This window comes from Oncorhynchus masou, chromosome 13 (genome assembly GCF_036934945.1).
Source record: "Oncorhynchus masou masou isolate Uvic2021 chromosome 13, UVic_Omas_1.1, whole genome shotgun sequence".
Lineage (NCBI taxonomy): Eukaryota > Metazoa > Chordata > Actinopteri > Salmoniformes > Salmonidae > Oncorhynchus > Oncorhynchus masou.
This window is the reverse complement of record NC_088224.1, coordinates 32991285-33113180: the sequence shown is the minus strand read 5'-3', so window position 1 is coordinate 33113180 and position 121896 is coordinate 32991285. Positions and strand designations below refer to the sequence as shown.

General features: G+C 39.7%; 64 non-coding genes across 64 annotated transcripts; all 64 read right to left on the bottom strand.

Moving 5' to 3' along the window:
* Positions 1 to 239: 239 nt before the first annotated feature.
* Positions 240 to 322, bottom strand: trnal-uaa (transfer RNA leucine (anticodon UAA)). The gene has a single exon. It is a non-coding gene; the product is annotated as a tRNA-Leu (tRNA).
* A 2043-nt stretch (positions 323 to 2365) lies between these two features.
* Positions 2366 to 2448, bottom strand: trnal-uaa (transfer RNA leucine (anticodon UAA)). The gene has a single exon. It is a non-coding gene; the product is annotated as a tRNA-Leu (tRNA).
* Positions 2449 to 4491: 2043 nt separating this feature from the next.
* On the bottom strand, positions 4492 to 4574 carry trnal-uaa (transfer RNA leucine (anticodon UAA)). Its single transcript has one exon. It is a non-coding gene; the product is annotated as a tRNA-Leu (tRNA).
* A 1983-nt stretch (positions 4575 to 6557) lies between these two features.
* trnal-uaa (transfer RNA leucine (anticodon UAA)) lies at positions 6558 to 6640 on the bottom strand. The gene has a single exon. It is a non-coding gene; the product is annotated as a tRNA-Leu (tRNA).
* A 2913-nt stretch (positions 6641 to 9553) lies between these two features.
* Positions 9554 to 9636, bottom strand: trnal-caa (transfer RNA leucine (anticodon CAA)). Its single transcript has one exon. It is a non-coding gene; the product is annotated as a tRNA-Leu (tRNA).
* A 738-nt stretch (positions 9637 to 10374) lies between these two features.
* trnal-caa (transfer RNA leucine (anticodon CAA)) lies at positions 10375 to 10457 on the bottom strand. Its single transcript has one exon. It is a non-coding gene; the product is annotated as a tRNA-Leu (tRNA).
* Positions 10458 to 14810: 4353 nt separating this feature from the next.
* On the bottom strand, positions 14811 to 14893 carry trnal-caa (transfer RNA leucine (anticodon CAA)). Its single transcript has one exon. It is a non-coding gene; the product is annotated as a tRNA-Leu (tRNA).
* A 740-nt stretch (positions 14894 to 15633) lies between these two features.
* trnal-caa (transfer RNA leucine (anticodon CAA)) lies at positions 15634 to 15716 on the bottom strand. The gene has a single exon. It is a non-coding gene; the product is annotated as a tRNA-Leu (tRNA).
* Positions 15717 to 16703: 987 nt separating this feature from the next.
* trnal-caa (transfer RNA leucine (anticodon CAA)) lies at positions 16704 to 16786 on the bottom strand. The gene has a single exon. It is a non-coding gene; the product is annotated as a tRNA-Leu (tRNA).
* Positions 16787 to 17048: 262 nt separating this feature from the next.
* On the bottom strand, positions 17049 to 17131 carry trnal-uaa (transfer RNA leucine (anticodon UAA)). Its single transcript has one exon. It is a non-coding gene; the product is annotated as a tRNA-Leu (tRNA).
* Positions 17132 to 17865: 734 nt separating this feature from the next.
* Positions 17866 to 17949, bottom strand: trnal-uaa (transfer RNA leucine (anticodon UAA)). The gene has a single exon. It is a non-coding gene; the product is annotated as a tRNA-Leu (tRNA).
* Positions 17950 to 18212: 263 nt separating this feature from the next.
* Positions 18213 to 18295, bottom strand: trnal-uaa (transfer RNA leucine (anticodon UAA)). Its single transcript has one exon. It is a non-coding gene; the product is annotated as a tRNA-Leu (tRNA).
* A 736-nt stretch (positions 18296 to 19031) lies between these two features.
* On the bottom strand, positions 19032 to 19115 carry trnal-uaa (transfer RNA leucine (anticodon UAA)). Its single transcript has one exon. It is a non-coding gene; the product is annotated as a tRNA-Leu (tRNA).
* Positions 19116 to 19378: 263 nt separating this feature from the next.
* trnal-uaa (transfer RNA leucine (anticodon UAA)) lies at positions 19379 to 19462 on the bottom strand. Its single transcript has one exon. It is a non-coding gene; the product is annotated as a tRNA-Leu (tRNA).
* A 736-nt stretch (positions 19463 to 20198) lies between these two features.
* On the bottom strand, positions 20199 to 20281 carry trnal-uaa (transfer RNA leucine (anticodon UAA)). The gene has a single exon. It is a non-coding gene; the product is annotated as a tRNA-Leu (tRNA).
* Positions 20282 to 21021: 740 nt separating this feature from the next.
* On the bottom strand, positions 21022 to 21104 carry trnal-uaa (transfer RNA leucine (anticodon UAA)). The gene has a single exon. It is a non-coding gene; the product is annotated as a tRNA-Leu (tRNA).
* A 263-nt stretch (positions 21105 to 21367) lies between these two features.
* On the bottom strand, positions 21368 to 21450 carry trnal-uaa (transfer RNA leucine (anticodon UAA)). The gene has a single exon. It is a non-coding gene; the product is annotated as a tRNA-Leu (tRNA).
* Positions 21451 to 22188: 738 nt separating this feature from the next.
* Positions 22189 to 22271, bottom strand: trnal-uaa (transfer RNA leucine (anticodon UAA)). The gene has a single exon. It is a non-coding gene; the product is annotated as a tRNA-Leu (tRNA).
* A 262-nt stretch (positions 22272 to 22533) lies between these two features.
* Positions 22534 to 22616, bottom strand: trnal-uaa (transfer RNA leucine (anticodon UAA)). Its single transcript has one exon. It is a non-coding gene; the product is annotated as a tRNA-Leu (tRNA).
* Positions 22617 to 23356: 740 nt separating this feature from the next.
* On the bottom strand, positions 23357 to 23439 carry trnal-uaa (transfer RNA leucine (anticodon UAA)). Its single transcript has one exon. It is a non-coding gene; the product is annotated as a tRNA-Leu (tRNA).
* Positions 23440 to 23702: 263 nt separating this feature from the next.
* trnal-uaa (transfer RNA leucine (anticodon UAA)) lies at positions 23703 to 23785 on the bottom strand. The gene has a single exon. It is a non-coding gene; the product is annotated as a tRNA-Leu (tRNA).
* Positions 23786 to 24048: 263 nt separating this feature from the next.
* trnal-uaa (transfer RNA leucine (anticodon UAA)) lies at positions 24049 to 24131 on the bottom strand. The gene has a single exon. It is a non-coding gene; the product is annotated as a tRNA-Leu (tRNA).
* Positions 24132 to 24871: 740 nt separating this feature from the next.
* trnal-uaa (transfer RNA leucine (anticodon UAA)) lies at positions 24872 to 24954 on the bottom strand. Its single transcript has one exon. It is a non-coding gene; the product is annotated as a tRNA-Leu (tRNA).
* Positions 24955 to 25694: 740 nt separating this feature from the next.
* trnal-uaa (transfer RNA leucine (anticodon UAA)) lies at positions 25695 to 25777 on the bottom strand. Its single transcript has one exon. It is a non-coding gene; the product is annotated as a tRNA-Leu (tRNA).
* A 738-nt stretch (positions 25778 to 26515) lies between these two features.
* Positions 26516 to 26598, bottom strand: trnal-uaa (transfer RNA leucine (anticodon UAA)). The gene has a single exon. It is a non-coding gene; the product is annotated as a tRNA-Leu (tRNA).
* A 1086-nt stretch (positions 26599 to 27684) lies between these two features.
* On the bottom strand, positions 27685 to 27767 carry trnal-uaa (transfer RNA leucine (anticodon UAA)). The gene has a single exon. It is a non-coding gene; the product is annotated as a tRNA-Leu (tRNA).
* Positions 27768 to 28505: 738 nt separating this feature from the next.
* On the bottom strand, positions 28506 to 28588 carry trnal-uaa (transfer RNA leucine (anticodon UAA)). The gene has a single exon. It is a non-coding gene; the product is annotated as a tRNA-Leu (tRNA).
* A 263-nt stretch (positions 28589 to 28851) lies between these two features.
* trnal-uaa (transfer RNA leucine (anticodon UAA)) lies at positions 28852 to 28934 on the bottom strand. The gene has a single exon. It is a non-coding gene; the product is annotated as a tRNA-Leu (tRNA).
* A 736-nt stretch (positions 28935 to 29670) lies between these two features.
* Positions 29671 to 29753, bottom strand: trnal-uaa (transfer RNA leucine (anticodon UAA)). Its single transcript has one exon. It is a non-coding gene; the product is annotated as a tRNA-Leu (tRNA).
* Positions 29754 to 30016: 263 nt separating this feature from the next.
* On the bottom strand, positions 30017 to 30099 carry trnal-uaa (transfer RNA leucine (anticodon UAA)). The gene has a single exon. It is a non-coding gene; the product is annotated as a tRNA-Leu (tRNA).
* A 264-nt stretch (positions 30100 to 30363) lies between these two features.
* Positions 30364 to 30446, bottom strand: trnal-uaa (transfer RNA leucine (anticodon UAA)). Its single transcript has one exon. It is a non-coding gene; the product is annotated as a tRNA-Leu (tRNA).
* Positions 30447 to 31186: 740 nt separating this feature from the next.
* Positions 31187 to 31269, bottom strand: trnal-uaa (transfer RNA leucine (anticodon UAA)). The gene has a single exon. It is a non-coding gene; the product is annotated as a tRNA-Leu (tRNA).
* Positions 31270 to 31532: 263 nt separating this feature from the next.
* trnal-uaa (transfer RNA leucine (anticodon UAA)) lies at positions 31533 to 31615 on the bottom strand. The gene has a single exon. It is a non-coding gene; the product is annotated as a tRNA-Leu (tRNA).
* Positions 31616 to 32355: 740 nt separating this feature from the next.
* On the bottom strand, positions 32356 to 32438 carry trnal-uaa (transfer RNA leucine (anticodon UAA)). Its single transcript has one exon. It is a non-coding gene; the product is annotated as a tRNA-Leu (tRNA).
* A 738-nt stretch (positions 32439 to 33176) lies between these two features.
* trnal-uaa (transfer RNA leucine (anticodon UAA)) lies at positions 33177 to 33259 on the bottom strand. The gene has a single exon. It is a non-coding gene; the product is annotated as a tRNA-Leu (tRNA).
* A 263-nt stretch (positions 33260 to 33522) lies between these two features.
* trnal-uaa (transfer RNA leucine (anticodon UAA)) lies at positions 33523 to 33605 on the bottom strand. Its single transcript has one exon. It is a non-coding gene; the product is annotated as a tRNA-Leu (tRNA).
* Positions 33606 to 34343: 738 nt separating this feature from the next.
* Positions 34344 to 34426, bottom strand: trnal-uaa (transfer RNA leucine (anticodon UAA)). Its single transcript has one exon. It is a non-coding gene; the product is annotated as a tRNA-Leu (tRNA).
* Positions 34427 to 35164: 738 nt separating this feature from the next.
* On the bottom strand, positions 35165 to 35247 carry trnal-uaa (transfer RNA leucine (anticodon UAA)). Its single transcript has one exon. It is a non-coding gene; the product is annotated as a tRNA-Leu (tRNA).
* Positions 35248 to 35510: 263 nt separating this feature from the next.
* On the bottom strand, positions 35511 to 35593 carry trnal-uaa (transfer RNA leucine (anticodon UAA)). The gene has a single exon. It is a non-coding gene; the product is annotated as a tRNA-Leu (tRNA).
* A 737-nt stretch (positions 35594 to 36330) lies between these two features.
* trnal-uaa (transfer RNA leucine (anticodon UAA)) lies at positions 36331 to 36413 on the bottom strand. Its single transcript has one exon. It is a non-coding gene; the product is annotated as a tRNA-Leu (tRNA).
* A 739-nt stretch (positions 36414 to 37152) lies between these two features.
* On the bottom strand, positions 37153 to 37235 carry trnal-uaa (transfer RNA leucine (anticodon UAA)). The gene has a single exon. It is a non-coding gene; the product is annotated as a tRNA-Leu (tRNA).
* Positions 37236 to 37498: 263 nt separating this feature from the next.
* Positions 37499 to 37581, bottom strand: trnal-uaa (transfer RNA leucine (anticodon UAA)). Its single transcript has one exon. It is a non-coding gene; the product is annotated as a tRNA-Leu (tRNA).
* A 740-nt stretch (positions 37582 to 38321) lies between these two features.
* trnal-uaa (transfer RNA leucine (anticodon UAA)) lies at positions 38322 to 38404 on the bottom strand. The gene has a single exon. It is a non-coding gene; the product is annotated as a tRNA-Leu (tRNA).
* Positions 38405 to 39137: 733 nt separating this feature from the next.
* Positions 39138 to 39220, bottom strand: trnal-uaa (transfer RNA leucine (anticodon UAA)). The gene has a single exon. It is a non-coding gene; the product is annotated as a tRNA-Leu (tRNA).
* A 263-nt stretch (positions 39221 to 39483) lies between these two features.
* On the bottom strand, positions 39484 to 39566 carry trnal-uaa (transfer RNA leucine (anticodon UAA)). The gene has a single exon. It is a non-coding gene; the product is annotated as a tRNA-Leu (tRNA).
* Positions 39567 to 40302: 736 nt separating this feature from the next.
* On the bottom strand, positions 40303 to 40385 carry trnal-uaa (transfer RNA leucine (anticodon UAA)). Its single transcript has one exon. It is a non-coding gene; the product is annotated as a tRNA-Leu (tRNA).
* A 263-nt stretch (positions 40386 to 40648) lies between these two features.
* trnal-uaa (transfer RNA leucine (anticodon UAA)) lies at positions 40649 to 40731 on the bottom strand. Its single transcript has one exon. It is a non-coding gene; the product is annotated as a tRNA-Leu (tRNA).
* A 738-nt stretch (positions 40732 to 41469) lies between these two features.
* trnal-uaa (transfer RNA leucine (anticodon UAA)) lies at positions 41470 to 41552 on the bottom strand. The gene has a single exon. It is a non-coding gene; the product is annotated as a tRNA-Leu (tRNA).
* Positions 41553 to 41815: 263 nt separating this feature from the next.
* Positions 41816 to 41898, bottom strand: trnal-uaa (transfer RNA leucine (anticodon UAA)). Its single transcript has one exon. It is a non-coding gene; the product is annotated as a tRNA-Leu (tRNA).
* Positions 41899 to 42161: 263 nt separating this feature from the next.
* Positions 42162 to 42244, bottom strand: trnal-uaa (transfer RNA leucine (anticodon UAA)). The gene has a single exon. It is a non-coding gene; the product is annotated as a tRNA-Leu (tRNA).
* A 737-nt stretch (positions 42245 to 42981) lies between these two features.
* On the bottom strand, positions 42982 to 43064 carry trnal-uaa (transfer RNA leucine (anticodon UAA)). The gene has a single exon. It is a non-coding gene; the product is annotated as a tRNA-Leu (tRNA).
* A 609-nt stretch (positions 43065 to 43673) lies between these two features.
* Positions 43674 to 43756, bottom strand: trnal-uaa (transfer RNA leucine (anticodon UAA)). Its single transcript has one exon. It is a non-coding gene; the product is annotated as a tRNA-Leu (tRNA).
* Positions 43757 to 44027: 271 nt separating this feature from the next.
* On the bottom strand, positions 44028 to 44110 carry trnal-uaa (transfer RNA leucine (anticodon UAA)). Its single transcript has one exon. It is a non-coding gene; the product is annotated as a tRNA-Leu (tRNA).
* A 739-nt stretch (positions 44111 to 44849) lies between these two features.
* trnal-uaa (transfer RNA leucine (anticodon UAA)) lies at positions 44850 to 44932 on the bottom strand. Its single transcript has one exon. It is a non-coding gene; the product is annotated as a tRNA-Leu (tRNA).
* Positions 44933 to 45195: 263 nt separating this feature from the next.
* Positions 45196 to 45278, bottom strand: trnal-uaa (transfer RNA leucine (anticodon UAA)). Its single transcript has one exon. It is a non-coding gene; the product is annotated as a tRNA-Leu (tRNA).
* Positions 45279 to 46017: 739 nt separating this feature from the next.
* On the bottom strand, positions 46018 to 46100 carry trnal-uaa (transfer RNA leucine (anticodon UAA)). Its single transcript has one exon. It is a non-coding gene; the product is annotated as a tRNA-Leu (tRNA).
* Positions 46101 to 46838: 738 nt separating this feature from the next.
* trnal-uaa (transfer RNA leucine (anticodon UAA)) lies at positions 46839 to 46921 on the bottom strand. Its single transcript has one exon. It is a non-coding gene; the product is annotated as a tRNA-Leu (tRNA).
* A 263-nt stretch (positions 46922 to 47184) lies between these two features.
* On the bottom strand, positions 47185 to 47267 carry trnal-uaa (transfer RNA leucine (anticodon UAA)). Its single transcript has one exon. It is a non-coding gene; the product is annotated as a tRNA-Leu (tRNA).
* A 740-nt stretch (positions 47268 to 48007) lies between these two features.
* Positions 48008 to 48090, bottom strand: trnal-uaa (transfer RNA leucine (anticodon UAA)). Its single transcript has one exon. It is a non-coding gene; the product is annotated as a tRNA-Leu (tRNA).
* A 263-nt stretch (positions 48091 to 48353) lies between these two features.
* trnal-uaa (transfer RNA leucine (anticodon UAA)) lies at positions 48354 to 48436 on the bottom strand. Its single transcript has one exon. It is a non-coding gene; the product is annotated as a tRNA-Leu (tRNA).
* Positions 48437 to 49174: 738 nt separating this feature from the next.
* trnal-uaa (transfer RNA leucine (anticodon UAA)) lies at positions 49175 to 49257 on the bottom strand. Its single transcript has one exon. It is a non-coding gene; the product is annotated as a tRNA-Leu (tRNA).
* Positions 49258 to 49520: 263 nt separating this feature from the next.
* On the bottom strand, positions 49521 to 49603 carry trnal-uaa (transfer RNA leucine (anticodon UAA)). Its single transcript has one exon. It is a non-coding gene; the product is annotated as a tRNA-Leu (tRNA).
* Positions 49604 to 50341: 738 nt separating this feature from the next.
* Positions 50342 to 50424, bottom strand: trnal-uaa (transfer RNA leucine (anticodon UAA)). The gene has a single exon. It is a non-coding gene; the product is annotated as a tRNA-Leu (tRNA).
* Positions 50425 to 51162: 738 nt separating this feature from the next.
* Positions 51163 to 51245, bottom strand: trnal-uaa (transfer RNA leucine (anticodon UAA)). The gene has a single exon. It is a non-coding gene; the product is annotated as a tRNA-Leu (tRNA).
* Positions 51246 to 121896: the final 70651 nt, after the last annotated feature.

Here is a 121896-nt window from a genome sequence, read left to right as displayed (position 1 = left end):
AGACTTGTTGACATGCAAATCAAACTTAATACAAAGATGGGGTTTCGAAGCAAGAAGAAGAATAATGAAGTTGATAATGACTCAAACACCACAACCACTTAGCCATCTTTTGTGTATTTAAAGGATAAATACTTAACTGCGGAATAATGGGAACAAAGTCAATTCTTTCAGCTTTCATGCAAAGAAATTTCAAATGAGTGAAAGGACAGTTGATTACATCCAATTGATAGATGCACTTATACCAGGAGTGGGGTTCGAACCCACGAGGACATATGTCCATTGGATCTTAAGTCCAACGCCTTAACCTCTCGGCCATCCTGGTGTAATAAACATAACTTCAAGGGCGCAGTCAAAATGGAATATGGAGCACACAGTTAGATCCTTTGGCTTTGATCCAGACAATATGTATATGAAGCTTGATTACATCCAAATCAAACTTTCTACCAGATGTAGGTTTGGAACAAACAAGAACATTTTAATTACGATCATGAGTCTAACGCCTTAAACACACTGACATCCAGGTGTTTCTGAAAGACTAACAAGAGCTGAGTGAAAGTAGAAGAACTTGTCATAGTCATTCCTTTCAGATTTGAGCCACGCTAATTGGAAATGAATGAAAGGTGGGTTGATCCTTTGGCTTTGATCCAGACAATATGTACATGAAGCTTGATTACATCCAAATCAAACTTTCTACCAGATGTAGGTTTGGAACAAACAAGAACATTTTAATTTCGATCATGAGTCTAACGCCTTAAACACACTGACATCCAGGTGTTTCTAAAAGACGAACAAGAGCTGAGTGAAAGTAGAAGAACTTGTCATAGTCATTCCTTTCAGATTTGAGCCACGCTAATTGGAAATGAATGAAAGGTGGGTTGATCCTTTGGCTTTGATCCAGACAATATGTACATGAAGCTTGATTACATCCAAATCAAACTTTCTACCAGATGTAGGTTTGGAACAAACAAGAACATTTTAATTTCGATCATGAGTCTAACGCCTTAAACACACTGACATCCAGGTGTTTCTAAAAGACGAACAAGAGCTGAGTGAAAGTAGAAGAACTTGTCATAGTCATTCCTTTCAGATTTGAGCCACGCTAATTGGAAATGCATAAAAGGTGAGGTTGATTACATCCAAAGTAAGTTTTTTCCAGGAATGCTGTTGGTACCCACAAGAACATAGCATTCATTGGATTTTTATTACAGCAGAATAAACCACTCAGCCATCCTGGTGTAAAGTACAATCAAGAGCCCAGTGAAATTGGAATGAGGAGCACACAGTCAGTTATTTTGGCTTTGAGCCAGAAAATATCTAAATGAGACTTGTTGACATGCAAATCAAACTTAATACAAAGATGTAGGTTTGGAACAAACAAGAACATTTTGAAGTTGATCATGACTAACGCCTTAAACACACTGACATCCAGTTGTTTCTAAAGACGAACAAGAGCTTGAAAGCGGAAAAGAACAAAGTCATAGTCATTCCTTTCAGAAAGAGCCACGCTAATTGGAAATGAATAAAGGACAGTTGATTACATCCAAAGTAAGATTTTATACCAGGAATGCTGTTGGTACCCACAAGACATATTCCATTGGATCTTAAGTCCAAGCAGACTAACCAGTCAGCCATCCTGGTGTAAAAACAATCAAGAGCCCAGTGAAATGGAATATGGAGCACACAGTTTATTTTGGCTTTGATCCAGAAAATATCTAAATGAAGCTTGATTACATCCAAATCAAACTTTCTACAAGATGTAGGTTTGGAACAAACAAGAACATTTTAATTTCGATCATGAGTCTAACGCCTTAAACACACTGACATCCAGGTGTTTCTAAAAGACGAACAAGAGCTGAGTGAAAGTAGAAGAACTTGTCATAGTCATTCCTTTCAGATTTGAGCCACGCTAATTGGAAATGAATAAAAGGTGGGTTGATTACATCCAAAGTAAGTTTTTTCCAGGAATGCTGTTGGTACCCACAAGAACATAGCATTCATTGGATTTTATTACAGCAGTCTAAACCACTCAGCCATCCTGGTGTAAAGTACAATCAAGAGCCCAGTGAAATTGGAATGAGGAGCACACAGTCAGTTATTTTGGCTTTGAGCCAGAAAATATCTAAATGAGACTTGTTGACATGCAAATCAAACTTAATACAAAGATGGGGTTTCGAAGCAAGAAGAAGAATAATGAAGTTGATAATGACTCAAACACCACAACCACTTAGCCATCTTTTGTGTATTTAAAGGATAAATACTTGAAGGCGGAATAATGGGAACAAAGTCAATTCTTTCAGCTTTCATGCAAAGAAATTTCAAATGAGTGAAAGGACAGTTGATTACATCCAATTGATAGATGCACTTATACCAGGAGTGGGGTTCGAACCCACGAGGACATATGTCCATTGGATCTTAAGTCCAACGCCTTAACCTCTCGGCCATCCTGGTGTAATAAACATAACTTCAAGGGCGCAGTCAAAATGGAATATGGAGCACACAGTTAGATCCTTTGGCTTTGATCCAGACAATATGTATATGAAGCTTGATTACATCCAAATCAAACTTTCTACCAGATGTAGGTTTGGAACAAACAAGAACATTTTAATTACGGATCATGAGTCTAACGCCTTAAACACACTGACATCCAGGTGTTTCTGAAAGACTAACAAGAGCTGAGTGAAAGTAGAAGAACTTGTCATAGTCATTCCTTTCAGATTTGAGCCACGCTAATTGGAAATGAATGAAAGGTGGGTTGATCCTTTGGCTTTGATCCAGACAATATGTACATGAAGCTTGATTACATCCAAATCAAACTTTCTACCAGATGTAGGTTTGGAACAAACAAGAACATTTTAATTTCGATCATGAGTCTAACGCCTTAAACACACTGACATCCAGGTGTTTCTAAAGACGAACAAGAGCTGAGTGAAAGTAGAAGAACTTGTCATAGTCATTCCTTTCAGATTTGAGCCACGCTAATTGGAAATGAATGAAAGGTGGGTTGATTACATCCAAAGTTTGGCTTTGATCCAGACAACATGTACATGAAGCTTGATTACATCCAAATCAAACTTTCTACCAGATGTAGGTTTGGAACAAACAAGAACATTTTAATTTCGATCATGAGTCTAACGCCTTAAACACACTGACATCCAGGTGTTTCTAAAAGACGAACAAGAGCTGAGTGAAAGTAGAAGAACTTGTCATAGTCATTCCTTTCAGATTTGAGCCACGCTAATTGGAAATGAATAAAAGGTGGGTTGATTACATCCAAAGTAAGTTTTTTCCAGGAATGCTGTTGGTACCCACAAGAACATAGCATTCATTGGATTTTATTACAGCAGTCTAAACCACTCAGCCATCCTGGTGTAAAGTACAATCAAGAGCCCAGTGAAATTGGAATGAGGAGCACACAGTCAGTTATTTTGGCTTTGAGCCAGAAAATATCTAAATGAGACTTGTTGACATGCAAATCAAACTTAATACAAAGATGGGGTTTGGAACAAACAAGAACATTTTAATTTGATCATGACTCAAACACCAAACACACTGACATCCAGTTGTTTTAAAGGATAAAGACTGAAGTGAAACTAATGGGAACTTCTCAAGTCATTCTTTCAGATTTGAGCAAAGAAATTTCAAATGAGTGAAAGGACAGTTGATTACATCCAATTGATAGATGCACTTATACCAGGAATGGGGTTCGAACCCACGAGGACATATGTCCATTGGATCTTATCCAACGCCTTAACCTCTCGGCCATCCTGGTGTAATAAACATAACTTCAAGGGCACAGTCAAAATGGAATATGGAGCACACAGTTAGATCCTTTGGCTTTGATCCAGACAACATGTACATGAAGCTTGATTACATCCAAATCAAACTTTCTACCAGATGTAGGTTTGGAACAAACAAGAACATTTTAATTTCGATCATGAGTCTAACGCCTTAAACACACTGACATCCAGGTGTTTCTAAAAGACGAACAAGAGCTGAGTGAAAGTAAAAGAACTTGTCATAGTCATTCCTTTCAGATTTGAGCCACGCTAATTGGAAATGAATAAAAGGAGGGTTGATTACATCCAAAGTAAGTTTTTTCCAGGAATGCTGTTGGTACCCACAAGAACATAGCATTCATTGGATATTTATTACAGCAGTCTAAACCACTCAGCCATCCTGGTGTAAAGTACAATCAAGAGCCCAGTGAAATTGGAATGAGGAGCACACAGTCAGTTATTTTGGCTTTGAGCCAGAAAATATCTAAATGAGACTTGTTGACATGCATATCAAACTTAATACAAAGATGGGGTTTCGAAGCAAGAAGAAGAATAATGAAGTTGATAATGACTCAAACACCACAACCACTTAGCCATCTTTTGTGTATTTAAAGGATAAATACTTAACTGCGGAATAATGGGAACAAAGTCAATTCTTTCAGCTTTCAAATGAGTGAAAGGACAGTTGATTACATCCAATTGATAGATGCACTTATACCAGGAGTGGGGTTCGAACCCACGAGGACATATGTCCATTGGATCTTAAGTCCAACGCCTTAACCTCTCGGCCATCCTGGTGTAATAAACATAACTTCAAGGGCGCAGTCAAAATGGAATATGGAGCACACAGTTAGATCCTTTGGCTTTGATCCAGACAATATGTATATGAAGCTTGATTACATCCAAATCAAACTTTCTACCAGATGTAGGTTTGGAACAAACAAGAACATTTTAATTACGATCATGAGTCTAACGCCTTAAACACACTGACATCCAGGTGTTTCTGAAAGACTAACAAGAGCTGAGTGAAAGTAGAAGAACTTGTCATAGTCATTCCTTTCAGATTTGAGCCACGCTAATTGGAAATGAATGAAAGGTGGGTTGATCCTTTGGCTTTGATCCAGACAATGTACATGAAGCTTGATTACATCCAAATCAAACTTTCTACCAGATGTAGGTTTGGAACAAACAAGAACATTTTAATTTCGATCATGAGTCTAACGCCTTAAACACACTGACATCCAGGTGTTTCTAAAGACAACAAGAGCTGAGTGAAAGTAGAAGAACTTGTCATAGTCATTCCTTTCAGATTTGAGCACGCTAATTGGAAATGAATGAAAGGTGGGTTGATCCTTTGGCTTTGATCCAGACAATATGTAATGAAGCTTGATTACATCCAAATCAAACTTTCTACCAGATGTAGGTTTGGAACAAACAAGAACATTTTAATTTCGATCATGAGTCTAACGCCTTAAACACACTGACATCCAGGTGTTTCTAAAAGACGAACAAGAGCTGAGTGAAAGTAGAAGAACTTGTCATAGTCATTCCTTTCAGATTTGAGCCACGCTAATTGGAAATGAATAAAGGTGGGTTGATTACATCCAAAGTAAGTTTTTTCCAGGAATGCTGTTGGTACCCACAAGAACATAGCATTCATTGGATTTTATTACAGCAGAATAAACCACTCAGCCATCCTGGTGTAAAGTACAATCAAGAGCCCAGTGAAATTGGAATGAGGAGCACACAGTCAGTTATTTTGGCTTTGAGCCAGAAAATATCTAAATGAGACTTGTTGACATGCAAATCAAACTTAATACAAAGATGTAGGTTTGGAACAAACAAGAACATTTTAATTTGATCATGAGTCCAACGCCTCTTTTGTGTAAACATACACTGACATCCAGGTGTTTCTAAAAGACAAATGAGAAAGCTGAGTTGATTACATCCAATTGATAGATGCACTTATACCAGGAGTGGGGTTCCCCACGAGGACATTCCATTGGATCTTAAGTCCAACGCCTTAACCTCTCGGCCATCCTGGTGTAATAAACATAACTTCAAGGTGTAAAGAAAAAAATGGAATGAGGAGCACACAGTTATCCTTTGGCTTTGATCCAGACAATATGTAAATGAACTTGATTACATCCAAATCAAACTTTCTACCAGATGTAGGTTTGGAACAAACAAGAACATTTTAATTACTATCATGAGTCTAACGCCTTAAACACACTGACATCCAGGTGTTTCTGAAAGACTAACAAGAGCTGAGTGAAAGTAGAAGAACTTGTCATAGTCATTCCTTTCAGATTTGAGCCACGCTAATTGGAAATGAATAAAAGGTGGGTTGATTACATCCAAAGTAAGTTTTTTCCAGGAATGCTGTTGGTACCCACAAGAACATAGCATTCATTGGATTTTTATTACAGCAGTCTAAACCACTCAGCCATCCTGGTGTAAAGTACAATCAAGAGCCCAGTGAAATTGGAATGAGGAGCACACAGTCAGTTATTTTGGCTTTGAGCCAGAAAATATCTAAATGAGACTTGTTGACATGCAAATCAAACTTAATACAAAGATGGGGTTTCGAAGCAAGAAGAAGAATAATGAAGTTGATAATGACTCAAACACCACAACCACTTAGCCATCTTTTGTGTATTTAAAGGATAAATACTTGAAGGCGGAATAATGGGAACAAAGTCAATTCTTTCAGCTTTCATGCAAAGAAATTTCAAATGAGTGAAAGGACAGTTGATTACATCCAATTGATAGATGCACTTATACCAGGAGTGGGGTTCGAACCCACGAGGACATATGTCCATTGGATCTTAAGTCCAACGCCTTAACCTCTCGGCCATCCTGGTGTAATAAACATAACTTCAAGGGCGCAATCAAAATGAAATATGGAGCACACAGTTAGATCCTTTGGCTTTGATCCAGACAATATGTATATGAAGCTTGATTACATCCAAATCAAACTTTCTACCAGATGTAGGTTTGGAACAAACAAGAACATTTTAATTTCGATCATGAGTCTAACGCCTTAAACACACTGACATCCAGGTGTTTCTAAAAGACGAACAAGAGCTGAGTGAAAGTAGAAGAACTTGTCATAGTCATTCCTTTCAGATTTGAGCCACGCTAATTGGAAATGAATGAAAGGTGGGTTGATTACATCCAAAGTAATATGTACCATGAATGCTGTGATTACATCCAAATCAAACTTTCTACCAGATGTAGGTGGAACAAACAAGAACATTTTAATTTCGATCATGAGTCAACGCCTTGGACATTTTTATTACAAGAGCAGTCTAGACCACATTCAGCCATCCTGGAAATGAATAAAGTATCCTTCAAGAGCCCAGACAAATCCAAAGTCAAACTTATCTTGTAGGCTTTGGAACAAACAAGAAAATATCTAAATGAGACTTGTTGACATGCAAATCAAACTTAATACAAAGATGGGGTTTCGAAGCAAGAAGAAGAATTGAAGTTGATAATGACTCAAACACCACAACTGATCTTTTGTGTATTTAAAGTAAAAGAACTTAATGGGAACATAGTCATTCCTTTCAGATTTGAGCCAAAGCTAATTGGAAATGAATGAAAGGACAGTTGATTACATCCAAAGTAAGTTTTTTCCAGGAATGCTGTTGGTACCCACAAGAACATAGCATTCATTGGATTTTTAATTCCAACAGTTAACCACTCAGCCATCCTGGTGTAAAGTACAATCAAGAGCCCAGTGAAATTGGAATGAGGAGCACACAGTCAGTTATTTTGGCTTTGAGCCAGAAAATATCTAAATGAGACTTGTTGACATGCAAATCAAACTTAATACAAAGATGTAGGTTTGGAACAAACAAGAACATTTTAATTTCGATCATGAGTCTAACGCCTTAAACACACTGACATCCAGGTGTTTCTAAAAGACGAACAAGAGCTGAGTGAAAGTAAAAGAACTTGTCATAGTCATTCCTTTCAGATTTGAGCCACGCTAATTGGAAATGAATAAAAGGAGGAGTTGATTACACCCAAAGTAAGTTTTTTCCAGGAATGCTGTTGGTACCCACAAGAACATAGCATTCACTGGATTTTTATTACAGCAGACTAAACCAGTCAGCCATCCTGGTGTAAAGTACAATCAAGAGCCCAGTGAAATTGGAATGAGGAGCACACAGTCAGTTATTTTGGCTTTGAGCCAGAAAATATCTAAATGAGACTTGTTGACATGCAAATCAAACTTAATACAAAGATGTAGGTTTGTAACAAACAAGAACATTTTAATTTCGATCATGAGTCTAACGCCTTAAACATACTGACATCCAGGTGTTTCTAAAAGACTAACAAGAGCTGAGTGAAAGTAGAAGAACTTGTCATAGTCATTCCTTTCAGATTTGAGCCACGCTAATTGGAAATGAATGAAAGGTGGGTTGATCCTTTGGCTTTGATCCAGACAACATGTACATGAAGCTTGATTACATCCAAATCAAACTTTCTACCAGATGTAGGTTTGGAACAAACAAGAACATTTTAATTTCGATCATGAGTCTAACGCCTTAAACACACTGACATCCAGGTGTTTCTAAAAGACGAACAAGAGCTGAGTGAAAGTAAAAGAACTTCTCATAGTCATTCCTTTCAGATTTGAGCCACGCTAATTGGAAATGAATAAAAGGAGGAGTTGATTACACCCAAAGTAAGTTTTTTCCAGGAATGCTGTTGGTACCCACAAGAACATAGCATTCACTGGATTTTTATTACAGCAGACTAAACCAGTCAGCCATCCTGGTGTAAAGTACAATCAAGAGCCCAGTGAAATTGGAATGAGGAGCACACAGTCAGTTATTTTGGCTTTGAGCCAGAAAATATCTAAATGAGACTTGTTGACATGCAAATCAAACTTAATACAAAGATGTAGGTTTGTAACAAACAAGAACATTTTAATTTCGATCATGAGTCTAACGCCTTAAACATACTGACATCCAGGTGTTTCTAAAAGACTAACAAGAGCTGAGTGAAAGTAGAAGAACTTGTCATAGTCATTCCTTTCAGATTTGAGCCACGCTAATTGGAAATGAATGAAAGGTGGGTTGATCCTTTGGCTTTGATCCAGACAACATGTACATGAAGCTTGATTACATCCAAATCAAACTTTCTACCAGATGTAGGTTTGGAACAAACAAGAACATTTTAATTTCGATCATGAGTCTAACGCCTTAAACACACTGACATCCAGGTGTTTCTAAAAGACGAACAAGAGCTGAGTGAAAGTAGAAGAACTTGTCATAGTCATTCCTTTCAGATTTGAGCCACGCTAATTGGAAATGAATAAAAGGTGGGTTGATTACATCCAAAGTAAGTTTTTTCCAGGAATGCTGTTGGTACCCACAAGAACAAAGCATTCATTGGATTTTTATTCCAGCAGTCTAAACCACTCATCCATCCTGGTGTAAAGTACAATCAACAGCCCAGTGAAATTGGAATGAGGAGCACACAGTCAGTTATTTTGGCTTTGAGCCAGAAAATATCTAAATGAGACTTGTTGACATGCAAATCAAACTTAATACAAAGATGGGGTTTCGAAGCAAGAAGAAGAATAATGAAGTAGATAATGACTCAAACACCACAACCACTTAGCCATCTTTTGTGTATTTAAAGGATAAATACTTGAAGGCGGAATAATGGGAACAAAGTCAATTCTTTCAGCTTTCATGCAAAGAAATTTCAAATGAGTGAAAGGACAGTTGATTACATCCAAATGATAGATGCATTTATACCAGGAGTGGGGTTCGAACCCAAGAGGACATACGTCCATTGGATCTTGAGTCCAACGCCATAACCTCTCGGCCATCCTGGTGTGAGAAATATAGCTTCAAGGGCGCAGTCAAAATGGAATATGGAGCACACAGTTAGATCTTTTGGCTTTGAGCCAGACAATATATAAATAAACCATGATTACATTCAAATCAAACCTTCTACCAGATGTAGATTTGGAACAAACAAGAACATTTTAATTTCGATCATGAGTCTAACGCCTTAAACACACTGACATCCAGGTGTTTCTAAAAGACTAACAAGATCTGAGTCAAAGTAGAAGAACTTGTCATAGTCATTCCTTTCAGATTTGAGCCAAGCTAATTGGAAGTGAATGAAAGGATGTTTTGATTACATCCAAAGTAAGTTTTTTCCAGGAATGCTGTTGGTACCCACAAGAACATAGCATTCATTGGATTTTTATTCCATCAGTTTAAACCACTAAGCCATCCAGGTGTAAAGTACAATCAACAGCCCAGTGAAATTGGAATGAGGAGCACACAGTCAGTTATTTTGTCTTTGAGCCAGACAATATCTAAATGAGACTTGTTGACATGCAAATCAAACTTAATACAAGAATGGGGTTTCGAAGCAAGAAGAAGAATAATGAAGTAGATAATGACTCAAACACCACAACCACTTAGCCATCTTTTGTGTATTTAAAGGATAAATACTTAACTGCGGAATAAGGGGAACAAAGTCAATTCTTTCAGCTTTCATCCAAAGAAATTTCAAATGAGTGAAAGGACAGTTGATTACATCCAAATGATAGATGCACTTATACCAGGAGTGGGGTTCGAACCCACGAGGACATACGTCCATTGGATCTTGAGTCCAACGCCTTAACCTCTCGGCCATCCTGGTGTGAGAAATATAGCTTCAAGGGCGCAGTCAAAATGGAATATGGAGCACACAGTCAGTTATTTTGGCTTTGATCCAGAAAATATATATATGAAACTTGATTACATCCAAATCAAACTTTCTACCAGATGTAGGTTTGGAACAAACAAGAACATTTTAATTACTATCATGAGTCTAACGCCTTAAACACACTGACATCCAGGTGTTTCTGAAAGACTAACAAGAGCTGAGTGAAAGTAGAAGAACTTGTCATAGTCATTCCTTTCAGATTTGAGCCACGCTAATTGGAAATGAATGAAAGGTGGGTTGATCCTTTGGCTTTGATCCAGACAACATGTACATGAAGCTTGATTACATCCAAATCAAACTTTCTACCAGATGTAGGTTTGGAACAAACAAGAACATTTTAATTTCGATCATGAGTCTAACGCCTTAAACACACTGACATCCAGGTGTTTCTAAAAGACGAACAAGAGCTGAGTGAAAGTAGAAGAACTTGTCATAGTCATTCCTTTCAGATTTGAGCCACGCTAATTGGAAATGAATAAAAGGTGGGTTGATTACATCCAAAGTAAGTTTTTTCCAGGAATGCTGTTGGTACCCACAAGAACATAGCATTCATTGGATTTTTATTACAGCAGTCTAGACCACTCAGCCATCCTGGTGTAAAGTACAATCAAGAGCCCAGTGAAATTGGAATGAGGAGCACACAGTCAGTTATTTTGGCTTTGAGCCAGAAAATATCTAAATGAGACTTGTTGACATGCAAATCAAACTTAATACAAAGATGGGGTTTCGAAGCAAGAAGAAGAATAATGAAGTTGATAATGACTCAAACACCACAACAACTTAGCCATCTTTTGTGTATTTAAAGGATAAATACTTGAAGGCGGAATAATGGGAACAAAGTCAATTCTTTCAGCTTTCATGCAAAGAAATTTCAAATGAGTGAAAGGACAGTTGATTACATCCAATTGATAGATGCACTTATACCAGGAGTGGGGTTCGAACCCACAAGAACATAGCATTCATTGGATTTTTATTACAGCAGTCTAAACCACTCAGCCATCCTGGTGTAAAGTACAATCAAGAGCCCAGTGAAATTGGAATGAGGAGCACACAGTCAGTTATTTTGGCTTTGAGCCAGAAAATATCTAAATGAGACTTGTTGACATGCAAATCAAACTTAATACAAAAATGTAGGTTTGGAACAAACAAGAACATTTTAATTTCAATCATGAGTCTAACGCCTTAAACACACTGACATCCAGGTGTTTCTAAAAGACGAACAAGAGCTGAGTGAAAGTAAAAGAACTTGTCATAGTCATTCCTTTCAGATTTGAGCCACGCTAATTGGAAATGAATAAAAGGTGGGTTGATTACATCCAAAGTAATTTTTTTCCAGGAATTCTGTTGGTACCCACAAGAACATAGCATTCATTGGATTTTTATTACAGCAGTCTAAACCACTCAGCCATCCTGGTGTAAAGTACAATCAAGAGCCCAGTGAAATTTGAATGAGGAGCACACAGTCAGTTATTTTGGCTTTGAGCCAGAAAATATCTAAATGAGACTTGTTGACATGCAAATCAAACTTAATACAAAAATGTAGGTTTGGAACAAACAAGAACATTTTAATTTCGATCATGAGTCTAACGCCTTAAACACACTGACATCCAGGTGTTTCTAAAAGACGAACAAGAGCTGAGTGAAAGTAAAAGAACTTCTCATAGTCATTTCTTTCAGATTTGAGCCACGCTAATTGGAAATGAATAAAAGGTGGGTTGATTACATCCAAAGTAAGCGTTTTCCAGGAATGCTGTTGCTACCCACAAGAACATAGCATTCATTGGATTTTTATTACAGCAGTCTAAACCACTCAGCCATCCTGGTGTATAGTACAATCAAGAGCCCAGTGAAATTGGAATGAGGAGCACACAGTCAGTTATTTTGGCTTTGAGCCAGAAAATATCTAAATGAGACTTGTTGACATGCAAATCAAACTTAATACAAAGATGTAGGTTTGGAACAAACAAGAACATTTTAATTTCGATCATGAGTCTAACGCCTTAAACACACTGACATCCAGGTGTTTCTAAAAGACGAACAAGAGCTGAGTGAAAGTAAAAGAACTTCTCATAGTCATTCCTTTCAGATTTGAGCCACGCTAATTGGAAATGAATAAAAGGAGGAGTTGATTACACCCAAAGTAAGTTTTTTCCAGGAATGCTGTTGGTACCCACAAGAACATAGCATTCACTGGATTTTTATTACAGCAGACTAAACCAGTCAGCCATCCTGGTGTAAAGTACAATCAAGAGCCCAGTGAAATTGGAATGAGGAGCACACAGTCAGTTATTTTGGCTTTGAGCCAGAAAATATCTAAATGAGACTTGTTGACATGCAAATCAAACTTAATACAAAAATGTAGGTTTGGAACAAACAAGAACATTTTAATTTCGATCATGAGTCTAACGCCTTAAACACACTGACATCCAGGTGTTTCTAAAAGACGAACAAGAGCTGAGTGAAAGTAAAAGAACTTCTCATAGTCATTTCTTTCAGATTTGAGCCACGCTAACTGGAAATGAATAAAAGGTGGGTTGATTACATCCAAAGTAAGCGTTTTCCAGGAATGCTGTTGGTATCCACAAGAACATAGCATTCATTGGATTTTTATTACAGCAGTCTAAACCACTCAGCCATCCTGGTGTATAGTACAATCAAGAGCCCAGTGAAATTGGAATGAGGAGCACACAGTCAGTTATTTTGGCTTTGAGCCAGAAAATATCTAAATGAGACTTGTTGACATGCAAATCAAACTTAATACAAAGATGTAGGTTTGGAACAAACAAGAACATTTTAATTTCGATCATGAGTCTAACGCCTTAAACACACTGACATCCAGGTGTTTCTAAAAGACGAACAAGAGCTGAGTGAAAGTAAAAGAACTTCTCATAGTCATTCCTTTCAGATTTGAGCCACGCTAATTGGAAATGAATAAAAGGAGGAGTTGATTACACCCAAAGTAAGTTTTTTCCAGGAATGCTGTTGGTACCCACAAGAACATAGCATTCACTGGATTTTTATTACAGCAGACTAAACCAGTCAGCCATCCTGGTGTAAAGTACAATCAAGAGCCCAGTGAAATTGGAATGAGGAGCACACAGTCAGTTATTTTGGCTTTGAGCCAGAAAATATCTAAATGAGACTTGTTGACATGCAAATCAAACTTAATACAAAGATGTAGGTTTGTAACAAACAAGAACATTTTAATTTCGATCATGAGTCTAACGCCTTAAACATACTGACATCCAGGTGTTTCTAAAAGACTAACAAGAGCTGAGTGAAAGTAGAAGAACTTGTCATAGTCATTCCTTTCAGATTTGAGCCACGCTAATTGGAAATGAATGAAAGGTGGGTTGATCCTTTGGCTTTGATCCAGACAACATGTACATGAAGCTTGGTTACATCCAAATCAAACTTTCTACCAGATGTAGGTTTGGAACAAACAAGAACATTTTAATTTCGATCATGAGTCTAACGCCTTAAACACACTGACATCCAGGTGTTTCTAAAAGACGAACAAGAGCTGAGTGAAAGTAGAAGAACTTGTCATAGTCATTCCTTTCAGATTTGAGCCACGCTAATTGGAAATGAATGAAAGGTGGGTTGATCCTTTGGCTTTGATCCAGACAACATGTACATGAAGCTTGATTACATCCAAATCAAACTTTCTACCAGATGTAGGTTTGGAACAAACAAGAACATTTTAATTTCGATCATGAGTCTAACGCCTTAAACACACTGACATCCAGGTGTTTCTAAAAGACGAACAAGAGCTGAGTGAAAGTAGAAGAACTTGTCATAGTCATTCCTTTCAGATTTGAGCCACGCTAATTGGAAATGAATAAAAGGTGGGTTGATTACATCCAAAGTAAGTTTTTTCCAGGAATGCTGTTGGTACCCACAAGAACAAAGCATTCATTGGATTTTTATTCCAGCAGTCAAAACCACTCATCCATCCTGGTGTAAAGTACAACCAAGAGCCCAGTGAAATTGGAATGAGGAGCACACAGTCAGTTATTTTGGCTTTGAGCCAGAAAATATCTAAATGAGACTTGTTGACATGCATATCAAACTTAATACAAAGATGGGGTTTCGAAGCAAGAAGAAGAATAATGAAGTTGATAATGACTCAAACACCACAACCACTTAGCCATCTTTTGTGTATTTAAAGGATAAATACTTGAAGGCGGAATAATGGGAACAAAGTCAATTCTTTCAGCTTTCATGCAAAGAAATTTCAAATGAGTGAAAGGACAGTTGATTACATCCAAATGATAGATGCATTTATACCAGGAGTGGGGTTCGAACCCAAGAGGACATATGTCCATTGGATCTTGAGTCCAACGCCATAACCTCTCGGCCATCCTGGTGTAATAAATATAAAATCAAGGGCGCAGTCAAAATGGAATATGGAGCACACAGTTAGATCTTTTGGCTTTGAGCCAGACAATATATAAATAAACCATGATTACATTCAAATCAAACCTTCTACCAGATGTAGATTTGGAACAAACAAGAACATTTTAATTTCGATCATGAGTCTAACGCCTTAAACACACTGACATCCAGGTGTTTCTAAAAGACTAACAAGATCTGAGTCAAAGTAGAAGAACTTGTCATAGTCATTCCTTTCAGATTTGAGCCAAGCTAATTGGAAGTGAATGAAAGGATGTTTTGATTACATCCAAAGTAAGTTTTTTTTCCAGGAATGCTGTTGGTACCCACAAGAACATAGCATTCATTGGATTTTTATTCCATCAGTTTAAACCACTAAGCCATCCAGGTGTAAAGTACAATCAACAGCCCAGTGAAATTGGAATGAGGAGCACACAGTCAGTTATTTTGTCTTTGAGCCAGACAATATCTAAATGAGACTTGTTGACATGCAAATCAAACTTAATACAAGAATGGGGTTTCGAAGCAAGAAGAAGAATAATGAAGTAGATAATGACTCAAACACCACAACCACTTAGCCATCTTTTGTGTATTTAAAGGATAAATACTTAACTGCGGAATAAGGGGAACAAAGTCAATTCTTTCAGCTTTCATCCAAAGAAATTTCAAATGAGTGAAAGAAAGGTTGATTACATCCAAATGATAGATGCACTTATACCAGGAGTGGGGTTCGAACCCACGAGGACATACATCCATTGGATCTTGAGTCCAACGCCTTAACCTCTCGGCCATCCTGGTGTGAGAATTATAGCTTCAAGGGCGCAGTCAAAATGGAATATGGAGCACACAGTCAGTTATTTTGGCTTTGATCCAGACAATATATATATGAAACTTGATTACATCCAAATCAAACTTTCTACCAGATGTAGGTTTGGAACAAACAAGAACATTTTAATTACTATCATGAGTCTAACGCCTTAAACACACTGACATCCAGGTGTTTCTGAAAGACTAACAAGAGCTGAGTGAAAGTAGAAGAACTTGTCATAGTCATTCCTTTCAGATTTGAGCCACGCTAATTGGAAATGAATGAAAGGTGGGTTGATCCTTTGGCTTTGATCCAGACAACATGTACATGAAGCTTGATTACATCCAAATCAAACTTTCTACCAGATGTAGGTTTGGAACAAACAAGAACATTTTAATTTCGATCATGAGTCTAACGCCTTAAACACACTGACATCCAGGTGTTTCTAAAAGACGAACAAGAGCTGAGTGAAAGTAGAAGAACTTGTCATAGTCATTCCTTTCAGATTTGAGCCACGCTAATTGGAAATGAATAAAAGGTGGGTTGATTACATCCAAAGTAAGTTTTTTCCAGGAATGCTGTTGGTACCCACAAGAACAAAGCATTCATTGGATTTTTATTCCAGCAGTCAAAACCACTCATCCATCCTGGTGTAAAGTACAACCAAGAGCCCAGTGAAATTGGAATGAGGAGCACACAGTCAGTTATTTTGGCTTTGAGACAGAAAATATCTAAATGAGACTTGTTGACATGCATATCAAACTTAATACAAAGATGGGGTTTCGAAGCAAGAAGAAGAATAATGAAGTTGATAATGACTCAAACACCACAACCACTTAGCCATCTTTTGTGTATTTAAAGGATAAATACTTGAAGGCGGAATAATGGGAACAAAGTCAATTCTTTCAGCTTTCATGCAAAGAAATTTCAAATGAGTGAAAGGACAGTTGATTACATCCAAATGATAGATGCATTTATACCAGGAGTGGGGTTCGAACCCAAGAGGACATACGTCCATTGGATCTTGAGTCCAACGCCATAACCTCTCGGCCATCCTGGTGTGAGAAATATAGCTTCAAGGGCGCAGTCAAAATGGAATATGGAGCACACAGTTAGATCTTTTGGCTTTGAGCCAGACAATATATAAATAAACCATGATTACATTCAAATCAAACTTTCTACCAGATGTAGGTTTGGAACAAACAAGAACATTTTAATTTAAGGGAATAAGGGGAACAAAGTCAATTCTTTCAGCTTTCATCCAAATAAATTTCAAATGAGTGAAAGGACAATTTATTACATCCAAATGATAGATGAACTTATACCAGGAGTGGGGTTCGAACCCACGAGGACATATGTCCATTGGATCTTAAGTCCAACGCCTTAACTTCTCGGCCATCCTGGTGTAATAAACTCAAAATCAAGGGCGTCAGTCAAAATGGAATATGGAGCACACAGATCTTTTGGCTTTGAGCCAGACATTATATAAATAAACCATGATTACATTCAAATCAAACCTTCTACCAGATGTAGGTTTGGAACAAACAAGAACATTTTAATTTCGATCATGAGTCTAACGCCTTAAACACACTGACATCCAGGTGTTTCTAAAAGACTAACAAGATATGAGTCAAAGTAGAAGAACTTGTCATAGTCATTCCTTTCAGATTTGAGCCAAGCTAATTGGAAGTGAATGAAAGGATGTTTTGATTACATCCAAAGTAAGTTCTTTTCCAGGAATGCTGTTGGTACCCACAAGAACATAGCATTCATTGGATTTTTATTCCAACAGTTTAAACCACTCAGCCATCCAGGTGTAAAGTACAATCAACAGCCCAGTGAAATTGGAATGAGGAGCACACAGTCAGTTATTTTGTCTTTGAGCCAGACAATATCTAAATGAGACTTGTTGACATGCAAATCAAACTTAATACAAGAATGGGGTTTAGAAGCAAGAAGTAGAATAATTAAGTTGATAATGACTCTAACACCATAACCACTTAGCCATCTTGTGTTTTTAAAGGATACATTCTTGAAGGCGGAATAAGGGGAACAAAGTCAATTCTTTCAGCTTTCATCCAAAGAAATTTCAAATGAGTGAAATGAGAATTGATTACATCCAAATGATAGATGTAATTATACCAGAAGTGGGGTTTGAACCCACGAGGACATATGTCCATTGGATCTTAAGTCCAACGTCGTTAACCTCTCGGCCATCCTGGTGTAATAAACTCAAAATCAAGGGTGCCAGTCAAAATGGAATATGGAGCACACAGTTAGATCTTTTGGCTTTGAGCCAGACAATATATAAATAAACCATGATTACATTCAAATCAAACTTTCTACCAGATGTAGGTTTGGAACAAACAAGAACATTTTAATTTAAGGGAATAAGGGGAACAAAGTCAATTCTTTCAGCTTTCATCCAAATAAATTTCAAATGAGTGAAAGGACAATTTATTACATCCAAATGATAGATGAACTTATACCAGGAGTGGGGTTCGAACCCACGAGGACATATGTCCATTGGATCTTAAGTCCAACGCCTTAACTTCTCGGCCATCCTGGTGTAATAAACACAAAATCAAGGGCGTCAGTCAAAATGGAATATGGAGCACACAGATCTTTTGGCTTTGAGCCAGACATTATATAAATAAACCATGATTACATTCAAATCAAACCTTCTACCAGATGTAGGTTTGGAACAAACAAGAACATTTTAATTTCGATCATGAGTCTAACGCCTTAAACACACTGACATCCAGGTGTTTCTAAAAGACTAACAAGATATGAGTCAAAGTAGAAGAACTTGTCATAGTCATTCCTTTCAGATTTGAGCCAAGCTAATTGGAAGTGAATGAAAGGATGTTTTGATTACATCCAAAGTAAGTTTTTTTCCAGGAATGCTGTTGGTACCCACAAGAACATAGCATTCATTGGATTTTTATTCCAACAGTTTAAACCACTCAGCCATCCAGGTGTAAAGTACAATCAACAGCCCAGTGAAATTGGAATGAGGAGCACACAGTCAGTTATTTTGTCTTTGAGCCAGACAATATCTAAATGAGACTTGTTGACATGCAAATCAAACTTAATACAAGTATGGGGTTTCGAAGCAAGAAGAAGAATAATTAAGTTGATAATGACTCTAACACCATAAATCCACTTAGCCGTCTTGTGTTTTTAAAGGATAAATTCTTGAAGGCGGAATAAGGGGAACAAAGTCAATTCTTTCAGCTTTCATCCAAAGAAATTTCAAATGAGTGAAAGGAGAATTGATTACATCCAAATGATAGATGTAATTATACCAGAAGTGGGGTTTGAACCCACGAGGACATATGTCGATTGGATCTTAAGTCCAACGTCCTTAACCTCTCGGCCATCCTGGTGTAATAAACTCAAAATGAAGGATGCCAGTCAAATTGGAATATGGAGCACACAGTTAGATCTTTTGGCTTTGAGCCAGACAATATATAAATAAACCATGATTACATTCAAATCAAACTTTCTACCAGATGTAGGTTTGGAACAAACAAGAACATTTTAATTTAAGGGAATAAGGGGAACAAAGTCAATTCTTTCAGCTTTCATCCAAATAAATTTCAAATGAGTGAAAGGACAATTTATTACATCCAAATGATAGATGAACTTATACCAGGAGTGGGGTTCTTAACCCACGAGGACATATGTCCATTGGATCTTAAGTCCAACGCCTTAACTTCTCGGCCATCCTGGTGAAATAAACTCAAAATCAAGGGCGCCAGTCAAAATGGAATATGGAGAACACAGATCTTTTGGCTTTGAGCCAGACATTATATAAATAAACCATGATTACATTCAAATCAAACCTTCTACCAGATGTAGGTTTGGAACAAACAAGAACATTTTAATTTCGATCATGAGTCTAACGCCTTAAACACACTGACATCCAGGTGTTTCTAAAAGACTAACAAGATATGAGTCAAAGTAGAAGAACTTGTCATAGTCATTCCTTTCAGATTTGAGCCAAGCTAATTGGAAGTGAATGAAAGGATGTTTTGATTACATCCAAAGTAAGTTTTTTTCCAGGAATGCTGTTGGTACCCACAAGAACATAGCATTCATTGGATTTTTATTCCAACAGTTTAAACCACTCAGCCATCCAGGTGTAAAGTACAATCAACAGCCCAGTGAAATTGGAATGAGGAGCACACAGTCAGTTATTTTGTCTTTGAGCCAGACAATATCTAAATGAGAATTGTTGACATGCAAATCAAACTTAATACAAGTATGGTGTTTCGAAGCAAGAAGAAGAATAATTAAGTTGATAATGACTCTAACACCATAAATCCACTTAGCCATCTTGTGTTTTTAAAGGATAAATTCTTGAAGGCGGAATAAGGGGAACAAAGTCAATTCTTTCAGCTTTCATCCAAAGAAATTTCAAATGAGTGAAAGGACAATTTATTACATCCAAATGATAGATGAACTTATACCAGGAGTGGGGTTCGAACCCACGAGGACATATGTCCATTGGATCTTAAGTCCAAAGCCTTAACTTCTCGGCCATCCTGGTGTAATAAACTCAAAATCAAGGGCGCCAGTCAAAATGGAATATGGAGCACACAGTTAGATCTTTTGGCTTTGAGCCAGACAATATATAAATAAACCATGATTACATTCAAATCAAACCTTCTACCAGATGTAGGTTTGGAACAAACAAGAACATTTTAATTTCGATCATGAGTCTAACGCCTTAAACACACTGACATCCAGGTGTTTCTAAAAGACTAACAAGATCTGAGTCAAAGTAGAAGAACTTGTCATAGTCATTCCTTTCAGATTTGAGCCAAGCTAATTGGAAGTGAATGAAAGGATGTTTTGATTACATCCAAAGTAAGTTTTTTTCCAGGAATGCTGTTGGTACCCACAACAACATAGCATTCATTGGATTTTTATTCCAACAGTTTAAACCACTCAGCCATCCAGGTGTAAAGTACAATCAACAGCCCAGTGAAATTGGAATGAGGAGCACACAGTCAGTTATTTTGTCTTTGAGCCAGACAATATCTAAATGAGACTTGTTGACATGCAAATCAAACTTAATACAAGTATGTGGTTTCGAAGCAAGAAGAAGAATAATTAAGTTGATAATGACTCTAACACCATAAATCCACTTAGCCATCTTGTGTTTTTAAAGGATAAATTCTTGAAGGCGGAATAAGGGGAACAAAGTCAATTCTTTCAGCTTTCATCCAAAGAAATTTCAAATGAGTGAAAGGACAATTTATTACATCCAAATGATAGATGAACTTATACCAGGAGTGGGGTTTGAACCCACGAGGACATATGTCCATTGGATCTTAAGTCCAACGCCTTAACTTCTCGGCCATCCTGGTGTAATAAACTCAAAATCAAGGGCGCCAGTCAAAATGGAATATGGAGCACACAGTTAGATCTTTTGGCTTTGAGCCAGACAATATATAAATAAACCATGATTACATTCAAATCAAACTTTCTACCAGATGTAGGTTTGGAACAAACAAGAACATTTTAATTTAAGGGAATAAGGGGAACAAAGTCAATTCTTTCAGCTTTCATCCAAAGAAATTTCAAATGAGTGAAAGGACAATTTATTACATCCAAATGATAGATGAACTTATACCAGGAGTGGGGTTCGAACCCACGAGGACATATGTCCATTGGATCTTAAGTCCAAAGCCTTAACTTCTCGGCCATCCTGGTGTAATAAACTCAAAATCAAGGGCGCCAGTCAAAATGGAATATGGAGCACACAGTTAGATCTTTTGGCTTTGAGCCAGACAATATATAAATAAACCATGATTACATTCAAATCAAACCTTCTACCAGATGTAGGTTTGGAACAAACAAGAACATTTTAATTTCGATCATGAGTCTAACGCCTTAAACACACTGACATCCAGGTGTTTCTAAAAGACTAACAAGATATGAGTCAAAGTAGAAGAACTTGTCATAGTCATTCCTTTCAGATTTGAGCCAAGCTAATTGGAAGTGAATGAAAGGATGTTTTGATTACATCCAAAGTAAGTTTTTTTCCAGGAATGCTGTTGGTACCCACAAGAACATAGCATTCATTGGATTTTTATTCCAACAGTTTAAACCACTCAGCCATCCAGGTGTAAAGTACAATCAACAGCCCAGTGAAATTGGAATGAGGAGCACACAGTCAGTTATTTTGTCTTTGAGCCAGACAATATCTAAATGAGACTTGTTGACATGCAAATCAAACTTAATACAAGTATGTGGTTTCGAAGCAAGAAGAAGAATAATTAAGTTGATAATGACTCTAACACCATAACCACTTAGCCATCTTGTGTTTTTAAAGGATAAATACTTGAAGGCGGAATAAGGGGAACAAAGTCAATTCTTTCAGCTTTCATCCAAAGAAATTTCAAATGAGTGAAAGGACAATTTATTACATCCAAATGATAGATGAAATTATACCAGGAGTGGGGTTTGAACCCACGAGGACATATGTCCATTGGATCTTAAGTCCAACGCCTTAACTTCTCGGCCATCCTGGTGTAATAAACTCAAAATCAAGGGCGCCAGTCAAAATGGAATATGGAGCACACAGTTAGATCTTTTGGCTTTGAGCCAGACAATATATAAATAAACCATGATTACATTCAAATCAAACTTTCTACCAGATGTAGGTTTGGAACAAACAAGAACATTTTAATTTAAGGGAATAAGGGGAACAAGTCAATTCTTTCAGCTTTCATCCAAAGAAATTTCAAATGAGTGAAAGGACAATTTATTACATCCAAATGATAGATGAACTTATACCAGGAGTGGGGTTCGAACCCACGAGGACATATGTCCATTGGATCTTAAGTCCAAAGCCTTAACTTCTCGGCCATCCTGGTGTAATAAACTCAAAATCTAGGGCGCCAGTCAAAATGGAATATGGAGCACACAGTTAGATCTTTTGGCTTTGAGCCAGACAATATATAAATAAACCATGATTACATTCAAATCAAACCTTCTACCAGATGTAGGTTTGGAACAAACAAGAACATTTTAATTTCGATCATGAGTCTAACGCCTTAAACACACTGACATCCAGGTGTTTCTAAAAGACTAACAAGATATGAGTCAAAGTAGAAGAACTTGTCATAGTCATTCCTTTCAGATTTGAGCCAAGCTAATTGGAAGTGAATGAAAGGATGTTTTGATTACATCCAAAGTAAGTTTTTTTCCAGGAATGCTGTTGGTACCCACAAGAACATAGCATTCATTGGATTTTTATTCCAACAGTTTAAACCACTCAGCCATCCAGGTGTAAAGTACAATCAACAGCCCAGTGAAATTGGAATGAGGAGCACACAGTCAGTTATTTTGTCTTTGAGCCAGACAATATCTAAATGAGACTTGTTGACATGCAAATCAAACTTAATACAAGTATGTGGTTTCGAAGCAAGAAGAAGAATAATTAAGTTGATAATGACTCTAACACCATAAATCCACTTAGCCATCTTGTGTTTTTAAAGGATAAATTCTTGAAGGCGGAATAAGGGGAACAAAGTCAATTCTTTCAGCTTTCATCCAAAGAAATTTCAAATGAGTGAAAGGACAATTTATTACGTCCAAATGATAGATGAACTTATACCAGGAGTGGGGTTCGAACCCACGAGGACATATGTCCATTGGATCTTAAGTCCAACGCCTTAACCTCTCGGCCATCCTGGTGTAATAAACTCGAAATCAAGGGTGCCAGTCAAAATGGAATATGGAGCACACAGTTAGATATTTTGGCTTTGAGCCAGACAATATATAAATAAACCATGATTACATTCAAATCAAACTTTCTACCAGATGTAGGTTTGGAACAAACAAGAACATTTTAATTTAAGGGAATAAGGGGAACAAAGTCAATTCTTTCAGCTTTCATCGAAAGAAATTTCAAATGAGTGAAAGGACAATTTATTACATCCAAATGATAGATGAAATTATACCAGGAGTGGGGTTTGAACCCACGAGGACATATGTCCATTGGATCTTAAGTCCAACGCCTTAACCTCTCGGCCATCCTGGTGTAATAAACTCAAAATCAAGGGTGCCAGTCAAAATGGAATATGGAGCACACAGTTAGATCTTTTGGCTTTGAGCCAGACAATATATAAATAAACCATGATTACATTCAAATCAAACTTTCTACCAGATGTAGGTTTGGAACAAACAAGAACATTTTAATTTAAGGGAATAAGGGGAACAAAGTCAATTCTTTCAGCTTTCATCCAAAGAAATTTCAAATGAGTGAAAGGACAATTTATTACATCCAAATGATAGATGAACTTATACCAGGAGTGGGGTTCGAACCCACGAGGACATATGTCCATTGGATCTTAAGTCCAACGCCTTAACCTCTCGGCCATCCTGGTGTACTAAACTCATAATCAAGGGTGCCAGTCAAAATGGAATATGGAGCACACAGTTAGATCTTTTGGCTTTGAGCCAGACAATATATAAATAAACCATGATTACATTCAAATCAAACCTTCTACCAAATGTAGATTTGGAACAAACAAGAACATTTTAATTTCGATCATGAGTCTAACGCCTTAAACAGACTGACATCCAGGTGTTTCTAAAAGACTAACAAGATATGAGTCAAAGTAGAAGAACTTGTCATAGTCATTCTTTTCAGATTTGAGCCAAGCTAATTGGAAGTGAATGAAAGGATGTTTTGATTACATCCAAAGTAAGTTTTTTTCCAGGAATGCTGTTGGTACCCACAAGAACATAGCATTCATTGGATTTTTATTCCAACAGTTTAAACCACTCAGCCATCCAGGTGTAAAGTACAATCAACAGCCCAGTGAAATTGGAATGAGGAGCACACAGTCAGTTATTTTGTCTTTGAGCCAGACAATATCTAAATGAGACTTGTTGACATGCAAATCAAACTTAATACAAGTATGGTGTTTCGAAGCAAGAAGAAGAATAATTAAGTTGATAATGACTCTAACACCATAAATCCACTTAGCCATCTTGTGTTTTTAAAGGATAAATTCTTGAAGGCGGAATAAGGGGAACAAAGTCAATTCTTTCAGCTTTCATCCAAAGAAATTTCAAATGAGTGAAAGGACAATTTATTACATCCAAATGATAGATGAACTTATACCAGGAGTGGGGTTCGAACCCACAAGGACATATGTCCATTGGATCTTAAGTCCAACGCCTTAACCTCTCGGCCATCCTGGTGTAATAAACTCGAAATCAAGGGTGCCAGTCAAAATGGAATATGGAGCACACAGTTAGATCTTTTGGCTTTGAGCCAGACAATATATAAATAAACCATGATTACATTCAAATCAAACCTTCTACCAAATGTAGATTTGGAACAAACAAGAACATTTTAATTTCGATCATGAGTCTAACGCCTTAAACACACTGACATCCAGGTGTTTCTAAAAGACTAACAAGATCTGAGTCAAAGTAGAAGAACTTGTCATAGTCATTCCTTTCAGATTTGAGCCAAGCTAATTGGAAGTGAATGAAGGGATGTTTTGACTACATCCAAAGTATTTTTTTTTCCAGGAATACTGTTGGTACCCACAAGAACAAAGCATTCATTGGATTTTTATTCCAACAGTATAAACCACTCAGCCATCCAGGTGTAAAGTACAATCAACAGCCCAGTGAAATTGGAATGAGGAGCACACAGTCAGTTATTTTGTCTTTGAGCCAGACAATATCTAAATGAGACTTGTTGACATGCAAATCAAACTTAATACAAGTATGTGGTTTCGAAGCAAGAAGAAGAATAATTAAGTTGATAATGACTCTAACACCATAAATCCACTTAGCCATCTTGTGTTTTTAAAGGATAAATTCTTGAAGGCGGAATAAGGGGAACAAAGTCAATTCTTTCAGCTTTCATCCAAAGAAATTTCAAATGAGTGAATGGACAATTTATTACATCCAAATGATAGATGAACTTATACCAGGAGTGGGGTTCGAACCCACGAGGACATATGTCCATTGGATCTTAAGTCCAACGCCTTAACCTCTCAGCCATCCTGGTGTAATAAACTCGAAATCAAGGGTGCCAGTCAAAATGGAATATGGAGCACACAGTTAGATCTTTTGGCTTTGAGCCAGACAATATATAAATAAACCATGATTACATTCAAATCAAACCTTCTACCAAATGTAGATTTGGAACAAACAAGAACATTTTAATTTCGATCATGAGTCTAACGCCTTAAACACACTGACATCCAGGTGTTTCTAAAAGACTAACAAGATCTGAGTCAAAGTAGAAGAACTTGTCATAGTCATTCCTTTCAGATTTGAGCCAAGCTAATTGGAAGTGAATGAAGGGATGTTTTGACTACATCCAAAGTAAGTTTTTTTCCAGGAATACTGTTGGTACCCACAAGAACAAAGCATTCATTGGATTTTTATTCCAACAGTATAAACCACTCAGCCATCCAGGTGTAAAGTACAATCAACAGCCCAGTGAAATTGGAATGAGGAGCACACAGTCAGTTATTTTGTCTTTGAGCCAGACAATATCTAAATGAGACTTGTTGACATGCAAATCAAACTTAATACAAGAATGGGGTTTAGAAGCAAGAAGAAGAATAATTAAGTTGATAATGACTCTAACACCATAACCACTTAGCCATCTTGTGTTTTTAAAGGATAAATACTTGAAGGCGGAATAAGGGGAACAAAGTCAATTCTTTCAGCTTTCATCCAAAGAAATTTCAAATGAGTGAAAGGACAATTTATTACATCCAAATGATAGATGAAATTATACCAGGAGTGGGGTTTGAACCCAAGAGGACATATGTCCATTGGATCTTAAGTCCAACGCCTTAACTTCTCGGCCATCCTGGTGTAATAAACACAAAATCAAGGGCGCCAGTCAAAATGGAATATGGAGCACACAGTTAGATCTTTTGGCTTTGAGCCAGACAATATATAAATAAACCATGATGACATTCAAATCAAAATTTCCACCAGATGTAGGTTTGGAACAAACAAGAACATTTTAATTTAAGGGAATTAGGGGAACAAAGTCAATTCTTTCAGCTTTCATCCAAAGAAATTTCAAATGAGTGAAAGGACAATTTATTACATCCAAATGATAGATGAACTTATACCAGGAGTGGGGTTCGAACTCACGAGGACATATGTCCATTCGATCTTAAGTACAATGCCTTAACTTCTCGGCCATCCTGGTGTAATAAACTCAAAATCAAGGGCGCCAGTCAAAATGGAATATGGAGCACACAGTTAGATCTTTTGGCTTTGAGCCAGACAATATATAAATAAACCATGATTACATTCAAATCAAACCTTCTACCAGATGTAGGTTTGGAACAAACAAGAACATTTTAATTTCGATCATGAGTCTAACGCCTTAAACACACTGACATCCAGGTGTTTCTAAAAGACTAACAAGATCTGAGTCAAAGTAGAAGAACTTGTCATAGTCATTCCTTTCAGATTTGAGCCAAGCTAATTGGAAGTGAATGAAAGGATGTTTTGATTACATCCAAAGTAAGTTTTTTTCCAGGAATGCTGTTGGTACCCACAAGAACATAGCATTCATTGGATTTTTATTCCAACAGTTTAAACCACTCAGCCATCCAGGTGTAAAGTACAATCAACAGCCCAGTGAAATTGGAATGAGGAGCACACAGTCAGTTATTTTGTCTTTGAGCCAGACAATATCTAAATGAGACTTGTTGACATGCAAATCAAACTTAATACAAGTATGGTGTTTCGAAGCAAGAAGAAGAATAATTAAGTTGATAATGACTCTAACACCATAAATCCACTTAGCCATCTTGTGTTTTTAAAGGATAAATTCTTGAAGGCGGAATAAGGGGAACAAAGTCAATTCTTTCAGCTTTCATCCAAAGAAATTTCAAATGAGTGAAAGGACAATTTATTACATCCAAATGATAGATGAACTTATACCAGGAGTGGGGTTCAAACCCACGGGGACATGTGTCCATTGGATCTTAAGTCCAACGCCTTAACCTCTCGGCCATCCTGGTGTAATAAACTCAAAATCAAGGGTGCCAGTCAAAATGGAATATGGAGCACACAGTTAGATCTTTTGGCTTTGAGCCAGACAATATATAAATAAACCATGATTACATTCAAATCAAACCTTCTACCAAATGTAGATTTGGAACAAACAAGAACATTTTAATTTCGATCATGAGTCTAACGCCTTAAACACACTGACATCCAGGTGTTTCTAAAAGACTAACAAGATCTGAGTCAAAGTAGAAGAACTTGTCATAGTCATTCCTTTCAGATTTGAGCCAAGCTAATTGGAAGTGAATGAAGGGATGTTTTGACTACATCCAAAGTAAGTTTTTTTCCAGGAATACTGTTGGTACCCACAAGAACAAAGCATTCATTGGATTTTTATTCCAACAGTATAAACCACTCAGCCATCCAGGTGTAAAGTACAATCAACAGCCCAGTGAAATTGGAATGAGGAGCACACAGTCAGTTATTTTGTCTTTGAGCCAGACAATATCTAAAGGAGACTTGTTGACATGCAAATCAAACTTAATACAAGAATGGGGTTTAGAAGCAAGAAGAAGAACAATTAAGTTGATAATGACTCTAACACCATAACCACTTAGCCATCTTGTGTTTTTAAAGGATAAATACTTGAAGGCGGAATAAGGGGAACAAAGTCAATTCTTTCAGCTTTCATCCAAAGAAATTTCAAATGAGTGAAAGGACAATTTATTAAATCCAAATGATAGATGAAATTATACCAGGAGTGGGGTTTGAACCCACGAGGACATATGTCCATTGGATCTTAAGTCCAACGCCTTAACTTCTCAGCCATCCTGGTGTAATAAACTCAAAATCAAAGGCGCCAGTCAAAATGGAATATGGAGCACACAGTTAGATCTTTTGGCTTTGAGCCAGACAATATATAAATAAACCATGATGACATTCAAATCAAAATTTCCACCAGATGTAGGTTTGGAACAAACAAGAACATTTTAATTTAAGGGAATAAGGGGAACAAAGTCAATTCTTTCAGCTTTCATCCAAAGAAATTTCAAATGAGTGAAAGGACAATTTATTACATCCAAATGATAGATGAACTTATACCAGGAGTGGGGTTCGAACCCACGAGGACATATGTCCATTGAATCTTAAGTCCAACGCCTTAACCTCTCGGCCATCCTGGTGTAATAAACTCAAAATCAAGGGTGCCCAAAAATGGAATATGGAGCACACAGTTAGATCTTTTGGCTTTGAGCCAGACAATATATAAATAAACCATGATTACATTCAAATCAAACCTTCTACCAAATGTAGATTTGGAACAAACAAGAACATTTTAATTTCGATCATGAGTCTAACGCCTTAAACACACTGACATCCAGGTGTTTCTAAAAGACTAACAAGATATGAGTCAAAGTAGAAGAACTTGTCATAGTCATTCCTTTCAGATTTGAGCCAAGCTAATTGGAAGTGAATGAAGGGATGTTTTGACTACATCCAAAGTAAGTTTTTTTCCAGGAATACTGTTGGTACCCACAAGAACAAAGCATTCATTGGATTTTTATTCCAACAGTATAAACCACTCAGCCATCCAGGTGTAAAGTACAATCAACAGCCCAGTGAAATTGGAATGAGGAGCACACAGTCAGTTATTTTGTCTTTGAGCCAGACAATATCTAAATGAGACTTGTTGACATGCAAATCAAACTTAATACAAGAATGGGGTTTAGAAGCAAGAAGAAGAATAATTAAGTTGATAATGACTCTAACACCATAACCACTTAGCCATCTTGTGTTTTTAAAGGATAAATACTTGAAGGCGGAATAAGGGGAACAAAGTCAATTCTTTCAGCTTTCATCCAAAGAAATTTCAAATGAGTGAAAGGACAATTTATTACATCCAAATGATAGATGAAATTATACCAGGAGTGGGGTTTGAACCCACGAGGACATATGTCCATTGGATCTTAAGTCCAACGCCTTAACTTCTCGGCCATCCTGGTGTAATAAACTCAAAATCAAGGGCGCCAGTCAAAATGGAATATGGAGCACACAGTTAGATCTTTTGGCTTTGAGCCAGACAATATATAAATAAACCATGATTACATTCAAATCAAACTTTCTACCAGATGTAGGTTTGGAACAAACAAGAACATTTTAATTTAAGGGAATAAGGGGAACAAAGTCAATTCTTTCAGCTTTCATCCAAAGAAATTTCAAATGAGTGAAAGGACAATTTATTACATCCAAATGATAGATGAAATTATACCAGGAGTGGGGTTTGAACCCACGAGGACATATGTCCATTGGATCTTAAGTCCAACGCCTTAACCTCTCGGCCATCCTGGTGTAATAAACTCAAAATCAAGGGTGCCAGTCAAAATGGAATATGGAGCACACAGTTAGATCTTTTGGCTTTGAGCCAGACAATATATAAATAAACCATGATTACATTCAAATCAAACTTTCTACCAGATGTAGGTTTGGAACAAACAAGAACATTTTAATTTAAGGGAATAAGGGGAACAAAGTCAATTCTTTCAGCTTTCGTCCAAAGAAATTTCAAATGAGTGAAAGGACAATTTATTACATCCAAATGATATTATGAACTTATACCAGGAGTGGGGTTCGAACCCACGAGGACATATGTCAATTGGATCTTAAGTCTAACGCCTTAACCTCTCGGCCATCCTGGTGTAATAAACTCAAAATCAAGGGTGCCAGTCAAAATGGAATATGGAGCACACAGTTAGATCTTTTGGCTTTGAGCCAGACAATATATAAATAAACCATGATTACATTCAAATCAAACCTTCTAACAAATGTAGATTTGGAACAAACAAGAACATTTTAATTTCGATCATGAGTCTAACGCCTTAAACACACTGACATCCAGGTGTTTCTAAAAGACTAACAAGATATGAGTCAAAGTAGAAGAACTTGTCATAGTCATTCCTTTCAGATTTGAGCCAAGCTAATTGGAAGTGAATGAAAGGATGTTTTGATTACATCCAAAGTAAGTTTTTTTCCAGGAATGCTGTTGGTACCCACAAGAACATAGCATTCATTGGATTTTTATTCCAACAGTTTAAACCACTCAGCCATCCAGGTGTAAAGTACAATCAACAGCCCAGTGAAATTGGAATGAGGAGCACACAGTCAGTTATTTTGTCTTTGAGCCAGACAATATCTAAATGAGACTTGTTGACATGCAAATCAAACTTAATACAAGTATGGTGTTTCGAAGCAAGAAGAAGAATAATTAAGTTGATAATGACTCTAACACCATAAATCCACTTAGCCATCTTGTGTTTTTAAAGGATAAATTCTTGAAGGCGGAATAAGGGGAACAAAGTCAATTCTTTCAGCTTTCATCCAAAGAAATTTCAAATGAGTGAAAGGACAATTTATTACATCCAAATGATAGATGAAATTATACCAGGAGTGGGGTTTGAACCCACGAGGACATATGTCCATTGGATCTTAAGTCCAACGCCTTAACTTCTCGGCCATCCTGGTGTAATAAACACAAAATCAAGGGCGCCAGTCAAAATGGAATATGGAGCACACAGTTAGATCTTTTGGCTTTGAGCCAGACAATATATAAATAAACCATGATTACATTCAAATCAAACTTTCTACCAGATGTAGGTTTGGAACAAACAAGAACATTTTAATTTAAGGGAATAAGGGGAACAAAGTCAATTCTTTCAGCTTTCATCCAAAGAAATTTCAAATGAGTGAAAGGACAATTTATTACATCCAAATGATAGATGAACTTATACCAGGAGTGGGGTTTGAACCCACGAGGACATATGTCCATTGGATCTTAAGTCCAACGCCTTAACCTCTCGGCCATCCTGGTGTAATAAACTCAAAATCAAGGGTGCCAGTCAAAATGGAATATGGAGCACACAGTTAGATCTTTTGGCTTTGAGCCAGACAATATATAAATAAACCATGATTACATTCAAATCAAACCTTCTACCAAATGTAGATTTGGAACAAACAAGAACATTTTAATTTCGATCATGAGTCTAACGCCTTAAACACACTGACATCCAGGTGTTTCTAAAAGACTAACAAGATATGAGTCAAAGTAGAAGAACTTGTCATAGTCATTCCTTTCAGATTTGAGCCAAGCTAATTGGAAGTGAATGAAAGGATGTTTTGATTACATCCAAATTAAGTTTTTTTCCAGGAATGCTGTTGGTACCCACAAGAACATAGCATTCATTGGATTTTTATTCCAACAGTTTAAACCACTCAGCCATCCAGGTGTAAAGTACAATCAACAGCCCAGTGAAATTGGAATGAGGAGCACACAGTCAGTTATTTTGTCTTTTAGCCAGACAATATCTAAATGAGACTTGTTGACATGCAAATCAAACTTAATACAAGTATGGTGTTTCGAAGCAAGAAGAAGAATAATTAAGTTGATAATGACTCTAACACCATAAATCCACTTAGCCATCTTGTGTTTTTAAAGGATAAATTCTTGAAGGCGGAATAAGGGGAACAAAGTCAATTCTTTCAGCTTTCATCCAAAGAAATTTCAAATGAGTGAAAGGACAATTTATTACATCCAAATGATAGATGAACTTATACCAGGAGTGGGGTTCGAACCCACGAGGACATATATCCATTGGATCTTAAGTCCAACGCCTTAACCTCTCGGCCATCCTGGTGTAATAAACTCAAAATCAAGGGTGCCAGTCAAAATGGAATATGGAGCACACAGTTAGATCTTTTGGCTTTGAGCCAGACAATATATAAATAAACCATGATTACATTCAAATCAAACCTTCTACCAAATGTAGATTTGGAACAAACAAGAACATTTTAATTTCGATCATGAGTCTAACGCCTTAAACACACTGACATCCAGGTGTTTCTAAAAGACTAACAAGATCTGAGTCAAAGTAGAAGAACTTGTCATAGTCATTCCTTTCAGATTTGAGCCAAGCTAATTGGAAGTGAATGAAGGGATGTTTTGACTACATCCAAAGTAATTTTTTTCCAGGAATACTGTTGGTACCCACAAGAACAAAGCATTCATTGGATTTTTATTCCAACAGTATAAACCACTCAGCCATCCAGGTGTAAAGTACAATCAACAGCCCAGTGAAATTGGAATGAGGAGCACACAGTCAGTTATTTTGTCTTTGAGCCAGACAATATCTAAATGAGACTTGTTGACATGCAAATCAAACTTAATACAAGAATGGGGTTTAGAACCAAGAAGAAGAATAATTAAGTTGATAATGACTCTAACACCATAACCACTTAGCCATCTTGTGTTTTTAAAGGATAAATACTTGAAGGACGGAATAAGGGGAACAAAGTCAATTCTTTCAGCTTTCATCCAAAGAAATTTCAAATGAGTGAAAGGACAATTTATTACATACAAATAATAGATGAAATTTTACCAGGAGTGGGGTTTGAACCCACGAGGACATATGTCCATTGGATCTTAAGTCCAACGCCTTAACTTCTCGGCCATCCTGGTGTAATAAACTCAAAAACAAGGGCGCCAGTCAAAATGGAATATGGAGCACACAGTTAGATCTTTTGGCTTTGAGCCAGACAATATATAAATAAACCATGATTACATTCAAATCAAACTTTCTACCAGATGTAGGTTTGGAACAAACAAGAACATTTTAGTTTAAGGGAATAAGGGGAACAAAGTCAATTCTTTCAGCTTTCATCCAAAGAAATTTCAAATGAGTGAAAGGACAATTTATTACATCCAAATGATAGATGAAATTATACCAGGAGTGGGGTTTGAACCCACGAGGACATATGTCCATTGGATCTTAAGTCCAACGCCTTAACCTCTCGGCCATCCTGGTGTAATAAACTCAAAATCAAGGGTGCCAGTCAAAATGGAATATGGAGCACACAGTTAGATCTTTTGGCTTTGAGCCAGACAATATATAAATAAACCATGATTACATTCAAATCAAACCTTCTACCAAATGTAGATTTGGAACAAACAAGAACATTTTAATTTCGATCATGAGTATAACGCCTTAAACACACTGACATCCAGGTGTTTCTAAAAGACTAACAAGATATGAGTCAAAGTAGAAGAACTTGTCATAGTCATTCCTTTCAGATTTGAGCCAAGCTAATTGGAAGTGAATGAAGGGATGTTTTGACTACATCCAAAGTAATTTTTTTTCCAGGAATACTGTTGGTACCCACAAGAACATAGCATTCATTGGATTTTTATTCCAACAGTTTAAACCACTCAGCCATCCAGGTGTAAAGTACAATCAACAGCCCAGTGAAATTGGAATGAGGAGCACACAGTCAGTTATTTTGTCTTTGAGCCAGACAATATCTAAATGAGACTGGTTGACATGCAAATCAAACTTAATACAAAAATGGGGTTTAGAAGCAAGAAGAAGAATAATTAAGTTGATAATGACTCTAACACCATAACCACTTAGCCATCTTGTGTTTTTAAAGGATAAATACTTGAAGGCGGAATAAGGGGAACAAAGTCAATTCTTTCAGCTTTCATCCAAAGAAATTTCAAATGAGTGAAAGGACAATTTATTACATCCAAATGATAGATGAAATTATACCAGGAGTGGGGTTTGAACCCACGAGGACATATGTCCATTGGATCTTAAGTCCAACGCCTTAACCTCTCGGCCATCCTGGTGTAATTAACACAAAATCAAGGGTGCCAGTCAAAATGGAATATGGAGCACACAGTTAGATCTTTTGGCTTTGAGCCAGACAATATATAAATAAACCGTGATTACATTCAAATCAAACTTTCTAACAGATGTAGGTTTGGAACAAACAAGAACATTTTAATTTCGATCATGAGTCTAACGCCTTAAACACACTGACATCCAGGTGTTTCTAAAAGACTAACAAGATCTGAGTCAAAGTAGAAGAACTTGTCATAGTCATTCCTTTCAGATTTGAGCCAAGCTAATTGGAAGTGAATGAAGGGATGTTTTGACTACATCCAAAGTAAGTTTTTTTCCAGGAATACTGTTGGTACCCACAAGAACAAAGCATTCATTGGATTTTTATTCCAACAGTATAAACCACTCAGCCATCCAGGTGTAAAGTACAATCAACAGCCCAGTGAAATTGGAATGAGGAGCACACAGTCAGTTATTTTGTCTTTGAGCCAGACAATATCTAAATGAGACTTGTTGACATGCAAATCAAACTTAATACAAGAATGGGGTTTAGAAGCAAGAAGAAGAATAATTAAGTTGATAATGACTCTAACACCATAACCACTTAGCCATCTTGTGTTTTTAAAGGATAAATACTTGAAGGCGGAATAAGGGGAACAAAGTCAATTCTTTCAGCTTTCATCCAAAGAAATTTCAAATGAGTGAAAGGACAATTTATTACATCCAAATGATAGATGAAATTATACCAGGAGTGGGGTTTGAACCCACAAGGACATATGTCCATTGGATCTTAAGTCCAACGCCTTAACTTCTCGGCCATCCTGGTGTAATAAACTCAAAAACAAGGGCGCCAGTCAAAATGGAATATGGAGCACACAGTTAGATCTTTTGGCTTTGAGCCAGACAATATATAAATAAACCATGATTACATTCAAATCAAACTTTCTACCAGATGTAGGTTTGGAACAAACAAGAACATTTTAATTTAAGGGAATAATGTGAACAAAGTCAATTCTTTCAGCTTTCATCCAAAGAAATTTCAAATGATTGAAAGGACAATTTATTACATCCAAATGATAGATGAAATTATACCAGGAGTGGGGTTCGAACCCACGAGGACATATGTCCATTGGATCTTAAGTCCAACGCCTTAACCTCTCGGCCATCCTGGTGTAATAAACTCAAAATCAAGGGTGCCAGTCAAAATGGAATATGGAGCACACAGTTAGATCTTTTGGCTTTGAGCCAGACAATATATAAATAAACCATGATTACATTCAAATCAAACCTTCTACCAAATGTAGATTTGGAACAAACAAGAACATTTTAATTTCGATCATGAGTCTAACGCCTTAAACACACTGACATCCAGGTGTTTCTAAAAGACTAACAAGATATGAGTCAAAGTAGAAGAACTTGTCATAGTCATTCCTTTCAGATTTGAGCCAAGCTAATTGGAAGTGAATGAAAGGATGTTTTGATTACATCCAAAGTAAGTTTTTTCCAGGAATGCTGTTGGTACCCACAAGAACATAGCATTCATTGGATTTTTATTCCAACAGTTTAAACCACTCAGCCATCCAGGTGTAAAGTACAATCAACAGCCCAGTGAAATTGGAATGAGGAGCACACAGTCAGTTATTTTGTCTTTGAGCCAGACAATATCTAAATGAGACTTGTTGACATGCAAATCAAACTTAATACAAAAATGGGGTTTAGAAGCAAGAAGAAGAATAATTAAGTTGATAATGACTCTAACACCATAACCACTTAGCCATCTTGTGTTTTTAAAGGATAAATACTTGAAGGCGGAATAAGGGGAACAAAGTCAATTCTTTCAGCTTTCATCCAAAGAAATTTCAAATGAGTGAAAGGACAATTGATTACATCCAAATGATAGATGAAATTATACCAGGTGTGGGGTTTGAACCCACGAGGACATATGTCCATTGGATCTTAAGTCCAACGCCTTAACATCTCGGCCATCCTGGTGTAATTAACACAAAATCAAGGGCGCCAGTCAAAATGGAATATGGAGCACACAGTTAGATCTTTTGGCTTTGAGCCAGACAATATATAAATAAACCGTGATTACATTCAAATCAAACTTTCTACCAGATGTAGGTTTGGAACAAACAAGAACATTTTAATTTCGATCATGAGTCTAACGCCTTAAACACACTGACATCCAGGTGTTTCTAAAAGACTAACAAGATCTGAGTCAAAGTAGAAGAACTTGTCATAGTCATTCCTTTCAGATTTGAGCCAAGCTAATTGGAAGTGAATGAAGGGATGTTTTGATTACATCCAAAGTAATGAAATTTTCCAGGAATACTGTTGGTACCCACAAGAACAAAGCATTCATTGGATTTTTATTCCAACAGTTTAAACCACTCAGCCATCCAGGTGTAAAGTACAATCAACAGCCCAGTGAAATTGGAATGAGGAGCACACAGTCAGTTATTTTGTCTTTGAGCCAGACAATATCTAAATGAGACTTGTTGACATGCAAATCAAACTTAATACAAAAATGGGGTTTAGAAGCAAGAAGAAGAATAATTAAGTTGATAATGACTCTAACACCATAACCACTTAGCCATCTTGTGTTTTTAAAGGATAAATACTTGAAGGCGGAATAAGGGGAACAAAGTCAATTCTTTCAGCTTTCATCCAAAGAAATTTCAAATGAGTGAAAGGACAATTTATTACATCCAAATGATAGATGAAATTATACCAGGAGTGGGGTTTGAACCCACGATGACATATGTCCATTGGATCTTAAGTCCAACGCCTTAACCTCTCGGCCATCCTGGTGTAATAAACTCAAAATCAAAGGCGCCAGTCAAAATGGAATATGGAGCACACAGTTAGATCTTTTGGCTTTGAGCCAGACAATATATAAATAAACCATGATTACATTCAAATCAAACTTTCTACCAGATGTAGGTTTGGAACAAACAAGAACATTTTAATTTAAGGGAATAAGGGGAACAAAGTCAATTCTTTCAGCTTTCATCCAAAGAAATTTCAAATGAGTGAAAGGACAATTTATTACATCCAAATGATAGATGAACTTATACCAGGAGTGGGGTTCGAACCCACAAGGACATATGTCCATTGGATCTTAAGTCCAACGCCTTAACTTCTCGTCCATCCTGGTGTAATAAACTCAAAATCAAGGGCGCCAGTCAAAATGGAATATGGAGCACACAGTTAGATCTTTTGGCTTTGAGCCAGACAATATATAAATAAACCATGATTACATTCAAATCAAACCTTCTACCAGATGTAGGTTTGGAACAAACAAGAACATTTTAATTTCGATCATGAGTCTAACGCCTTAAACACACTGACATCCAGGTGTTTCTAAAAGACTAACAAGATTTGAGTCAAAGTAGAAGAACTTGTCATAGTCATTCCTTTCAGATTTGAGCCAAGCTAATTGGAATTGAATGAAAGGATGTTTTGATTACATCCAAAGTAAGTTTTTTTCCAGAAATGCTGTTGGTACACACAAGAACATAGCATTCATTGGATTTTTATTCCAACAGTTTAAACCACTCAGCCATCCAGGTGTAAAGTACAATCAACAGCCCAGTGAAATTGGAATGAGGAGCACACAGTCAGTTATTTTGTCTTTGAGCCAGACAATATCTAAATGAGACTTGTTGACATGCAAATCAAACTTAAAACAAGAATGGGGTTTAGAAGCAAGAAGAAGAATAATTAAGTTGATAATGACTCTAACACCATAAATCCACTTAGCCATCTTGTGTTTTTAAAGGATAAATACTTGAAGGCGGAATAAGGGGAACAAAGTCAATTCTTTCAGCTTTCATCCAAAGAAATTTCAAATGAGTGAAAGTAGAATTGATTACATCCAAATGATAGATGAAATTATACCAGTAGTGGGGTTTGAACCCACGAGGACATATGTCCATTGGATCTTAAGTCCAACGCCTTAACCTCTCGGCCATCCTGGTGTAATTAACACAAAATCAAGGGCGCCAGTCAAAATGGAATATGGAGCACACAGTTAGATCTTTTGGCTTTGAGCCGGACAATATATAAATAAACCATGATTACATTCAAATCAAACCTTCTACCAAATGTAGATTTGGAACAAACAAGAACATTTTAATTTCGATCATGAGTCTAACGCCTTAAACACACTGACATCCAGGTGTTTCTAAAAGACTAACAAGATCTGAGTCAAAGTAGAAGAACTTGTCATAGTCATTCCTTTCAGATTTGAGCCAAGCTAATTGGAAGTGAATGAAGGGATGTTTTGACTACATCCAAAGTATTTTTTTTGAATACTGTTGGTACCCACAAGAACAAAGCATTCATTGGATTTTTATTCCAACAGTATAAACCACTCAGCCATCCAGGTGTAAAGTACAATCAACAGCCCAGTGAAATTGGAATGAGGAGCACACAGTCAGTTATTTTGTCTTTGAGCCAGACAATATCTAAATGAGACTTGTTGACATGCAAATCAAACTTAATACAAGAATGGGGTTTAGAAGCAAGAAGAAGAATAATTAAGTTGATAATGACTCTAACACCATAACCACTTAGCCATCTTGTGTTTTTAAAGGATAAATACTTGAAGGCGGAATAAGGGGAACAAAGTCAATTCTTTCAGCTTTCATCCAAAGAAATTTCAAATGAGTGAAAGGACAATTTATTACATCCAAATGATAGATGAAATTATACCAGGAGTGGGGTTTGAACCCACGAGGACATATGTCCATTGGATCTTAAGTCCAACGCCTTAACTTCTCGGCCATCCTGGTGTAATAAACTCAAAATCAAGGGCGCCAGTCAAAATGGAATATGGAGCACACAGTTAGATCTTTTGGCTTTGAGCCAGACAATATATAAATAAACCATGATTACATTCAAATCAAACTTTCTACCAGATGTAGGTTTGGAACAAACAAGAACATTTTAATTTAAGGGAATAAGGGGAACAAAGTCAATTCTTTCAGCTTTCATCCAAAGAAATTTCAAATGAGTGAAAGGACAATTTATTACATCCAAATGATAGATGAACTTATACCAGGAGTGGGGTTCGAACCCACGAGGACATATGTCCATTGGATCTTAAGTCCAACGCCTTAACTTCTCGGCCATCCTGGTGTAATAAACTCAAAATCAAGGGCGCCAGTCAAAATGGAATATGGAGCACACAGTTAGATCTTTTGGCTTTGAGCCAGACAATATATAAATAAACCATGATTACATTCAAATCAAACCTTCTACCAGATGTAGGTTTGGAACAAACAAGAACATTTTAATTTCGATCATGAGTCTAACGCCTTAAACACACTGACATCCAGGTGTTTCTAAAAGACTAACAAGATATGAGTCAAAGTAGAAGAACTTGTCATAGTCATTCCTTTCAGATTTGAGCCAAGCTAATTGAAGTGAATGAAAGGATGTTTTGATTACATCCAAAGTAATTTTTTTCCAGGAATACTGTTGGTACCCACAAGAACAAAGCATTCATTGGATTTTTATTCCAACAGTTTAAACCACTCAGCCATCCAGGTGTAAAGTACAATCAACAGCCCAGTGAAATTGGAATGAGGAGCACACAGTCAGTTATTTTGTCTTTGAGCCAGACAATATCTAAATGAGACTTGTTGACATGCAAATCAAACTTAATACAAGAATGGGGTTTAGAAGCAAGAAGAAGAATAATTAAGTTGATAATGACTCTAACACCATAACCACTTAGCCATCTTGTGTTTTTAAAGGATAAATACTTGAAGGCGGAATAAGGGGAACAAAGTCAATTCTTTCAGCTTTCATCCAAAGAAATTTCAAATGAGTGAAAGGACAATTTATTACATCCAAATGATAGATGAAATTATACCAGGAGTGGGGTTTGAACCCACGAGGACATATGTCCATTGGATCTTAAGTCCAACGCCTTAACTTCTCAGCCATCCTGGTGTAATAAACTCAAAATCAAAGGCGCCAGTCAAAATGGAATATGGAGCACACAGTTAGATCTTTTGGCTTTGAGCCAGACAATATATAAATAAACCATGATTACATTCAAATCAAACTTTCTACCAGATGTAGGTTTGGAACAAACAAGAACATTTTAATTTAAGGGAATAAGGGGAACAAAGTCAATTCTTTCAGCTTTCATCCAAAGAAATTTCAAATGAGTGAAAGGACAATTTATTACATCCAAATGATAGATGAACTTATACCAGGAGTGGGGTTCGAACCCACGAGGACATATGTCCATTGAATCTTAAGTCCAACGCCTTAACCTCTCGGCCATCCTGGTGTAATAAACTCAAAATCAAGGGTGCCAGTCAAAATGGAATATGGAGCACACAGTTAGATCTTTTGGCTTTGAGCCAGACAATATATAAATAAACCATGATTACATTCAAATCAAACCTTCTACCAAATGTAGATTTGGAACAAACAAGAACATTTTAATTTCGATCATGAGTCTAACGCCTTAAACACACTGACATCCAGGTGTTTCTAAAAGACTAACAAGATATGAGTCAAAGTAGAAGAACTTGTCATAGTCATTCCTTTCAGATTTGAGCCAAGCTAATTGGAAGTGAATGAAGGGATGTTTTGACTACATCCAAAGTAAGTTTTTTTCCAGGAATACTGTTGGTACCCACAAGAACAAAGCATTCATTGGATTTTTATTCCAACAGTATAAACCACTCAGCCATCCAGGTGTAAAGTACAATCAACAGCCCAGTGAAATTGGAATGAGGAGCACACAGTCAGTTATTTTGTCTTTGAGCCAGACAATATCTAAATGAGACTTGTTGACATGCAAATCAAACTTAATACAAGAATGGGGTTTAGAAGCAAGAAGAAGAATAATTAAGTTGATAATGACTCTAACACCATAACCACTTAGCCATCTTGTGTTTTTAAAGGATAAATACTTGAAGGCGGAATAAGGGGAACAAAGTCAATTCTTTCAGCTTTCATCCAAAGAAATTTCAAATGAGTGAAAGGACAATTTATTACATCCAAATGATAGATGAAATTATACCAGGAGTGGGGTTTGAACCCACGAGGACATATGTCCATTGGATCTTAAGTCCAACGCCTTAACTTCTCGGCCATCCTGGTGTAATAAACACAAAATCAAGGGCGCCAGTCAAAATGGAATATGGAGCACACAGTTAGATCTTTTGGCTTTGAGCCAGACAATATATAAATAAACCATGATTACATTCAAATCAAACTTTCTACCAGATGTAGGTTTGGAACAAACAAGAACATTTTAATTTAAGGGAATAAGGGGAACAAAGTCAATTCTTTCAGCTTTCATCCAAAGAAATTTCAAATGAGTGAAAGGACAATTTATTACATCCAAATGATAGATGAAATTATACCAGGAGTGGGGTTTGAACCCACGAGGACATATGTCCATTGGATCTTAAGTCCAACGCCTTAACCTCTCGGCCATCCTGGTGTAATAAACTCAAAATCAAGGGTGCCAGTCAAAATGGAATATGGAGCACACAGTTAGATCTTTTGGCTTTGAGCCAGACAATATATAAATAAACCATGATTACATTCAAATCAAACTTTCTACCAGATGTAGGTTTGGAACAAACAAGAACATTTTAATTTAAGGGAATAAGGGGAACAAAGTCAATTCTTTCAGCTTTCATCCAAAGAAATTTCAAATGAGTGAAAGGACAATTTATTACATCCAAATGATAGATGAACTTATACCAGGAGTGGGGTTCGAACCCACGAGGACATATGTCCATTGGATCTTAAGTCCAACGCCTTAACCTCTCGGCCATCCTGGTGTAATAAACTCAAAATCAAGGGTGCCAGTCAAAATGGAATATGGAGCACACAGTTAGATCTTTTGGCTTTGAGCCAGACAATATATAAATAAACCATGATTACATTCAAATCAAACCTTCTACCAAATGTAGATTTGGAACAAACAAGAACATTTTAATTTCGATCATGAGTCTAACGCCTTAAACACACTGACATCCAGGTGTTTCTAAAAGACTAACAAGATATGAGTCAAAGTAGAAGAACTTGTCATAGTCATTCCTTTCAGATTTGAGCCAAGCTAATTGGAAGTGAATGAAGGGATGTTTTGACTACATCCAAAGTAATTTTTTTCCAGGAATACTGTTGGTACCCACAAGAACAAAGCATTCATTGGATTTTTATTCCAACAGTATAAACCACTCAGCCATCCAGGTGTAAAGTACAATCAACAGCCCAGTGAAATTGGAATGAGGAGCACACAGTCAGTTATTTTGTCTTTGAGCCAGACAATATCTAAATGAGACTTGTTGACATGCAAATCAAACTTAATACAAGAATGGGGTTTAGAAGCAAGAAGAAGAATAATTAAGTTGATAATGACTCTAACACCATAACCACTTAGCCATCTTGTGTTTTTAAAGGATAAATACTTGAAGGCGGAATAAGGGGAACAAAGTCAATTCTTTCAGCTTTCATCCAAAGAAATTTCAAATGAGTGAAAGGACAATTTATTACATCCAAATGATAGATGAAATTATACCAGGAGTGGGGTTTGAACCCACGAGGACATATGTCCATTGGATCTTAAGTCCAACGCCTTAACTTCTCGGCCATCCTGGTGTAATAAACACAAAATCAAGGGCGCCAGTCAAAATGGAATATGTAGCACACAGTTTGATCTTTTGGCTTTGAGCCAGATAATATATAAATAAACCATGATTACATTCAAATCAAACTTTCTACCAGATGTAGGTTTGGAACAAACAAGAACATTTTAATTTAAGGGAATAAGGGGAACAAAGTCAATTCTTTCAGCTTTCATCCAAATAAATTTCAAATGAGTGAAAGTAGAATTGATTACATCCAAATGATAGATGAAATTATACCAGGAGTGGGGTTTGAACTCACGAGGACATACGTCCATTGGATCTTAAGTCCAACGACTTAACTTCTCGGCCATCCTGGTGTAATAAACACAAAATCAAGGGCGCCAGTCAAAATGGAATATGGAGCACACAGTTAGATCTTTTGGCTTTGAGCCAGACAATATATAAATAAACCATGATTACATTCAAATCAAACTTTCTACCAGATGTAGGTTTGGAACAAACAAGAACATTTTAATTTAAGGGAATAAGGGGAACAAAGTCAATTCTTTCAGCTTTCATCCAAAGAAATTTCAAATGAGTGAAAGGACAATTTATTACATCCAAATGATAGATGAAATTATACCAGGAGTGGGGTTTGAACCCACGAGGACATATGTCCATTGGATCTTAAGTCCAACGCCTTAACCTCTCGGCCATCCTGGTGTAATAAACTCAAAATCAAGGGTGCCAGTCAAAATGGAATATGGAGCACACAGTTAGATCTTTTGGCTTTGAGCCAGACAATATATAAATAAACCATGATTACATTCAAATCAAACTTTCTATGGTGTTTCCAGATGTAGGTTTGGAACAAACAAGAACATTTTAATTTAAGGGAATAAGGGGAACAAAGTCAATTCTTTCAGCTTTCATCCAAAGAAATTTCAAATGAGTGAAAGGACAATTTATTACATCCAAATGATAGATGAAATTATACCAGGAGTGGGGTTTGAACCCACGAGGACATATGTCCATTGGATCTTAAGTCCAACGCCTTAACCTCTCGGCCATCCTGGTGTAATAAACTCAAAATCAAGGGTGCCAGTCAAAATGGAATATGGAGCACACAGTTAGATCTTTTGGCTTTGAGCCAGACAATATATAAATAAACCATGATTACATTCAAATCAAACCTTCTACCAAATGTAGATTTGGAACAAACAAGAACATTTTAATTTCGATCATGAGTCTAACGCCTTAAACACACTGACATCCAGGTGTTTCTAAAAGACTAACAAGATATGAGTCAAAGTAGAAGAACTTGTCATAGTCATTCCTTTCAGATTTGAGCCAAGCTAATTGGAAGTGAATGAAGGGATGTTTTGACTACATCCAAAGTAATTTTTTTTCCAGGAATACTGTTGGTACCCACAAGAACAAAGCATTCATTGGATTTTTATTCCAACAGTATAAACCACTCAGCCATCCAGGTGTAAAGTACAATCAACAGCCCAGTGAAATTGGAATGAGGAGCACACAGTCAGTTATTTTGTCTTTGAGCCAGACAATATCTAAATGAGACTTGTTGACATGCAAATCAAACTTAATACAAGAATGGGGTTTAATAAGCAAGAAGAAGAATAATTAAGTTGATAATGACTCTAACACCATAACCACTTAGCCATCTTGTGTTTTTAAAGGATAAATACTTGAAGGCGGAATAAGGGGAACAAAGTCAATTCTTTCAGCTTTCATCCAAATAAATTTCAAATGAGTGAAAGGACAATTTATTACATCCAAATGATAGATGAAATTATACCAGGAGTGGGGTTTGAACCCACGAGGACATATGTCCATTGGATCTTAAGTCCAACGCCTTAACTTCTCGGCCATCCTGGTGTAATAAACTCAAAAACAAGGGCGCCAGTCAAAATGGAATATGGAGCACACAGTTAGATCTTTTGGCTTTGAGACAGACAATATATAAATAAACCATGATTACATTCAAATCAAACTTTCTACCAGATGTAGGTTTGGAACAAACAAGAACATTTTAATTTAAGGGAATAAGGGGAACAAAGTCAATTCTTTCAGCTTTCATCCAAAGAAATTTCAAATGAGTGAAAGGACAATTTATTACATCCAAATGATAGATGAACTTATACCAGGAGTGGGGTTTGAACCCACGAGGACATATGTCCATTGGATCTTAAGTCCAACGCCTTAACTTCTCGGCCATCCTGGTGTAATAAACTCAAAATCAAGGGTGCCAGTCAAAATGGAATATGGAGCACACAGTTAGATCTTTTGGCTTTGAGCCAGACAATATATAAATAAACCATGATTACATTCAAATCAAACTTTCTACCAGATGTAGGTTTGGAACAAACAAGAACATTTTAATTTCGATCATGAGTCTAACGCCTTAAACACACTGACATCCAGGTGTTTCTAAAAGACTAACAAGATCTGAGTCAAAGTAGAAGAACTTGTCATAGTCATTCCTTTCAGATTTGAGCCAAGCTAATTGGAAGTGAATGAAAGGATGTTTTGATTACATCCAAAGTAAGTTTTTTTTCCAGGAATGCTGTTGGTACCCACAAGAACATAGCATTCATTGGATTTTTATTCCAACAGTTTAAACCACTCAGCCATCCAGGTGTAAAGTACAATCAACAGCCCAGTGAAATTGGAATGAGGAGCACACAGTCAGTTATTTTGTCTTTGAGCCAGACAATATCTAAATGAGACTTGTTGACATGCAAATCAAACTTAATACAAAAATGGGGTTTAGAAGCAAGACGAAGAATAATTAAGTTGATAATGACTCTAACACCATAACCACTTAGCCATCTTGTGTTTTTAAAGGATAAATACTTGAAGGCGGAATAAGGGGAACAAAGTCAATTCTTTCAGCTTTCATCCAAAGAAATTTCAAATGAGTGAAAGTAGAATTGATTACATCCAAATGATAGATGAAATTATACCAGGAGTGGGGTTTGAACCCACGAGGACATATGTCCATTGGATCTTAAGTCCAACGCCTTAACCTCTCGGCCATCCTGGTGTAATTGACACAAAATCAAGGGCGCCAGTCAAAATGGAATATGGAGCACACAGTTAGATCTTTTGGCTTTGAGCCAGACAATCTATAAATAAACCGTGATTACATTCAAATCAAACGTTCTACCAGATGTAGGTTTGGAACAAACAAGAACATTTTAATTTCGATCATGAGTCTAACGCCTTAAACACACTGACATCCAGGTGTTTCTAAAAGACTAACAAGATCTGAGTCAAAGTAGAAGAACTTGTCATAGTCATTCCTTTCAGATTTGAGCCAAGCTAATTGGAAGTGAATGAAGGGATGTTTTGATTACATCCAAAGTAAGTTTTTTTCCAGGAATACTGTTGGTACCCACAAGAACAAAGCATTCATTGGATTTTTATTCCAACAGTTTAAACCACTCAGCCATCCAGGTGTAAAGTACAATCAACAGCCCAGTGAAATTGGAATGAGGAGCACACAGTCAGTTATTTTGACTTTGAGCCAGACAATATCTAAATGAGACTTGTTGACATGCAAATCAAACTTAATACAAGAATGGGGTTTAGAAGCAAGAAGAAGAATAATTAAGTTGATAATGACTCTAACACCATAACCACTTAGCCATCTTGTGTTTTTAAAGGATAAATACTTGAAGGCGGAATAAGGGGAACAAAGTCAATTCTTTCAGCTTTCATCCAAAGAAATTTCAAATGAGTGAAAGGACAATTTATTAAATCCAAATGATAGATGAAATTATACCAGGAGTGGGGTTTGAACCCACGAGGACATATGTCCATTGGATCTTAAGTCCAACGCCTTAACCTCTCGGCCATCCTGGTGTAATAAACTCAAAATCAAAGGCGCCAGTCAAAATGGAATATGGAGCACACAGTTAGATCTTTTGGCTTTGAGCCAGACAATATATAAATAAACCATGATTACATTCAAATCAAACTTTCTACCAGATGTAGGTTTGGAACAAACAAGAACATTTTAATTTAAGGGAATAAGGGGAACAAAGTCAATTCTTTCAGCTTTCATCCAAAGAAATTTCAAATGAGTGAAAGGACAATTTATTACATCCAAATGATAGATGAACTTATACCAGGAGTGGGGTTTGAACCCACGAGGACATATGTCCATTGGATCTTAAGTCCAACGCCTTAACTTCTCGGCCATCCTGGTGTAATAAACTCAAAATCAAGGGCGCCAGTCAAAATGGAATATGGAGCACACAGTTAGATCTTTTGGCTTTGAGCCAGACAATATATAAATAAACCATGATTACATTCAAATCAAACCTTCTACCAGATGTAGGTTTGGAACAAACAAGAACATTTTAATTTCGATCATGAGTCTAACGCCTTAAGCACACTGACATCCAGGTGTTTCTAAAAGACTAACAAGATCTGAGTCAAAGTAGAAGAACTTGTCATAGTCATTCCTTTCAGATTTGAGCCAAGCTAATTGGAATTGAATGAAAGGATGTTTTGATTACATCCAAAGTAAGTTTTTTTCCAGGAATGCTGTTGGTACCCACAAGAACATAGCATTCATTGGATTTTTATTCCAACAGTTTAAACCACTCAGCCATCCAGGTGTAAAGTACAATCAACAGCCCAGTGAAATTGGAATGAGGAGCACACAGTCAGTTATTTTGTCTTTGAGCCAGACAATATCTAAATGAGACTTGTTGACATGCAAATCAAACTTAATACAAGAATGTGGTTTAGAAGCAAGAAGAAGAAGAATTAAGTTGATAATGACTCTAACACCATAAATACACTTAGCCATCTTGTGTTTTTAAAGGATAAATACTTGAAGGCGGAATAAGGGGAACAAAGTCAATTCTTTCAGCTTTCATCCAAAGAAATTTCAAATGAGTGAAAGTAGAATTGATTATATCCAAATGATTGATGAAATTATACCAGGAGTGGGGTTTGAACCCACGAGGACATATGTCCATTGGCTCTTAAGTCCAACACCTTAACTTCTCGGCCATCCTGGTGTAATAAACTCAAAATCAAGGGCGCCAGTCAAAATGGAATATGGAGCACACAGTTAGATCTTTTGGCTTTGAGCCAGACAATATATAAATAAACCATGATTACATTCAAATCAAACTTTCTACCAGATGTAGGTTTGGAACAAACAAGAACATTTTAATTTAAGGGAATAAGGGGAACAAAGTCAATTCTTTCAGCTTTCATCCAAAGAAATTTCAAATGAGTGAAAGGACAATTTATTACATCCAAATGATAGATGAACTCATACCAGGAGTGGGGTTCGAACCCACGAGGACATATGTCCATTGGATCTTAAGTCCAACGCCTTAACCTCTCGGCCATCCTGGTGTAATAAACTCAAAATCAAGGGTGCCAGTCAAAATGGAATATGGAGCACACAGTTAGATCTTTTGGCTTTGAGCCAGACAATATATAAATAAACCATGATTACATTCAAATCAAACCTTCTACCAAATGTAGATTTGGAACAAACAAGAACATTTTAATTTCGATCATGAGTCTAACGCCTTAAACACACTGACATCCAGGTGTTTCTAAAAGACTAACAAGATCTGAGTCAAAGTAGAAGAACTTGTCATAGTCATTCCTTTCAGATTTGAGCCAAGCTAATTGGAAGTGAATGAAGGGATGTTTTGATTACATCCAAAGTAAGTTTTTTTCCAGGAATACTGTTGGTACCCACAAGAACAAAGCATTCATTGGATTTTTATTCCAACAGTTTAAACCACTCAGCCATCCAGGTGTAAAGTACAATCAATAGCCCAGTGAAATTGGAATGTGTAGCACACAGTCAGTTATTTTGTCTTTGAGCCAGACAATATCTAAATGAGACTTGTTGACATGCAAATCAAACTTAATACAAGAATGGGGTTTAGAAGCAAGAAGAAGAATAATTAATTTGATAATGACTCTAACACCATAACCACTTAGCCATCTTGTGTTTTTAAAGGATAAATACTTGAAGGCGGAATAAGTGGAACAAAGTCAATTCTTTCAGCTTTCATCCAAAGAAATTTCAAATGAGTGAAAGTAGAATTGATTACATCCAAATGATAGATGAAATTATACCAGGAGTGGGTTTTGAACCCACGAGGACATATGTCCATTGGATCTTAAGTCCAACGCCTTAACCTCTCGGCCATCCTGGTGTAATAAACTCAAAATCAAGGGCGCCAGTCAAAATGGAATATGGAGCACACAGTTAGATCTTTTGGCTTTGAGCCAGACAATATATAAATAAACCATGATTACATTCAAATCAAAGTTTCTACCAGATGTAGGTTGGGAACAAACAAGAACATTTTAATTTAAGGGAATAAAGGGAACAAAGTCATTTCTTTCAGCTTTCATCCAAAGAAATTTCAAATGAGTGAAAGGACAATTGATTATATCCAAATGATAGATCAACTTATACCAGGAGTGGGGTTCGAACCCACGAGGACATATGTCCATTGGATCTTAAGTCCAACGCCTTAACCTCTCGGCCATCCTGGTGTAATTAACACAAAATCAAGGGCGCCAGTCAAAATGGAATATGGAGCACACAGTTAGATCTTTTGGCTTTGAGCCAGACAATATATAAATAAACCATGATTACATTCAAATCAAACTTTCTACCAGATGTAGGTTTGGAACAAACAAGAACATTTTAATTTTGATCATGAGTCCAATGCCTTAAACACACTGACATCCAGGTGTTTCTAAAAGACTAACAAGATCTGAGTCAAAGTAGAAGAACTTGTCATAGTCATTCCTTTCAGATTTGAGCCAAGCTAATTGGAAGTGAATGAAGGGATGTTTTGATTACATCCAAAGTAATTTTTTTTCCAGGAATGCTGTTGGTACCCACAAGAACATAGCATTCATTGGATTTTTATTCCAACAGTTTAAACCACTCAGCCATCCAGGTTTAAAGTACAATCAACAGCCCAGTGAAATTGGAATGAGGAGCACACAGTCAGTTATTTTGTCTTTGAGCCAGACAATATCTAAATGAGACTTGTTGACATGCAAATCAAACTTAATACAAGAATGTGGTTTAGAAGCAAGAAGTAGAATAATTAAGTTGATAATGACTCTAACACCATAACCACTTAGCCATCTTGTGTTTTTAAAGGATAAATACTTGAAGGCGGAATAAGGGGAACAAAGTCAATTCTTTCAGCTTTCATCCAAAGAAATTTCAAATGAGTGAAAGGAGAATTGATTACATCCAAATGATAGATGAAATTATACCAGGAGTGGGGTTTGAACCCACAAGGACATATGTCCATTGGATCTTAAGTCCAACGCCTTAACCTCTCGGCCATCCTGGTGTAATTAACACACAATCAAGGGCGCCAGTCAAAATGGAATATGGAGCACACAGTTAGATCTTTTGGCTTTGAGCCAGACAATATATAAATAAACCATGATTACATTCAAATCAAACTTTCTACCAGATGTAGGTTTGGAACAAACAAGAACATTTTAATTTCGATCATGAGTCTAACGCCTTAAACACACTGACATCCAGGTGATTCTAAAAGACTAACAAGATCTGAGTCAAAGTAGAAGAACTTGTCATAGTCATTCCTTTCAGATTTGAGCCAAGCTAATTGGAAGTGAATGAAGGGATGTTTTGATTACATCCAAAGTAAGTTTCTGTCCAGGAATACTGATGGTACCCACAAGAACAAAGCATTCATTGGATTTTTATTCCAACAGTTTAAACCACTCAGCCATCCAGGTGTAAAGTACAATCAACAGCCCAGTGAAATTGGAATGAGGAGCACACAGTCAGTTATTTTGTCTTTGAGCCAGACAATATCTAAATGAGACTTGTTGACATGCAAATCAAACTTAATAAAAGAATGGGGTTTAGAAGCAAGAAGAAGAATAATTAAGTTGATAATGACTCCTACACCATAACCACTTAGCCATCTTGTGTTTTTAAAGGATAAATTCTTGATGGCGGAATAAGGGGAACAAAGTCAATTCTTTCAGCTTTCATCCAAAGAAATTTCAAATGAGTGAAAGTAGAATTGATTACATCCGAATGATAGATGAACTTATACCAGGAGTGGGGTTCAAACCCACGAGGACATATGTCCATTGGATCTTAAGTCCAACGCCTTAACCTCTCGGCCATCCTGGTGTAATTAAAAAAAATTCAAGGGCGCAGTCAAAATGGAATATGGAGCACCCAGTTAAATCTTTTGGCTTTGATCCAGACAATATGTAAATTAAACTTTAGACACTTATCAGCTACGGCAAACTGTTTCACACACAGCTATTCTTACTGATGACAGCCTAACAATAGAGTGTTTGAAGGCAGTACTTCAGGTCCATTAGCATGATGATTAATTGGCACTCCATTGAGAACATAGGGTCGAAAGTTGAATTGGAGATAACGGGATTGAAAAGGCCACGTACACAATGCAGGCTGTAACCAAGTACAATGACAATGTAGCCATAAGAATGTGCCCACACTTAGAAAATGAGACACATGCACACCTGCACTTGTCTGTAAAATCCTTGTTTTAATATACAAAAACAAATTCACACATCATGGGCTCAGCTTTGCATCACATTCTAGGGTTTTTGAGTGTCGTAGGGTTTTGAGTGTCTTACAACTGTGTAATTCAAAGGGGTTTAATTACCGGATGAGGAAATTTAAAAAATTACATTATTTACTGTACCATGTTAACAATTCATGATTAGATAGAAACTAGCTTCCCTGAACCAAAAGCTAATTGAATTCTTGAACAGAATGGAAGCCTGGTTTTAAAAACTTCTGAATGTTTCAGCTTTTTTTGGTTTCCTGTCAATAAACTCTGTTTTTATACAACGTGTGGGTCTAATTCTGAATACTGATCCATTAAAACCTGCATTCTAGCCAGTGTCTGTTCCACAAGTTGCCACCGGCTAAATCTATGACATTAAAATGCCTATTTACTCTGTTTCATCTGACTGTGCAATCAACTTTCTCATCAGCCCAGCCAGGCAATTTATGAACTTGATCTCCACTATAAAAATAATCTAGACATTATCTTGTATTTCTTTTGGACGAACATTTAGTTTTCAACAGCAGAGATTTGCATAAACCTTGCTGTCTGTATCTCCGACATTTGCAACATTGTCTCGCCGACATTTGCAACATTCAAATTCGATCTCCTGCTGTTCCATGGTAATGAATGTGTCGGGAGTCGGGATGAGACAGACAGGCAGCGTTTCTCAGCCAGTCCAAATCATGAATCAGCTGGCATTATTTTTATGGATATATACACAAAGAAGTCTATTTAAAAAGGTCAAACGAAACGCAGCTGATTTGCAGTCTTTCCAGCTTCTGTTTGAAGTGTTTGTTTTACTGTAGCTGTGTTGCTGGCTAGCTCCTCTGAACAACAGTGTCCTGACACTAAGTACATTTTCTGTGCCAGGCGAAATCGCAACTCATTAGCTCATTGTTATGAATGTATCCAAATAAATGTCACTAGAAAACAGGTTAAACAAATGCAAATGCAGCTACATTGCAATTATTCTGGCATCACTTTTTGACGTGACTGTAAGTTAGCCGTAGTTGGCTAGCTAGCAGGCAAGGCATAAGAAAGTTGCCAGCCAGTATGCCAATGGAATATTTAGAAAGAAGGAGTTGCGACCCTGCATTGTGTACGTGGCCTTTTCAATCCCATTATCTCCAATTCAACTTTCGACCCTATGTTCTCAATGGAGTGCCAGTTAATCATCATGAAAATGGCCCGAAGTACTGCCTTCAAACACTCTATTGTCAGGCTGTCATCAGTAAGAATAGCTGTGTGTGAAACAGTTTGCCGTAGCTGATAAGTGTCAGTTGACCGGGGCAGCTCTAGCAGTGTGGAAATTTGACAAACAGACTTGTCGGAGAGGTGCCATCCTATGACGGTGGCAAGTTGAAAGTCGCTGAGCTCATAAGTTATGCCATTCTACTGCCAATGTTTGTCTATGGAGATTGCATGGCTGTGTGCTCGATTTTATCCACCTGTCAGCAACGGGCGTGGCTGAAAATCTGAATCCACTAATTTGAAGGGGTGACCAAATATGTTTGTATATATGAACAAAACAATGTCAAAGAAACAGGGGTGGCAGGGTAGCCTAGTGTTTAGAACGTTAGACTAGTAACCAAAAGGTTACAAGATTGATTCCCCGAGCTGACAAGGTAAAAATCTGTCATTCTGCCCCTGAATGAAACAGTTAATACATTTACATTTAAGTCATTTAGCAGACGCTCTTATCCAGAGCGACTTACAAATTGGTGAATTCACCTTCTGACATCCAGTGGAACAGCCACTTTACAATAGTGCATCTAAATCATTAAGGGGGGGGGTGAGAAGGATTACTTATCTTATCCTAGGTATTCCTTGAAGAGGTGGGGTTTCAGGTGTCTCCGGAAGGTGGTGATTGACTCCGCTGTCCTGACGTCGTGAGGGAGTTTGTTCCACCATTGGGGGCCAGAGCAGCGAACAGTTTTGACTGGGCTGAGCGGGAACTGTACTTCCTCAATGGTAGGGAGGCGAGCAGGCCAGAGGTGGATGAACGCAGTGCCCTTGCTTGGGTGTAGGGCCTGATCAGAGCCTGGAGGTACTGCGGTGCCGTTCCCCTCACAGCTCCGTAGGCAAGCACCATGGTCTTGTAGCGGATGCGAGCTTCAACTGGAAGCCAGTGGAGAGAGCGGAGGAGCGGGGTGACGTGAGAGAACTTGGGAAGGTTGAACACCAGACGGGCTGCGGCGTTCTGGATACACTGGATACACTGTAATACACTGTTCCTAAGCCATTATTGAAAATGTGAAATTGTTCTTAACTGACTTACCTAGCTAAATTAATTAACCAAAAATGTGCAGGAATACAATAGTACTCAATGTCAGTCAATGAAAAAATGTTATTGTAATAAGATGCCTTGTCAGTTTGCTGTCTTTGTTAGCTGTCTAACTAACAGTGGGGTACAGCAGGTCAGACACCAAGGGGAGACTTGTCGAGGCCTGGTGACAGATGGAGTTTACATCCCTCTGCTGGACCTGCCATGTCTCAATGGGCTCTCTGGTCAGGACTAATTGGGGCTTGTTGAGTAATCAAGGGTCTGATTGCTCACCAGCTGCACGAGTCCCATAAAGCTGCCAGATGGGCAGCACACGAGGGAAGGGACTGGGGGAAGAGAGGTTACTACCGTAAAGTTGTGCGCCGTAATGGAGGGAACTCAGTTTTGTTCCCCCCAGGACACAGAAAGACCCAGGAGCCCAGAAGATGGTATACCGGCTAGTGTTTCCTTTTCGTTTGTCATTTAAATAAACACCCTTGAAACTGAGCTAATCCAACTCTGTCTTTATCTGATCTATGTAAATGTCTTGACCAAACCCTCTGGTCTGCCACAAGTGGTGTAGAATGAGGGCATTCTGATTACCTGGTCAGATCAGGGTTGACGTTCACATAGCATCAGCATGAACAAGTTGATAGCTCAGTTTGTCCGTGTCCAACAAGCACAACAGATGGTTCAGGAACGAACTCTGGAGGAACAGCGGCTACAAAATGCCCACCTCGTTGAGTAAGCTACAAGGAGGAGTGCCTCCTGAATCGCATCCAAACCAGTTTTTAATTAATCTTACAAAGATGAAGACATCAAAACATACCTCTGCATGTTTGAACGGACAGTGCTACGGCAAAGATGGCCAAGGCTGAAGTGGGCAAGTCTGCAGGCCCTGTTCCTCTCTGGAAACGCCCAACAGGCATATTGGGACCATAACAACAAAGAGGTGGCTAACTACGACTGTCTCAAACGGGAGATACTCAGCCGCTATGGGTACAGCCTGGCCCATCGGGCCCAACTGTTCCCCAACTGGAGGTTCGTAGACAACGCCTCTCCCCAAGCCCAGATGAGCGACCTACTGCGCATCACCAGGGCATGACTCATAACTGACATAGCCACCCTCTCCATTCTAGCCAAAGTGGGCCTGGATACCCCATGACGTTATGAAGGCAGAGTGTCTATGCATTCCCCAGATCTTGGAGGGCCTCCTGGAAGCAGTGGAGACACATCAGGACACTGAGGCAATGCTGAGGGGGAGCCGAGCCGAGGACCCGTCCGAGCTGACGGAAGGACAACCTCACTGCTGCCGGAATCGACAGTCAGCAGGGCCAAAGGGCCGCAGACCCATGGAGAGACGACTGGGGGAGAGCAGACCCGCTGCCGACGACCCCAGGTAAATGGAGACCAAAGTATGTGTTTTGAGTTTGGCGCCCATGGGCACCTTGCCTGGAATTGCCTGTCTAGAGAGGAGTCGATGCCATCAGCCAGCCCTTGAGGTGAGGTGGGCCGCGCAATGCACTACGTCACCTCCTGTTGTGCGCACCTGGAACCAACGGCACTAATTGGCCCGGTGAAGGTTGACGGACACGACACGGAACCTCTATTAGACTCCGGGAGTGTGGGTTATGCTCATAGCAACGAGCCTGCTGGGTCAAGGGAACGAACGTGGTAGGGAGATGTCGTTTCCTGTGTCCACAGTGACACAAAGCGGTATCCAACCATTTTTATTTTTATTTTTTATTTCACCTTTATTTAACCAGGTAGGCCAGTTGAGAACATGTTCTCATTTGCAACTGCGACCTGGCCAAGATAAAGCATAGCAGTGTGAACAGACAACACAGAGTTACACATGGAGTAAACAATTAACAAGTCAATAACACAGTAGAAAAAAAGGGGAGTCTATATACATTGTGTGCAAAAGGCATGAGGAGGTAGGCGAATAATTACAATTTTGCAGATTAACACTGGGGTGATAAATGATCAGATGGTCATGTACAGGTAGAGATATGGTGTGCAAAATAGCAGAAAAGTAAATAAATAAAAACAGTATGGGGATGAGGTAGGTGAAAATGGGTGGGCTATTTACCAATAGACTATGTACAGCTGCAGCGATCGGTTAGCTGCTCAGATAGCAGATGTTTGAAGTTGGTGAGGGAGATAAAAGTCTCCAACTTCAGGGATTCTTGCAATTCGTTCCAGTCACAGGCAGCAGAGTATTGGAACGAAAGGCGGCCAAATGAGGTGTTGGCTTTAGGGATGATCAGTGAGATACACCTGCTGGAGCGCGTGCTACGGATGGGTGTTGCCATCGTGACCAGTGAACTGAGATAAGGCGGAGCTTTACCTAGCATGGACTTGTAGATGACCTGGAGCTAGTGGGTCTGGCGACGAATATGTAGCGAGGGCCAGCCGACTAGAGCATACAAGTCACAGTGGTGGGTGGTATAAGGTGCTTTAGTGACAAAACAGATGGCACTGTGATAAACTGCATCCAGTTTGCTGAGTAGAGTACTGTCTTTTATCGATGGCGGTTATGATATCGTTTAGTACCTTGAGTGTGGCTGAGGTGCACCCGTGACCGGCTCGGAAACCAGATTGCACAGCGGAGAAGGTATGGTGGGATTCGTAATGGTCAGTGACCTGTTTGTTGACTTGGCTTTCGAAGACGTTAGATAGGCAGGGCAGGATGGATATAGATCTGTAACAGTTTGGGTCCAGGGTGTCTCCCCCTTTGAAAAGGGGGATGACTGCGGCAGCTTTCCAATCCTTGGGGATCTCGGACGATATGAAAGAGAGGTTGAACAGGCTGGTAATAGGGGTTGCGACAATGGCGGCGGATAGTTTCAGAAATAGAGGGTCCAGATTGTCAAGCCCAGCTGATTTGTACGGGTCCAGGTTTTGCAGCTCTTTCAGAACATCTGCTATCTGGATTTGGGTAAAGGAGAACCTGGAGAGGCTTGGGCGAGTAGCTGCGGGGGGGGGGGGGGGGGTGCTGTTGGCCGAGGTTGGAGTAGCCAGGCAGAAGGCATGGCCAGCCGCTGAGAAATGCTTGTTGAAGTTTTCGATAATCATGGATTTATCGGTGGTGACCGTGTTACCTAGCCTCAGTGCAGTGGGCAGCTGGGAGGAGGTGCTCTTGTTCTCCATGGACTTCACAGTGTCCCAGAACTTTTTGGAGTTGGAGCTAAAGGATGCAAACTTCTGCCTGAAGAAGCTGGCCTTAGCTTTCCTGACTGACTGCGTGTATTGGTTCCTGACTTCCCTGAACAGTTGCATATCGCGGGGACTATTCGATGCTATTGCAGTCCGCCACAGGATGTTTTTGTGCTGGTCGAGGGCAGTCAGGTCTGGAGTGAACCAAGGGCTGTATCTGTTCTTAGTTCTGCATTTTTTGAACGGAGCATGCTTATCTAAAATGGTGAGGAAGTTACTTTTAAAGAATGACCAGGCATCCTCAACTGACGGGATGAGGTCAATGTCCTTCCAGGATACCCGGGCCAGGTCGATTAGAAAGGCCTGCTCACAGAAGTGTTTTAGGGAGCGTTTGACAGTGATGAGGGGTGGTCGTTTGACTGCGGCTCCTTAGGGGATACAGGCAATGAGGCAGTGATTGCTGAGATCCTGGTTGAAGACAGCGGAGGTGTATTTGGAGGGCCAGTTGGTCAGGATGACATCTATGAGGGTGCCCATGTTTACAGAGTTAGGGTTGTACCTTGTGGGTTCCTTGATGATTTGTGTGAGATTGAGGGCATCTAGCTTAGATTGTAGGACTGCCGGGGTGTTAAGCATATCCCAGTTTAGGTCACCTAACAGAACAAACTCTGAAGCTAGATGGGGGGCGATCAATTCACAAATGGTGTCCAGGGCACAGCTGGGAGCTGAGGGGAGTCGGTAGCAGGCGGCAACTGTGAGAGACTTTTTTCTGGAGAGTGTAATTTTCAAAATTAGTAGTTCAAACTGTTTGGGTATGGACCTGGAAAGTATGACATTACTTTGCAGGCTATCTCTGCAGTAGACTGCAACTCCTCCCCCTTTGGCAGTTCTATCTTGACGGAAGATGTTATAGTTGGGTATGGAAATCTCAGAATGTTTGATGGCCTTCCTGAGCCAGGATTCAGACACGGCAAGGACATCAGGGTTAGCAGAGTGTGCTAAAGCAGTGAGTAAAACAAACTTACAGGCCAGTATCATGATGTCACAAGGGAGTTGCCGGATGATGGTAGGTGCCATACCGGAGTTGCCGGTACCCCTCCTCATGGGATGAGATTGACAGCTGTTCAACCCCCTGGTGAACAACTGGAGGAGGAGCCTATCCTCCCCTTCATCGATTTCGATGGACCAGCCGAGACACTCGCTGGGGCACACTGAGGGGACAGCGCAGTGGAAGGATCTGAACTTGAAAGCCGCTGCAGCCCAATAGATAGCGGTGGTTGGACAGCTACTTCTGTGGGTGAGTGCCTGGCGATACCCCCATTTCCAAGTCTAAAATAACCTTTTATATAAGGTGTTGCACAAACAGGGGAAACTTCGAGAGGTACTGTGGGAACCATTCTTCAGTTGGCCCACACCCACCTGTTGGAGAAGACCCTGGAACGGATCTCTGCCCGGTTCCACTAGCCCGGGATGAGGAGGGCTGTGAAAGACTATTGTCACAGCTGCCCGTAGTGTCAAATCACTGCCCCAAAAGCACACTTCCCGAAACCCGCTGGTCCCCCTACCAATGACCGGGGTACCCTTTGAACCCATCACCAAGGACATAGTGGGACCCCTGGTAAAAAAAAAAGCATGAGGACACCGGTACGTCCTGTTAAAACTTCTTAGGGATAGGGGGCAGTATTCGGAAGTTCGGATGACTGATGTGCCCAAAGTAAACTGCCTGTTTCTCAGGCCCAGAAGCTAGGATATATATATAATATGTAGTATTGGATAGAAAACACTCTCTGAAGTTTCTGAAACTGTTAAAATAATGTCTATGAGTATAACAGAACTGATATGGCAGGTGAAAACCCAAGGAGAATCCATCCGTAATTTTTGTTGTTGTTGAGGTGACCACCCATTGAAATGCTTGCCTATGGGAAATTGAAAGGAAATCCTCCCAGATTGCAATTCAAGGAATTGAACACACTATTCTCCGTCTTAAATTATATAGTTTATTTACATATTAGGGTACCTGAGGATTGATTAGAAACATTGTTTGACTTGTTTGGACGAAGTTTATTGGTAACTTTTGGGATTCCTTTGTCTGCATTTTGAACGAGTGGAACAGGTGGATTACTGAATCAAGAACGCCAACTAAACTGACTTTTTTGGGATATAAAAAGGACTTTATCGAACAAAACGACCGTTTATTGTGTAGCTGGGACCCTTGGGATTGCAAACCGAGGAGGATCTTCAAAGGTAAGTGATTTATTTTATCGCTATTTCTGACTTTTGTGACGCCTCTGCTGGTTTGGAAAATAATTTTTATACTTTTGTATGCTGGGCACTGTCCTCAGATCCTCGCATGGTATGCTTTCGTAGTAAAGCCTTTTTGAAATCTGACAAAGCGGCTGTCACGCCCTGGCCGTTTTACTTCTCTATTTGGTTAGGTCAGGGTGTGATTTGGGTGAGCATTCTAGTTTTTCTATTTCTTTGTTGGCCGGGTATGGTTCCCAATCAGAGGCAGCTGTCTATCGTTGTCTATCGTTAGGCAGCCTTTTTTCCACCTTTAGTTAGTGGGATCTTGTTTGTGTGTAGTTGCTTTCTGCACTGCATGTAGCATCACGGTTGGCTGTAGTTTGTTTTTTTCGTGTTCATCAAAATAAAATGATGTACGCTTACCATGCTGCACCTTGGTCTGATTCTTCAGTCAACGAATGTGACAGCAGCTGGATTAACAGGCTTTTAAATTATGTATGACAGTTGTATTTTCATGAATGTTTAATATTAGGATTTTTGTATTTTTAATTTCATGCTCTGCAATTTCACCGGATGTTGTCGAGATGGGGAGCTAGCGCCCCACCTTTCCCAAATAAGTTAATAGTAGATTATGCCACCCGATATCACGAGGCCATTTCCCTATGGGCGGCTGTATCCAAGCGAATTGCCCGGGAGATGTTCTACCTCTTTTGCCGCATGGGCATCCCGAACGAGATCCTAACAGACCAAGGTACTGAGTTGCAGATCAAAGAGATCCAGACCTCCATCTTTCACCCATAGATGGATCGGCTCATCGAGTGGTTCAATAAAACGCTCAAACAAATGCTGTGGAAGGTCATCGAGCAGAAGAACTGGGACCAGCTACTACCCCACCTAATGTTCTCGATCCGAGAATTCCCGGTGGCAGACAAGGTGTTGGTCTTAATCCCCACGTCTGAAAGTAAGTTCCTTGCAACATGGCACTGTGCATGGTACAGCCCCATTGTATTGGTGCCCAAACCAGACGGTAGCCTGTGCTTCTGTAATGATTTCCGGGGTGTGAATGACATCAGCTTGTTAGACACCTACCCCATGCCGAGGGTGGAGAAGCTTATCGACCGATTGGGAAAGGCCCGGCACATCAGCACCCTCGACCTGACCAAAAGATATTGGCAGGTACAGTTGGCAGCGGTGTGGGTGAACGGATAATCTCCGCATGTGTATTTCCCACCGTAAAGAATGGAGGGGGAGGTGTTATGGTGTGGGGGTGATTTGCTGGTGACACCAGCATGGCTACCACAGCATTCTGCTACGATACGCCATCCCATCTGGTTTGGGCTAGGTGGGACTATCATTTGTTTTACAACAAATTTGATTGATTGATATTTACATGCTTATGTAGTTTAAACAAGGCAAGTCAACTAGAAATGGAATGGAAATACTGTATAGTCAATGGATTACACAGTTCTGGGTGAAGGTGTTTTGCACCAAAAGGTTTTCTCAAAGCCCTCTCATAACAATCACACTGGTCGCGAGTACGGCAGGAAGAGCTCAAGTGAACATAACTGAGTGTTTGTGTAAAGCTTAGTGGGATTACGGCCTTAAATACTATTTTATTCTGTAGACTGTTGACTTTCCTGATTGTGTATTGCCCCTGTACTTTTGAACTCATAATGTACAAACACAATGTGGATTTTCTGGTCATGGTTGTAAAATAGAATTTTCACAGGCATCTGTATATTTATCCTTCTTATTCCAACTGGGTTTGAACCTGGTTTTGAACGAAAGAATACACATTTGGTTTTTATATATTTTTATTGGAGTTTTTTCCATTTTTTATTGCAAGATAAACCAAAACATGCCACATTATTTAATAAGGCATTTAAATTACTTAATATATAAAAATGTTTAAAAAAAGAAATTATCAGGTATGAAGTTAAGACCCAGATGCAGACCATGTCGAATAAACAATTGTTTCTCGTTCCAACAGGGGCAGGGTATAGACAGGTCAAGGCAGGCAGGGGTCAGAAAACCAGAGGTGGGCCAATGGTACCGAATGATAGGCGGACTCAGGGTCAGGGTAAGGCGGAGGTCAGTAATCCAGAGGGGGAAAAGGTACAGGTCGGCAGGCAGGCTCAGGTTCAGGCAGAGTGGTCAGGCAGGCTAGCCCGGTGTCAGGAGAGGCAAGGGTCAAAACCTGGAGGGTGAGAAAAGAGACTGGAAAAAGCAGGAGCTGAGACACAAAACGTTGGTTGACTTGAACAAACAAGACGATAACAGAACTTACAGGTGACCGGGGCAGCTCGAGCAGTGAAGAAATTTGAAAAACTGACTTGCCATGTTGAAAGGCATTGAGCTCTTCAGTAAGGACATTCTATTGCCAATGTTTGACTATGGAGATTGTGTGGATGTGAGGTTGATTTTACACACCAATCAGTAATGGGTGAGGCTGAAATAGCAGAATCCACTCATTTAAATAGGTGTCCAAAAACTTTTGTATATATAGTATATTTCTTAATTAAACTACTTTTAATGTCTGAAAATACCAACTTTGATGTTGGAGTGAACTGTCAGTTTAATGAGGATACTTCCATGAAGAAGAGGTTCTTGATTCTCAACATTTATTTACAAGTCTTCCATTAAATTGTATGATGTGATACAAACTCCAAACTCAGAAATATACTCCTATTTACGTGTGTAATGCTCAAGTCCCAAATCCTAACTTGAGATCTGTGCGTGTAACTGGAGTTATTTTTAAAATATTCCATTGACATCAATGGGCACTCAAGTCAAGTTAGGATTCAGACCTCCATCTATTTCCATTTCACAAGATGTCACATTATTACTGCACATGTTGTTAGCCAATGATTTATATATAAACTAGATTAACTAGATTACTATTTGGGGGGCTCTGTAGAATTCAATGTACTCTTGTGAAGGACTGCTCCTACTGGGGAGTGCCAAAATGGTCGACCGGTGTATTCAAAGCCTGTCAATGGCCAATACATACCATTAGCAATCCAGGCTTGTATACATCATTACTGTAAACTCCAAATTTAAATATCAGCCCAATTAAGGAACTCTTTGATTTTCATATTTGATTTAACATTCATCTTTAGCATTATACAATTGAGCAGTTGATCATGATGCAACGCAAAACATCTGAGATATTTGTGCCAATGAAAAATCAGAATATAACAGACTGAAAAAATATATCAGCTTGACGCTGGTTGTGTTCATAACAGGGTCAAATATGATGACATCAGATACAATGCAAAAATACTAGCAAGGTTGCCCAATATTTATGCACAAAATTTGTGGAATAAATACAAACGTATGAAATCACTCATTCCAATCATTTTCATCCAATAAAACATGCTAAATTCCTGACAAACTATACAGTATCTACAGAGGCTGTGACTTGGTTTTGCTTGTAGCTCATCTTTGTCAGATCTTGTTCTGCAGACAAGAGTTTGCCTGGAAAAATAAATAAAGATGATCAGTTAATTAAACATCAATTTACCAAAGATGTTCATTAATATCTACCATATCAGAGATTCTTATTTTCTTAATCAAGCATGTTAATATGTTTCATGTGGGTTTCTCTTGCATTAGGACCTGTGGGCTTTACCAGCCCTAAACATAAAGATCGTCACACATAGTATGGAACTACTGTTGATTTTCCCAATAGTGAAATTGCTTCTTCATTCCAATATTACATATTCTGTTTGCACCCATTTACTGGTCATTTAGACTGAAAATTACAAGTGATTCAAACCACACACACACACAGGGTGGACAAGCCCATTTCTTTGCCATTTGTCAAAAAGAATGACTCATTGGGAAAAGATCGCTCAATGAATTACCCACAATGGGAGGTGGGGAAAGGCAGCATTGTATAGGCCTCTTCCCATACAATATTGAGCCATAACATTTGAGGCTACTATCAATATGATATAATTGCACTGGGCAGGGCCACTAGAATGCAGGTGTGAGTATATCTGCCACCTTTACTACCAAAGTAAATACAGTGGTATCAGTCACCATAAAAACAATGTGCCGGGTGCCAATCCCAGGAAGTATCCCTTATACGCCTTTGTAAGAGTGACATACAGTGGTATTAAGAATCAATGAAAGATTGTAGAGCTTTGTTGTGAATGGGCATGCTGGGTATTGATCCAATATAATCTGATATTAAATAGCCAAGACAAACTGTTTTCAATGTTTTTAACTGTGAGAATCCTCTCTGCCCACAGCAGGCCGTTTGGTTGTCAAGAAATCTAAACTACAGGTTGCAAATTAGATTGAATGTGTTCCATCATTCCATCACTGTGCACATTGACACTAAACACAATGAAGCCATATCTATTTAATTCTTAACCTCAAATATATCCTAGCCATGATTGTGCTGCAAATGATTTGTGTAAATTCCTGCAATGTGATTACCTGACTGTTTCCTTTAACTCATTCCACTGTGTTGTGTATTTTGAAAAGTTTGATGAATGTTTTTGCTCTGCTTGTATGTAATCTGCTGCAAACTAATTAAACCTCTGTACAGTATCAGGACAGTATATATATATATATATATATATATATATATATATATATATATATATATATATATAATTAATTCTAGCATTTTGACTTAAATAATTGTAAAAGTAATTGTAGACCAGTATTATGTGGTTGAATTGATATGTATTACTAACAATAGCAATATGTTATTTCTCTATCACAGGTCAATGATATTTTAAGCCTTATTATAGAGTGACATAACATTCACAACCAATCCAGAATGGTCTTACATTGAGGGTCTGTCAAAACCACCAATCAGGAGCTGTGTTTAGGTACATGTTGGTTTGTAACCTCCACATCTTCCCGCTCAGGGGTTCACTATGTACATACCTGTTTTTTCTTCTTCCGTGGGTCATCCTGCTGAGAGAAAAAACTCAGTATCAGACAGAGGCATTAATTTCAGAGATTCCCATTTAAGCACCCTTTCCTATAATGTCTACTGCCAGGTTATTTAACGTAGGTTCAAAGAAATCTGACTAATGAATCAACATTACATGATGGAAAAATAAAATTAGTATATTTGTGTGTCTTACATTCATTATAACTTGTATCTATCTGGAGAGAGGCAGAAGGATTGGCATCGATATGATTCAGGAAATCAAACTTGACCACAAATCCATTGATAGAATATGTGTTGAAAACTATGTCAGCGTTTGCGATCACTGATCCATTTCTGTAAAACACAAGATTAAGAAAATTAAGATTGTTAGATGATACAGTATAATAAAATATTCCCACCCAACCTTGACCGGGTGGAGGTGGGCATTAAACATGTCTTGTAAACCAGAAGATCACAGCCATTTTTATCTAAAGGATCCAGGTGACTTAGTCAAGCCTACTGTACCTGAAAGTCATTGTTGCAACACCCTCATAAGTGGATGCTGTTCCGGATGTAGGAGACTTGTAGACATCAGCAAGCTGAAAATACAAAATTGTCACAATTTTCATCATTGTCAATAGACCATCACTTTTAGAGATAATTCCTGCTGTGATAATATTGTAAATAAGTAAGTAAGCCTTTTCCGAGCCAGAACAGCACATTGGCTCGTGCTGTGGTATAGTTTATATAGTGGTGTTGTTCAAATCAAGGCATGGTTCTCAATCTTACCAGTTGGCTGACCTCGTCATACAATTTCTTGTAGTCCTCGGAATTGGGATTCAATAGGGAGTCATTGAAGACCCGGTTGGTGATCTTTATGCCCATCTGGAATACCATTTTGTTTGTTGGGGTGGTGCTCATAACTGCTGGAGTGACTGAGTAGGGCACTGACAGGCAACCTGTGGCAAGCAGAAATATAACCCTTATTCAAGTGGATCATTTAAGGCTTTGAGTGCAACATGGACTTCTATAGCCTTCATCTTGGGAATCTGAGGATTTTTGAGGTAGCCTAAAGTACTAACAGATATAGGATCTTAATTTGAGACAGTTTGCTATGGCAGGAAAGTCATCTGCATCAACAGGAAATAAGAATTATGTGGATTATAATAAATGGACCATTTTTGTGGAGGTTGTGGATGCATGTTAAAGGGAAATTACTAACTTTAGAAGCCTTTTTAAAACTGGAAAATATACTACAAGTGTGCATTTTCTGGTGTGCAGGAATTCTCAGTTACAAAAGAGTGATCTAAAGAAGATCCTACATCTGTAGCACACACATAAATCTGTTGGCTGTATAGTTTGAGATTCCAACGTCGGGTATAAATTAGTGTTAAGATCAGGAAAATGTCCTCTCACGACCTTTACAAGCCAGAATTTTGAGTATAATTATACCTGAAATTACTTTACCTGTTGTCCGTGTAAAGAAAATTCAAATCTCATTTTATTAACATTCTGGCTTGTAGAGGTTGTCAGTGGAAACTTTCCTTATCCATTTATGCCCGACGTAGAATTCAATGCAATTCAATATCGGGTCTTCAGGCTAGGTTTGAGAGTGTATTTAAAAGTAATGCAGTGAGCAAATCTGGTGGCCCATTAGGAAACATAACAATCATAATGGAGTATCAGCTACTCATAAAGGTGTGGTATTAATTTGGATTACTCCTTAGCTTTAGATTACTCTATCCACCTCAGACATCAATTGAAGTACAATATCCCTCTCAAATGTGTTAAAACCTGTTGTGACTCGGGGGCAGTATTTTCATCTTTGGAAAAAAAAATGTTCCCGTAGTAAACGGGATATTTTGTCAGGACAAGATGCTAGAATATGCATATAATTGACAGCTTAGGATAGACAACACTCTAACATTTCCAAAACTGTAAAGATATTGTCTGTGAGTATAACAGAACTGATGTTGCAGGCGAAAGCCTGAGAAAAATCCGATCCGGAAGTGCCCCATATTTTGAAAGCGCTGCGTTCCAATGAGTCCCTATTGAGCTGTGAATGGGGTATTAACCAGATTATGCTTTCCACGTATTCCCCAAGGTTTCTCCAGAATTGTGACGTAGTTTTACGCATTTATGTTGAAGAATAGCCGTAGGCGGCTACATTGCGCAAGTGGTCACCTCATGCCCCCAGAGAGATTCTCGTGTAAAATACAGAGGTAGCCATTACTCCAATCGGTCCTACTGAAAAACTAATTGTCCCGATGGATATATTATCGAATAGATATTTGAAAAACACCTTGAGGATTGATTATAAACAAATTTTGCCATGTTTATGTCAATATTATGGAGCTAATTTGGAATATTTTTCATCGTTTTCGTGACTGCAATTTCCTGCCGATTTCTCAGCCAAACGTGAAGAACAAACGGAGCTATTTCGCCTACAAAAATAATATTTTTGGAAAAAAGGAACATTTGCTATCTAACTGGGAGTCTCGTGAGAGAAAACATCCGAAGCTCATCAAAGATAAACCATTTAATTTGATTGCTCTTCTGATTTCCGTGACCAAGTTACCTGCTGCTAGCTGGACAAAATGCTATACTAGGCTATCGATAAATTTACACAAATGCTTGTCTAGCTTTGGCTGTAAAGAATATTTTGAAAATCTGAGATGACAGGGTAATTAACAAAAGGCTAAGCTGTGTCTCAATATATTTTATTTGTGATTTTCATGAATAAGAATATTTTCTAGGGATATTTATGTCTGTTGCGTTATGCTAATTAGTGTCAGGCGATGATTACGCTCCCGCATGCGGGATGGGGAGTCAGTAGAGGTTTTAACACTTAGATTGACTTTGCTAATTAGTTGTTGCAGGACACTCACTGAGTTCTGACTATAGAGAATACTCTTGAGCGATTCCATAACTGTCATTATTATACAAGCCATTTAGGGTTGGGACTTTAGTATACAAGGACCATTGTCCTTTTAGTTCAAATGAGACAAAACAATGTAGATTGAGTTAAATTATGGATATATTTTAGGCATCTTTTCCCACTCAAAATCAGCCATGTACACCTGAATCAATGCAAAGACAATCACCAGTTGAGCCAAATAATAGCCAGTCTACTTTGTTATCTAATAGACATTTCATAGTCATCACAATATATATTTGTGCTTGAGTTGGCGCTAGGGACACAATAATTTGGTCTGCTGGTCTTTCTGAATGCCGGTAAGTGCCATTGAATACACAGTCTTTGAAAATAGACAGTGAAGGTAGATGGTTTACTGAATCAAACATATAAAATATTAATAATATTTTAGGCATACTATACAAAATGTGTACAGATAGATATACTTGTATATATCTTACCCTAATATATAAAATAATATATATAGTGGGACAGTATATTGAAATTGATATCAGACAAAGGTCTTACATAACCATAATAGAAGGGACTGATTGCCTCAAAATCAGCTTGTAAGACACTTAAACATCTCACAACATTCGATTTTCCTGTCATTTAAGTGCTACCCAAGTACCCATACAGTATGCACCAGGTTTTGATAGAGATTACATTGTGAAATTAATAAAAGATCTCAATACTATAAGGTATATGAGGTATATCATATTATACATTCATATTTTATATGCATTCATATTATATATATTTCATCGCTATATTTGGAGCCAATGAGGTGGAAGATGTTGGAAATGTTGTTGTAGTTGGAACCAATGGTGTGGAAGTTGTTGGAATTTTCGTAGATGTATTTGAAGCCAATGGGGTGGAAGTTGTAGGACTTTTCGTAGATGTATTTGGAGCCAATGGGGTGGAAGTTGTAGGAATTTTAGTAGATGTATTTGGAGCCAATGAGGTGAAAGTTGTAGGAATTTTTGTAGTTGTATTTGGAGGCAATGGGGTGGAAGTTGTTGGAATTTTCTTAGTTGTATTTGTAGAAAATTGTGTGATTTTTGGTGGGTTAGTAGTGGTTGCAGTCATGTGAGTTGTATTTATTGTTGTAGTAGGTGTGGTGGTGTTAGTTATGGTTATATTTGGAACCACAACTGGTACTGGTGAAAACAGAAAGTGGGAATTCACTCAAGTAAAAAATCAGAGTAATGAATCAATATTACATTATGGAAAAATACAATATTGGTATATTTGTATGTCTTACATTCAATAGAATTTGCATTTATCTGGAGAAGGGCAGAAGGATTGGCTTCGATATGATTCAGGAATTCAAACTTGACCACAAATCCATTGATAGACATTGTGTTGAAAACAATGATAGTGTTTGCTATCACTGATCCTTTTCTGTAAAAAATAAGATTCAGAAAATTAATAATGTTAGATGATACAGTATAATAACATATCCTCACCCAACCTTGACCAGGTGGAGGTGGGCATTAAACACGTTTTGTAAACCAGAAGATCACAGCCATTTTCAGCGTTTTAATTTTGTTTCAAAGTTGGATATGGCTGTTTAAAACACTACCACAACACACCAAAACGTAACCTTAAAGTTCTTTCGACATTGAAGCTATACATTTGACAAGGTTACATAGTTTAGATGAGGCAAGTCATTCCAATTCATAATTTCATGTTTCAGTCTGTCAAGGACTGATATAAATGCAGTGAGTTTATACTGTAGTTACACATCCTCTCAAAAGCTCATCTAAAGGATCCAGGTGACTTAGTCAAGCCTACTGTACCTGAAAGTCATTGTTGCAACGCCCTCATAAGTGGATGCTGTTCCGGATGCAGGAGACTTGTAGACATCAGCAAGCTGAAAATACAAAATTGTCACAATTTTCATCATTGTCATGAGACCATCACTTTTAAAGATAATTCCTGCTGTGATAATATTGTAAGTAAGTAAGTAAGCCTTTTCCGAGCCAGAACGGCACATAGGCCGGTGCTGTGGTATAGTTTATATCGTGGTGTTGTTTAATTCAAGGCATAGTTCTCAATCTTACCAATTGGCTGACCTCGCCATACAATTTCTTGTAGTCCTCAGAATTGGGATTCAATAGGGAGTCATTGAAGACCCGGTTGGTGATCGTTATGCCCATCTGGAATGCCATTTTGTTTGTTGGGGTGGTGCTCATACCTGCTGGAGTGACTGAGCAGGGCACTGACAGGCAACCTGTGGCAAGCAGAAATATAACCCTTATTCAAGTGGATCATTTAAGGCTTTGAGTGCAACATGGACTTCTATAGCCTTCATATTGGGAATCAGAGAATTTCTGAGGTAGCCTAAAGTACTAACAGATGTAGGATCTTCATTTGAGACAGTTTGCTATGGCAGGAAAGTCATCTGCATCAACAGGAAATAAGAATTATGTGGATTATAATAAATGGACCATTTTTGTGGAGGTTGATACATTTTACGTTAGGGCAAATCAAATCTGGCATGTTGAAGGGAAATGACTAACTTTCGAAGCCTTTTTAAACCTGGAAAACGTACTACAAGTGTGCATTTCCGGCTTGCAGGAAAAATCTTAGCAACAAAAGAGTGATCAAAAGAAGATCCTACATCTGTAGCACACACATAGAGCTGTTGGCTGTATAGTTTGAGATTCCAACGTCGGGTATAAATGAGTGCTAAGATCAGAAAAGTTTCCTCTCACGACCTTTACAAGCCAGAATGTTGAATATAATTATATTTGAAATTACTTTACCTGTTGTCCGTGTAAAGAAAATTCAAATCTCATTTTATTTAACATTCTGGCTTGCAGAGGTTGTCAGTGGAAACTTTCCTTATCCATTTATGCCCGATGTAGAATTCAATGCAATTCAATATCGGGTCTTCAGGCTAGGTTTGAGAGTGTATTTAAAAGTAATGCAGTGAGCAAATCTGGTGGCCCATTAGGAAACATAACAATCATAATGGAGTATCAGCTACTCATTAAGGTGTGGTATTAATTTGGATTACTCTTTAGCTTTAGATTACTCTATCCACATCAGACATCAATTGAAGTACAATACCCCTCTCAAATGTGTTAACACTTAGATTGACTTTGCTAATTAGTTGTTGCAGGACACTCATGGAGTTCTGACTGTAGAGAATACTCTTGAGCGATTCCATAACTGTCATTATTATACAAGCCATTTAGGGATGGAACTTTGGTATACAAGGACCATTGTCCTTTTAGCTCAAATGAGACAAACCAAAGTAGATTGAGTTAAATTATGGATATATTTCAGGCATCTTTTCACACTCAAAATCAGCCAAGTACACCTGAATCAACGCAAAGACAAACACCAGTTGGGCCAAATAATAGCCAGTCTACTTTGATATCCAATAGCCATTTCATAGTCATCACAATATATATTTGTGCTTTGACTTAGCGCTAGGGACACAATAATTTGATCTGCTGGTCTTTTTGAGTGCCAGTAAGTGCCATTGAATACAGTCTTTGAAAATAGACAGTGAAGGTAGATGGTTTACTGAATCAAACATATGATATTAATAATGTTTTTTTCATACTATACAAAATGTGTACAGATAGATATACTTTTATATATAATACCCTAATATATATTAGGGTACAGTATATTGAAATTGATATCAGACAAGCATCTTAATTAACCATAATTAAAGGTTTTGATTACTTCAAAATCAGTCTGCAAGACACTTAAACATCTCACATAATCCAACTTCAAGCCTCAGAAAAATTTGTCCTTCCTTTTTCCATAAAGCAACAATAATGTTGTACCTACTTAACTGGATGCATTGTCTTACCTGAGATGGCAAATATTAAGATGCATTGTGTAATCCTCAACAGGCTAGTTAAAGGTAGTACCATCTTGATGGGTAAAATCTGGCTTTTGAAACGAATTCAACCAAATATATGATACAAATTATTTAACTTCTCAAGCATGGAGTTTTCAATGATGAAATGTAGTTTGTCATCTGCAGGATGAGGTACCAGTCTTTTATCTGGGACCACCTACGTCAGGTGTGACTCGACAGGAGCCGCGTGGGTCTGAGGCTGGGCGGTGCTAAAAAAAATGGTGAGACATGTATCACACCTCAACTCTGATTACTTCGCTGATTCCTGAGCTGAACCCATGTGGATCTGAAAAAACTGAATATCTTTATTTGGGCAAGGGTTCATGTCCTGACACTGGGAAATGGCTTAATAGTCGTATTAGCTCCTGGATAACACTATTAAATACAATTTTAGACTGAAGAGAGCGGAATGAATGCAATTGAGACTTGAGAGTGCTAACCAAATGGAAGTTTTTCCAATACACTGTACTCTGACTGTGTTTTCTCAGACTAAATCAGCATGTTCTGTAGCTGATCAAAAAGCTATTTTATAATGAATTTAAACTTATTGATAACTCAATTTCAAACTTCATAATTGATTAGGACCTGTTTATACACGAACAAAACATCACATTGACTTTAGCTTTTTGACTAACCAAAGGAGGACACAAAGACAATTGTTTGATGTATGTAGTTTGGATTTTTAATCCATATATAATAGGTTGTATTTGATGTCTCACAGACTTGGAGTAGGGAACACCTTTGCTTACTATTATTAAGTATCCAACCAAAAGTTGACTCACTGTTGTGGAATGGCAAACACTGTGGGGTGTGAATAAGACCGGGGTTGGGCAGTAACTGATTACATGTAATCTGATACATTTTTTAAACTATTCAGTTACCTTACCAGCAAAGGTATTGTAATCAGATTACAGAAAAATTACAAAAAATGAAATACTTGGATTATTTTTAAATTCTGAAAGGATGTTTGCAGAAAAAATACATTGACACTTTTGTTTTCGCAATGACATTCAATTCAGCATTGAAAATGGTTGTTCCACCAGGCCACAAGTCAGAGACCACAATGATAAAACACCAAATGCATTTGATGGATCCTTTTTGTCTTCTTCAAATTCATTTTAAAGCCGCAAGTAAACCAAAATAAACTGAAAGTAATCATGTTATGTTACTGAGTTGGGTTAATCCTAAGGTTATGTTAGTGATTACAATTTTGGACAGGTAACTAGTAACTTTAACAGATTACATTCAAAGTAATTTACCCCACCATGCATAAGACTCAAAATGTAGGCTAAATATACTGCACTGAGGCTATGACTGAGCTTCCCAATTGACAATCCAACATAACACAAATAATAAACAACATCTTCCATTTTACTAGGCAAGTCAGTTAAGAACAAACTCTTATTTTCAATGACAGCCTAGGAACAGTGGGTCAACTGCCTGTTCATGGGCAGAATGACAGATTCCTTTTACCTTGTCAGCTCAGGGATTTGAACTTGCAACATTTCAGTTACTCGTCCAATGCTCTAACCACTAGGCTACCCTCCATGGCCACAACTTTTTTGCAAGGCTGGGATTGTCTTTCCCAATGTAAAACCAAATTAACATCATGTCACCTTCAGGCTGGTGAGACATTGGGTGCAGACTTTCTGTGGATTTCAACTAGAAAAAATGTGGTTAGTGCCACCCAGCGGTATAATGATTCATATTTGACCTAATTATGCCTTGTCTGCTATTTATCTATACCGTGGTCCATGAAGTGCCATCTACAGGGTTTTCAGGTTTTTTTTATGGAAGAGCAACATGAACTAATCAATCATGATGTTATTTGACATCTATCCTGCTTACTGCAGATGTTAAATGTTATCTGCCATAAATGTCAAATTTTGATTTCAATGATGCAAGAATCCCGAAAATGGTTGAGTTTAGGTAAAAAATCAAATAAATGTAAAAAAGACTGAAACAAAACACTACACATCATGCCTAGGTTTTGTATGGATATCAGGATGCAAACCTCCATTTCAACATTTGACCTCGACCCTATGCTGCTCAGAATGGATGATATTGTTATTATTATTATCATCTGCTGGGGTGGCAGGATATCCTAGTGGTTAGAGTGTTAGACTAGTAACTGAAAGGTCAAAAGGTCAAATCCCTGAGCTGACAAGGTACAAGTCTGTCATTCTGCCCCTGAACAGGCAGTTAACCCACTGTTCCTAGGCTGTCATTGAAAATGAAAATGTATTCTTAACTAACTTGCCTAGTTAAATAAAATTAAGCTTATTGTGCACTGCTAAGAACCTCATCTGTCCTCTGTAAGGGATATTGGCAAGTGTCAAAGGCAACAAACCAGGAGTCATCAGCCTTCCACACAACATTTGACAACATCAAACATCATATGAACAGTCACTGACTACCTCTCAAATGCCTCTCAGACCACAAAAAAATGTAAACTGAGGAACAAGCAGTCTATATTTCAAACCATGAGACAAAAATATCCTTAAAATCCTCTCTGTCTTTACACCACTCATGCTCCCAGTTTGTGTGTCTTACATCTAATAGTGCCAATCTCTCCACTGGCCAGACAGTCTGCAGGGTCAGAACCGCATTGGGTTGGTCTGTAGAAAACACAACACACTCAGTTTTAAAATTCTGAATGTATTAATTGATACTCATGACAAAAAGTTTGTAGTTAGAATAAGAACTGTAAATGGATCGTGTTGACAATACAATTCACTAAAATTAATTATCCATTCATGTTTAGGTGGGGAATATTTTTTCTTTCAGACTCACCAGTAACGTTTATCTGGATTGGATCACTGTACGGGGTGTAGTAGGCAGGGTCCGCAAGGCTCTCCAGAGGGTAATGCGGTCTGCACAACGCATCACCGGGGGCAAACTACCTGCCCTGCGGGACACATACAGCACCCGATGTCACAAAGGTCAAAAGGTGCAGACTCCGGCCGCAAAACCTGAACCTATAGGGGAGGGTCTGGGTGGGCATTACTCTGCGGTGGCTGTTCTGGTGAGGGACGTGGACCCCGCCCCACTTCTGGCTCGGCCCACTTTAGTAATGCCTCTGGAGCGGGAACCCTCACCGCCGACCCCGGACTAGAGGACGCCACTGGACTGATGGTCGATTCTGGAGTGAGTGGCGCCTCTGGAGGCTCCGGACAGGAGGGCAGCTCTGGACAGGAGGGCGGCTCTGGCGGCTCCGGACAGGAGGGCTCTGGCGGCTCCGGACAGGAGGGCTCTGGCGGCTCCGGACAGGAGGGCGGCTCTCGCGGCTCCGAACTGGAGGGAGAACCTGGAGGGAGGAGACGGAGAGACTGCCTGGTGAGTGGGGCTGCCATAGGGCCCACCAGGCTAGGGAGACATACAGGAGGCCTGGTGCGTGGAGGAGGCACCAGATGGACTGGGCTGTGGGGGAACACTGGAGCTCTGGTGCGCAGCCTTGGCACCACTCCTCCAGGCTGAATGACCACTTTAGCCCGGATCCTCCAGAGTGCAGGCACATGTCGAACCGGGCTGTGGGGGAGCACTGGAGATCTGGTGCATACCACTCGCACCTCTCCCTTAGGCTCAATGCCCACATTTGCCCGGCATGGGCGGAGTGCAGGCATTGGTGCGAACTGCACCCTCCCAACGCCCCGGAGACACAGTAAGCAGAGCCGGCGCAGGGTACCTTGGACCGAAAAGGCGCACCGGAGACCAAACTCGCTGAGCTGGCACAATCCGCCCTGGCTGGATGCCCACTCTCGCAATGCACTTGCGGGGGGCTGGCATATAGCCCTCCGGGCTATGAGCGCGCACTGGCAACACTGAGCGCTTCATCGCATAACACGGTGTCTGACAAGTGCCATGCTGCTTCCGGTAAGCACAGGGAGGTGGCTCAGGTCTCTCGCCTGACTCCGCCAATCTCCCCGTGTGCCCTTCCCAAATGTTTGGGGGGCTGCCTCTCGTGCCTGTTGCGCTGCCTTACCTCATCGCCGCCACTCAGCTTTAGTTGCCTCCAGTTCTTGCTTCTACAAAGCAATCTACGGTCAGGGCGTGACACCATTTTACGCATGTAGCGCTGCCCTGGTATTGCGATAAAAACCTGTATTTAGAACCCTGCAGTTCGTGTTTGCTTCATGTGAAAGTTTATTTTGATCTATTCATTTTATATGGGCCTGATTCAGACTTGACTCATAGACTAGAAGTAACACAGTAAATGTAAATCCGCGACACTCAGATTGGTATGATATGTTATGATTGCTATGGTTCCATAAGATAGGTTCCATAAGGCAACAATGAAAGAAGTGTGGTTGGACAGGAATGAATGGATACATGTATGGATGGATAAGCGTATAACGCAAATGTCTAGCAACATGAAGGTACATTTTTAGCTAATTAGAAACTTTGCAAGTACATACTACTTTTTAGCTTTGCAACTACTTAGCATGTTAGCTAACCTTAGCTCTTTAACCTAACCCCTAACCTTAACTCCTGACCCTAACCACTAGAGGTAATGTTAGACACCATAACATATTGTACGAATTGCAATTTGTAACGTATCATACAAATTGGATGATGGACATCCACAAATGAATTACATACCATACAAAACATAACATATCATACTAAATGGAGTGTCTCATGTGCGCAACAAGCGCTTTGGGAGTGGCTCTCTTATGTGGACTGAGTAGTTTTAATTAAACTGCTGTTTATAGTTATCTAAAGCCATCCCTTTAAATACGGTGTACATTTTAATTAAATTTTTCTCTACAGACTCACTATAATTGTCAGGCATATGTGTATGGGGCGGCAGGGTAGCCTAGTGGATAGAGCGTTGAACTAGTAAAAGAAGGTTGCGAGTTCAAACCCCTGAACTGACAAGGTACAAATATGTCGTTCTGCCCCTGAACAGGCAGTTAACCCACAGTTCCCAGGCCGTCATTGAAAATAAGAATTTGTTCTTGACTGACTTGCCTGGTTAAATAAAGGCAAAAAAAATAAAAATGGGTGGCAGGGAAATCAGGCGCAGGAGAGTCAAACGGAGTGTAAAATGGAGTCTTTTAATAAAGTCCAAGTAACATGCTCCATAACACTAAATAGACAAATGAACAATAAAATAAATATGGGTACGAAGACCCGAAGCGCACCTATACAAAACACTATACTGACAATAAACAATCTCTGACAAAGACATGAGGGGAAACAGAGGGTTAAATACACAACAGGTAAAGAATGGGATTGAAAACAGGTGTGTGGGAAGACAAGACAAAACCAATGAAAAATGGATCAATGATGGCTAGAAGACCGGTGACGCCGAGCACCGCCCAAACAAGGAGAGGCAACGACTTCGGCAGAAGTCGTGACAATAATGTAGCATGAGAACGGGTTCAGAATGTTAGGGATCAATGAATGAATGCCATCAAAATATAGAGAAAACTGTAACAATAAGGGTTGACCATTGACCATTTGGTGCCGAAAGATAGAGTAGCTGTGCTTCTAACTCCTAAGCAACTTTGCAGTATTTCGTTTTTTTTATGTGTTATTCGTCCGTGCCTTTACATGGCATGCTGTAATTTGGGTAAATAAAAACCCCTATTACACATTCCTGCGCCTGTCTCCCGATCCGTTTATATCAATGTGACAAACAGGCAGTACTTTAGCACAGAGACAAAGTGGAGTCGCAATTCCATGGCTTCAACACGAGACGTATGTGGCAGGGTCGACAGACAATCACGGACTACATAGGGAAAACCAGCCACGTCTCGGACACTGACGTCTTGCTTCTAGATAAGCTAAACACCTTTTTCGCTTTGAGGATAGCACAGTGCCACTGACATGGCCAGCTACCAAGGACTGTGGGCTCTCCTTCTCCGTCGCCGACGTGAGTAAGACATTTAAACAAGTTAACCATCGCAAGGCTGCAGGGCCAGATGGCATCCCTAGCCACATGCGCAGACCAGCTGGCTGGAGTGTTTACGGACATATTCAATCTCTCCCTGTCTGCTGTCCCCATATGCTTCAAGACGTCCACCATTGTTCCTCTACCCAAGAAAGCAAAGATAACTGAACTAAATGACTATTCCCCCGTAGCACTCACTTCTGTCATCATGAAGTGCTTTGAGAGACTAGTCAAGGATCATATCACCTCTACCTTACCTGACACCCTAGACCCACTTCAATTTGCTTACTGCCCCCAATAGATCCACAGACGATGCAATCGCCATCACACTGCACACTGCCCTATCCCATCTGGACAAAAGGAATACCTATGTAAGAATGCTGTTCATTGACTACAGCTCAGCATTCAACACCATAGTACCCTCCAAGCTAATCATTAAGCTTGGGTCTGAACCCCGCCCTGTGCAACTGGATCCTGGACTTCCTGGTGGGCCACCTCCAGGTGGTGAAGGTAGGAAACAACCTCCACTTTGCTGATTCTCAACACAGGGACCCCACAGGGGTGCGTGCTCAGCCCCCTCATGTACTCCCTGTTCACCCATGACTGCGTGGCTATGCACGCCTCCAACTCAATCATCAAGTTTGCAGGCGGCACAACAGTAGTAGGTCTGATTACAAACAATGACAACACAGCCCACAGGGAGGAGGTGAGGGCCCTGGGAGTGTGGTGCCAGGAAAATAACTTCTCACACAACATCAACAAAACAAAGGAGCTGATTGTGGATTTCAGGAAACAGCAGAGGGAGCACCCCCTTATCAACATTGACGGGACCGCAGTGGAGAAGGTGGAAAGGGCTCTCCAGAGGGTGGTGCAGTCTGCCCAACGCATCACCGGCCATCAGACTGTTAAATAGCCATCACCAGCACCTTAAGGGCTGCTGCCCTATACACACAGACTTGAAATCACTGGCCACTTTATTAATTGAAGCACTCGTCACTTTAATAATGTTTACATATTTTGCACAACTCATCTAATATGTACAGTGGATATAGAAAGTCACCACCCCCTTTCAAAATGTTCATTTTGTTGCCTTACAGCCTGAAATGAAAACACATATAAATCTACCTTTTTCTGGCTTTATTTACACACATTAACCCACAATATACAAGTTTAAAAAAAAATAATATATATATATATTATATAGTGCAATTCAAAGCAAAGAACCAACTAAGATCTACGATATGAAGTTGTGGAAAGGCACAAGTCAGGGGATGGATATAAAACGATTTCAAAAGCTTTGTTTATGCCTAGGAGCATACAGTGGGGCAAAAAAACTATTTAGTCAGCCACCAATTGTGCAAGTTCTCCCACTTAAAAAGACGAGAGAGGCCTGTAATTTTCATCATAGGTACACTTACATTTATTTGCAAATTATGGTGGAAAATAAGTATTTGGTGACCTACAAACAAGCAAGATTTCTGGCTCTCACAGCAGCATGGCACTTGTCAGACACCGTGTTATGCGATGAAGCGCTCAGTGTTGCCAGTGCGCGCTCATAGCCCGGAGGGCTATATGCCAGCCCCCCGCAAGTGCATTGCGAGAGTGGGCATCCAGCCAGGGCGGATTGTGCCAGCTCAGCGAGTTTGGTCTCCGGTGCGCCTTTTCGGTCACAGACTTCTTCTTAAAGAGGCTCCTCTGTCCTCCACTCGTTACTTGTATTAATGGCACCTGTTCGAACTTGTTATCAGTATAAAGGACACCTGTCCACAACCTCAAACAGTCACACTACAAACTCCACTATGGCCAAGACCAAAGGACACCAGAAACAAAATTTTAGACCTGCACCAGGCTGGGAAGACTGAATCTGCAATAGGTAGGGACTCAAATCCTGCAGTGCCAGACGTGTCCACCTGCTTAAGCCAGTACATGTCCAGGCCTGTCTGAAGTTTGCTAGAGAGCATTTGGATGATCCAAAACAAGATTGGGAGAATGTCATATGGTCAGATGATACCAAAATATAACTTTTTGGTAAAAACTCAACTCGTTGTGTTTGGAGTACAAAGAATGCTGAGTTGCATCCAAAGAACACCATACCTACTGTGAAGCATGGGGGTGGAAACATCATGCTTTGGGGCTGTTTTTCTGCAAAGGGACCAGGACGACTGATCCGTGTAAAGGAAAGAATGAATGGGGCCATGTATCGTGAGATTTTGAGTGAAAACCTCCTTCCATCAGCAAGGGCATTGAAGATGAAACGTGGCTGGGTCTTTCAGCATGACAATGATCCTAAACACACCGCCCTGGCAACGAAGGAGTGGCTTCGTAAGAAGCATTTCAAGGTCCTGGAGTGGCCTAGCCAGTCTCCAGATCTCAACCCCATAGAAAATCTTTGGAGGGAGTTGAAAGTCTGTGTTGCCCAGCAACAGCCCCAAAACATCACTGCTCTAGAGGAGATCTGCATGGAGGAATGGGCCAAAATAACAGCAACAGTGTGTGAAAACCTTGTGAAGACTTACAGAAAACATTTGACCTCTGTCATTGCCAACAAAGGGTATATTTTTACAAAGTATTAAGATAAACTTTTGTTATTGACCAAAGACTTATTTTTCCACCATAATTTGCAAATACATTCATTAAAAATCCTACAATGTGAATTTCTGGATTTTTCTTCTCATTTTGTCTGTCATAGTTGAAGTGTACCTATGATGGAAATTACAGGCCTCTCTCATCTTTTTAAGTGGGAGAACTTGCACAATTGGTGGCTGACTAAATACTTTTTTGCCCCACTGTAGTTAAGACCATTATCAAGAAGTGGAAGGCTTATGGCACTACTCAGACCCTACATAGATCAGGCCATTCCTCCAAACTGGATGACCGGGCAAGGAGGAGACTGATTAGAGAGGCTACTAAGAAGCCAAAGGCGACTTTGAAGGTGCTCCAGAGCATCAGGCCTTTATGGCCAATGACTGGTCATTGTGTGGATGTGACCATAATATCACAAGTGCTCCAAAAAGCTGGCCTCTAGGGAGGGTGGCAAGAGGTGCTGTGGTCAGATGAGAACAAAATTGAACTTTTTGGCCTGAACGCAAAACGATATGTCTGGCAAAAAAAACAATGCATCTTTCCACCCAAAGAACACCATGCCTACAGTAAAGTACGGCGATGGCAGCATCCTGTTGTGCCGGTGTTTCTCTTCAGCAGGGACTGGAGCACTTGTCAGGATAGAAGGGAAAATGAACAGTGCAAAATACCGACAGATTCTTGAGGAGAACCTGCTGCCCTCTGCCAGGAAGTTGAAAATGGGAAGATGGTTCACGTTTCAACATGACAATGACCCAAAGCACACCGCTAAAGCAACCGTACAGTGGCTGAAGGACAAGAAGGTGAATGTCCTTGAGTGGCCTAGTGTAGTCAGAGCCCCGACCTAAATCTCATCGAGAATCTGTGGAATGACTTGAAGAGTACAGTCCTTGAGCGGTCACCATGCAATTTGACTGAGCTTAAACAATTCTGCAAGGATGAATGGGCAAATATTGCACAGTCAGGTGTGAAAAGTTCGTAGATACGTAATTCAAAGTGACTGTAATTCAAGCAAAAAGGTTGTTCTACCAAGTATTTACTCAGGGGGGTGTTCACTTATCCAAATAGGGTATTTGACTGTTTTAATATGTTTTCAGAGTTTTTTAAATATTTTTTTTCACTTGGATATTGTGGATTACTGTATGTAAATAAAGCCATAAAAAGTCTGATTTTATGTGTTTTCATTTCAGGCTGTAAGGCAACAAAAGCTGAAGATTTTGAAAGGGGGTGGTGACTTTCTATATCCACCTTATATACTGTATTCTATTCTGTATTTTAGTCTATGCCGCTCTGACATTGCTCGTCCAAATATTTGTTCTTAATTCCATTCCTTTACTTTAAATGTGTGTGTTTTGTGTGTATTGTTGTGAAATTGATAGATATTGCTTGTTAGATATTACTGCACTGTTGGAGCTAGAAACACAAACATTTCGCTACACCCGCACCATCTGCTAAACATGTGTATGTGACAAATCAAATCATTGCTCAATCCACCCTAATCCTCAATGATCTTGGAACTGATATGACAATGGTCCAGTCGTCGTAAACCATGCGCCAGGCTCCAGGTTTAAACTGCCAGGCTTGGTCTGTGTTCTATGATGAATCCATATTGATTCCATATTGATTCCATAAAGTGGGCTACTTGTCCCAAATTATTGAACTTGTAATACATTAAATATGATCCACTATTGCCAGTGACCCTCAGGATCTACCATACGGACACGATGTAATGGAATGATGCCAAATGTAGGCTACAAATTGAAGGGAACAAACACTGACGGTTAAAAATGTGTGTGGGTATTTCTGACGGTGGCTACCATTGGCTAATATTTAACATGATGCAAATTGCTTTAAAAAAAAATGAAAAGTCAGGCCCGAAATTGCAACATTCTAGAGTGTACAAATGTTCAATTTGGACCGACTGTCATTCTGCACGGATATGTCTTGTCATCTGCTTGCGTCGCCAAGATTCATCCCTGCAAGTTATTAAAAGGCCATCCAATTTAAATTCTGCATGACGGCACAGCATTTGATTTACAGTATATTGGTAACTACCTGCTTAAATAAAGATAAAATAAATACTTCACTGTGCTTCAGTTTGCTGCCATACGACTGGTTTAACGTTTGTTTTATTTTACCTTATGATCGCTGGAGACAATGTAAAACAATTGTAATTTATATTTACAATTCCCTTATCCAAATTGATTACACATTTACCTAGCTCTTATCATTTCATAAATTACTGTGCATGGAGAATGGTGTTATTTCTAATCAATACAAAATTTGATGGTTTTCACCTGGAACTGATAGGTTGCTCGACCTCATTCATTTGTTTCCTCCTGCGTAATGGTAGTGGAATTATGAGGGAATTAAGTCAAGGTCAGAATACAGCGTATCTGTAGACACACCACCACACGTCCATTTCTTTGATCTCCACCCCAAACATGCCCTGGTCGTAGTGTATTGTGTTTGTCTTTATTTATTTGGTCAGGCCGGGGTGTGACATGGGTTTATTGTGGTGTGTTTTGTCTTGGGGTGTTGTTAGGTGTTGGGTGTGTGGCTTAGTGGGGGTATCTAGCATAGTCTATGGCTGTCTGGAGTGGTTCTCAATCAGAGGCAGGTGTTTATCGTTGTCTCTGATTGGGAACCATATTTAGGCAGCCATATTCTTTGAGTATTTCGTGGGTGATTGTTCCTGTCTCTGTGTTCACCAGATAGGCTGTATAGGTTTTCATGTTCGGTCTTTGTTTTGTTTTGTTCTGTTCGTTATTTCATGTCTAGTTCGTTATTTCATGTCTAGTTCGTTATTTCATGTCTAGTTCGTTATTTCATGTCTAGTTCGTTATTTCATGTCTAGTTCGTTATTTCATGTCTAGTTCGTTATTTCATGTCTAGTTCGTTATTTCATGTCTAGTTTGTTATTTCATGTCTAGTTCGTTATTTCATGTCTAGTTCGTTATTTCATGTCTAGTTCATTTCATTAAAGAACATGAATAACCACCACGCTGCATTTTGGTCCGCTTCTCCTTCGACAGACGAGAACTGTTACACATGTACCATGCTGGCACTGGCTCTTCCCCAATGTGTAAGTTCAAGGTCAGAATAAGTGTAGAGAGAAAAGTTCATAAAAAGAGAATAAAGACAAATTTAAGCACAAATAACTCTGGTCTGAATTACCCCCGTGTGCATAAATAATTGGCACTTTCTGAAGGATATTGTTGTATGGGACGTTTGAGGCATTTTATTTCAAGGTTTGTGAAGAGTTGTTAGGAGTGTGTATTGGAGGCGAAGTCAGGTGCAGGGGAGCCGAGTGTAGTGAACAGGTGCACTTTTTATTCCGGTCCAAAATGACAGCACAAAGTAACATAAAATGTGCCCAAACACGGAACATAGACAAATAGTAATGCGCATAACAATATCCACAATTCCAAAATACACGTAACACAAACAATCTTACACAAAGACATGATGGGGAACAGAGGAATAAAAGACATTATGGGGAACAGAGGAATATATACATATGGACTGGTTGGGGAATGAAAACCAGGTGTGCAGGGAACAAGACAAAACAAATGGATACATGATAAATGGAGGGGCAATGGCTAGAAAGCCGGTGACGTCGACCGCCGCCCAAACAAGGAGAGGAGCCGACTTCGGCGGAAGTTGTGACAGGAGTGTGTTTTTTCAGAGCATATTGTGCCTTTTTTAAGAAAACAAAATGACACCCTTCATGCATATAAAATGGCATGGTGAAACCTCTACTATTGCATACACTTACTCAACATCACATTTTTACGTCTTGTTCTCCCTTTAACTTCCTCTTTCTTCCTCTCTCTCTCTCTAGTCATCCGATGGAACTCAACACCCAGCCTACCCCAGACTCGCCCCCTGGCAGGTCCCCCTGCTGTACAGGTTGCAGCATCTCAGGTAGAACCTAGCTAGCCCGAAGGGGCTTTAGCTTACCATAGAGTGCCAGCTTAAAATGGCTTCTCCATTTAGCACTGTTGGCTGCCATTTACTGTGAATCTCTTGAGGTCTGATTACCTTGATGTAATATCAAGCAGTAGATAGATTCAAACATTACATGTCAATATTATACCTGTTTCTTTCTCCGTCTTCCTCTCTCGCTCCTTGAGCAGGTGGCAGCTGTTGTCACTGAGCCTGATTCCAACCAGGTAGAGGAGGTCCCCACTCCCCCCACTGACCCCCAGGTGGAGCCCATCGAGGCGGCCAAGCCCTAAGCCAAATCTCCTTCATCCTTCATTCCAGCCACTTGGGGCAGATTATATTTGGCAAGAGTGTGGGTCTTATTCTGAATTCCAAATCGAGCCCTAGCCCCTATCTCCGTAGGCTCCTCTATATATCAAACAATTAGATAGGTAGGTGGTAGAAATGTACCCAGCCTACCAGGAGGCTTACATGTACATACTGTTAAAATCTTATACAGATCTATAGGAATGTCAAAGGGTATAGGGGCAGGGGGTTGATTTAAAATTTAAATTTTTAGCAAAATGTTGTAGTGACCAGCAGGTCAAAGTCCCATGAATGACATAACTATTTTGCCCTAAATGGAGGCACTCAAACCTTTATTGCCTCAGTAATTATTCAACTATAGAAATGGGAAGAAAATATAAATTGTAACCAATATCAATTTGTTAGTTTTTTGTTGTTGTCTAGTTTTGCAAATATATGTATTTAAGTGAATGACATCACAACTCTAATCACTTACCAAGCTAACCAACCAATGATAATACATGCAATCAAACCCTTATGATTGCATTCCCTGATCTGCATGGAAAGTATACAGGTAATTGCCAAAATAAAAGTAACAAATTAAATGAAAGTGTATTTGTCACGTGCGCCGAATACAAGAGGTGTAGACCTTACAGTGAAATGCTTACTTACAGGCTCTAACCAATAGTGCAAAAAAAGGAATGAGGTGAACAATAGCTAGGTAAAGAAATAAAACCATAAAAAGACAGGCTATATACAGTAGCAAGGCTATAAAAGTAGCAATTCTACATACAGACACCAGTTAGTCAGGCTGTTTGAGGTAGTATGTACATGTAGACATGGTTAAAGTGACTATGCACATATGATGAACAGAGAGTAGCAGTAGCTTAAAAGAGGGGTTGCGGGACACAATGCAGATAGCCCAGTTAGCCAATATGCGGGAGCACTGGTTAGTCGGCCCAATTGAGGTAGTATGTACATGAATGTATTGTTAAAGTGACTATGCATATACAACAAACAGAGAGTTGCAGCAGCGTAAAAATAGGGGTTGTGGGGGCACACAATGCAAATAGACCGGGTAGCCATTTGATTACCTGTTCAGGAGTCTTATGGCTTGGGGGTAAAAACTGTTGAGAAGCCTTTTTGTCTTAGGCTTGGCACTTCGGTACCGCTTGCCATGCGGTAGTAGAGAGTCTATGACTGGGGTGGCTGACATTGCTGTCCTTGTTTTTGTGTCATTCCAGCCCTTGTGGACCACTGAACTAACTTTTAAAGTTGTTCCTTTTGTGACATTCTTGCACTTGTCGACCACCCTCCACATGTTTTCATTGTAAATAAAGTAACTGCTTTTACCATACTATTTGTGCATCGTCCACTGATGCCTTATCCTCACTAGAGGGCAGCAGTGGTGAATGTGTTGATGTTCTAAATGTCTCTTTTTTGATTATTGGCGATGTGTTTGACTGTGCATGAGTCTTCATACCCCTTGAATTACTGCACATATTTTTTTTTACAACTTGAATTCAAAATTGATTAATTCGATTTTTTTCACTCATCTACACACAATACCCCATAATGACATGTTTTATGAAATGTTTGCAAATGTATTGAAAATGAGATGTGTGGGCCTGGGATGGCGTGTCTCATTCACATAAGTATTTAGTCAATAAACTTGTAGAAGCACCTTTGGTAGCCATTAGAGCTATGAGTCTTTCTGTGTATGTCTCTGAGCTTTCCACACCTGAATTGTGCAACATTTACCCATTATTCTTTTTTTTTATTCTACAAGCTCTGTCAAATTGGTTGATGATCTTTGCTTGACAACCATTTTCAGGTCTTGCCATAGATTTTCAATCAGATTTAATTCAAAACTGTAACTCAGCCACTTAGGAACATTCCCTGTCTTCTTGGTAAGCATCTCCAGCATATGTGGCCTTGTGTTAGAGGTTATTGTCCTGCTGAAAGGTGAATTCATTTCCCAGTGTCTGGTAGAAAGCAGACTTAACCAGGTTTTCCTCTAGGATTTTGCCTGTGTTTAGCTCCATTACGTTTCTTGTTTATCCTGAAAACCGCCCCAGTCCTTAACAATTACAAACATACCCATAACATTATGCAGCCAGCACTATGCTTGAGTATATGGAGAGTGGTACTCAGTGATGTGTGGTATTGGATTTTCTCCCAAACAAAACATTTATTTTCAGAACAAAAAGTTAATTGCCACATTTTTTGCACTATTATTTTAGTGCGTTGTTGCAAACAGGTTGCATGTTTTGGAACACTTTTATTCTATACAGGCTTTCTTATTTTCACTCTAAATTAGGATAGTATTGTGGTGTCAACAATGTTGTTGATCCATCCTCAGTTCTCTCCTATAACAGCTGTTAAAGTCTGTAACTGTTTTAAAGTCACCATTTCCATTCAGTTTATTTTATTTTATTGAACTGCAGGTCCTCTTTGCTTTTATTGGAAGTCAAACTGTATTTGGGAGAGAAAAAAATTATACTGATGTAAGCATCAGCGATTATCATAATTTACGATGTCAGAGATTATTTGACTTGATTGATATCAGGATGATATCGACACCCGCTTTCTCCATACGCTGCCAATAATTCTTAAGTGTACTCTAATTACCTGTCCAGGTGTACAATATAGAACATTCAGTCCCTCGGTCCTCACTTTGTGTGTGCGTGCGTGTGCATGTGTGCATGTGTTACAATCTGATATCTCTGTTCAAGCACTTTAGGCGTTTCTCCAATATGATGAATAATGATTGCCATTTAATGGAAAGGCCTATTGATATATTATCCAAAAATAAGTCCTTTGTTCTGCCCACCTCTCACTTTCTGACGTAAGTAATCTTCTATAGATACTGTAGATCTAGGTGAAGTGGTGGTGGCCTTTGCCAATGTTTTACCTTAGAAACCAACCGTTAAACATATCAAAATAAACCACAAGTTGTCTTTACACAGTTGTGCTATCAATAAAGCAAACTCTTTGGTAAAATTTTATGATAACGTTCAGTAATAAACCACGTATAAGGCATTTGCAAAAATGTTGCTGATCATGTATTAAATCATTACTCCCACATTTGTAAATGTTAGTAAGCTAGTTAGTCACAAATGTATAAACAATGTTTAAATAATGCGTAAGATCATTAATAAGATGTTTAATATAGGCCCTTATAAACCACTGACTAATCATTAGTAAAGTATTTTTGCAGGGTCTTATCTAACGTGAGGGCTACAGTATGTATACTTTACCATGTAGAGATGTAGGATCTTAATTTGAGCTAGTTTCCAAAAGCAGGAAAACAATACAGTAGCAACAAGAGATGTGAATTATTGTAATTAATGGATTTTTTGTGCTGAAGACGCAAACATAGCTTGGTGCATTTTTCCACATATTCCATCCATTTTGCTTTAATTTTGTAATATATTACACTTGACCTTTGTTGAATAAGTTCCTCTATTTTTTTGTTTTTCCTCTAACTTATTCTGTACCTCTCTGGTGCCGTTTTTATGCTATTTATCTGTACTGTTAGTTCCTCAATTTCCTTTGTTAATATGAACTCATTTGACCTCAATTGTTTCTGTTTTAAAGATTAGTATTTAATTGCATGGCCTCTTCTGGCACATTTGAAAGTGTCCCATGCAATAAGGGCATCTGCTGTACCTATGTTATGTAGGAAAACGTCAATCACACATTCTTCTGTCTTGGTTAAAACCAAGTTGCCATCTAGCAGCTTTGATTAAATGTCCAATATCCTCGCCCACGTGGAAATTATGTAAGAGTAATGTGTACGCAAATTACAGTTGCAAGAAAAAGTATGTGGACCCTTTGGAATTACCTGGATTTCTACATCAATTGGTCATAACATTTGATCTGATCTTCATCTAAGTCACAACGATAGACAAACACAGTGTGCTTAAACTAAATAACACACAATTTTTTGTATTGTATTGTATATATTGAATACATAATTTAAACATTCACCGTGAAGATTGGAAAAAGTTGGTGAACCCCAAGGCTAATGACTTCTCCAAAAGTGGAGTCAGGAGTCAGCAGCATACCACCCTGAATCTCACTACTGACTTTAAACAGGTGTCCTGGCACTCTGTAGTCACTAAAGATCCCATAGCACTTATTGTAAGAGTAGGATAGTTAACCCTGGTGTCCTGGCTAAATTTCCAAACTGACCTTCGTCAACTAAGCATCCCCAGCTTACAATTGGCTCATTCTTCCCCTCTCTCCTGTAACTATTCCCCCAGTTGTTGCTGTAAATTATAATGTGTCTCAGTCAACTTGATTAAAATATATATTAAAAACCTGAAGTCCAGTCAATGAGATGTTTGTCAGAGTTGCTCTGCCCTATAAAAAACAGACAACATTTGAGTTTGCATTGCCTGATGTGAACCATGCCTTGAACAAAAGAGATCTCAGAATACCTAAGGTTAAGAATTGTTGACTAGCATAAAGCTGGAAAGGGTTGCAAAAGTATCTATAAAAGCCTTGATGTCCACGGTAAGACAAATTGTCAATAAATGGAGAAAGTTCAGCATTGTTGCTACTCTCCCTATGAGTGTCTGTCCTGCAAAGATGACTGCAAGAGCAGAGTGCAGAATGCCCAATGAAGTTAAGAAGAATTCTAGTGTCAGCTGAAGACAGAAATCTTTGGAACATGCTAACATCTGTTGATGAGTCTACGATACGGAGAACACTAAACAAGTGTGCAAATCTGTCATCAAGGGTGACTGAAGAATCTAAAATATATTTTGATTTCTTTACCACTTTTGTGGTTACTACATGATTACATATATGTTGTTTCATAGTTTTGATGTCTTCACTATTATTCTACAATGTCGAAAATAGTAAAAACAAAGAAAAACCCTTGAATGAGTAGGTGTGTCCAAACTTTTGACTGGTACTGTATACATGGAGAATGATTAGTACCAAAAAGAAGGGGTTAAATACACATAAATATATATATAGATATATATCTTTCTTAAATCTCTCAGAACAAACTTCCTTTTGATTATTTTTTGGGTACTATCTGTTGTTCCATGTCGTGAATCTGTTATTCAATGCATTTGTATGGACTAACAGCAGTAAAGCCCAAAACAAATTGTAATCAAATTTTATTTTAATATATACTTTGTACTTCAAGGTGTCTTTAAAATTCCAAATCAAATAGCAACATTTTCCTTGGAATTATCTTCTTAAAACAATTCCACATAGTTTAGTAGAACCCCCCCCCGGCTTAGACATGGCTTAGACTCTTATGGGTTAAAACTGTGTTATAACCGTAATAATAGGTTTAGAGTTAGTAGTTAATTATTTGAAATGTTACTATGTTAACTATAGTCTGTAGAGCATCTACAGATGAACTATTCAAATAAAGTGTTACCTATTGTAAAATGTTCAATATATTTCCATAATTTTACTGCAGTGGGCTAAATCAGGGTTCACAAAGTGACTTTTAGTAGTGTTAAACACATCTACTTTGAAACTCACACACATGGAAATGGGCTTAAAAAAAGAAGACACAAGTACTATGTCAGATACATAGGGGAAATGTATTACATTTTGAGTTTCCATCCTAATAGTATACTTCATATACATCACAGAAGACTGAATTATAACCAAACTGTTTGAAATAGAAACACTTGAAACACAAGATGCACAGGAACGCAGATGTTATTGTGGTGTACAGTGAAATACTTTAGCTCTGTGCTCCAACAGTGCAGGTGTGAATGAAACCATTTATTTTAAATAATAATAAAATATACATATTTACAACTGTGACTATGATAAATATAAATGTCCATCGTGGTGTGGGCAGGGTAATTGTCCATGTGTGTTCTACCTGGAACAGTTCTTATATTGGGACAGCCTTATAACTCTTTAAGAACGATCTTTTGTAAGAGTGAATAGAGAGCAGCAGAGGAGGGGAGGTGTAGGTGTAGTGGCGGCTATTCAGCATGATAAATGTCCATTGGGATGGGGCAGGGTAGATGTCAGCTGGGGGGGGGGGGGGCAGGGGGAGCAGGTAGCTGACTAGTGGTGGCTATTCAGCAGCCAGATCGTCTGGGGGTAGAAGCTATTGGCCAGTCTGTTAATTTAAGCCACAATGCTCATGTACTGCCAATGTCTGAGTGATGGAAGAGGGGAGAACAGGCCGTGGCTCGGGTGGCTGAGGTCCCTCGAGATCTTGGCCTTCCTGTGGTACGTGGTGTTGTAGATGTCCTGGAGGGCAGGCAGTGTCCACCCAATGGTGCGTTCGGCTGAGCATACCACCCTCTGTAGTGCCTTGTGGACAGCGGCAGTGGAGTTGCCATACCAGGCTGGGATGCAGCCCCGTCAGCATGTCCCGATGGTGATCCTTTAGAACACCGTGAGGAACAGTCCGAATTTCCTCAGTGTCCTGAGGTTAAAGAGTTGTTGTTGTGCCTTCTTCACGATAGTGTGTGGTCTCACAATTTCAGCTCCTCGGAGACGTGTACGCAGAATAACTTGACGTTTGTGACCATCTCCATGGTAACCACATTGATGAGGATGGGGGCGTGCCCAGGCTGGTTCCTCCTGAAGTCCACAATCAACTCTTTTGTTTTGCTGAAGTTGAGGGAGAGGTTGTTTACCTGGCACCATACCGTCAGAGAACCTACCTCCTCCCTGTAGGCCGTCTTGTTGTGTTGGTAATTAGGCCTAGTACTGTCGTGTCATCAGCCAACTTGATGATGGAACTGAGTGAGGCCACGCGGTTGGGGGTATACAGGGAGTACAGGAGGGGACTGAGGAGCCCATGTTGAGGATCAGTGTGGAGAAGGTAATGTTGCCTACAGTTGAAGTCGGAACTTTACATACACTTAGGTTAGAGTCATTAAAACATGTTTTTCAACCACTCCACAAATTTCTTGTTAGCAAACTATAGTTTTGGCAAGTTGGTTAGGACATCTACTTTGTGCATGACAAGTAATTTTTCCAACAATTGTTTACAGGCAGATAACTTCACTTATAATTGACAATCACAATTCCAGTGGGTCAGAAATTTACATACACTAAGTTGACTGTGCCTTTAAACAGCATGGACAATTCCAGAAAATGATGTCATGGGTTTAGAAGCTTCTGACAGGCTAATTGACATAATTGAGTCAATTGGAGGTGTATATGTGAATGTATTTCAAGGCCTACTTTCAAACTCAGTGCCTCTTTGCTTGACATCATGGGAAAATCTAAAGAAATCAGCCAAGACCCCAGAAAAACATTATTAGACCTCCACAAATCTAGTTCATCCTTGGGAGCAATTTCCAAATGCCTGAAGGTACCACGTTCATCTATACAAAAAATAGCATGCAAGTATAAACACCATGGGACCATGCAGCCGTCATACCGCTCAGGAAGGAGATGCATTCTGTCTCCTAGAGATTAATGTACTTTGGAGCGAAAATCCAGGAACAACAGCAAAATACATTGTGAAGATGCTGGAGGAAACAGGTACAAAAGTATCTATAACCACAGTAAAACAAGTCCTATATTGACATAACATGAAAGCCGGCTCAGCAGGGAAGAAACCACTGCTCCAAAACCGCCATAAAAAAAGCCAGGCTACGGTTTGCAACTGCACATGGGGACAAAGATCGCACTTTTTGGAGAAATGTCATCTGGTCTGATGAAAAAAAGTTGAAGAACACCATTCCAACCGTGAAGCATGGAGGTAGCAACATCATGTTGTGGGGGTGCTTTGCTGCATAGGGACTTGTGCACTTCAGGGACTGGTGCACTTCACAAAATAGATGGCTTCATGAGGTGGGAAAATTATGTGGATATTTTGAAGCAACATTTAAAGACATCAGTTAAAGCTTGGTCGCAAATGGGTCTTCCAAATGGACAATGGCCCCAATCAACCTTGCAAGCAAAGTTGTGGCAAAATGGCTTAAGGACAACATAGTCAAGGTATTGGAGTGGCTGTCACAAAGCCCTGAAAATGTGTTGGGCAGAACTGAAAAAGCGTGTGTGAGCAAGGAGGCCTACAAACCTGACTCATTTATACCGGCTCTGTCAGGAGGAATGGGCCAAAATTCACCCAACTTATTATGGGAAGCTTGTGGAAAGCTACCCGAAACGTTTGACCCAAGTTAAACAATTTCAAGGCAATGCTTCCAAGTACTAATTGAGTGTATGTAAACTTCTGGCCCACTGGGAATGTGATGAAAGAAATAAAAGCTAAAATAAATCACTCTACTATTATTCTAACATTTCACATTCTGAAAATAAAGTGGTGATCCTTAGTGACCTAAGACAGGGAATTTGTACTAGGATTAAACGTCAGGAATTGTGAAAAACCGAGCTTAAATGTATTTGGCTAAGGGGTATGTAAACTTCCGACTTTAACTGTACCTTCACCATCTGCGGGTAGCCCATCTGGAAGTGCAGGACCCAGTTGCATAGAAAGGATTTCAGTCCCAGGGCAGTGAGCTTTGCTGTGAGTCAATGAACAGCATCCTCACTTATGCATTCCTCTTGTCCAGGTGGGTGAGGACAGTGTGCAGTGCAATGGTGATTGCATCTTCCGTGGATCTTTCGGTGTGGTAGGTGAATTGGAGACGGTTGAGTTTGTCGGGGAGAGAGGAGGTTATGTAGTCTTTGACTAGCCTCTCGAAGCACTTCATAATGACAGAAGTGAGTGCTACAAGTCGGTAGTCATTCAGTTCAGTTACTTTCCCTTTCTTGGGTACAGGGATGATAGTGGACCTTTTGAAGCAGGTGGGGAAAATGGCCTGAGCTGGAGAGAAATAGAAAATGAAATAGAAGATGACAGAAAACAGAACAGCTGCACATGGTCTTAGGATACCATCTGGGCCGGCAGCCTTGCGAGTGTTAACATGTTTGAATGACTTACAGTGCCTTGCGAAAGTATTCGGCCCCCTTGAACTTTGCGACCTTTTGCCACATTTCAGGCTTCAAACAGAAAGATATAAAACTGTATTTTTTTGTGACGAATCAACAACAATTGGAACACAATCATGAAGTGGAACGACATTTATTGGATAATTCAAACTTTTTTAACAAATCAAAAACTGAAAAATTGGGCGTGCAAAATTATTCAGCCCCCTTAAGTTAATACTTTGTAGCGCCACCTTTTGCTGTGATTACAGCTGTAAGTCGCTTGGGGTATGTCTCTATCAGTTTTGCACATCGAGAGACTGACATTTTTTCCCATTCCTCCTTGCAAAACAGCTCGAGCTCAGTGAGGTTGGATGGAGAGCATTTGTGAACAGCAGTTTTCAGTTCTTTCCACAGATTCTCGATTGGATTCAGGTCTGGACTTTGACTTGGCCATTCTAACACCTGGATATGTTTATTTTTGAACCATTCCATTGTAGATTTTGCTTTTGTTTTGGATCATTGTCTTGTTGGAAGACAAATCTCCGTCCCAGTCTCAGGTATTTTGCAGACTCCATCAGGTTTTCTTCCAGAATGGTCCTGTATTTGGCTCCATCCATCTTCCCATCAATTTTAACCATCTTCCCTGTCCCTGCTGAAGAAAAGCAGGCCCAAACCATGATGCTGCCACCACCATGTTTGACAGTGGGGATGGTGTGGTCAGGGTGATGAGCTGTGTTGCTTTTACGCCAAACATAACGTTTTGCATTGTTGCCAAAAAGTTCAATTTTGGTTCATCTGACCAGAGCACCTTCTTCCACATGTTTGGTGTGTCTCCCAGGTGGCTTGTGGCAAACTTTAAATGACACTTTTTATGGATATCTTTAAGAAATGTCTTTCTTCTTGCCACTCTTCCATAAAGGCCAGATTTGTGCAATATACGACTGATTAGTGTCCTATGGACAGAGTCTCCCACCTCAGCTGTAGATCCCTGCAGTTCATCCAGAGTGATCATGGGCCTCTTGGCTGCATCTCTGATCAGTCTTCTCCTTGTATGAGCTGAAAGTTTAGAGGGACGGCCAGGTCTTGGTAGATTTGCAATGGTCTGATACTCCTACCATTTCAATATTATCGCTTGCACAGTGCTCCTTGGGATGTTTAAAGCTTGGGAATCCTTTTGTATCCAAATCCGGCTTTAAACTTCTTCACAACAGTATCTTGGACCTGCCTGGTGTATTCCTTGTTCTTCATGATGCTCTCTGCGCTTTTAACGGACCTCTGAGACTATCACAGTGCAGGTGCATTTATACGGAGACTTGATTACACACAGGTGGATTGTATTTATCATCATTAGTCATTTAGGTCAACATTGGATCATTCAGAGATCCTCACTGAACTTCTGGAGAGAGTTTGCTGCACTGAGAGTAAAGGGGCTGAATAATTTTCCACGCCCAATTTTTTAGTTTTTGATTTGTTAAAAAAGTTTGAAATATCCAATAAATTTTGTTCCACTTCATGATTGTGTCCCACTCGTTGTTGATTCTTCACAAAAAAATACAGTTTTATATCTTTAAGTTTGAAGTCTGAAATGTGGAAAAAGGTCGCAAAGTTCAAGGGGGCCGAATACTTTCGCAAGGCACTGTACATACGTCCTCCATGGAGACAATGATAAGTAGCCCTCGTTGTCATCAGGGGCACTCCTCGGTAGCTCAGAGTTGTTTTGCTCAAACAATAAGAAGAAGGTGTTTAGCTCGTCCCGTAGGCCGGCGTAGGTATCTGACTGGCTTTCTTTTCCTAATCCATAATCGTTAGAAGCCGCTGCCACCAACGCCTCGTATCCAATCCACTGAATTGCTCATCCACTTTGTCCTCCTTCTTTAAACATTTATGTGTTTTAGGCCAGTTTCAGACCTTAGGAGTATCAGGTACTGTTGGAATGTTTACCTATAGCATGTCCATCATTTTGTGAGAAGTTACACTGGTCACTTAAACCATTTATAAAGTAAACTATAAACAGCCCTCACTTTAGATTAAACCCTGCAAAAATACTTTGCTAATAATTATTAAAAGGTTTATAAATACCCATACTAAACATCTTATGGTTTATCTAATGAATCTTCTTTGAAAGTTACTCAGGAATAGTAATGCTCCCTTTGCTGGCTCAAATAGCCGACCACTCAGAGCCTGTTACCAACCCTTAGTAAACCTTTTGAAATAATTGTGATCGACCAGATACAATGATATTTTACTGTAAACAAATTTACAACAGACTTTCAGCACGCCTATAGGGAATGACATTCAACAAGCACGGCACTTACACACATGATTGATGATTGGCTGAGAGAAATATATGACAAAAAGATTGTGGAAGCTATTTTGTTGGACTACGATGCTACAAAAAAAAGTATTCAACAATTGTGAGGTGAAAGGGTAAAAACCTGGGCCAGATGGGTGCAATACGATGCGAGATAGAGAAGCTAACACTGGTCAATTCGGAGTTCAACTTAGAATAAACAGTGACACGAAAGGCAGGTAAATTTCCTTGGTAACGAATTCTTCAAAACTGCTCCGGGGCAGTCTAACTCAGGGCTATTTCCACTTGTCCTGAATGAAGTGTCTGAGCCGTGAGCTAATGACCAAGGAAATCAGATTCCCTCCTTCTCGCAAAGATTGCATCATCATCCCCTTCATTTGAGGAAGACGACTTGTTAAATATTTTATTAATTAAATGTTTTTCGTGTTCTTTTTAGATGAAAATACCTATCACGTTACACATTTAGTAATGACAGGATGAATTTGAAACTTCACAAACAGTAAATCTTTTTTTCTGACTTTAAAGGTCCATCGATGTGCTACCATTTCGAATTATATTGTACTGTACAATGCACTGTGGAAATACTGGGTTGTATATAACAATATGGTCCACTCATTATCCATAATACTATGGCTGACCCTGTAAAACAACACATTTCACTGCACCTATCCCGTGTATCTGACAATAAATACACATATACATACACAATATATATATATATATATATATATATATATATTTAACTTTATTCCAAGGAAATGTTTGATTTTGCATGAATGACTCAGGTGAAAGATGTGTGAATGCACAATCAAATGTTCTGAACATAAGATAGGGGGCATTACAAGTGTTATCAGTTTAGAGTGTGATGCTAACTAAAGCTAGCCAGCTTTAGTAAATCCTGAGTAGCTCTAGCTTGCATCGTAGTACACTACAGATTTGTTCTTTTAATATCCATCTATTTACAAATATAACTGGGTTCACTGGACTTTATGGGGGTAATGACAAAGTAAAGTCAAAAGGTCAAACACTGCAAATATGATAATCACAGACGCAAGTGTTCTTTAGGGCATACAGTATCTGGGGCGGCAGGGTAGCCTAGTGGTTAGAGCGTTGGATTAGTAACCGGAAGGTTGCGAGTTCAAACCCCCGAGCTGACAAGGTACAAATCTGTCGTTCTGCCCCTAAACAAGCAGTTAACACTGTTCCCAGGCCGTCATTGAAAATAAGAATTTGTTCTTAACTGACTTGCCTGGTTAAATAAAGGTAAAATAAAAATAATGCCAGAGAAGCCAGTGTTTGGAGGACATGTTGTTTGTTGAGGGCTGGCAAACGGTGCCAATATATAATATACAACGGGTTACCAACATATTCAAATAATGATTGACATGTGTTCATTAAATCGTTATTTCTATTAATGTATTCATACTATTTAATCCTTCCACAAGATATAGTCCCGACACAAATCTAGGGTTGCTAAAGACGCGACCCAATCATTCAGTCTTATTGTTCTGTATCTATGTATGCGACTAAGTCCTTTGTTCTAAATGTTGCATTGCCATACTGGCTGGCAGCGTTCTTGAGAGCAAGGTTTATACAAATCTCCGCTGTTGAAAACAAAACGTTAGTCTAAAAAGAAATGTGAGATCATGTCTAGATGCATTTTATAGTGGAGATCAAGTTTCCTGACTGGGCTGATGAGACAGTGGATTGATGGAAATAGGCATTTTAACATAATAGATTTAGCCGGTGGCAAGTTATGGAATAGACACCGTCTGGAATGCGGTTTTAACCCATCAGCATTCAGGATTAGACCCACCAGTTGTATAAAAACAAGTTCATTGACATGAAACCAAAAAAAGCAAAAACATTCTAAAGTTTTTAAAACCAGGCTTTCATTCTCTCCAAAAATTCAATTAGCTTTTGGTTCGGGGAAGCTAGTACTATCTAATCATGTATTGTTAACATGGTACAGTAAATTATGTAATTATTTCAATTTCCACATCCTGAAAATAAATCCCTTTGCATTACACAGTTGTAAGACACTCAACACCCTAGAATGTGATGCAAATCTGAGCCCATCTTGAGTGTGCATGATGTGTGAATTTATTTGTGTATACTAAAACAAGGATTTTAAGGACAAGTGTAGGTGTGCATGTGTCTCATTTTCTAAGTGTAGGCACATTCTTATGGCCACATTGGCATTGAACTTGGTTACACCCCGCATTGTGTACGTGCCCTTTTCAATCTCATTATCTCCAATTCAACTTTCGACCCTATGTTCTCAATGGAGTGCCAATTAATCATCATGCAAACGGACCCAAAGTACTGCCTTCAAACACTCTATCGTCAGGCTATCATCATTAAGAATAACTCTGTGTTAAACAGTTTGCCGTAGCTGATAAGTGTCTTATCATATTGACCAGTGACGTGACAATCAGATATTTAAGACCAATCGAGCAGTGCTACAGTGTTCATTGAAATAATTGAATGTAAAGTTTTAAATAGAGGTTACTGCCCACTATTGTAATGCTGTATGCTCATAGAAACAATGGGCAATAAATGACTGACATTGTCAGCATCAGATCAGTCCAGTCAAATACTGTAGCTTACGAAGAAATGCTTTGTTTAAACTATGACAAAAAAGTATGTGGACACCTGCTTGTCTAACACCTCATTCCAATATCATGGGCATTAATATGGATTTTCCCCCCCCTTTGCCACTATCACAGCCTCTATTCTTATGGGAAGGCTTTCCACTAGATGCTGGAACTTTGTTGTGGGGACAGATGTTAGACTATTAGGCCTGGCTCACAGTCGGTGTTCCAATTCATCCCAAACACGTTCAATGGGGTTGAGGTCATGGCTCTGTGCAGGCCAGTCAAGTTCATCCACACCGATCTCAATAAACTATTTCTGTATGGACCTTGTTTTTTGCATGGAGGCTTTGTCATGCTGAAACAGGAACGGACGTTCTCCAAATTGTTGCCACAATGTTGGAAGCACAGAATCGTCTAGAACGTCATTGTATGCTGCAACATTAAAATGTCCCTTCACTGGAACAAAGGGGCCAAGCCCGAACAATGAAAAACAGCCCCAGACCCTTATTCCTTTCCTCCTCCACCAAACTTTACAGTCGGCACTATGCATCCGTGCTGGTTGTGTTGTCCATTCATCCGCCAAACCCAGATTCCCCCATTGGACTAAAAGATGGTGAAGTGTGATTCATCACTCTAGACAACACGATTCCACTTCTCTAGAGTCCAATGGCGAAGAGCTTTACACCACTACAGCCGACACTTGGCATTGCACATCGTGATCTTAGGCTTGTGTGTGGCTGCTCGGCCATGGAAACCCATTTCATGAAACTCCCGACAAAATGTTATTGGGCAGACGTTGCTTCCAGAGTCAGTTTGGAACTAGGAAGTTAGTGTTGCTGCCGAGGACAGACAACTTTTACGCACTAAGCACTTCAGCATTTGATTGTCCTGCTCTGGGAGCTGGTGTATCCTACCACTTTGTGGCTTAGCTGTTGCTGCTCCTAGACGTTTCCACTTCAAAATAACAGCACTTACAGTTGACCAGGGCAGCTCTAGCAGTGCAGAAATTTGACAAACTGACTTGTTGGAAAGGCGGCATCCTATGATGGTGGCAAGTTGAAAGTCACTGAACTCTTCAGTAATACCATTCTACTGCCAATGTTTGTCTACGGAGATTGCATGGCTGTGTGCTCGATGTTATCCACCTGTCAACAACTGGCTTGGCTGAAAATCTGAATCCACTCATTTGAAGGGGTGACCACATACGTTTGTATATAAAAACAGAAACAATGTTAAAGAAACAATGTGCAGGAAAACAATAGTACTCAATGTCAGTCAATGAAAAATAAATAAAATCTCTTAAAATGGATCGTATTAAGTTGTCTTGTTAGTTGGCTGTCTTTGTTAGCTGTCTAACTAACAGTGGTGTACAGCAGGTCAGCCACCAGGGGGAGACTCGTCGTGCTCAGTCCCAGAGTTAACAGAGGGAGCTCAGTTTTGTTCTCCCCAGGATACAGTCAGACCACGGAGCCCTGAAGACCACGGAGCCCAGAAGACGGAGCCCAGTTTCCCGGAGGAGGTAAAAGACCTAGTCTTTTCTTTTCGGATGTTATTTAAATAAACACCCTTGAAACTGAGGTAATCCAACTCTGTCTTTATCTGATCTATGTAAACGTCTTAACCAAACCCCCTGGTCTGCCACAAGTGGTGGAGATTCTGATACGTGGTCGGATCAGGGTTGACGTTTATGCAGCATCCACATGAACGAGTTGATAGCTCAGTTCGTCCGGGCCCAACAAGCACAACAGGCGGTTCAGGAACGAACTCTGGAGGAATAGCGGCTACAAAATGTCCACCTCATTGAGGAAATCAGGAAGCTACAAGGAGCTACTGAATCGCATCAAGCTAACTGAAGACGACACCATCAAAACATACCTCAGCACGTTTGAACGGATAGCGCTACAGGGAGGATGGCCAAGGCTGAAGTGGGAAAGTCTGCTGGCCCTGTTCCTCTCTGGGAACGCACAAAAGGCATATAGGGACCTTAACAACAAACAGGCGGCTAACGGGATATACTCAGAAGGAAGATACTCAGCAACTCTTGGTACAGCCTGGCCCATCGGGATCAACTGTTCCACGAACCTTTGTGGCCGACGCCCAGATGAGCGACCTACTGCGCATCACCAGGGCATGGCTCATAACCGATGTAGCCACCCTCTGCATCCTAGGCAAAGTGGTCCTGGATTGCTTCTTATGGTCGCCACCCCATGATATGAAGAGGGCAGCGAGTCAATGTGCGCCCCAGACCTTGGAGGGCCTTGGAGCAGTGGAGACGCATCAGAACACTGAGGCTCTGCTGAGGAGTCGGGATACCATACGAGGGGACGGAAGGACAGCCCCACCGCTTTATACCTCAAACTGACAGTCGGCAGGGCCAAAGGACTGCAGACCCGTGGAGAGACAGCTGGGTGAGAGCCGACCCGCTGCCGACAACCCCAGGTAGATGGAGACCAAAGAAGGTGTTTTGAATGTGGCGCCCAGGGGGACCTTGCCTGGAATTTCCCATCTCGAGAGGAGTCAATGCCATCAGCCAGCCCCGGAGACGAGGTGGGCCACGCAGTGAACTACGTCACCTCCTGTTGGGGGCACCCATGTTCCTGGTCAAGGTCGATGGACACGACATGAAAGCGCTAGTAAACTCTGGGAGTGTGGTTACGCAAGTAGCCACGAGCCTGCTGGACCAGGGGACTGAAGGTGATAAGGAGATGTCCATTTCCTGTGTCCACAGTGACACAAAGTGGTATCCAACCGTACAAGCCAATATCGTGACGCTACAAGGTAGTTGCCAGATAATGGTGGATGCCATACCGGAGTCGCCGGTACCCCTCCTCGTGGGAAGAGATTGACCACTGTTTGCGGCACTGTGGAGGCACGAGCCAAGGACAAAGATACGAGCCGGCCGAAGACGAGAGCGAGTACGAGTGGGCGAGTTTATGTCCCACCTAATGAAAGAGTTGTGTGCTCTCCTGCAGATCAAGCAGATCCGGACCTCCGTCTTTCACCCAGAGACAGATGGGCTTCCACCGGGTTTTCCCCTTTTGAACTCCTCTACGGGAGGAGGCCACGTGGCCTACTGGACCTCGCCAAGGAGGTGTGGGAAGCCCAACAGACACCTTTATGCAGCGTGGTAGAACATGTGGAGAAGATGAGGGAACAGATGACAGCCATATGGCCAGAGTTAAGGGAACATATGGAGAAGGCCCAAGTCGCCCAAGCCCAGGTCTACAATCTGGGAACCCATCCCCAAAAATTCTAGGTGGCAGAAAAGGTGTTGGTCTTAACACCCACGACAGAAAGTAAATTCCTTGCAACATGGCACAGGCCGTACGAGGGGGTAGAGAAGCTGGGACCTGTCAATTACCACGTATGGCAGCCGGGGAGACGGAAACCCCAACAGATTTATCACGTGAGCCTATTGAAGAAGTGGCATGAGAGGACAGACTTGGTCGTGTTATGGTCGGGACCCAGGACGCCAACTGTACCGGTGGTGGTCCCGAGCAATGGACCTTGACCCGGTCCAGAGACAAGCGCTGAGGAAACTTGTCAATCGGAACACGGCGGAGTTCTCCGAGAAGCCTGGCCGCACGACCCTGATTGAACACAACGTCCGCACCCGGCCCGGGAAACAGTAGGAAAGAGGCCATATCAGATTCCAGAGGAAGGCCTTGAAGCAGGAAATGGAGGCTATGCTGAGGATGGGGGCCATCAAAGAGTCCCACAGCGCATGGTGCAGCCCCATGGTGTTGGTACACAAAACAGACGGTAGCCTGTACTTCTTTAATAATTTCCAGGGTGTGAATGACATCAGCTTGTTTGACACCTACCCCATGCCAGGGGTGGATGAGCTCATCGACCAATTGGGAAAGGCCCTGTACATCAGCACCCTCGACCTGACCAAAGGATATTGGCAGGTACCGTTGGCAGCCTCCTCCCAGGAGAAGGCAGCATTTTCGACACCGGATGGATTATATCAATACCGCATGCTCCCATTCAGTCTCCTCAGTTTCCTTCCCACATTCCAGTGGCTGATGGACAAAGTATTTTGACCTCACCAACAGTACCCAGCGGCCTATTTGGATGATATCATCATCCGCAGCCAAGGTTGGGAAGAGCACCTGACACGCCTATAGGCAGTGCTGGACGCGCTCAGGCAAGCCAGGTTGACAGCGAACCCCAAGAAATGCAAACTAGAGTTCGAGGAGGTGGAGTTCCTTGGGTATTTGATCAGACGGGGGAACGTCAAGCCCCAGGAGAGGAAGGTCCTTCCTGGGACTGGCAGGATACTATAGCCGGTTTACCCCCAACTTTGTGGCTATAGCCTCCCCCATTCCTGGAAGGCCCGCCTCCCGAAAACAGTGAAATGAACGGGCGAGTCCAAAGCGGCATTCAGGCGCCTGAAGGAAGTGCTGTGCTCCCATCCGATTCTTGTAATGCCCGATTTCCAGATGCCGATGTTGGTCTAGACGGACGCATGCGTCTCGACACTAAGGGCCGTCCAGTCCCAGGTACACGATGGGGAGGAGCACCCCATCATGTACATAAGCCGAAAGCTGATACCAGAGAGAAAAAGTACTCTATTGACGAGAAAGAGTGGCGAGCGGTGAAGTGGGCGCTACACACTATCAAGTATTACCTGTTGGGTACCCACTTCACCCTGGTCACAGACCATGCTCCCCTGGTCTGGATGGCCAGGGGAAGGGACACAAACGATCGAGTCACCAGTTGGTTCTTTGTCCCTTCAACGCGGATGCCCTATCGAAAATGGACCCAGGGGGATGTCGCACTGACGAGTCTACATTACGAGGAGATGGCTCCCTCTGCTGGACGTGCCAGGTCTCGATAGGCTCTCCGGCCAGGACGAACTGGGGTTGATTGTGCTTGGTGAGTAATCAAGGGGATGATTGCTCACCAGCTGGATGAGTCCCATAAAGCTGCCAGAAGGGCAGCACACAAGGGAGGGGACTGGGGGCAGAGAGGTTACTCCCGTATAGTCGTGCTCAGTTCCAGAGGTAACGGAGGGAGTTTTGTTCCCCCCAGGATACAGCAAGAACGCGGAGCCCAGAAGACGGTATCCCGGAGGAGGTCTCCTAGTCTTTTCTTTTCGGTTGTTTTTTTAAATGAACACCCTTGAAACCGAGCTAATCCAAGTCTGATCTGTGTAAACGTCTTGACCAAACCCCCTGGTCTGCCACATAACATATAAAAACAACACATCCAGTGATTGTGGGAGGCCTGTATGATCCATGGAAAGGTTTCATTACATTTCTGGTTCCAAAGGAGTTCGAAACAGCACAGTCACCAATAAGGAATGCACGAAAAAGTTAGATTGAAGAATTCACATTGAAAATAGACATATCAAATTTTGTACCTGCATACCTGCATCCTACAGTGAGATGGATGGAGAGAGATTTATAAGTTTCTTGTAGCATTGTGCCATTCACATATTACTCATATACCACACATGCTAAACAACCTGTCTGCTTACGAAATGCCAACTGTTATTTGAATTGGCTCAAATGGATATGAATTTGGCAATTAAAAGGCATATCCTTTTTTGTGCTCTGTAGATTACATAGACAGAGGTAAGCGGTTGAGTGAATTTTCATTCATGAGTTTATTTTGTACCCGCCCACATCCTTTCTCTATGACTCATTACAGCCCCAACCAAATGTCATGTAAATCAAAGGACATTTGGGATTGAATGCATTATGAATGACTACAGATCAGATGACTTGACTACATGACCAAATGTATTTTATACACCTGTCAGCAACGGAATAGCCAAATCCACTAATTTAAAGGTGTGTCAACATACTTTTGTTTAAATAGTGTATTTCTTCATTTAACTACTTATAAGGTCTAAAAATACCAACTTTGACGTTGGAGTGAACTGTCATTTTATTGACAATACTTCAATGAAGAAAGGTTTCTTGATTCTCCATAATTATTCTCTTTACTTACAGTAGAAGTCTTCCATTAAATTGTGCATAACGTGATGCAATACAAACTCAATACACAGAAATGTGCTCCTATTTACATGTGTCATGCTCAAGTCCCTAATCCTAACTTGATATTTGTTCAAGTTCAAGTTATCTTTATTGTTCCAATTGGGAAATTTGTTGTGCAGAGTAACTTGAGTTTTTGCAAATCTTCCATTGACATCAATGATCTCTCAAGTGAAGTTAGGATTCAGACTTAAATTTATTTGCATTTTGCAAGATGTCACATTATTACTGCACATGTTACATTATTACTGCACATGTTGTAAACCAATGATATGTATATACACTAGATGACTATTTGGCGGCGCTGTGTTGAAGCCACAATGCCCCCATCTTGGCATTCCCTCACCGTTGATAAAATATTGTCACGCCCTGGCCTTAGTTATCTTTGATTTCTTTATTATTTTGGTTAGGTCAGAGTGTGACATGGGGGATTTATGTGTTTTGTATTTTCTAGGGGTTTTGTATGTTTATGGGGCTGTTTCCTTTCTAGGTAGTTTTGTAAGTTTATGGGGCTGTACCCGTTCTAGGTAATTGTATGTCAATTGTTGCCTAGATTGGTTCTCAATTAGAGGCAGCTGTCTATCGTTGTCTCTGATTGGGAACCATATTTAAGCAGCCATATTCTTTGGGTATTTTGTGGGTGATTGTTTTCCTGTGTCAGTGTTTGTGCCACAGGGGACTGGTTTTGGTTTTTCGCGGTTCTTGTTTTGTAGTTATGTTCATGTTGAGTTTTCCTATTAAAACCACGGACACTTACCAAGCTGCATTTTGGTCCGATCCTTGTTTCAAAGTCTGTCAATGGCCAAAATATAGCATCAGCAATCCAGGATTTATATACATCATTGCTGTAAACTCCCGATTCAAATATCTGACCAATTAAGGAACTCTTGATTTTCATATTTAATATTTCATACATATTTAATATTTAAATTGAACAGTTGAACACGATGCAAGCAAAACTGAGATATTTGTACCAATGAAAAGTCAGAATATAACAGACAGAAAAGATATATCAGGTTGACGCTGATTGTGTTCATAACAGGGTCAAAGAAGACATCAAATACAGTACAAAAATACTATCAAGGTTGTCCAAAATTCATGCTCAAACATTGTGTAATAAATACAAACATATGAAACCATTCATTCTGATCATTTGCATCCTTGATATATAACATACTAAATTCCACAACAAGTGGGACACAATCATGAAGTGGAACAACATTTATTGGATATTTCAAACTTTTTAAACAAATCAAAAACTGAAAAATTGGGCGTGCAAAATTATTCAGCCCCTTTACTTTCAGTGCAGCAAACTCTCTCCAGAAGTTCAGTGAGGATCTCTGAATGATCCAATGTTGACCTAAATGACTAATGATGATAAATACAATCCACCTGTGTGTAATCAAGTCTCCGTATAAATGCACCTGCACTGTGATAGTCTCAGAGGTCCGTTAAAAGTGCAGAGAGCATCATGAAGAACAAGGAATACACCAGGCAGGTCCGAGATACTGTTGTGAAGAAGTTTAAAGCCAGATTTGGATACAAAAAGATTTCCCAAGCTTTAAACATCCCAAGGAGCACTGTGCAAGCGATAATATTGAAATGGAAGGAGTATCAGACCATTGCAAATCTACCAAGACCTGGCCGTCCCTCTAAACTTTCAGCTCATACAAGGAGAAGACTGATCAGAGATGCAGCCAAGAGGCCCATGATCACTCTGGATGAACTGCAGAGATCTACAGCTGAGGTGGAAGACTCTGTCCATAGGACAACAATCAGTCGTATATTGCACAAATCTGGCCTATATGGAAGAGTGGCAAGAAGAAAGCCATTTCTTAAAGATATCCATAAAAAGTGTCGTTTAAAGTTTGCCACAAGCCACCTGGGAGACACACCAAACATGTGGAAGAAGGTGCTCTGGTCAGATGAAACCAAAATGGAACTTTTTGGCAACAATGCAAAACGTTATGTTTGGCGTAAAAGCAACACAGCTCATCACCCTGAACACAACATCTCCACTGTCAAACATGGTGGTGGCAGCATCATGGTTTGGGCCTGCTTTTCTTCAGCAGGGACAGGGAAGATGGTTAACATTGATGGGAAGATGGATGGAGCCAAATACAGGACCATTCTGGAAGAAAACCTGATGGAGTCTGCAAAAGACCTGAGACTGGGACGGATATTTGTCTTCCAACAAGACAATGATCCAAAACATAAAGCAAAATCTACAATGGAATGGTTCAAAAATAAACATATCCAGGTGTTAGAATGGCCAAGTCAAAGTCCAGACCTGAATCCAATCGAGAATCTGTGGAAAGAACTGAAAACTGCTGTTCACAAATGCTCTTCATCCAACCTCACTGAGCTCGAGCTGTTTTGCAAGGAGGAATTGGAAAAAATTTCAGTCTCTCGATGTGCAAAACTGATAGAGACATACCCCAAGCGACTTACAGCTGTAATCGCAGCAAAAGGTGGCGCTACAAAGTATTAACTTAAAGGGGCTGAATAATTTTGCACGCCCAATTTTTCAGTTTTTGATTTGTTAAAAAAGTTTGAAATATCCAATAAATGTCGTTCCACTTCATGATTGTGTCCCACTTGTTGTTGATTCTTCACAAAAAAATACAGTTTTATATCTTTATGTTTGAAGCCTGAAATGTGGCAAAAGGTCGCAAAGTACAAGGGGGCCGAAAACTTTCGCAAGGCACTGTATTCTGTTTGAACCCATTTACTGGTAATTTAGACTGAAAATTACAAGTGATTCAAACCACAAACACACACAGGGTGGACACGCCTGTTTCTTTGCCATTTGTCAAAAAGAATGACTCATTTTGATTGAGCCTCAAATGGGAAAAGATCGCTCAATGAATTACCCACAATGGGAAGTGGGGAAAGGCATTACATTTTACATTTACATTTAAGTCATTTAGCAGACGCTCTTATCCAGAGCGACTTACAAATTGGTGAATTCACCTTCTGACATCCAGTGGAACAGCCACTTTACAATAGTGCATCTAAATCATTAAGGGGGGGTGGTGAGAAGGATTACTTATCCTATCCTAGGTATTCCTTGAAGAGGTGGGGTTTCAGGTGTCTCCGGAAGGTGGTGATTGACTCCGCTGTCCTGGCGTCGTGAGGGAGTTTGTTCCACCATTGGGGGGCCAGAGCAGCGAACAGTTTTGACTGGGCTGAGCGGGAACTGTACTTCCTCAATGGTAGGGAGGCGAGCAGGCCAGAGGTGGATGAACGCAGTGCCCTTGCTTGGGTGTAGGGCCTGATCAGAGCCTGGAGGTACTGCGGTGCCGTACCCCTCACAGCTCCGTAGGCAAGCACCATGGTCTTGTAGCGGATGCGAGCTTCAACTGGAAGCCAGTGGAGAGAGCGGAGGAGCGGGGTGACGTGAGAGAACTTGGGAAGGTTGAACACCAGACGGGCTGCGGCGTTCTGGATGAGTTGTAGGGGTTTAATGGCACAGGCAGGAGCCCAGCCAACAGCGAGTTGCAGTAATCCAGACGGGAGATGACAAGTGCCTGGATTAGGACCTGCGCCGCTTCCTGTGTGAGGCAGGGTCGTACTCTGCGGATGTTGTAGAGCATGAACCTACAGGAACGGGCCACCGCCTTGATGTTAGTTGAGAACGACAGGGTGTTGTCCAGGATCACGCCAAGGTTCTTAGCGCTCTGGGAGGAGGACACAATGGAGTTGTCAACCGTGATGGCGAGATCATGGAACGGGCAGTCCTTCCCCGGGAGGAAGAGCAGCTCCGTCTTGCCGAGGTTCAGCTTGAGGTGGTGATCCGTCATCCACACTGATATGTCTGCCAGACATGCAGAGATGCGATTCGCCACCTGGTCATCAGAAGGGGGAAAGGAGAAGATTAATTGTGTGTCGTCTGCATAGCAATGATAGTAGAGACCATGTGAGGTTATGACAGAGCCAAGTGACTTGGTGTATAGCGAGAATAGGAGAGGGCCTAGAACAGAGCCCTGGGGGACACCAGTGGTGAGAGCGCGTGGCGAGGAGACAGTCCAAGCGTGGGCCGCGCCGGAGATGCCCAACTCGGAGAGGGTGGAGAGGAGGATCTGATGGTTCACAGTATCGAAGGCAGCCGATAGGTCTAGAAGGATGAGAGCAGAGGAGAGAGAGTTAGCTTTAGCAGTGCGGAGCGCCTCCGTGATACAGAGAAGAGCAGTCTCAGTTGAATGACTAGTCTTGAAACCTGACTGATTTGGATCAAGAAGGTCATTCTGAGAGAGATAGCGGGAGAGCTGGCCAAGGACGGCACGTTCAAGAGTTTTGGAGAGAAAAGAAAGAAGGGATACTGGTCTGTAGTTGTTGACATCGGAGGGATCGAGTGTAGGTTTTTTCAGAAGGGGTGCAACTCTCGCTCTCTTGAAGACGGAAGGGACGTAGCCAGCGGTCAGGGATGAGTTGATGAGCGAGGTGAGGTAAGGGAGAAGGTCTCCGGAAATGGTCTGGAGAAGAGAGGAGGGGATAGGGTCAAGCGGGCAGGTTGTTGGGCGGCCGGCCGTCACAAGAAGCGAGATTTCATCTGGAGAGAGAGGGGAGAAAGAGGTTCGGGGGCTAGCTGGCTAGCTAGCAGGTTGATTGCGTTACGTTACCTTAAAAGAACGACAATAGCTGGCTAGCTAACCTAGAAAATCGCTCTAGGCTACACAATTGTCTTAGATACAAAGACGGCTATGTAGCTAGCTAGCTACGATCAAACAAAACAAACCGTAGTACTGTAATAGTTACTACAGTGCTGCTATTCGGGGGCTAGCTGGCTAGCTACGTTAAAAAAACGACAATAGCTGGCCAGCTAACCTAGAAAATCGCTCTAGACTACACAATTGTCTTAGATACAAAGACGGCTATGTAGCTGGCTAGCTACGATCAAACAAATCAAACCGTTGTACTGTAATGAAGTGAAATGAAAATGTGATACTACTAAAGGCAGCATTGTATAGGCCTCTTCCCATACAATATTGAGCCATAACATTTGAGGCTACTATCAATATGATTTAATTGCACTGGTTCAGGGCCACTAGAATGCAGGTGTGAGTATATCTGCCACCTTTTTCTACCAAAGTAAATACAATGGTATCAGTCACCATAAAAACAATGTGCCGGGTGCCAATCCCAGGAAGTATCCCTTATACGCCTTTGTAAGAGTGACATACAGTGGTATTAAGAATCAATGAAAGATTGTAGAGCTTTGTTGTGAATGGGCATGCTGGGTATTGATCCAATATAATCTGATATTAAATAGCCAAGACAAACAGTTTTCAATGTTTTTAACTGTGAGAATCCTCTCTGCCCACAGCAGGCCGTTTGGGTGTCAAGAAATCTAAACTACAGGTTGCGAATTAGATTGAATGTGTTCCATCATTCCATCACTGTGCACATTGACACTAAACACAATGAAGCCATATCTATTTAATTCTTAACCTCAAATATATCTTAGCCATGATTGTGCTGCAAATTATTTGCATAAATTCCTGCAATGTGATTGCCTTACTGTTTCCTTTAATTCATTCCACTGTGTTGTGTATTTTGACAAGTTTGACTTATGTTTCTGCTCTGCTTGTATGTAATCTGCTGCAAACTAATTAAACCTCTGTACAGTACCAGGACAGTCAGTCGAAAGTTCTCTGTATATATATATATATATATATTTAATTCTAGCATTTTGACTTAAATCATTGTAAAAGTAATTGTAGACCAGTATTATGTGGTTGAATTGATATGTATTACTAACAATAGCAATATGTTATTTCTCTGTCACAGGTCAATGATATTTTAAGCCTTATTATAGAGTGACATAACATTCACAACCAATCCAGAACAGTCTTACATTGAGGGTCTGTTAAAACCACCAATCAGGTAATTCAAACCAGACACACACACACACACACACACACACACACACACACACACACACACACACACACACACACACACACACACACACACACACACACACACACACACACACACACAGTGGACAAGCCTGTTTCTTTGCCATTCGTCAAAAATAATGACACATTTTGATTAAGCCTCAAATGGGAACAGATCGCTCAATGAATTCCCCGCAATCTGAAGTGGGGAGAGGCAGCATTGTATAGGCCTCCTTCCATAGAATATTGAGCCATTACATTTGAGGCTATTATTAATATGATATAATTGCACTGGACAGGGCCACTAGAATGCAGGTGTGAGTATATCTGCAATATCAGTGGTATGAGTCACCATAAAAACAATGTGTCGGGTGCCATTCCCAGGAAGTATCCCTTATATTTAAAAAAATGTATTTAACCTTTATTTTACCAGGTAATCTAGTTGAGAACAAGTTCCCATTTACAACTGTGACCTTGCCAAGATAAAGCAAAGCTGTGCGACACAAACAACAACACAGAGTTACACATGGAATAAACAAGTGTACAGTCAATAACAGAATCGGAAAAAAATATGTCTATATACAGTGTGTACAAATGGCGTGAGGAGGCAATAAATAGGCTATAGTAGTGAAGTAATTACAATTTAGCAGATTAACACTGGAGTGATAGGTGTGCAAAATAGCAGAAAAGTAAATAAAAACAATATGGGGATGAGGTAGGTAGATTGGGTGGGCTATTTACAGATGGACTATGTACAGCTGCAGCAATCGGTTAGCTGCTCAGATAGCTATATAAGCCTTTGTACGAGTGAATCAATGAAAGATTGTAGGGCATTGCTGTGAATGGGCAAGCTTAGTATTGATCCAATATAAATTGATATCAAATAGGAAAGACAAACTGTTTTAAAGAGACATAACTGTCAAAATCCTCTCTGCCCATAGCAGGCCTACTGGATGTCAAGAAAACTAAACTACAGGTTGCAACTTAGATTGAATGTGTTCCATCATTCCATCACTCTGCACATTGACACTCGACACAATGGAACCATATCTTTTTCATTCTTAACCTCAAATATATCTTAGCCATGATTGTGCTGCAATGATTCAAATGACAAACTTGCCCACCCATCGATTGATAGCCTTTGTGTTGAATACTATAATAGTGTTTGCTATCATTGATCCATTTCTGTAAAAGATCAAGATTCAGAAAATGAAGAATGTTAAAGATGATACAGTATAATAACGTATCCTCACCCAACCTTTACAAGGTGGAGGCGGGCATTAAATACGTCTTGTAAACCAGAAGATCGTAGCCATTTTCTGTGTTTTATTTTGTTTCAAAGTTTGATATGTCTGTTTCAAACACTAACCGAACCCCCAAAAAGTTTCTTGCGACATTGAAACATTGCAGTAGGTTAGTCTACTGCAATGCTCTACTTTCCAGCTACCCAGATAAAACACTAAATAAACTTTAGTTTGTGGTAAACACGGCTGGTAGAATATTAACTAGAACCCCCAAAAATGTGTTCATATTACTCTAGTGCTAGCCTCTATACTGGCTTCCTGTTAAGACTAGGGCTGATTTCAAGGTTTTACTGCTAACCTACAAAGCATTACATGGGCTTGCGCCTACCTAGCTTTCCAATTTGGTCCTGCCATACATACCTACACGTACGCTATGGTCACAAGACGCAGGCCTCCTTACTGTCCCTAGAATTTCCTAGCAAACAGCTGCGGGCAGGGTTTTCTCCTGTAGAGCTCCATTTTTATGGAATTGTCTGCCTATCCATGTGAGAGATGCAGACTCGGTCTCGACCTTTAAGTCTTTATTGAAGACTATTCAGTAGTTCTTATGATTGAGTGTAGTCTGGCCCAGGAGTGTGAAGGTGAACGGAAAGGAACTGGAGCAACGAACCGCCCTAGATGTCTCTGCCTGGTCGGTTCACCTCTCTCCACTGGGATTCTCTGCCTCAAACCCTATTACAGGGCCTGAGTCACTGGCTTACTGGTGCTCTTCCATACCTTCTATAGGAGGGGTGCATCACTAGAGTGGGTTGAGTCACTGATGTGATCTTCCTGTCCGGGTTGGCGCCCCCCTTGGATTCGTGCAGTGGCGGAGATCTTCATGGGCTATATTCGGCCTTGTCTCAGGATAGTAAGTTGATGGTTGAAGATATCCCTCTAGTGGTGTAGGGGCTGTGTTTTGGCAAAGTGGGTGGGGTTATATCCTGCTTGTTTGGCCCTGCCCATGGGTATCGTCAGACAGGGCCACAGTGTCTCCAGACCCCTCCTGTCTCAGCCTCAAGTATTTATGCTTCAATAGTTTGTGTCGGGGGGGCTAGGGTCAGTCTGTTAAATCTGGAGTATTTCTCCCGTCTTATCCGGTGTAAATTTAAGGATGCTCTCTCTATCTTTTTCTCTCTCTCTGAGGACCTGAGCCCTAGGACCATGCCTCAGGACTACCTGGCCTGATGACTTCTTGCTGTCCCCAGTCCACCTGGTTGTGCTGCTGCTCCAGTTCCAACTGTTCTGCCTGCGGCAATGGAACCCTGACCTGTTCACCAGACGTGCTACCTTGTCCCAGACCTGCTGTTTTCAACTCCCTAGAGGCAGCAGGAGCAATAGAGATACTCTGAATGATCGGCTATAAAAAGCCTACTGACATTTACTCTTGAGGTGCTGACCTGTTGCACTCTCTACATCCACTGTCATTTTTATTATTTGACCGTGCTGGTCATCTATGAACATTTGAACATCTTGACCATGTTCTGTTATAATCTCCACCCGACACAGCCAGAAGAGGACTGGCCACCCCTCATAGCCTGGTTCCTCTCTAGGCTTCTTCCTAGGTTTCCTAGCCACCCTGCTTATACACCTGCATTGCTTGTTGTTTGGGGGTTTAGGCTGAGTTTCTGTACAGCACTTTGTAACATCAGCTGATGTAAGAAGGGCTTTATAAATACATTTGATTGATTTATTTTGACAAGCTTATATAGTTAAAACGAGGCAAGTCAACTAGAAATGGAATGGTATTACTGTATAGTCAATGGATTACATTGGTTCTGAGTGAGGGTGTTTTACAGGAAAAGTACAAGGTTTTCTCAAAGCCATCTCATTACATCTCATTACAATCACACTGGTAGCACACTGGTATTGCTCAAGAGAACATAAGAGTATTTGTGTAAACCATTTGTGTAAACCTTAGTGGGATTACGGCCTGAAAGACTAGTTTATTCTGTAGATGGTTGACTTTCTCAATTGTTTATTGACCCTGTACTTTCGAACTCATTTTTCCACAGGCATCTGTAAATTTATCCTTCTTATTCCGGATATTTACATACATTGGTGGTAGCAACTTGGTTTGAATCTGGTTTTGAAGAGACAAACTGAACAAGTTCCACAGACATGACTAACAGAAATTGAATACTGTGTCCCTGAACAAAGGGGGGGGGGGATCAAAATCAAAATTAACAGTCAATCTGCAGCATATGCAGTCCTCATGCCTCCTTGCAGCATTCCTAAGGCACGTTCACACAGATGAGCAGGGACCCTGGGCATCTTTATTTTGCCGTTTTTCAGAGTCCGTAGAAAGGCCACTTTAGTGTCCTAAGTTTTCATAACCGTGACTTTAATTGCCTACCATCCGTAAGCTGTTAGTGTTTTAGTGATCGTTCGACAGCTGCATGGTCATTCATTGTTCATGGTTCATTGAACAAGAATGGGAAACTATGTTAAAACCCTTTACAATGAAGATCTGGAGTTATTTAGATATTTACGAATTATCTTTGAAAGACAGGGTCCTGAAATAGGGGTGTTTCTTTTTTTGCTGAGTTTGTGGTCTTCATATATTTATTGGAGTTTCCTTTTTTTAATGCAACATAAAACAAAACATACCACAATATTTAGTAAGCCATTTAAATTATTTAATAATAATAATAATTTTATTAATCAGATATGAGGTTAAGACCCAGATGCAGACCATGTCGAATAAACAATAGTTTAATGTTCCAACAAGGGCAGGCAATAGACAGGTCAAGGCAGGCAGGGGTCAGAAAACTAGAGGTGGGTCAATGGTACCGGACGATAGGAAGGGGTCAGGGTAAGGCAGAGGTCGGTAAGTCAGAGAGGGCAAAGGTACAGGTCGGGCAGGCAGGCTCAGAGTCAGGATAGGCAAGGGTCAAAACTGTGAGGGCGAGAAAAGAGACTGGAAAAAGCAGGAGCTGAGACAAAATGCTGATTGACATGAACAAAAAAGATAACAACATTTACAGCTGACAGGGGCAGCTCTAGCAGGGAAGAATTTTGACCAACTGACTTGCCACGTTGAAAGTCACTGAGCTCTTCAGTAAGGACATTCTACTGCCAATGTTTGTATATGGAGATTGCATGGGTGTGAGCTCGATTTTATACACCAGTCAGTAATGGGTGTGGCTGGAATAGCCAAATTCACACATACTTTTGTATATTTCTTCATTAAACTACTTTTAATGTCTAGAAATACCAACTTCGATGTTGGGAGTGAACTATCAGTTTAATGAGGATACTTCCATGAAGAAGAGGTCTTGGTTCACAGCATTTATTTACAAGTCTTCCATTACATTGTACATAACATGATCAAACTCAGTACTCAGAAATGTACTCCTATTTACATGCGTAATTCTCAAGTCCCAAATCCTAACTTGAGATCTGTGCGTGTAACTGGAGTTTTTGAAAATCTTCCATTGACATCAATGGGCACTCAAGTCAAGTCAAGATTCAGACCTACATCTATTTCCATTTCTCAAGATGTCACATTATTACTGCACATGTTGTAAGCCAATGATTTATATATACACTAGAATACTGTTTTGGTGGCTCTATTGAAGCCACCATGCCTCCATCTTGGCACTCCCTCAACGTAAAAAATATATTTTGGAAGCTACAGAAATTAATTTATTAATTTCTAAATTTGTTTTTGCCACAGCTTTTCTATTTCAGACACCTTATTGCATACTTTTACATTGTATTATGTGAGCTAAGCATACAAATAAAATATAGAAAAACGTTTAAAGTATATTTTTTTGAGATCACCAATGTTACTGTCCCAAGAATAAACAAATATTTAAATACATGTCATTTTGTCCCTGAAACATTTAATTGAAATACTGTAGAATTCCATGTATTCCTATGAAGGACTGCTCCAACTGGGGAGTGCCAAAATGGCCGACTGGTGGCTTCAAAGCCTGTCAATGGCAAACACATAGCATCGGCAATCCAGGGCTCATATACATCATTGCTGTAAACTCCCGATTCAAATATCTGACCAATTAAGGAACTCTGATTTTCACATTTGATTTAACATTCATATTTAGCATTATACAATTGAGCAGTTGAACATGATGCAAAGCAAAACATCTGAGATATTTGTGCCAATGAAAAATCTGAATATAACAGACTGAAAAAAATATATCAGCTTGACGCTGGTTGTGTTCATAACAGGGTCAAATATGACGACATCAGATACAGTTAAAAAATACTAGCAAGGTTGCCCAAAATCTATGCGCAAGATTTGTGGAATAAATACAAGCATATGAAATCATTCCGATCATTTTCATCCAATATAACATGCTAAATTCCTGACAAACTATACAGTATCTACAGAGGTTGTGACATGGTTTTGCTTGAAGCTCATCTTTGTCAGATCTTGTTCTGCAGACAAGAGTTTGCCTGGAAAAATAAAGATTATCAGTTACATAAACATCAATTTACTAAAGATGTTCATTAATATCTATCATATAGATCCTTATTTGCTTGATCAAGCATGTTAATATGTTTCATGTGGGTTTGTCTGGGTTTAGGTCCTGTGGGCTTGACCAGCCCTAAACAAAAATATCCCAAAAGTGAAATTGCTTCTTCAAGTAATTCAAACCACACACACACACGACAAGCCTGTTTTTGCCATTCGTCAAAAATAATGACACATTTTGATTGAGCCTCAAATGGGAACAGATCGCTCAATGAATTACCCACAATCTGAAGTGGGGAGATGCAGCATTGTATAGGCCTCTTCCCATACAATATTGAGCCATAACATTTGAGGCTATTATCACTATGATATAATTGCACTGGGTAGGGCCACTAGAATGCAGGTGTGAGTATATCTGCCACCTTTAATACCAAAGTAAATACAGTCGTATAAATCACCATAAAAACAATGTGCCGGGTATCGTTCCCAGGAAGTATCCCATATAAGCCTTAAGAGTGACATATAGTGGTATTAAGAATCAATGAAAGATTGTAGAGCTTTGATGTGAATGGGCATGCTGGGTATTGATCCAATATAATCTGATATTAAATAGCTAAAACAAACTGTTTTAAATGTTTTTAACTGGAAATATCTTCTGCCCACAGCAGGGAGTTTGGATGAGACTTGACACAGTGAAGCCATATCTATTTCATTCTTAACCTCAAATATATCTTAGCCATGATTGTGTTGCAAATGATTTGCATAAATTCCTGCAATGTGATTACCTGACTGTTTCCTTTAACTCATTCCCCTGTGTTGTGTATTTTGAAAAGTTTGATGTATGTTTGAGCTCTGCTTGTATGTAATCTGCTGCAAACTAATTAAACCTCTGTACAGGACCAGGACATTTTAAATGATCAAAAAGTCAGTTGAAAGTTCTCTGTATATATATATTGCTAAAAAAAACAAGGAACACTAAAATAACACATTCTAGATATGAATTAATGAAATATTCTTATTAAATACTTTTTTCTTTACATAGTTGAATGTGCTGACAACAAAATCACACAAAAATGATCAATGGAAATCAAATGTATCAAGCCATGGAGGTCTGGATTTGGAGTCACACTCAAACTTAAAGTGGAAAACCACACTACAGGCTGATCCAACTTCGATGTAATGTCCTTAAAACAAGTAAAAATGAGGCTCAGTAGTGTGTGTGGCCTCCACATGCCTGTATGACCTCCCTACAATGCCTGGGCATGCTCCTGATGAGGTGGGGGATGGTCTCCTGAGGGATCTCCTCCCAGACCTGGACTAAAGCATCCGCCAACTCCTGCACAGTCTGTGGTGCAACGTGGCGTTGGTGGATGGAGCGAGACATGATGTCCCAGATGTGCTCAATTGGATTCAGGTCTGGGGAACGGGCGGGCCAGTCCATAGCATCAATGCCTTCCTCTTGCAGGAACTGCTGACACACTCCAACCACATGAGGTCTAGCATTGTCTTGCATTAGGAGGAACCCAGGGCCAACTGCACCAGCATATGGTCTCACAAGGGGTCTGAGGATCTCATCTCGGTACCTAATGGCAGTCAGGCTACCTCTGGCGAGCACATGGAGGGCTGTGCAGCTCCCCAAAGAAATGCCACACCACACCATGACTGACCCACCGCCAAACCAGTCATGCTGGAGGATGTTGCAGGCAGCAGAACATTCTCCACGGCGTCTCCAGACTGTCACGTCTGTCACATGTGCTCAGTGTGAACCTGCTTTCATCTGTGAAGAGCACAGGGCGCCAGTGGCGAATTTGACAATCTTAGTGTTCTCGGGCAAATGACAAACGTCCTGCACGGTGTTGGGCTGTAAGCACAACCCCCACCTGTGGACGTTGGGCCCTCATATCACCGTCATGTAGTCTGTTATTGACCGTTTGAGCAGACACAAGGACATTTGTGGCCTGCTGGAGGTCATTTTGCAGGGCTCTGGCAGTGCTCCTCCTGCTCCTCCTTGCACAATGGCGGAGGTAGCGGTCCTGCTGCTGGGTTGTTGCCCTCCTACGGCCTCCTCCACGTCTCCTGATGTACTAGCCTGTATCCTGGTAGCGCCTCCATGCTCTGGACACTACGCTGACAGACACAGCAAACATTCTTGCCACAGCTCGCGTTGATGTGCCATCCTGGATGAGCTGCACTACCTGAGCCACTTGTGTTGGTTGTAGACTCCGTCTCATGCTACCACTAGAGTGAAAGCACCGCCAGCATTCAAAAGTGACCAAAACATCAGCCAGGAAGCATAGGAACTGAGAAATGGTCTGTGGTTATCACCTGCAGAACCACTCCTTTATTGGGGGTGTCTTGCTTATTGCCTATAATTTCCACCTGTTGTCTATCCATTTGCATAACAGCATGTGAAATGTATTGTCAATCAGTGTTGCTTCCTAAGTGGACAGTTTGATTTCACAGAAGTGTGATTGACTTGGAGTTACATTGTGTTGTTTAAGTGTTCCCTTTATTTTTTTGAGCAGTGTATATAATTCTTGCATTTTGACATAAATAATTGTAAAAGTAATTGTAGACCAGTATTATGTGGTTGAATTGATATGTATTACTAACAATAGCAATATGTTATTTCTCTGTCACAGGTCAATGATATTTTAAGCCTTATTTTAGAGTGACATAACATTCACAACCAATCCAGAACGGTCTTACATTGTGGGTGTGTTAAAACCACCAATCAGGGGCTGTGTTGGGTTTAGGTACCTGTTGGTATGTCACCTCCACATCTTCCTGCTCAGGGGTTCACTACGTACATGCCAGTTTTTTTCTTCTTTCGTGGGTCATCCTGCTGAGAGATGTAACTCAGTATCAGACAGATGCATTCATTTCAGAGATTACCATTTAAACACCCCTTCCTATAATGTCTACTGTCAGATCATCCCAGCCACACAAAACGTATGCAAAAATGGTACAACCACATTTAATTGCTAATCCAATATACTTAACACTCCCAGTACTAAAACATTTGGCTTAAAGTGTTTCACTCTGTCTTCTCAGTTTGCAGCTGTTGCATTGATGTAGTTCTGTACCCAGCCACAATGTTTTCCCCACTATATGGTTCTTTCCATCTGTGGCTAATGCAGATAAGCACCAGCTTTTGACAAAAAGTTGCACTTGAGTTCTTACATCCGGAAAACTAAAGTACTTTGATAACAAATTTTACTCAGAGATAGGAAGGCCAAAGCCAAAAGGAAGGCCTCCGAGATGAAAGAGGAAGCTGAATGATCAAAATCTAAATCAATATTGTTCATATTCTTATTTTATTGCTCAAGATAAGTATTTTCAAAAGTACTGAGGGGGCCAGGTACATTGAATAAAGTTGTATTGTATTACACTAAATATTGTATTAGTAATATTAGCAGCTATAATATTCAACATTTCCAGAGCCAATGCCAGAAAAAGCCTATGTTGAGGTATACCACTATAAGTATCTGGTCAGATGATCAGACTTCATGTTTAGAGGTATTCTTACAATAGTCTCAACTGTCTTGCCATTGGGTTGCTCCTGTACAGGGGCTTGGGGGACATATGTGGGGAAAGAGTCCATGTTTGGGGTGCTCTTTTTTTCATGAGCGTACGGACCATCTGACCTTTTACAGCACCAGCGCACCACCTGTTGAGAAAGTAACATATAAGAAAGCTATCAGACAGTGAGGAAAACTGTTGCCGTTCAAGTGTCACAAAATATATATATTTTTAGAATGTACACAAACTACCATGCAGCTTACTCACCATCATGATGAAGATGATAATGAGGAGCAGCAGGATGACAGCGGCTAACACCAACAGCGCAATGGCCCATCCCGGTACCCAGTCACTGAACCCACCACCATTATCCCTGGATGCTGCGTTGGCAGTTGTGCTAGATTTAGTTGTGGTGCTTGACTGAGGCCCGATGGAAGGCTTCAGGGGACGGTTGGTTAAACCACCAGATGGGGAGATGTTTGGTCTCTTACTGTTTTTTTCTGGGTCCACCGTCCCAGGTGAAGGACTGGCACCATGACTTGTGGTGGGTGGATGAATTGTATTAGTCTTGTAGTTTCCTCCTGAACCACCAGTTGTCATTGAAGATGACATATTTGTAGGACTGGATGTCAGGAGTACACTATTGTTTCTCTTTCTGCTGCCTTTAGTGGAAAAGAAGGTTACTACGGTAATTGGATCTTGTGTGGTTTTGTCAAAAGAGTGATCTTTCGTAATTGTAGATGGAGCCAATGGGGTGGAAGTTGTTGGAAATTTCGTTGTTGTAGTTGAAGCCAATGGGGTTGTTGGAATTTGGGTAGTTGTAGCTGGAGCCAGTGGGGTGGAATTTGTTGGAATTTTCATAGTTGTATTTGTAGCCAATGGGGAGGAAGTTGCTGGAATTTTCATAGTTGTATTTGTAGACAATAGGGTGGTTGTCGAAATTGTCGCAGTTATATTTGGAGCCAATGAGGTGAATGTTGTAGGAATTTTTGTAGAAGTAGTTAGAGCAAATGGAGTGGAATTTGTAGGAATATTTGTAGAAATAGTTAGAACCAATGGAGTTGAATTTGTAGGAATGTTAATAGTTGTATTTAGAGCCAATGTGGTGGAAGTTGTTGGAATTTTCATAGTTGTATTTGTAACCAACAGGGTGGTTGTGGTTGGAATTGCCGCAGTTATATTTGGAGCCAGTGAGGTGAATTTTGTAGGAATTTTTGTAGAAGTAGTTAGAGCCAATGGAGTGGAATTTGTAGGAATTTTTATAGTTGTAGATAGAGCCAATGGAGTGGAATTTGTAGGAATATTCATAGAAGTAGTTAGAACCAATGGAGTTGAATTTGTAGGAATGTTAATAGTTGTATTTAGAGCTAATGTGTTGGAAGTTGTTGGAATTTTCATAGTTGTATTTGTAACCAACAGGGTGTTTGTGGTTGGAATTGTTGCAGTTATATTTGGAGCCAATGAGGTGAATTTTGTAGGAATTTTTGTAGAAGTAGTTAGAGCCAATGGAGTGGAATTTGTAGGAATGTTTATAGTTGTAGTTAGAACCTCAACTGTTTCTGCTGAAAAGAGAAAGGGGGAAATCACTCAGGTAAATAAAATCTGAGTAATGATGTAATATTACATTATGGAAAAATGCAATTAGTATATTTGTATGTCTTACATTGAATATAATTTGTATCTATCTGGAGAGAGGCAGAAGGATAGGCTTTGATATGATCCAGGAAATCAAACTTAACCACAAATCTATTGATAGACATTGTGTTGAAAACTATGTCAGCGTTTGCAATCACTGATCCATTTCTGTAAAAGATAAGATTCAGAAAATTAAGAATGTTAAGATGATACAGTATATTAAAATATTCCCTCTCAACCTTGACCGGGTGGAGAAGGACATTGACAGCAGCGAAAGCGAGTAAACCAGAAGATCACAGCCATTTTCATGTTTTTATTTTGTTTCAAAGTTTGATATGGCTGTTTAAAACACTACCACAACCCACCAAAACTTAACCTAAAGGTTCTTTCGACATTGAAGCTATAATTTTGACAAGCTTACATAGTTTAGACGAGGCAAGTCATTCCAATTCATAATTTCATGTTTTGGTCTGTCAAGGACAGATTTAAATACAGTGAGTTTATACTTTAGTTACACATCCTCTCAAAAGCTCATCTAAAGGATCCAGGTGACTTAGTCAAGCCTACTGTACCTGAAAGTCATTGTTGCAACGCCCGCATAAGTGGATGCTGTTCCGGATATAGGAGACTTGTAGGCATCAGCAAGCTGAAAAATACAAAATTATGTCACAATTTTCATCATTGTCATGAGACCACTTATAGAGATAATTCCTGCTGTGATAATATTGTAAGTAAGTAAGGAAGCCTTTTCTGAGCCAGAACGGCGCATAGACCCGTGCTGTGGTATAGTTTATATTGTGGTGTTGTTTAATTCAAGGCATGGTTCTCAATCTTACCAGTTGGCTGACCTCGCCATACAATTTCTTGTAGTCCTCAGAATTGGGATTCAATAGGGAGTCATTGAAGACCCGATTGGTGATCTTTATGTCCATCTGGAATACCGTTTTGTTTGTTGGGGTGGTGCTCATAATTGCTGGAGTGACTGACCACAGGGAACCTGTGGCAAGCAAAAATATTCATCTTATTCAAGTGGATCATTTAAGTGCAACATGGACTTCTATAGCCTTCATCTTGGGAATTTGAGGGTTTTTGAGGTAGCCTAAAGTACTAACAGATGTAGGATCTTAATTTGAGCCAGTTTTCTACAGCAGGAAAATCTGCAGCAACAGAAAATGTGAATTATGTGGATTATAACCAATTGACAATTTCTATAAGAGTTGATACATTTTTCATTATGGCAAATCAGGTCTGACATAAAGGGAAATTAGTAACTTTAGAAGCATTTTTAAACCTGGAAAATTCACGACAAATGTGCATTTCCTGCCGTGCAGGAAAATTGTCAGCAGCAAAAGAGTGATCCAATTAATATCCTATCTCTGTAGCACACACAGAGCTGTTGGCTGTATAGTTTGAAATTCCAATGGATTCAACGTCGGTTTACATGAGTGTTATGATTAGAAAAGATTCCTCTCAAGACCTTTACAAGCCAGAATGATAAATACAACTATATTTTAACTTACTTTACCTGTTGTCCGTGTAAAGTAAATTCAAATCTAATTTTATTTAACATTCTGGCTTGTAGAGGTTGTGAGT